The 111,727-nt window shown below is 38.8% G+C and overlaps 1 protein-coding gene and 1 pseudogene across 3 annotated transcripts; both read left to right on the forward strand.

Moving 5' to 3' along the window:
- Positions 1-1,358: 1,358 nt before the first annotated feature.
- On the forward strand, positions 1,359-48,705 carry COA1 (cytochrome c oxidase assembly factor 1). Of its 3 annotated transcripts, XM_074340517.1 has the most exons (8): positions 1,372-1,514; positions 14,359-14,411; positions 35,574-35,626; positions 37,487-37,666; positions 38,159-38,258; positions 40,974-41,122; positions 46,391-46,467; positions 48,344-48,705. In XM_074340517.1, the coding sequence occupies exons 5-8, from the start codon at positions 38,174-38,176 to the stop codon at positions 48,441-48,443; spliced, it is 411 nt and encodes a 136-aa protein (XP_074196618.1). In that variant the 5' UTR covers positions 1,372-1,514; positions 14,359-14,411; positions 35,574-35,626; positions 37,487-37,666; positions 38,159-38,173; the 3' UTR covers positions 48,444-48,705. The 3 variants fall into 3 exon arrangements, with proteins under 3 accessions (XP_074196617.1, XP_019574413.1, XP_074196618.1); XM_074340516.1 differs by lacking the exon at positions 14,359-14,411 and having other exon boundaries at positions 1,359-1,514; XM_019718854.2 differs by lacking the exons at positions 14,359-14,411; positions 35,574-35,626 and having other exon boundaries at positions 1,359-1,514.
- A 947-nt stretch (positions 48,706-49,652) lies between these two features.
- LOC141573180 (guanine nucleotide-binding protein G(I)/G(S)/G(O) subunit gamma-5 pseudogene) lies at positions 49,653-56,113 on the forward strand (annotated as a pseudogene).
- Positions 56,114-111,727: the final 55,614 nt, after the last annotated feature.

Genomic DNA, 111,727 nt, shown 5'->3' on the forward strand with positions numbered 1-111,727 from the left:
ATATAGAGAACATTTTGATGGTTGCCAGATGGGATGGGGTTTGAGGGTGGGTAAAAAAGGGGAAGGATTAAGAAGTACAAATTGGTTGTTACACAGTAGTCATAGGCATGTAACATATAGCATAAGGAATACAGTCAATAATATTGTAATAACTATGTATGGTGTAAGATGGCTACTAGATTAATCGAGGTAATAGATCAGAGGGGATTTAGGGGAAGGGTGAAAAGGGTGAAGGGATTAAGAAGTACAAATTGGTAGTTACAAAATAGTCATATGGATGTAAAGCAAAACATAGGGAATATAGTCAATAATATGATAATTACTATGTATAGTGCCAGGTGGGTGCTAGACTAGTCAGGGAGATCACTTCTTAAATATAAATGTCTTAACTAGTATGCTGTACAGCCAAAATTAATACAATGTCAACTGTACAGCATGTCAACTGTAATTGAAAATTTTAAAAAGGGGTGAAAAAGGTGAGGAGGAATAAGAGGTTCAAATTTCCAGGTGTAAAACAAACAGGCCATGGGTATGTAATGTACAGCATGGGGAACATACAGTAATCAATAATATTGTGATAGCATGGTACAGTGTCACATCGTTCTGGACTTATGGTGATCACTTCTTTAGGTATATAAATGTTGAATAACTGGTGTACATCTGAAACTAATATAATATTGTATGTTAGCTATATTTTAATAAAAATCTTTTTAAAAATGTAAATGATAATACTGATGAGGATGAGCATGGAATGATCAAGCTGAAAATAATAACAGCTAATATTTACTGGGCACTTATGAAGTGCCAGGCACTATTCTAAGTACTTTACATACTCAAATCTATTATACTGTTATTACCCATTTTACTACTAAACTCCAAGCGAACAGAGATCAATTTTTTTCTTACCCCTGCATTCCCTGGAGCACCATAGGCAGTTAATACGTAAATATTTGGTAAATAAAAGAAAATTTAGTGTTGCTAAATTTTCAGCGGAAAGGAACAAGATGGACTTCAGTGCCATAGTGGGTATCAGATGGCTCGTGATTTCACCTCCTCTGGGGTTGGCCAAGGGCGAGGTCCCTGGGAGGGGCAATATAAGCCAGTGGTTTAAATGTCCTAAGGAGGTCCTGCTGGACCAAACGCATATTGTGGGCTACCGGGTTCCAGAAAACAAAAAACAGAGATTTGAGGAGACGAATCCCTTCCGGCGCGCGTCCCAGCGTCTAGGAAGTTGAAGCTCGGTTGCCAAGGCGATCTCAGCCTGGGATCAGCCTCCCAGTCACAGCGAATGCACTTTGGACAAGCCAAGTCCGCGTCCCGACGCTCTAGCCTCCAGAGGAGGAGACACCGGAAGTCTCCACTGCTCCTCCGGGGCGTGCCCGCCCGCGGCCTTTTCCCGCCCACTCCCCACTTCCAGCAGGGATCCTCACGCGTGCTGTGGTCTGGTACGGCTGTGACTGACGGGTTAGATTTCCCCGGAAGGAAGAGTCTGGGTATCTCCTATGCTCAGAAAGGTTTGTTCAAGCGGTCCGGGTGGCTGCGTTTGCGTGAGAGTGTGCTGCTGCAAGGGAAGTCCCTCAAGGGTCACCTCCGGGAGATTCGCGCCGCCACCGGGTCGCACCCTCCCTCCACGGTGTAGTTGGAGCATAGGCGGCCGCGGTGGGCTCCGCGCTTTGGGATTCTACTAGATGCTTTTACAACCCGGAGTTTTGAGGCTGTGTGTAGCTAACCTTGGCCTTGTCCTGCAATCCTGGCTAAGCGTTCCCAAGAGCACATTTGTGAAGCAGTTCTTCTTGAGGGTCCTCTAGAAGAGGTGGAATTGGGCACTTTGTTGTTTGTCCTTAGTTACTTCACTGGGATAAGGACCCTGCCCAGATGATTGTAGAATTTTCTGGTGCAGTGGTCATAATTTTTGTCCAGAACGCACTTGAGCTCCTTATAGGGGCTGACTGTAGAAGTGATTTTCAGCGGAGCAGACGGTACCTGTGTGTGAGCGCGCTTGCTGTTATTTTAAAAATTTAAACATTTAAAAAATCTAAGAAGGTTCTTAAATTTTGATTCTTGCTACTCCTTATATCTTCTGCTAACTCCTCCCCATTCTCACCTGAGCTGTATCGCTCTACTTCAAGGTATTCTATTGGTCTACTTCATCTTCGGATAGAAGTAGTAACTCTACTTAAACTTTTTTTTTTAATTAAAGTTTACTGGGGTGACAATTGTTAGTAAAGTTACATAGATATCAGGTGTACAATTCTGTAACACATTATTTGTATCTCACATTGTGTGTTCACCACCCAGGGTCAGTTCTCTTTTCATCACCATATATTAGACCCCTTTACAGTCTTCTGGAGCCCCACTGCCCGCTTCCCCCTTACCCTCTGGTAACCAACCCCAAAACTATTGTCTATGTCTATGAGTTTTTGTTCTTTCAGTTGTCTGTCTTGTTCTTTTCTTGTTTTCGGTTTATATACCACATATCAGTGAAATCATATGGTCCTCGACTTTTTCTGTCTGACTTACTTCACTTAGTGTTATAATATCAAGATCCATCCATGTTGTCACAAATGGTCCTATTTCATCTTTTCCTAATAGTATTCCATTGTGTATATATACCACAAATTCTTTATCCATTCACGTATCAAAGGACATTTTTGTTGTTTCAATGTCTTGGCCACCTTACATAAAGCTGCAATGAACATTGGAGCACACTTGTCTTTATGGATAAATGTTTTCAGATTTTTGGGTAGATACCCAGGAGAGGGATTGCTGGGTCATATGGTAATTCTATTTGCAATTTTTTGAGGAACCTCAACACTGCCTTCCATAGAACCTGCACCAGTCTGCATTCCCACCAACAGTGTATGAGGGTTCCTTTTTCTCCACAGCCTCTCCAACACTTTTTACTATTTGTCTTGTTGATGATAGCCATTCTGACTGGGGTGAGGTGATATCTCATTGTGGTTTTGATTTGCATTTCTCTGATGATTAGTGATGCTGAGCATTTTTTGGTAAGTCTATTTGCTATTTGTATGCCGTCTTTGGAGAAATGTCTCTTCAGGTCGTCTGCCCATTTTTCAATTGGGTTTTTGTTGTTGTTGAGTTGTATGACTTCTTTTTATAATTTTGGATATTAGCTCCTTATTGGACTCACTGTTTGCAAAAACGTCTCCGATTCAGTTGGTTGCCTCTTTATTTTGTCTATGGTTTCTTTTGCTGTGCAGAAACTTTTAAGTTTGATATAGTCACATTCATTTATTTTAGCTTTACTTTCCTTGCCTTTGGAGTCAAATTCATAAAATGCTCTTTGAACCCAAGATCCATAAGTTTAGTGCCTATGTTTTCTTCTATGCAGTTTATTGTTTCAGTTCTTATGCTTAAGTCTTTGATCCATTTTGAATTAATTTTGGTGCATGGTGACAGATAGCAGTCCAGTCTCATTCTTTTGCACGTGGCTTTCCAATTCTGCCAGCACCATTTATTGAAGAGGCTGTCTTTCCTCCATTGTATGTTTTCAGCTTCTTTGTCAAAAATTATCTGTCCATATTTATGTGATTTTATTTCTGGGTTCTTATTTCTATTCCATTGGTCTATGTATCTGTTTTTCTGCCAATAATACCATGCTGTTTTGATTATTGTTGCCCTGTAGTACAAGCTAAAGTCAGGGAGTATGATACCTCCAGCATTGTTCTTTTTTCTTAGGATTGCTTTTGATATTCGGGGTCTTTTGTGGTTCCAAACAAATTTGATGATTTTTTTGTTCTATTTCTTTAAAAATGTGATTGGGATTTTGACCGGGATTGCATTAAGTCTGTGTATTGCTTTGGGTAATACGGCCATTTTAACTATGTTGATTCTTCCAATTCATGAGAGCGGATGTCTTTCCATTTCTTTGTGTCTTCTTCAAGTTCTTTTAAAAATGTCTTACAGTGTTCAGCATATATAGATCTTTCACATTCTTGGTTAAGTTTATTCCTATGTATTTTATTCTTTTTGTTGCAATTGCAAAAGGAATTGCTTTTTTTAAATTTCTTTTTCTGAGATTTCATTGTTAGTATATAGGAATGCAATGGACTTTTGTACGTTGATTTTGTAGCCAGCAACTTTATTGTATTTATTTGTTTCTAATAGTTTTTTGGTGGAGTCTTTAGGGTTTTCTATATATAGCATCACGTCATCTGCAAAGAGTGACAGTTTAACTTCTTTCTTCCCAATTCGGATGCCTTTTATTTCTTTGTCTTGCCTGATTGCTCAGGCGAGGACTTCCAACACTATGTTGAAAAGCAGAGGTGATAGGGGACAGCCCTATCGTGTTCCTGAACATAAAGCAAAGGGCTTCAGATTTTCACTGTTAATTATGATATTAGCTGAGGGTTTGTCATACATGGCCTTTATTATGTTAAGGTATTTTCCTTCTATACCTATTTTATTAAGTGTTTTAATCAGAAATGGATGTTGTATCTTCTCAAACGCTTTTTCTGCATCAATTGATATAGTCATATGATTTTTATCTTTTATTTTGTTTATGTGATTTATCACATTGATGGATTTGCATATGATGAACCATCCTTGTGCCCCCGGATGAACACCACCTGGTTGTGATGAATAATTTTTTAATGTAGTGTTGCATTCGATTTGTTAGAATTTTGTTTAGGATTGTTGCATGTGTATTCATCAGAGATACGGGTCTGTAGTTTTCTTTTTTGTGTTATCCTTACCAGGTTTTGGTATCAGGGTAATTTGGGCCTCATAAAATGAGTTAGAGAGTATTGTCTCTTCTTCAGTTTTTCTGGAAGAGTTTGAGCAGGACAGGTATCAGAACCTTTTGAAGGTTTGGTAGAATTTGCCAGTGAAGCCATCTGGTCCCTGACTTTTGCTTTTGGGAAGACTGAAAAGCAATGACGGATTCAATTTCCTTACTGGTGATCGGTCTATTTAGATTTTCCAATTCTTCATGATTCAGCCTAAGAAGGCTGTATGTTTCTAAGAACTTGTCCATTTCTTTTAGGTTATTGAATTTGGTGGCATATAGTCCTTCATAGTATTCTTGGATGATCCTTTCTATTTCTGTGGCATCCATGATAACCCCCCTCTTTGATTTCTGATTTTGTTTATTACTCTTTTCTCTTTTTATCTTAGGAGGTCTAGCCAAGGGTTTGTCAATTTTATAATCTTTTCAAAAAACCAGCTCTCTGTCACATTAATTTTTTCTATTGTCTTTTTGTTCTCTATTTCATTTAATTCTGCTCTGATTCTTATTATTTTCTTTCTTCTGCTGAACTTGGGTTTCATTTGTTCTTCTTTTTCTAGTTCTTTAAGGTGTAACTTGAGGTTATTTATCTGGTATTTTTTTTGTTTCTTGAGACAGACCTGTAATGATTTAAATTTCCCACTTAAAACTGCTTTCACTGCATCCCCCAAATTTTGGTAAGATGAATTTTCATTCTCATTTGTTTCTATGTATCTTTTGATCTCTCCTCTAATTTCTTTTTTGACCCAGTCGTTCTTTAAAAGTATGTTGTTTAATCTCCGTGTATTTGTGTTTTTTCCTGCTTTCTTTTTGCAGTTGAATCCAATTTCAAAGCCTTGTGATCAGAGAATATGCTTGGTATGATTTCAATCTTCTTAAATGTGCTGAGGTTAGTTTTATGCCCCAATATATGTTCTATCCTTGAGAATGTTGCACGTACACTAGAAAAAAAAAAAGTGTAGTCTGATGTTGTAGGATGAAGTGATGTATAAATGTCAATTATGTTCATTTCATCTAATGTGTCATTTAGAGCTACTATTTATTTATTTTCTGTTTGGATGATCTAGCCATAGCTCTCAATATGTATTTAGGTGGCCTACTATAATTGTGTTTTAGTCAATTTCTCCCTTTAGTTCTGTTAGTACTTGCTTTGTAAATTTTGGTGCTCCCTGAATGGGGGCATAAATATTGATGACTGTTATGTCTTCTTGTTGTATCGACCCCTTTACCATTATGAAAGATCCATCTTTGTCTCTTGTTACCTTTTTTATCTTGAAGTCTGTTTCATCTGGTATCAGTATGGCTATACCTAATTTTCTCGGGATTCCATTTGCTTGGAGTGTCAATTTCCACCCTTTCACTTTGAGTCTATCTATCTCCTTGTAGCTGAGATGTGTCTCTTAGAGGCAGCATAAGGTTGAGTTTAGTTTTTTGATCTAGTCTGCTACTCTGTGCCTTTTTACTGGTGAGTTCAGTCCATTTACATTTAGGGTGATTATTGATATGTGAGGATTTCCTATCATTCTATCTTTAGTTTTCTGGTGAGATTGTGTCTGCATTGTTTCTTTGCCTTTTTGTTGTTGTCTATTATTTCTGTGTGGTGGTATTCTATGATTTTTTCCTCTGTTTCTTCTTTTACTGTGTCCTATATTTCCGTTCTGGAGTTTTTTTGAGTGCTTGCCATTAAGTTTATGTAAAAGACAGTTTGATGTTTAGAATGTTCCATTTTCTTCAGCATGCTTACTTTCTCCATTCCTATATTCTGGTTCAGGCCTTTACTCTCCCCCTTTTATGTTTTGGTTGCCACAAATTATCCCTATGGATGGTGGTCGAATAGCCTCCTTTAGTATTTCTTGTTGTGCAGGTCATGTGTTAGAAAATTCCGTCAGCTTCTGTATTTCTGTAAAGGTCTTTATTCCTCCTTCATATCTAAAGGATATCTTTGTTGGATATATTATTCTTGACTCATAATTTCTCTCTTTCAATAGTTTCAGTATTTGGTTCCACTCCTTCCTGACTTGTAGCGTTTCTGCTGAGAAATCCGATGATAATCTAATGGGCTTTCCTTTGTAGGTTACCGTCTTCTTTTCCCTGGCTGCCTTGAGGATTCTTTGTTGTTGATTTTTGACATCTTCAATACAGTGTGCATTGGGGAAGGCCTGTTGGGGTTGAGGTAATTAGGTGTTCTATTTGCTTCTTGGATTCAAGGATCCAGTTCTTTCCACAAGTTTGGGAAGTTCTCATCGACTATTTGTTTGAATATACTCTGTTCCCTTCTTCCTTTCTACTCCTTCTGGTATGCCCGTTATTCTTATATTGTGCTTTCTGATGGAGTCAGAAAGTTCTTGTAGAGTTTTTCCATTTCTTTTAAGTCTCAAGTCTCTTTCTTCCATCCGTGTCATTTCCAGTTTTCTGTCTTTGATGTCACTGATTCTTTCCTCCATCTGGTCAACTCTACTACCTAAGCTGGCTATTTCATTCTTCATTTCTTCTATTGAGCTCTTAATCTCCAGAAATTCTATTTGGTTTCTTTTAAAATTTCAATATCTTTGGTAAAATGTTCAATTTTGTTCTTTTATTGTGCTTCTGAGTTCATTTAACTGCCTATCTGTGTTTTCTTGCATCTCGTTGAGTTTTTTCAGAACTGCAATCTTGAATTCGCTGTCATTTAAGTCACATGTTTCCATGTTTTTAAGATCATTTTCTGGAGACTTCATTTTCTTCCAGAGCTATCTTGCTGCCTTGGTTATTCATGGCCATTAATGATTTATTATTTCTCTTCCTAGACATCTACAAGAGTGGGTTCTGGAATAGGTTGATAGAAAGAGGTCTTTCTTTTGTTTTCCAGTAGGTGTTGGTGGAATGTTTTATTTTCTCTCAACTGTAGCCTTTTTTTCTCTTTCACACTGTAGTGTTATGTTTCTCTGCACTATTCTGGCTTCTCTCACAATGAGGGGATTCCATGTAAGGCTGGCTTTTCCTCTGTGAACTGTTCGCCTGGGTCATAGCGTGCCACCTCCATGTGGGGATGTGGAGAGCTTTTGAAGTTCCAAAGCTCTTCCTGCACCAGATTCAGAGCCTGTGTGCTCAGCAGCTCTGTTTACTCCTGCAGGGATCCGCCCAGATAGGTGAGGACAGGAGTGGCGTGGGTTGTGAAAGGTGGACCAGAGCAATGGCAGCGACCACCAGCACATCCAGTCCTGCTTCCACAGCTCCCTCCCCTTTGCTGGAACTAGTTGGGCTGCGAGTCCATGTCTGCAGACCACAGTTCTCAGAACTGCAAATATTCTGTCCTTTTGATCTGACACGCTACTGTTCCGCTTCTGGCCCTGGGAGGGTAGGGAGAGGGCAGCTTGGCTCAGTGCCTAAGGCTTCCGTTCTCTGTTGGGCAGTGAGGGCTTAAACCACCGCTTTCAGCCTTCTTCCCTCAGTCTTTGCTCCGAGGTCTCTGCTGTGAGTGTTGGTTTCAGCCGTGTTATACGTTGTCTCCTTAGCCCTGTGGGCCATAAGCGGAGCCCTAGCAGTCCGAGTTCTTCCCTCTCCCGCAGCCGCGGTAGTTCCAGGATGCAGCGAGCTCGGAGCACTGAGTTAGGTCTGTGTCCTGGGCCCATGCGGCCCCATATCCGCACTCCTCCCCTCTCTCCTTCCCCACTCACGCAGTGATTTCAGTAGTGAGCCTTTTAGTCTTGCCTGTCTGCTGTGCAGGGAGTCTTTTGTGGAGTTATAGTTGTTCAGTTTGTTGTAAATTCCAGGGGAGATTTCCATAGGCTCACCTTATGCTGCTATTTCTATGATGTCACTCTACTTAAACTTTGTACATTTAAAACCCATTCTGTGTAACTCCTCTGCTCAAAATCTTACTGGACTTCCCATTGATTCAGGATAATACAAATTCTTTAGCCTGGCTTAAGATTTTGAAGGTCTTGATTCTTGTGTGCTTTCATGGAAAAACATACACACACACTGTATATTCCCTCCATGCCAACCTGCAGTAATTTCGTCATTTTGGATATGACAATTTTATAATGGTTTAACTGTGTTTTGAAATTTAGTTTTCTATTCAATCAGAATTTGTTAAATACCTAATATTGCCAAGCACTGTTTTAGGAGCTGGGGGTATAATGGGACAAAATACAATGTATAGTCCTCCAAAAAAAATAAGCTTATTTGAGATACAGTTCACATACCATAGAATTAACAAACGTGTATGTTGATATTTAGTACAGTCACAAAGTCGTACAGCCATCACCACTGTTAACCTAAAAATAAATGGCCTTTCAAAGTGAGAGGCAACAAACATTTATTTGCAGTCAAAGAACAGGTATTCCCAAAGCATTGATTCAGGTAAAAGCCCAAATAATTCTCCAAATAGGAGATAAAAACAAGGGGTATTTATGAGAAAGGGAAAGGGAAGAATAACATCTCAATGAAAAAATGGCATTTCAATTGGTGCAGGTAAGTTAACATATTGATGCTAATTCTAAACAATGTTTTTAATTTTCAGTACAGTAGTTATAATACCTTTCTTGTTATCTTTGCAAATAGTTTTTTGGGGCTCAGTTGCTTCTGGCCCACTCCAATGATTATTTTGCTCTGTTTTAACATTCTAAGCTTTGAGACATAAAATGTGCAAGGCAGTTCCTCTGGGATGGCAGCTCTGGCCACATTATAACTTGGCTGACCATTTTATATTCCCCATCAGCAGTGTATGAAGGTTCTGAGTTCTCCACATCTTCACCAATACTTGTCACTATCTTTTTCCTTTCTTCTTTTTTTTTTTTTAATGCTAGCCATCCTAGTGGATGTGAAGTGTGTCTCACTGTGGTTTTGGTTTGCATTTTCCTGATGGCTAGTGATGCGGAATATCTTTTCATGTACTTATTGACCATTTGTGTATCTTCTTTGGAGAAATGTCTATTCATATCCTTTGTCCATTTTTTAGTAAGGTTATTTGTGTTTTCATCATTGAGTTGTAAGAGTTCTTTCAACTTCTAGATACTTATGTGTACTTCAACTTCTGTATATATTCTAGATACAAGTCTCTTATCAGATATATGACAGTCTTATAGATAGATTATGCCGTTGTTCCTTTAAATGAAAAGCACATGAGGTTAATATTTACTCTCCCTGGAGTCCATGTTATAGGTCTGTGGGGAGTAATTCAGAGAATAAGTTGAACAACAACTGCAATGTGTGGAAAAAGGCCCAGGAAAAAATGTTGTGAAGAATGTGTGAGCAGCATTTTGAGATATGAAAAATGAAGCAAGGGAAAACAGTTTATATAATTTGTCCATTCCTTATTGAGTTTCGTGTCTTTCTCTATTGAGTTGTAAGAGTTCTTTGTGTAGAGATGTTAACTCATTGACTGTTAAGATGTGGCAGATATTTTCAGCCTATTTGCCTAGTAAATTTGTTTTATACCTTTTACTATACTGATGTTTTACTTTTTCTTTTTGTAGTCAGGCGTGTTAGTTTTTTCATTCAAAGGGCTTCTGGGTGGTAGTTTGGGATACTGCTGTTAAATTATATGAGTTAGAGAAACTGACATAGTAGTTCCCTGGTTAGTGTGACATTTGAGTTCCTGGTACTATATTTAAGTTTATAGTGTTCATTATTTCAGACACTGGTGCCTCCTTAACTCCCTACCTTGAAAAATATGCTATAATTTGCTTCAGCTTTGTTGGTTCATTTAATTTTCTATTTCTAACAGAAATTACCCCCCCCCCTTTTTTTCATGTTTAATATACTGCATTAGATTTGTGAAAGCCATATTGGACAGTTGGTCATCAAATAGTGGTATTTGTTTCACGCTAGCAGAAGTTTACTTGAAGGTTTAATGTGTGCAGAGCTTGAATGTAACTGCTGGTTCTATTTTGATTGGAACAGGCTGGGAGTAGTAGTTTCATAAAACCCTATTAACATTGTCTTGGTATTTGTTTTTCTCATTTCATGGGTTTAAAGGTATTGGTAATTCAAGTACTTTTAAGGTCTCTGAACATTTTGAGAAACTGAGGGAATCTATATTACCATAGCTCTTCAGAAAAATTTGCATCTCTTTATTTTACATACAATGTTCCAGGTTTTATTATCTCTCTGTGGCGTGATTTGTTAGGAGCTTGCTTCACTGTTTGTTTCAATTGTGGTCAAATATGCATAACATGAAGTTTAGTATTTTAACCATTTTTAAGTGTACAATTCAGTGACATTAAGTACATTCACGTTGTTGTGCAACTATCCCCACCATTCTCTCTAGAACTTTTATCTTCCCAAACTAAAACTCTGTACCCATTAAATAATAACTCCCCACCCTCTTCAACCCCTGGCAACCACCACTCTACTTTTTGTCTCAATGAGTTTGATTATTCAAGGTGTCGTATATAAATGGAATCGTACAATATTTGTCATTTTGTGTCTGGTTTATTTTACTTAGCGTAATGTATTTAAGGTTTATTCATGTTGTGGCATATTGCAGGATAGCCTTCCTTTTTAAGGCTGAATAACATTTCATTGTATGTCACAGTTTTTCATTCATTAGTTGATAGACATTTGGGGTATTTCCATCTTTTGGCAATTGTGAATGGTGCTGCTGTGTACACTGGTACACAGAAAACTGTTTGAATACTTTTGGATATATACCCAGAAGTGAAATTGCTGGATCAGTGTCATTCTGTTTAATTTTTTGAGGAACTGTCCATATGTTTCAGTATTTTTTGTTATTCACATGAAATAAGAGATTATCAACAACTATGTAATTTAGGCATGTATTAGCACATTTACCTAAAAGTAAAAATTCTAAGAGCCATCTTCTATTTGAAGCGATGGAGATGTTTTTGTATTGGGACTTGGAGATCTTTGAGTTTTAAAATTATTAGAATTCAGACTAAATAAAGAGTTTACCTGAATAGCTTCCCAAATCCTAAACTTCTTTACAATCCAGCTCTTGGGGGTTTTGTTTATTTGTTTTTTCTTAATTCTGTCTATGTTGTCACTCTTTATGGGTAAAAATTACCCATCATGGCAAACTCCAAAACATCTGATTTTGCAAATTTGTGTAGTTCCGAAGATCTAGATTGTTCTTTTATCATACTCACTTACTCTGGTGTGCTATGAATACTGCTGCTTCTGACAGGCAAGTTTACCTCCCCCAGTGCGAAGATATCCATGTCATTAATTAATGAAGAATCGGAAATGACCAACATTAGTCTTTTTTTTTTTATTACTGTACTATTCTTTTTTTCAACTATTCCCCTGTTGTTCGAACTGTAAGTTGTTGTGGATACTGGGATCCCTCTCAATGACTGTGGTCTCCCTGTGATCAATAGGGAAATGTAGAAAAACAGACAACAGTATGGCACAGTCAAACCTTAGAAAATTAACATCTCCTATTGCACACCACACCCTCCCTACTCCCTTCCTCCTCAAATTGCAACATCTGTATAAACTCCTTATTTAATATTCCCTTATCATGGTTACAGTACATAGACCATAGTAAACAGTAAGCATATTATCAGTAGAGGTGGGAAGAACAAGTGTGTTAGTGAAACTTTTGCTCAGTTTGGGTCCATTCGTTACCTGGGCTCTCACTTGGTCATCTATGGCACTTATAGCATTTGGCATCTACAAACATACTGGAAAGGTCCCCAGATGGATTTGGATGCTGCAAACTCTTGGAACTTTAACGTAACTTAGATTTATATGCAACTTTCCCAGCATCCAGCAAATACCAAGATTACACAGATGCTAAGCACCCAGCTCGGCCTGTTTATGCTTCAGATTTTTGAGAGAGGCAAAACACAATAAAATAAAAATGCCTTTTGTAAGACTTCTTTTTAGATTACCAGGACCAAAGATAAATAGTAATTCCGAGTTTTTGGTAGTAGAGTATTACCTTTCGTCAGGCCTATGTTAAGGGCAACATGATTAGCTTCTAGTGTACATCAGTGGCCTTCAGAAACACTTCCAGGTCCATATTTAAATATTTCAACATGCTTATATCAGACTAGGACCTTTCTAATTTTGTCTGGGCCTTAGGCCTTTGGGCAAAAAGTGACAAAACTATTGAATTTGTGTGAATACTTTTGCATTCTAAGGTTTTATGATTTTTCCCTCTTTCTGTAAATATATGACACTTTTTATCCTTTTATTCTGTATCTTTTTAAAAGAATTATCATACAGTAAAATTGACTATTTTGCCTTTGGTTTACAGTTCTGTGAATTTTAACACATGCATAGATTTCTGTGACCACCACTGTAATCAGGATACACCTCATCTAAAATAAAAAACTTTCATGCTGTTTTTTCATGGTCACACCTTTCCTTCACCCAAGTAACCCAAACCAAAAAGTAAATATCATTTTGTGCTTTTTGTTATGGGAATCAGTGCAGTTGGATTCATGTTTGTTCTGTTTACTAATGGTTTTATCCAAGTGTGATGCACTAGAAAGGACAAAATCAACATAATCCCTTTCATTTCCTTTCAGAAACTCAAACTTTCTCAAAAACTTGATTAGGAATAAAAAAACTTTTTCAAGTGATGTTTTCCAACAGGTGGCAGTATTGTGCTATAACAGGACATATTAATAAAGATTGTGATGCTTCTTGTCAGCTGGAAAATAACTGCTTTAAGTTTTCACTTCAGAAAAATAGGACAGTCAATTAAGAATTAACCTTTAACTCTTGAATTTATTTTCTTGGATCCATTCCAAAATCTATCTTGTAGTGTTTCTAACAAAAGAAGCTGTGGATAAAATACCCTTAATACTTATGTATTTCTTTTCAAATGGTTTTAAATGTTTTTAGAGTTATGAGTTAACTCTTTACTTAAGGTTAACCTTTGTGGCAAGAATAACTCCAGTGTTAAGGATGAATCTGTGAGACTTCAGATAGTTTATATTCCAGACTTTTCTATCCCATTTAGGAACCCCATCTATAACATCTCTCATTATTTGTGGCATTCATTTCTTCAGCAGATGCAGATTTTGACTGTCAGCATCCTGAGTTTGAAGCTTTTCTGGAGCTGTTCAGTGGGAAATGAGGAAGTGGAGCTTTTGAGACATTCATACTTAGATAACTCATAAGTTTTCAAACCTAGCTCACCCAAAAAGGGGTTCCCTTTTTCCTTAGACTTCTAGCAACTTATATCTGGCAGTATATTCTTCCCTGGGGACTGGAACCACCATTTATTCAGATGCTTATGCAAGATGTCTGGGACCATCTTTAAGACCTCTCAACATTCTCTATATTCTACTTCTCAGGAAGAGTTTCTCAAATGTCATTTCATCTCTCCCTCTATCATCCTAGTCCAAACTACCATTATCTCTCACCTGGATACTGCTTCCCAATTGATTAACCAAAAAGTGTTAGTACTCTATTGTTCGTACAAAAGCTATTTTAAAAATAAAAATCTGACCACGTATTGACAAGATCTTGAAACTGGTACCATTACACTTAGAATAAACCTGAAATATTTAACTTAACCCATCACATTCCTCCCTTCCCCCAACCCTGTGACATGGCCTCTCTGCTTTCTGCTAAAGCCTTATATCATGCCACTTTTCCCTTCTTCACTGTGCTCGATCCTGTCTGGTGTCCTCTTTTTTCCTTGATTGCAGGAGCTGAGGAGACTAGATGCAGGAAGACCTGTTTTTAAGCCAACATATTTTAGGTAAGGAAAAGATGCTTAGTAATATATTAAAGTTTGTGGCTCATAAGAACATTTTCATAGCAATTAAGAACTAATCACTTTATCACTTTTCAATTCTTCAAAACTTCTATAGGTAAATGCACTTCTGAGTGCAGAGTCTGTGTAGAAAAAGTTATATTCCAACTGACAAAATGAAATTTAGGACCAGGTAGTCATTACCTATAATATTCCTTTATGTTTGGTAGCTTTTACTTAGTGTGCCTAAAATGACTTTTTTTTGTAATTTCATCCTTCTAGCAATTTAATTATGCATTAACTTTCTTTTTAATGTGTGTTGGCCTTACCTCAGAAGCCAGGTGGACTACACATCTATGCAGCATCTCTACAAAGTGATAATTGTGCAGCCTATTCTTGAGTTTCTTGTTTCCTATGGCAGTTCATTCCTTTGTAGAATAGTTATGTCAGCTAAGAAATTCTTATACCAAAATCTCTAGCCTGCAGTTTTCTCATACTGTTTCTAGTTTTCCTTGGAGGCATAGAGAACAAGCCTAACTTCTCTTCCCTCATTAGCCCTTTAACTATTGAAGTAGCTGTTGCAGCTCCAGTAATGTTCTTTTCGCTAAACATCTTCAGCTTCTTCCACTCTTCTTAGTTGTGTTGTTTACGCGGGCACTTTCTACTGATTATCCTTTAGTTCAGTGTTTGAAAGTTTGGTTTGGGAACCATGGGCATCTGAATTACTTAAGATACTTGCCATACCAATTCTTGTGGGATTAAAATGGTAGATTGACTCTTCTAATTTGCTCCCTATTGAGACCCCACTTAAGCTACAGTAAAAACCCAGAAAGACAAGAACATCAGAAAAGGAGTGTCGTGCGGGGTGTCCGGCGGGGTCTCTGCTCCCGCTCCCCACACTAGAACGCAGGATACGGTGAGGCCAAAAAGGAACACCCATGGAGCCATAGGTAGGGGAGTCATACCACTACGGTCTCACTGGAGGCTGGGTTCACTGGACGTGCGACCTGCTATCCGTTTTGTCTGCAACCCACCGACGACTCTCTTTCACTCTCCTCCACTCTCCTCGGCTCTCCTTCGTAGCCGCAGCAGTTATATTAGCGGCTAATTGGCTAACTGGCTACAGCTGACGGCCAATCAGCCCCAGCTGATGGCCATCTACTACCCAAGCCAGCACCCCTCCACGTGAGGCCGAGAGCCTGTAAACTACTTTCTGGGGCTCTGCCCCCACAAGGAGGCAATAGTGATACAATTTAGAAAATTGTCTAGCCCCAGAATGAGTGGAAATGAACTTCATTGCCCCATACTTATGGCCATCCTAAACTGGCAGGAAGGAAAAACTGAAACCAATCATATTTACCTTGTGTATCCTCAGAAAGGTAAAAAAAACTGGCAATGCTAGGTGTCATGCAGGGTGCCATGCGGGGGTCTCAGCTCCCACTCCCCACATAAGAACACAGGATATGGTGAGGCCAAAAAGGAACACCCACGGAGCTATAGATAGGGGAGTCATACCACTATATTCTCGCTGGTGGCCAGGCGAGACACAGGGAGCAAACATCTGCCAGTACCCCAACAAGGGGTCTTCCTGTACTGCAGTCTCTCTGGCGGCTGGGCGAGACACACAAAGTAGGATCCACACGATCCACAATCCGCCGTTCGCTTTTCTGCCTGCCAACGAGCCAACCAACTAACGCAGTCACGGCAGTTACATCAGCAGACAATTGGCCAACCAGCTACAGCCAATGGCCAATCACCACCCGAGCCAGCACTCCTCCCACCCAAGGCCGAGAGCCTGGAAACTGTTATCTGGGACTCTGTCTCCACAGTAGGTATCTCTGAAAATTGGGACACAGGGAGATAAAATGAGGAAGATTGGGTGAATATTGCTGAGAAGTAGTAACTCGCCTTGTCGATGCTGTTCACCTGGGGACAAATTCTGGAGATTTAAAGCAGATAATCTCTGGATAAAGTAGCATTTCCATATGGGAAGGCATTCTTTACATTTTTCAGGAAATTTGTATGTTTATCTGAATCCCACATCCTGAGGAAAGTCATTAAAAAGTCAAAAACAACAACAACAACAACAAAAAAACACCCAGAAAAAAAGAAGCTTTTCCTGAGAATTAAAACTCAACAATCAGTATCTTTGGATACTATTTGCTCTAAGAGCTCCACTGACAGCCAGTGGAGAGCAAGAGCAAGCCATGGGGACACAGTGAGTACAAAGTAAAGGTGTACATTTCTGGGAACTGAGATTGAAGCATCTCAGAGGAAATCATGATCTAAGTAGGCAATCTTATGTGCAGCTGTTACTATTTTAAAGATAGGTTTTTATGTTTTCCCTGCTGTTAACAGTGAATTATTATAAATAAAATAAGCATTAAGAAAATTTATATGCATAGTATATTTCATATAGCTCCTATGAGTAGTGTTCTAAGATGTAAGTTTGGGAGTAAAATAAATCTGTAAATTGGTAATTACAACATGCTATTCTTTTGTAGTACTGTTAACTTTGCTATGAGGTCTCAAGTTATGTATGTAAATACTACCCTATAATGTTTGCTGGTGTTTTCAAGTTCAGAATATTCATCATTATAGACTACAGTTTTTCATAAATAATTTACAGAGGAACTGCAAAGAGAAGAAGGTATAAATGTTTTTGTGGACTACTCCCACATGAAATGAGAATTTAATCTAAAATCTGAATTAGTAAAAGCAATATTGATTTCAAAGGCAAAACCAAAATCAGAGTAAGCAGACAAAATACATTATCATTAAGAAAAGTAAAGGAGTTTATGTGAGGCAACATGTAATCTAACTGTGGGGACAGAGTCCCAGAGAGCTGTTTCCAGGCTCTCGGCCTCACGTGGAAAGGTGCTGGCTCAGGTAGTAGATGGCTGTCAGCTGTGGTTAATTGGCCGTCAGCTATAACCAGTTAGCCAATTAGCCCCTGATATGGCTGCACTGGTTGGGGAGTTGAGTCGAGGTGGTTGGTTGGCAGGCAGAGAAGCGGACAGCAGGTTGCAGATCGTGTGAATCCAGCCTCCAGGGAGACTATAGTGGTATGACTCCCCTACCTATGGCTCCGTGGGTGATCCTTTTTGGCCTCACCATATCCTGCGTTCTTGTGTGGGGAGCGGGAGCAGAGACCCCGCAGGCTGCCGTGCACGACAAATGGCACAGCGAGCAGGGTCTCCTGCACGACAAATGGCACAGCGAGCAGGGTCTCCCGCACGACAATGCGCTTCATGAAATGGCCCAGGTGCCAGACCAGGTGTTGCGGTTGGAAGGGCTGGAGCTAGGGTCCGCCTGTTAGAAGAGGGGCCCCACAGTGGAGAGACTCTGAGGTAGAGGTGGAGGAAGCGAGTAGAGACAATGTAGCTCCCATCCCCCAAGCCCGGCCAATCTTGAAGCAAAGGGTAAAACGTGAGCAACCTTTGGGCCCCGGGGGCATTGCTGCCGGCAACCCAGCTGTGACTGAGTTCACAACCTATACCATTTACACTCCTACTGATTTGCAGGAGCTGGGGAGACAGTACCGACAGCGCCCTGGAGAGCCAGTCTCGGCTTGGCTATTAGGTTTATGGGATGAGGGAGCAGACAACATTCATTGCTCCCCAGGCGAGACGGAAAAGCTAGCCTTCGTGACAGTGCATCCATCCCTATGACAAAGGTTGCAGAACTGCCATAGGTTGGCCCAAAACCAGGGCAATCACACTCTAATGGAGTGGCTCACTGCTGCGGTATGCACCATATGGGGACAGGCTGGCGAGCTGCCAGACACTGAGTCAATGGCAGTCATATTTGGAACTTACTCAAATCATCCATGAAATGGGTATGAGACGTGCTATTTTCAACCCTAATATGCCGGGGCCGGATGACGAGCTTTTTACAGCCAGCATGAGAGATCTGGTTTTGGATACTGTACCTGTGAGTGCTTTTGGATCCTTGGTTGCCATTTTTACGCCCTATTTGGGGCGACAGATCCATGAAATTACAATTGCCATGGCTACCCTAGGGGATGTAGAAAACCGGAGGCAAAGGAAGTTAAGACAGGAGGTCCAACCAGTGGAGACCTGGAAGCCCAATCAAAAGTAAAGGGGCGAGGTCGCGGGCCTCAGAGAGTAACACGCGCACAGATGTGGCGTGATCTCATGGCAGCAGGGGTTGATCGGGAGAAAATAGACCGACAACGCAATGCACGCCTGCTGGAACTTTGGAAACAGTTGCATCCGGAACAGCAATTCTGGAGAAGCCTAAAGGAGAAGTCTGGGAAAGCGCGACCCGTGTCCCTCCAGGACTTCATGCTGCTGCTTGAGGCCGACTCCTTTCAGCTTGATTAGGGGTGGGGCCAAGGTACTCAGTCAGAGGGGACGAGCTGGGACTGGAGGCCCTACGTGGAACTATCCATACACTAGTCCCCTTCTAATGTACAGAGGGTTTTGGCTTTAGTTGACACTGGCACAGACTGCAGTCTCATTTATGGGAATCCAGAACTGTTTCCCGGACAAGCAATCTATATTGATGGCTACAGGGGAAAGGCTGTGACTGTAAAAGCTGTTTGCTTACCACTGGGTATAGGAAGGCTTCCTCCTCGTATCTACAAGGTTTATGTCTCCCCCGTTCCGGAGTATATTCTAGGGGTGGACGTGGTACATGGCCTCAGCTTACAGATGTCGTTAAGAGAGTTCCGTCTTCTGATCCGGGTGGTGAAAGCGGTGACACGCGGGCATGCTCACCAACCTCCTCAAGTGTTGCCACAGCCCTGACGTGTGGTTACAGTGCGACAGTACCTCCTGCCAGGAGGGCAGGAGGAGATTGGTCGTACAATATTGGAATTGGAGAAGGCACATATTGTGAGGCGAACGCACAGTCCCTTTAACTCCCCAGTATGGCCTGTCAAGAAGCCAGATGGGACTTGGCAAATGACAGTGGACTATAGGGAGTTAAATAAGGTGACGCCACCTTTGCACGCGGCAGTACCTTCAATACACGATTTGATGGATTGTCTGACTGTCCGCCTGGGAACATACCACTATGTAGTGGACTTGGCCAAGGCTTTTTTCTCCATTGACATTGCACCCGAGTGTCAAGAGCAGTTTGCTTTTACTTGGGATGGGCGGCAGTGGACTTTGCAAGTCCTTCCGCAAGGATATTTGCACAGTCCCACTATATGCCACGGGCTCGTGGCCCAGGATTTGGCACAGTGGGATGACCTGTCCTCTGTGGCCTTATTTCATTATGTCGATGATATTTTATTAACATCTGATTCTCTTTCAGATTTAGAGCAAGCAGCTCCTTCTCTTCTCCACCACCTGAAGTCATGTGGCTGCGTGGTGAATGAGGAAAAGGTCCAATACCCTTGCTTATCTGTCAAGTTTTTGGGTGTTGTGTGGTCGGGTAAAACAAAGGTCATACCTGAGGTGATTATTGATAAAATACAAGCCTTTCTCCGGCTGACCAAGGTCTCCCAACTGCAGACGTATTTGGGTCTGCTAGGATATTGGCGGGCGTTTGTACCCCATTTAGCACAAATAGCAAGGCTCTTGTATAACACGATAAAAAAAGGGGCCTCATGGGATTGGACAGAGGCTATAGAGCAAGACTTTGTTGCCACAAAATGGGCAGTGCAGCGGGCACAGGCTCTGCAAGTAGTGGACCCTGGCCGCCCGTGTGAACTTGATGTTCACGTAACCCAAGAGGGGTACGGTTGGGGCCTCTGGCAACGGCAGGAGCGTCTCCAGTTGCCAGTGGGATTTTGGTCCTAATTGTGGAAAGGAGCGGAGGTCTGCTACTCTCTAATAGAGAAGCAGCTGGCTGCTGTGTATGCAGCCCTAGTGGCCACAGAAGCCATCACAGGAACGGCACGAGTGTTGGTTCGAACAACCTATCCCGTCCAGGGGTGGGTCCGTATGTGGACCCAGGGACCCAAAATGGGGGTGGCATAGACCACCACCCTCGGCAAGTGGGGTGCTTACTTGGAGCAATGTAACACCCTTAGTTCAAACCCTTTGAGCACAGAGCTACAACAGGTCCTGGGGCCTGTGGAGCTTGTAGCCCAGGCTGAGCCAAGCGCTCTGCCTAGAGGGGAGGACTTGGAACCCTTGCCCTACAAAGAAGGACAGCACCCAGTACCTGAGGATGCCTGGTTTACCGATGGTTCTAGCCAAGGAGCTGCAGCCGTTTGGACGGCTATCGGTGTGCAGCCCAAAACAGACACCATTTGGTTTGATACTAGGACGGGCCAGAGTAGCCAGTGGGCTGAATTACGGGCTGTGTGGATGGTAATGAGCCACGAGCCTGGGCACCTAGTTATTTGCACTGATAGCTGGGTGGTGTTCCGGGGCCTAACGTTGTGGCTCCCTACGTGGAAACACCAAAAGTGGTTGGTAGGAGACTGTCCACTGTGGGGTCAAGTCATGTGGCAGGACCTCTGGGACCTAGGGCAGAGAAAGGAGGTGACCCTAATGCATGTCACAGGTCACCCCCCCCTTAGTGTCCCCAGGTAATGATGAAGCAGATGCCCTAGCACGGGTCCAATGGTTAGAACGGGCTCCTGCCACTGATGTGGCCCACTGGTTGCATAGGAAATTGCAGCACGCTGGAAGCTGAACCATGTGGCAGGTGAGCAGACGCTGGGGTCTGCCTTTGAAAGGGCAGGAGATAGTAGATGCCTGCTATGATTGTGCCATCTGTGCCCAGGACAGCCCCCAAAGGCGGAGGCTCCCCTGGGAGACACAGCAGATTACGCGAGGGAGGGTGCCCCTCACTCTCTGGTAAGTGGATTACATTGGACCTCTGCCTAAGGCCCGCAATGATATGTATGTGTGGACACAGCAGTGGACACTGCTATGGGGTTGATGTTTGCTTGGCTGTGTCCAGCTGCGGATCAGTAGCATACAGTGGTCGCTTTTACACGGCTGCACGCTCTCTATGGGCACCCCCAAGTCATTGAAAGTGATAGGGGTACCCATTTTACAGGGCAAGAAGTGCAACGCTGGGCTGCCGGGATGGCCATACAATGGTTGTTTCATACCCCGTATAACCCACAAGCAGCTGACATGATTGAACGCTACAACAGCCTTTTGAAGTTGTGTCAAAGCACCCTCCCACAATGTGTGACTGGGCCTCGCATCTATGGGACATCTTGTGACTCCTGAATGAGAGACCACGGAAGGGAGGACCCGCACCAGTAAATCTCTGCTACATCGAACAGCCGCTCCCATTCAGTTACAAGTTACCACAAGTGAGACTCTGTTAAAGCCAGGCTATAGCAGAAAGGGAAACATTTCGCTGCCAGCACCCACATGCTTGAAAGCAGGGGAACGGCAGCAGTGGACTTGGCCCTGGCAGGTCAAAAGCTCCCACTGTCGGTGGTTGTGCCTGATATCCCCAGGGGGGGCTGGTTTGACTCATGATTTGCAAGTGATGCCAGAGGTGGTGGGTAAATGGCCACCGCAAGTGACTGTAGTATACGGAGGTCCCGATACCAGGATGATTTTGCGGGGAACCTGTGTGCTCTCACTATGGCCTATTATGGGGTCTCCTGCTCTGTTACATGTTGAAACTATGCAAGGGATCCCAAGTACTGCCATAAAGGTCTGGTACCACAAATCGGGAAAGGTGCCAGTGGCAGCGACCCTCCTTTCCCAGGACAAAAAGCTAGCACGTATCCTCCCAGATGGAAGGGATTTGCCATTGTTGGTTCCTAAGACTACTGTTTCTTGCTGTTCGTAGGTGCCTCTAGGCTAATATGACACAGGGACCCTAGTGGAAGATGCTTGTCACGTAAATTGTGAGGCGTGACCCTGTAGGGGTGGAGTGTGGGGACAGATTCCCAGAGAGCAGTTTTCAGGCTCTTGGCCTCACATGGAAGGTGCTGGCTCGGGTTGTAGTTGGCCATCAGCTGTAACCAGTTAGCCAATTATCCCGATATAACTGCCGCGGCTGCAGCTGGTTGGGGAGTCGAGTTGAGTCGGTTGGTTGGCGGGCAAAGAAGCAGAGAGCAAGTTGCGGATCGTGTGGATCCAGCCTCCAGTGAGAATATAGTGGTATGACTCCCCTACCTATGGCTCTGTGGGTGTTCCTTTTTGGCCTCGCCATGTCCTGCGTTCTTATGTGGGGAGCAGGACTAGAGGCCCCGCAGGCCACCTCGTTCGACAAATGGCGCAGCGAGCAGGGTCTCCCACAGGACACTAACATTCAACTTGAAGATACTTTTTGTTACATTCTAAATTTAACCAGTGTCATCATAAATTAATTAAATTTTTCTACATCTGGAATATTTGTCATGAAAGACTATTGAACAGGGCAAGAAATACATGGCATATTTAAAATTTTTGTTTTAAGAAAGATAGCATCTAAATATTTATAGTTTTATCTTTTAATTTGACAAGCAGTAGTCTCTTCTGATCCTTTGTATTTGTGTGCTGTCAGATGTAATGTTTCTTTCATTTCTGATTTTGTTTAAGTCTTCTCTCTTTGTCTGGATAAAATATTGTGAATTTTGTTTATGTCTTATCAAAAAACAGCTCTTAGTTTTATTGACCTTTCTAATGTTTCCTGATCTCAATTTTATTTATTCTGTTCTGATTTTTTTTTTCTTTCTTTCTGCAAACTTTGGGCTTATTTTGCTTTTTTTTTAGTTCCTTGAGGTGTGTAAGGTTAGGTTGATTTTTGAGATCTTTCTTTTTTCTTAATGTCGTTTATCACTATAAACTTCCCTTTTATTTATTTATTTATTTATTATTTTTTATTTTTTTTAGCCATTTAAGATTTAATATTTTCCTTTAATCTCATGTTCACTGGAATAAACTTCCCTTTTAAAATTGCCTGTTACATCCATACATTTTGGTATGCTCTGTTTCTTTTTTCATTTGTTTCAAGATTTTTAAAAAATTTATTTTTTGATTTCTTCTTTGACCCATTGTTTGTTCACAAATGTGTTGTTTAACTTCCACACATTTGTGTCTTCAACAGTTTTTTTTTCTGTTACTGATTTCTAGTCCCATACCATTTTGGTCAGAAAAGATACTAGGTATGATTTCAGTCATCTTAAATTTGTTGAGACTTGTTTTGTGGCTAAATATATGATCTATCTATGCTTTGTGTGTGCTTGAGAAGAATATACATTCTGCTGCTTTTGGATTGAATGTTCTATATGCCTGTTAGGTCTATTAGGTTTAATGTATACTTCAAGTTGATTCCTTAATTGATTTTTTTCCTGAGTGATCTAGTCATTGTTGCAAGTAGAATATTGAAGTCCACTACTATGATTGTATTAATCTTTATCCCTTTATATCTGTTAATATTTGTTTCATATCTGTAGATGCTCCACTGTTGGGTGCATATACATGATTGATATATCCTCTTGATGAATTGACTCCATTATTTTATAAAAATTTTTATGTCTCTTATTTCAGTTTTTGAGTTCAAGTCTATCTTCTCTGAAATAAATACAGGCACTCCTGCTCTCTTTGGTTTTCATTTGCATGGAATATTTTTTCCATCCCTTCATTTTGAGCCTATGTGTATATCTGAAGCTGAAGTTTGTGTCTTTTATGCATCACATAGTTGTGTTTTGGTTTTTATCCATGCATCCACTCTATGCCTTTTCATTGGAAAATTTACATTTACTATTAACCCATTTTCATTTAAAGTAATTACTGGTAGGTAAGAACAGATTAATGTCATTGTATTGTTTTTCTGATGTGTTTTGTAGTTCCTGTGTTCCTTCTTTTTCCTGCTGTTTCCTTTGTTTTCTTGTGAATTTGCTGCTGTTTTCTTGGAATTGATGATTTCCCCAACTTTGATTCCCTTTCTCATTATCTTTTATATATCTACTGCAAGTTTTTGCTTCTTGGTTACCTTACATACAACATCTTACAGATATAACAGTCTATTTTACGCTGATGACAATTTAACTTTGCATACAAAAACTACCATTTTATTTTTCCCTCACCTTTTTTGTTTTTCATGTCACAATTTATAACTAATTTACAAATTATTGTAGCTATAGGTATTTTTCATACTTTTCTCCTTTAACTTTTATACTAGAGTTAAGTGGTTAGCACGCCAACATGTTTCAGTATTAGAATATTCTGAATTTGACCATGTACAATCATGTGCCACTTAATGACAGGGATATGTCCTGCGAAATGCATCATTAGGTGATTTTGTCATTGTGCGAACATCATAGAGTGCACTTATACAAACCTAGATGGTACAGCATGTGTACAAAACACACAAGATTAAATCAAGCACAAGAGTAAATGATGCAATTAAGAGACACTGTAAACGAGATGTATGAGGCTGCTGCTGGTGTAACATGGCATAACTGTTTTGCAGAACTTTTTTTAATAACAAGAAAGAGTGTACTCCAAAATGACAAAAGTATATTGCAGTAAGTACACAAACCAGTAACGTAGTCATTTATTACCGAGTATTATGTACTGTTCAAAATTGTATGTGCTATACATTCATATGACTGGCAAGACAGATTTGTTTACACCAGTATCACCACAAACATGTGAGTAATATGTTATACACAACTTTAAAATGGCTACAAAGTCACTAGGGTATAGGAATTTTTCAGTTCCATTGTAATTTTAAGGGACCACCATCATATATGCAGTCTGTAGTTGACCAAAAAGGTCATTATGAGACACATGAGTGTACTTACATTTACTACTAGTGTGTTGTATATATTTTCATGTTACTAATTAGTGTCCTTTTATTTCAGCTTGTAGAACCCCTTTCAGCATTTTTTGTAAGGCAGGTATGGTAGTTATGAACCCTCTGTTTTGTTTGTTTGTTTGTTTGTTTGTGAACATCTTTATCTCTCATTTCTGAAGGACAATTTTGCCAGATAATGTAGGCTTGACTGGAACCCCCACCCCCGCCAGCTTTGTGAATATATCATACTACTCTCTCTTGGCCTGGAAGATTTTTGCAGAGAAAACCGCTGTTAGCCTTATGGGAGTTCCCTTGTGAAGATTTTTTTTCTCTTACTGCTTTTAAACTTCTCTCTTTGTCTTTTATTTTAATGTGTTTTGGAGAAGATCATTTTGGATTGAATGTTTTTTGATACCTATGAAATTAATGAACTTAGATGTCCAAATCTCTCCCTAGATTTGGGAAGTTCTCAGCCATTATTTCTTTAAATAAGCTTTCTGTCCCCTTTTCCTCTCTTCTCTTCTGGAACTGCAATAATACGTAGATTATTTTTTTCTAAATCATTCACATAGTCTTTCTTCCCTCTTTTTCATTCTTTTTTCATCATTCTCTGACTGGATAATTTCAAAAGTTATGTCTTCTACTTCACAGATTCTTCTGCTGATCCATTCTCCTGTTGATATTCTATTGCATTTTTCATTGTATTCTTCAACTGTAGAATTTTGTTTGGTTCTTTTTTATGATCACTGTTTCTGTTAAACTTTTCTCTTTTTTTGTTTATTTACATTTGCTTCCATTTTCTCCTTTATTAAAAACGATTGGAAGCTGAGAAATACCAAATTGAGAGTAAAACTACGAAACAGAAAGACATGCAATATAGGAAACAGGAAATCAAAGGAAGGAGACTAAGGGAATTCCCAGAATGATGACTAGAAGATTCCAAGGTGCCAGCTGTGTATTATATGTAGGAGATAAACACTCCAGATTGGAGGGTTATGACTCAAGACATAAAAATGTTAAGGCAATAAGTACAAAGATGCTTGCTATCAATGTTGTGTCTTTTTAACCTGAAAACAGAATTCCCTGGTGAATTTGACCCAGATTTTAAATGTTCTCAGCTTGTCTTGACTATATACTATAGAAGTTCCTGCTGCCCCCTCGTGCGCTGCAGCCTGATGTACAGGTGAGGTGAATACATCACTTCTCTGATGTATTCAGCATTGACCTACTCCTAAGACCTGGTAGGTAGCCATAGAGAGCTTGGAAAGAAAAGATACACAGTAGCCTCCTCTCACCTACATTCCTGCTGTAAATTCAAGGATAGTAGCCTGTACTACCCTACTAGAAGACCTGTTGTTAACCTATGTGTTTTCTAGGATTCATGTTTTTGCCTATTAACTTTTTTTTTTTTAACTTTTATTTATTTAAGTGTGTTTTTCCAGGACCCATCAGCTCCAAGTCAAGTAGTTGTTTCAATCTAGCTGTGGAGGGCGCAGCTTACAGAGGCCCATGTAGGAATCGAATCAGCAACCTTGTTGTTAAGAGTTTCACGGTCTAACCAACTGAGCTAACCGACCACCCCTGCCTGCTAACTTTCAGAAAGGAATTCTGTTAACTTTCTGGAAAGCTGAAACTGGACATTGACTCCAGAATGTGTAGTTTATCATTCCCTATTATCCTTACCTACGTTCCTTTATAAGGGAACCCTGCCTTTGTTTATCTAGTTTTGTGATTTCTATTCAGTTATATATATTGTTATGTATTAAAGTAAAACTAATCAGAAAAGCAAGGAAATGATTAACACAGAAATCAGGATAGTGATTACCTCAGGAGAGGGAAGGAAATGAACTCCGGGGGCCTTTAAGGGCCTGGTAATGAACGGGCAGTGAATATATGGGAGTTTATTGCATTCATTTCTCTTCATGTGCCCACGTAGGTATTTTATATGTTCTTATATATGTATGTTTGATGCATATGAAAATAAAACTTAAAAAAGATATTTTGAGGTATAATTGTCATATAACATTGTATTAGTTTCAGATGTCAATATAATGTTTCAGTGTTTATATGTATTATGAAATGATCACCACAAGTTTAGTTAACACTCATCACCATAGTTGCAAAATTTTTTTCTTGTGATGAGAACTTTTAAGATTTACTCTTTCAGTAGTTTTCATATTTCCATAGTTGCATCCTCATCACGTATGTATTTTACAACTTGAAATTTATACCTTTTGACCACCTTCACCCTTTTCACCCACCTCATACCCCCCACCTCTGGCAACCACCAATGTGTTCTCTATATCTATGAGCTCAGTTGTTTCTTTCTCTTAAGATTTCACATATAAGTGAGATCATATGGTATTTGTCCTTCTCTGTCTGACTTATTTCACTTAGCATAATACCCTCTACTTGCATCCATATTATCACAAGTGGTAAGATTTCATTTTCTTATAGCTAAGTAATATTCCATTGTATGTACAAGGTCTGACAATTAAATTCGTGAGCTCATCCTAGAAAAAGTGCTACATACCTCATTGCTGAATATCACTATGGTCACCTTCAAAGTACTCCCCTTGGGAAGCTATGCACCCACGCCAGCGCCTAGTCCACCCTTCAAAGCAATTTTGTAACAGTTTTTCTGGAATGGCCATCAGAGCTGTCATTGTATTACCCTTGATGTCCTGAATGCCATCAAAATGTCTTTGAATATTTCCTTTATCTTTGGTAAACAAAGAAGTCACTGGGGACCAGATCAGGTGAGTAGGGAGGGTGTTCTAATACAGTTATTTGTTTACTGGCTAAAAACTCCCTCACAGACAGTGCGTGAGCTAGTGCATTGTTATGATGCAAGAGCCATGAATTGTTGGTGAAAAGTTCAGGTCGTCTAACTTTTTCACGCAACCTTTTCAGCACTTCCAAATAGTAAACTTGGTTAACTGTTTGTTCAGTTGGTACAAATTCATAATGAATAATCCCTCTGATATCAAAAAAAGGTTAGCAACATTATTGCAACAAGTTCATGAACTTAATTGTCAGACCTCAGATGTACTGTGTTTCCTCGAAAATAAGACCTAGCTGGACAATCAGCTCTAATGCGTCTTTTGGAGCAAAACTTAATATAAGATCTGGTATTATATTATGTTACGTTATATTTTATATTATATAATATATTATATTGCATTACATTACATTATATTATGTAAGTCTGCGTCTTATAGTAAAATAAGACCAGGTCTTGTATTAATTTTTGCTCCAAAAGATGCATTAGAGCTGATTATCCGGCTAGGTCTTATTTGCCGGGAAACATGGTAGCATATATAGCATGCAGTTCAGGGCCTGGTGCAGGAAGTGCTCTATAAATTTAAAGTATTTATTTTTTTATAAGATGTAATATATCTTTCACTAGTGTTTCAGGGAGGCTATGTAGATTGATTATACAATGTCTGAGTTCTTTCCAAATTTATAATGCCTTGCTTTTGTCTTCACAGTTTGGTTGGTGGTAGAATTCTTGGATCATACTCCTTACTTCTCAGGAATTTATTGTTACTCCATTGTCTCTGGGAGTTCATTGTCCTTTATATCTTTTGGGGGAACTGATTTTTTTTTCTTTTTTGTCCTGTAGTACAAAAATTTTGCCAGTAAGTGTTGGTGAATAGAACTGAAACATGCATGGTCTGCATTTTTATATGTTTTTCAACTCAACATGTTAAAATTTTTTGTAGCATAATTTTTGTTTTATGTCATCTTCCATTTAACAGCAATTAACAATTTGTTTGGTAGCTCTTAGTTCTAAAATCTGCATTTGTCACCTCACTTTGCATTTTCATATAGTTGGTTTTTCAATTTTTCAACATTATGGAAAACTTCTTGAATGTAACTTCTTCATTATGAACTCAGCTTTTCCTCCATGTTAATTCTGCTGTTTTTCTCCCGTGCTAATAATATCAGTTCTGCTCTTGCATTTTCAAGTTTCCTTGAAATCTCTCCTTATCTGAGTTTCTTCCATTTCCTTGCCAGCATAGTGCCTCTTTATTCTAATTCCACTTGATACTTGCAGTGTCTTTCTATAACCAATTAAGTGTCCAAATCAATACTTTTCTCCGTGTTATTTTATTTTCTGGAGTAAATTGTTGCTGTGGCCAGTCCTGACTCTACAGACTGTGAAGTTGTACTTACTAGGATTATAGTCTCCAAATGGATATAGAAAAAGAGCTTCTGGGCAGGGCCAGGAGAGTGGCTATCAGGACCCATCCAACTTGGGGCTGGCCGGCCTGCTTCCTGATTGCTACAAACCCAGAAACTTTAGATTAGGGATGGAGAGGTGAAGAACTCAACTCTCTTCTAACATACTTCCTAACAGCTGTGCTATTCCCTTTCAGAGGCAAGAATGCAGTTGACCCTTGGTGTGTTTCTCTGTCTTCATTCACACTGTAGTTAGAAATTTCTCCCAGACTCTAGCAAATTGTTGTTTAGGGCAGGCTCTCTTTTCTGTCTTTTTGTGTGTATGTCTTTATAAGTGTTTTAAATGTGGGATTTGTAAATTCATGTCAGGAGGTGGTAGCCTGGTAGTAACCCTCTTAAATTAGGTGTTGTCTTTTTTAACTTACATTTTATTAATCTGTAAAAAATATTAATCATTTTTATTGGCACTGGGAACCTCTCTCCAGGTAGCCATGGTTTACCTGAGATCACTAACATACTTTTGATAAAAAGAATGTTGTACAGCCTTTTATTAACGTTCTTAACTCAGCTGAACCAAAGGGAGAAAGTTACTCCAAGGTGCTTACCTCAGGATTAGCCTGTTAAGAATAAAATAGTACGCAAAACTTTTCCTCAAAAATCATTTAATAATTTTAGGACTCCAGAGGCAAAACTGGGTTGAAAAGGTGGCACTTACACGTTTATGCTAAATTTTTTTAAATGCTTCCTACTCTTTTAATTGAGGACAGTGTATGTGTGTTGAGGGGGATGCTTAAACAACAGAAATTTATTTCCTTACAGTTGTGGAAGCTGGAAATTCAAGATCAAGGTGTTAGCAGGTTTGGTTTCTTCTGAGGCCCTTCTCCTTGGCTTATAGATGGCCTCCGTCTTTCTGCTTCATATGGTTTTCTCTCCGTGCTTGTATCTCTGGTGTCTCTTTTTCTTATGACACCAAATTGAATTAGCTCCACCCTAATGGCTTCTTTAACATAATCACCTTTTTTTTTTTTTTTCATTTTATTGAGGTATAATTGGCAACTGAAATTGTAAGGTATTTAAAGTGCACATTGTGATGATTTGATTTGTGTGTACACTGAAATGATTCCCCAGTCTAGTTAATTACCAAATCCATCACTTCACATATTTAGTTGTTTTTGTTTGTTTGTTTTTTGGCTTTTGGGGTGTTTTTGGTATTTTTTGTTTGTTTTTGGTGGGAATGTTTAAGAATTGAAAAAAATGTTTTATCATATTTACTTGCATGCTTTTATCTTTTTGTTTTTGGTATTACCCTTTCTGTCTCCTTTACCTCAAAATGCATTTTATCTTTTAAAGTTTAGCCTTGTTTTATTTATTTTGCTATTCATACTTTCTTTTCTTCTAACTTTTTTGTTTTTGGTCTTTTTGGTTTTATTTGTTCCTTATCATTCTTTCATTCTAATTTTAATTCTTACTGCTTTAATTTTTTCATCTCTATTTTCTTAAGCATGATTTCCTCTCCTCCCCACCCTGTCATGGTTTAATTTTATAAAGGCTGGAAGCATTGAAAGGCTATGTAATCCTCAGGGTGGTAGTAGCAGTGGGCAGTGTCATTCAACACATAGGGAAGATTTATGTCTCCTTCTCCTCCCAGTAGTCTCTAAGTAGATTTTTATATCTCTTTGTTTTGTCTTGACCCTAAAATTGTAACTTGGGGATATATTGATTAAAACTATTTCCTAGAATAGTGGTGATTTTCCTGCAGATAGCATATGCGAACTTTTAAAGTAGCTTTTGGACAACATGTATACCACCTGTATGAGAAGCTGATTGTTCTGAAATCCATGGTCTGTAACATGGGCTTTGTCTCTCAGTGGAAAGACCGTTGCCTCTGGGGTCAGACAGATGCAGTGTAATAGCTCTGCTGTGGAATAACTCTGCTGTGGAATAGTTGACCAGGAGCAAGTTTCACTTTTCTTGAGGCATTTTTTTTCCTAGCTCAAAAGCAATAATAATATCTACCTTTCATAGTTATTATAAGAAATAGTGTTAGTGCATATAAAATATCCTGCATTGTGCCTGGTCCAAGGAGTCTTTCAGATGTGGGACAAGCCAGACCTGCTGTATGTCACCCAGAGAAAATAAAGCGAGTGCCTAGATGATGTCTGGAGTGGGTCTGCCTAACAAAGCTAACAGTTAGAAAAGAGCCACGGGTGTTGGTAGGCCTGCTGGGAAGGTCACATGGCCCCTGGGTTCAGGATCAGGTTTGTGACTTTGCTCCTACTTCAACTGCCTGCAATGCCTGCTTCTAGCATATTAAGATCAACTGTGGTTTTAACAATTTGGGGGTGGTAGTGTAGAGAAAAGAATCACTTTAATAAGTAGACTCGGTGTGTAAGGCACAGCCCAATTTCAGAAATACTACAGTGTGAGAAAAACGGCCTCTTAAAAATCAAGGGCTTTTATCTGTAGTTTGGTCCATCTTTCTCAGCTGGGTTTTGGGATGATTGTCTTGCTGTGAGGGTCTCCTGAGCTCACAGGTTATTAAACTAAGGGATTTCATCGCAGGGACTGGCAAATCTCTACTTGAGGCTCCCACCATCTGACCTGCCCCTGTAGGGTGGTCTGCCTGTAGCCCACTGTCAGAATCATGGGAAGACGTCTGTTTCATTTATTGCCACAGGCTCTTAATCTTTTAAGATATGGTGGGTAGGTGGTGCGTGTGGCATGGATAGAGGAAAGCCCTTTCTGTTTCCCAGGAACTCCTAAGGGATCAAATAACCAGTCTTTTCTATGCTTTGTTCCGGCAGACACTGGTTCCTAAGTTTGGCTACATATGAGGATCCCCTGAGGAGGCTAAAAAACACCAATGCCTAGATCCCATTCCTCAATTCTATTTTAATGGACCTGGGTGTGACCTGGGCTTTTTATTCTCTTTTTTCTTTCTTTCTTTTCTTTTTTTTTTTTTTTTTGTGTGTGTGTATATTGTTTAAAAAAAAAAAAAAAAAAAAAAACTTTTCAGGTGATTCTGTCATGTAGCTGAAGTTGAGATTGAACCACCACACTGTTCCCACCACGCCCTGGTTGGATCCTGCCTGTGGTTCAAGCCCTCTGGCTGCTTCTGTTCACCCCCCTAGTGATGCTTCCTGCAGACCCCCTTCATCTGGTCAGGGGCTCCAGACGCGACAAACAGCGGGGCCACCAACCCTGTGCCGAGTGGAGCAGATCTGCAGGCATCTGGTTTACAGATTGCACATTGGCTCCAGAAAGGGGTTCAGTACTTTGAATAAAAGTTTGTAAGCCATTGGCTTTTGGGGGCCTAAGTCACCCTTTGTGTGTCAGAGCAGAGCTGCTAGGACTGGTTTCTTGAGAGAACTTGATATACTTTTTCCACCTTCCTGCAGCTACACCAACCCCTTAATTTTCAAAATGGGTTGCAATCCTCTCCTCTTGGTTAACTGTAAAGCAAAAAAAAAAATTTCCTAACTGGCTGCATAGTAGACTAATTGAATTTAAGCTTCTTGCAGATTTTCACATCAAATTTAAAAAAAATTCAATTCTTATCAAAAGCTTAGTTCTACAATGTAGAGATAGCCGAAAATCTCTAGTTTTCTGCAGTGCCTTTTTGATTTTTTTTTTTCTGTGAGGTTGGGGGGCTACTGAGGACTTTTCAAAAGACAGCTGATGAGGCAGGTAAACTGAACCTGGTTAAAAAGTGGTAGGGGCTGAGTCTCCTGTCTTGTGACCCAGGTCCCAAACCTGTCACCACACTTTGACACACGGAGCAGCTCCCTGGAGACCAGGTGGATCATGATTGCTCCATCTCTCCTTTGAATCAGGGTAGCCCATCAGAGCTTCCCACTAAGTCTCCACTGTTTTAGCCACTTGTAAAATTCTGTGTATTGTTTTTTCTTGGAGTGTGCTTCTGGCTTTCATTATGGGATGTTATTTAAAAAAAGTAATTTGAAAGTTATGAACTTAAAAATACTGGGGATGTTGATTGCAACACCAGCCACTTCAGAGAGTCCCTTTCTAAGCTTGCATGAAAGAGATCTTTCTCAGGCTTCATGTGTTACTAGGAAATGTCATATTCCTCCTGTGCTGCTGATTTGCATTATCCCACGGACATTGTGCCCTGTGGCTGCTCAGTCTCCCCTTTCTGCTCAGCAAAGAGGAAGCTCAGTATTAGATCTGTGGCCACCTTGAAGAAATGTGTATTGCGTGAGAGTGTTTAATTTTGTGCTCTTTACCCCAGCTGTATTTCTCTTAAAGTTATTTTCCATTTGTCTTTATTTCCTCATCGATGTCTTTTTTTCTCTTCTAATGTATGTATCCTTTTTGGAATAAGTTGGTGTACAAATTAGCAAATAAACAAGAACTATCTTAAATATTTTAATAAACTGTCCTTTTGACCCATTCTTACTCGGTCTCAGCTCTTGCCTTTGCTAATATGTCACAAAAGTCTCCAGCGGGTCCTGCTGTGTTGTTCTCCTCCTGCTGCATCCCCTCACCCTCACCTGCAGAGAGAGCGCAGCGACACTCAGGGTAGATGGCGGTCCCTAGCAGCAGCGCTCGCCTCCATGCCAGCCCCACCTCCTTGGCTTGCCATTTGCACTGACCTGAAGCCCTTCTCCCACTCCTGCTCCTTTCTCTGCTCAGAGTTACCTTTCTTTGTTATGCTTTTGCCGTTGCCCTCCAGGCCAGGCTGACCACGTCCTTTCCTGGCACACACCCCTGGTCAGCTGAGCAGGATTGCTATGTACCTATGGGCGCCTTTGTGCAAATTACAAAAAGGCGTCCACCCGCCTCCAAGACGCTTTATCAAACTTCCCACTGTTGGAACACTGTCTTCCTAAACCTGTGAGTCTGGGCTGTTCACCTATGAGTGGCACCCTGTTAGGGGTGTGCCCTCCCAGCTGCACAGTTACCCTTGATGACCCTGAGTTGTGATTGCTGTGAACTATTGGAGTCCACTCATCACTATCTGTCTGACCAGAGCAGGCACTCACAGCCATTTAAGCAAAAGAAAGAACAAAGGTGCAAATGTATGCCATGTTCTTTTCTGGAAAAATAGCGGGGGAGGCATGCCTGACAAGGTCTTTTGCATTGAACATGATGAATATATTGTAATTCAGAGAGACATTTTTTTCCCCCACATTTCAGTATTTCTGAAATCAGTGGGTACTTTAAAGCCAGTGTACCATGGTGGTTGAGAGTACGGACCCTGGAGACAGCCTGTGTCTGAATCCCAGTTCTACCACTTAGACACTTATTTGTGTGACTTCAGGCATGTTACCTAACCAATCAATGCCTCAGTTTACTCATTTGTAAATTGGAGATGATAGGGTTACTGGGAAATGACATTGAACCTTGGCTCTTTGTCTTCTTGAAGGAATGAATTCAATCAACAGACTTTGTGCAGAATAAAACAGCGAGAAATGTATTAGTAAAAGAAAGTACACTCCAAGACATGGAACGGGATGACCCAAGAGAGGGAAGCAGCCTCTCTTTACATTCCATGAGAGCTTTCATTTCTATGGGTAGAACTGCTTCCCCCCTCCCTTCTCTTATCTCTTTCTCTCCTGAGGTGCCTAGTCCTCTGACATTTAGCAATGTGTTTCTTTGATTTAGGGGCATTGAGTAAACACATCCCTTTGGGGTATGGAAAGCCTGGAGTCCTTCTGGGCAGCTGCAAGAGATCTTGATCCAACTAGGGACTGCAGCAAGGGGCTTTCTAACTGGGGCTAAATTTCCCCTCCTGCTCATTTCTGTCTGCCTACCCTATCAACAGTAATTGTTCCTACTTCATGGGGTTGTTGTGAGAATTAAATGCACTATTATATGCACAGTATTTAGAATAATACCAGATACCTAATAGTAACAGATATAAATGTTTACTATTATTATCAATATTAAAGGGTATGTATACATTTATTTCTTTTTAACCCTGACAAGCTGTTTTTTAATTCATGATGTACAGCTTATATTGATAGCATCTTGTTTTGATGGGCACTTTGGTCACACACCTGCTACTGTGTGCCCTCCCCCACCACACCAGTTTTCTAGTTGCTGCAAAGAAAGATACACACAGGAAACCTGCAACTTTGTTTTTTTCTTCCTTACAGGGCAGAAGAGAAAGGGGGAAAACTAGGTCCCTTTGACATACAGACAAGGCTTGTTTTAGAGTTTAAACTTAACTTCTTCTTGTTCATGTTCTAAAGCTTGGATTGGTAATAAACCTTGGCTCTATAAAACTAGACAGAGAGAATTGGATTTGAAAAAGTGTTTTTACTGTGAAATCTTTAATTGCAGGACAACTTTCCTTTGATGATTTTCAAGAAAGCTGTGCTACAAAGTGGCAAAAGGTAATGAATGATCTGGGGCCAGGTTCCCTATTACAGGCTTCCAGGAACCCTCAAGTTAGATACTAGATGAGAGTCACTCCCTGAATAGCTGTGGTTTCTACAGGCCACTAGTGTTTGCTTGTGGTAGTAACTTCACAAAAAGAATGGAGTGGTGTGTTCTGCATTGTTCAGGATGTCGTTTTCCCTTGTGCCCCATGCTAGTTTGAGAAGCTACAGCCTTGTGGGAAGCTCTGCAGAACTCAGGCTCACTGCCTCACCCTGTTGAACTCTCCTTCAGATTAAGCAAGATCTGACTCATGCATTCTTTGGAGATGCTCTGACCGTTTTCATTATTATGTTATCGGGAAATGACGTTGAAACTTGGTTTTTCTCTTCTTGAAGGAATGAATTCAATCAAAAGACAGAATTTTGTGCAGCAATAAGACAGCAAGAAGTTTATTAGTAAAAGAAAGTACATCCCAAGAGATGGAGCAGGCTGACCCAAGAGAGGGAAATAGCCTCTCCTTACATTGCGTGAGGGCTTTCATTTCTGTGGGTAGAATTGCCTCCGCCTCTCTTATGTCTCTTTCTCCTCCTGAGGTGCCTAGTTTTCCTTTCTCTGGCATTTAGCAATGCATTTATTTGATTTAGGGGCATAACTAAACACACCCTTATTTTTTGAGTGTAGAGGCGTAAGTAAATACACGCTTTTTATTTTATTTTTATTTTTTGGTGTAGGGGCATAAGTAAACACATTGCTTTTGGGTATGTGGCAGCCTGGAATCCTGCTGGGCAGCTGCCAGGAATCTTAACCCAAGTAGGGGCTGCAGCAAGAGGCTTTCTAACCAGAGCTACATTTTTTTTCCTGCTCATTTCTATCTACCTACCCTATCAATCAGACTAAATGGCTTTTCCCAGATCATATTACTTTAATTGACATCACACTAAACTTTAATAAATTTCTTGCATACTGTACAGCATCAGCTGAAACTCTTAACAGGAGTTGCAGTACATTTATTTGGGGTTTCAGCCACCTTTTCTTAGTTGTACAAAACAGTATACTAGTAAATAATTCAAGGATGATTTAAAACTTCACCCTGCCTAATTTTTAAGTTAATCAAAACATTTTATGTACATAAACCTGGATTCAAGGTTATTTCTGTATAGAACTAGTCAACTTTAGCCCTGTCCATGGGTATATTTAATCATCATTTCCCAGAAAGAACATCCACTTGAGGAACTTTCTCCAACAGTCCTCTTTATGGATTCATTTACCTTCAGGTTTCAGAAATAATAGGTATATAGTTGTTACTGCTCGCCTATCCTAGAAGGCAGAGAAGCAGATGGTGTGCATGTGTTTACCTTGACTCACAGAAGCAGCCAGTGGAGGAACTAGCATCATACCTAGCTCTTCACTGTGCTGTCTCCGACCCCATTAGGTCACATCAAAGGCTGTTTTCTAAAGAAGCTCATAAAATCTAAGGTTAAGTATCCAAATGAGAACATAAACACTTATTGTCTTCTTTTATCTAAACCTGGAATTTCCATCTCAAAATCTCATTTCTTTTTGGAGAAATGTCAGCAAAGACAGACAGAGAGGAATTTTTCTCCCCTGGGTGAGGATGCTGATGCAGTGTGGGTGACCACAGCACAGTGGAGGAGCCTCCAGAACGAATCTGACTCACAAATATATTTTGTTAGGTTTGTTCTTTAATTGGTTGTCAAAATTTACAATTCAGGCAATTTCACATAAAAGGCTTTTGAAAACTTGGAAGAACCATCAGACTTGGGCCACTTGGCCACAGTCAGCTGGGGCAGAGCTGAAGTTGCCCCCTTACTGGGCCATGTGTTCCTCACCTTTCAGTGTCTACTGTCATTTAGGTGATGCTTCTAGCCCTGTGGGCGTTGGAACTGTGATCCCTGATGTAAGCCAGTATCCTAGTATTTTTGGCCAGCGGGTGTGAGCAGTGGTTAAGTGGCTTCCAGGAAGGAGGATCATCAAGGCCTACCTGCGGCTCCTAGCCCAGCCCCAACCTTCAGGGGACAGGAGTGAAGGAAGAGGTGGGTATGGTGCTCTGAATTTGTGGAGCTGGCTCCTCTCCACTTTTCATTTAGCCTGAAGGTCATGACCACAGTTTCTTAATCCAGGGTGTAGGACATTTTTCCAAATATGAAAGAAAGCAGCCAGTGACCACTCAGATCCATTTGAAGGCTCACGAGACAAGCTATTATCACAAAAGGCTAAGTGTCCTGTTTATTAGCCGGCATGACCTAGTGGCTGTGCTTCCTGGATGAGCAGGACTTGCTGCAAGGCTGGGTTCTGTCCATCACCCCTACAGCTTGGGTCCCAGATGTGGGCCACCCTCAGAAGGGCACTTCTGCTTTGGGTCCAAAACCACTCCTGGTGTTTTGAAAGTCAACAAGGGAGGAAAGGTGACCTTGCCTCCTTGCTGGCTTCCTCCCTAGCTCTCCTTTCCCTGTGGGGCCCAATCCAGGCAAGCTCCTTGGCACAAACCTGAATCTAACAATAAATTCCCATCTTTTGTTTTTAAGTCTCCAGGAAGCAGGATGCCAGTGCCTCTGGGGAAACTGGTCCTTTTTACCAGTATGACAACGAGTGGGGGCTGTGCCCTTGTGTATTACCTCATACAAAGTAAGTACCTAGCAACCAACCACCTGAGGCTGGCCTTGTCCTAGCTCTCCTACCCCTGTTCCTCCATCAAAGGAAATAATTCAGATGCTTTCTGCAGATTAGGGAAAGCAGGAAAAGGCTATTTTTAGAAGCCAGTATACCTTTCCATTCCCTATAGCCTCCTACTTATCTTATAATTCCAGTTTTTTAGGAGCCACAGTGCAAATAAAAGGACTCCAGTGTGTTTGCATAAGAAGCCTTGAAAAAATCAAGATGGGCTTTCACTCCAGTGCACACACAGGAGATCCAGTATTTCTGAGATGATATAAAAAACAGAAGGTTCACAGTTGGGGAAAACTGGCTATTTCTCAAGTGTCCTCAGCCTGTTTGCCCTGCAATCTTTAATGTTGATTTAATGAAGGAGGTGACCTTGAGCACAGGACTCTGGTGAGAGCAGGAAATAAAAGCAGGGTCTAGGATGGAAAAATCTTGACAGTTGTGGCTTCTAGCCCAACTACACTCAAATTTGAATTTGCAAAGACATGCCACAATTATTGTGAGCAGCGAAGACATTTAAGGTCATTTAATTGCTACTGGTTACAAAGTAGCAGCATTTTTTAGAATGACTTTCTTTGAAGCTCTTCATGCCCTCCCAGCTTGGCTGCTCACCCTGACTGCAGCATTTTCACTTCCTGTGGGGATGTTAGAATCACCAGCAGACAAACAGCACAGTGTCCTCTCCCGATTCTTCCCCACCTTCTTTCAGTTGGCCCAGAGGTCCTGAGTCTAGAGGTGGCCCAAGATAAGCATTCCCAGGGATAATTCAGACTGGAATAACTCAGGCTCCTCTCCCTTCTGCCAAAGGGAGAGAGGCAGGACAGACAGGAATCGGTGCATATTACAGAGTCTGATGGCCTTCCCCTTTAGGAGGCTGGAGTCAGCTGATAGCGACAGCTTAGTCAGGATCTGCAGCCAACTGGTTCAGTCTAGCTCCAGCTCTTGACTAGCTGTGTGACCTGTGGAGGAGTCCCTCACCTTCCTGGGCCTGCTATCTGTGTGATGAGGGATAAGTCATGAGGTTGTGAAAATTAAATAAATCTCACAACCTATGCGATATTGAGAACATGGTCTAGCCATGTAAATCACTCAGTAGAGGTTAAGTGCCTGGGCATAGCACATGCTTCTCCTTGTCCTATCATGGCTGGCACCTTGCTCAGCCCCACAGCACCCCCTGCATTCCCACCCCTGGGAAGCAGCACAGGAGGGGACTTCTCCTTGGCCTCTTCCAGCTCATGGTGCCTTTCCCTTCTGTTACTATGGTTGGGCCTACAGGAGGGAAGCGCTTTCTTGTTGCCGAATAAAATCTTCCTTGGGAAGCCTACCTTTGCTCTTTCCTAGGGCAGTGTGTACTTTACACCTTCAGGGAGGTGCTGCCTGGAGTTCCTGGCAGACATTGGGTCAAGAAGGATACCTGAGACTGAGCAGTTTATCTACATGAAATGTTAGCTAAATCTGTAACTTGAACAATTAGCATTTTCATGTCCTATTTCTTGGCCTGAGGTTTTTGTTGTTGATATTGTGGTCTTGTCTATTTTATGCTGGTTTATCAGGACCTTCATCTTAGTGGGAGAAATAAGGTTTAGAAGTCTAGTCATAGATTCTGGCCCCAGCTCTGCCTTGGACTAGCTGTGTCACTTTGAGCAAATCATGATATCCTAGGACTTTAGAACCAAAAGGAACATTAGAGAAGAGCTGATCAAACCCCTTAGATGAAGAAATGAAGTGGTCAATGAGGTAAGGAAATGAGAGATGAAGAAATTGAGGCACAGAAAGGTCAACTACTTTGCCCAAGGTCATCTGCCACATCCCCACTGATCCTGACTTTGTAGACTTTGGTTAGGCGTCTCTAACAATGGAGAGTTTAGATAGTCCCTAATTCTTTTTTTTTTTTTTTAAATGGATATACCACCTTTTATCTGTTTACCAGTTCATGGACCAGATTTCTTTTTTGTGTAAGGTGTCCGCATTTTCAATAATTCTAAGACAGAATCAATTCCCCCTCCCAGCAGCATTAAATTTGCTTCCTCGGTAAGGAAAGGCCCGTTACAGGTGACCACACCCCAGCTCACCTTCTCCTGGGCTAACCTGGCCACACTCGAGACCTGCTGCATGGCCAGCTCCAAGGGTGGCTGCAGTGGGTCCTCCTCGAAGGATAGGCCCTAGAACGGAAAAGTACAGTGAGGGGACACACACAGCGGAGCCGCTATAAAGCTCTGCAAATCTAAGAAAGTGTAATATGGCTTCTTTTAGTTAAATCTGTGCTTCTAAATGGCAGTGATGGTCAAGTATCAGTAAATTCACATGCCTGGGAACCAGCTCAGGCTGGATGACACTCGGGGGCAGGACTCAGTACGAGAGAAGAGAAGAATGGGAAATGGAGAAACGCAGGAAGGAAACCAAAGCTGTGTCCCTAAGGGCGGTGAGGGGTGCTCAGAATGTAAAGAAGCCCAGGCCCTGTGGGGAGCTGCTCGTGCTGGCCTGTGGGTCTGGCCGAGCACAGCAGGTCAAGGGCTGCGTCCTCCCCTTCTTCCCAGTCCCTAATTCTTCTAGCCATAAATTTCACATTTGTATGTGTTTCTGTGATGTACATGAATTGTGTTATTTAATTTTCTACAGACAGTCTACCTGACCAAGCTCAATAAAGAACAAAATATAACAACTGTCTTTTCTACTTAGAAACTTTTTCCAGGGCTTCCTATTACCAATTGGCATTGGAACAGCTGCATAGCCGCCCAGAGGCCCTGGAAGCTCTGGGCACCCCTCTCAACATTCACTATCTTCAACTCACTGACAAGTACAACTTTGTGGACATTGCCAAAGCCCAGGTAATGTGCTCCCCCAGCGAACTGTGGGCCGGTGCCTAATGCAGGGGGTCGAAGGGCTGCCATAATTGGTAGAACGCTTTGGAGGAAGCTGGAGTAAGGATTTTGGATGGGAAAAAACACTATATAAAACTGCCACTAGGGATCACTTAGGACCTTTTGAAAAAACATTATTATTATTATTTTTTTAAACTGTGCAAACGCTATATACTTTTTAAAATTTTTATTTATTTATTTATTTATTTTAATTTTAATTTTTACTTATTTATTTTTTTCCCCAAGTCAAGTTGTTGTCCTTTCGATCTTAGTTGTGGAGGATGCCGTTCAGCTTCAAGTTGTTGTCCTCTCAGTCTTAGTTGTGGAGGGCGCAGCTCAGCTCCAGGTCCAGTTGCCGTTTTGTAGTTACAGGGGGCACAGCCCACCATCCCTTGTGGAAGTTGAACCAGCAACCTTGTGGTTGAGAGGATGCGCTCCAACCAACTGAGCCATCCGGGAGCTCAGCGGCAGCTCAGCTCAAGGTGCTGTGTTCAATCTTAGCTGCAGGGGGCAGAGCCCACCATCCCTTGTGGGACTCGAGGAGTTGAACCGGCAACCTTGTGGTTGAGAGCCCACTGGCCCATGTGGGAATCGAACCTGCAGCCTTCGGAGTTAGGAGCACGGAGCTCTAACCCCCTGAGCCACCGGCCTGGCCCCCTGAAAAAACATTATTGATTAATTTATTTTCATATGTTTTTCTTCCTTTCTGGAGAATTGATGTGGCAGGGAATACAGTGTTTGTGCTCAAGTCTCCTTGAACTGATAGAGAAATGACCAGTGGTCGTTTGCGACTACTGACTTCAGTTTTGAACTTGAAATATACCTATAGCCAGTTAACTCTCATTCAAATGTAAACAACTCTTTAAATTTTAGTTTTGAAGCTTATTTATTTACATTGATTGCATGGAATGCCACTCTATTTTTTCAGCTGTATCTTATCTTCTTTTATAGTTCAGCTGATAAAACTCACCTGAATATAAAATGTATTTTTTCTTCTGCTTACCAAGTATGTGTTGAATACATCTGAATTAGAGTAATGACTCTAAGCTGTGTAGGGGATACAGAGATACAGAAGGCTTTCAGGGAGTTTATAGTGTGAAATTCCAGAATGAGACAGGGTGAAGCAAATACTAGAGTATAGGCGCAGGAGGGAGTGGTTAGTGGGCTGGGACATTGTGAAGAAAAGGAGTGCCAGACAGAGAAACAGGGCATGTAGGAAGGCAGTTCACTGCTCCCTACTAATGTGACCTCTGCAGGTTTAGACTTCCAAGGGAGGTTGTGGTCAGGTAGGGCGGGCTGGCGGCAACTAGAGGGCTGCAACCTCATCATGAGGTTTATGCACTTGATTCTGGCCAACAGAAGCCCTGGATTATTTTGAGGGTAAGAGTGAGATGACCTGACCTAGTTTGTTTATTGTTATTGTTGTTACTATTTTTCAGGAAATAGTTTTATTGTTTTTTCTTTTCTAATTGCAAAAGCAATTCGTGCTCAAGTATTCTGATAAAAATTTTTGATCTGGTTTTAAAGAAGGTAAATTCATTCAGATTGGGAATACCCAGGGACTGGAAGCTTTTAGGAGAGCAGTGTAGCCATACAGTGTACAGTGATAAGAGTGTGCACCAGAGCTATGGCCTAGAGAAAGGAGAGATGGAGACGAAAGCTACTGTGGCCAGGTGATAGGACTTGGAACAGCTTTATGGTAGGAGAGGGGCTTTCAGAGATGATGCTCTAATGTCCATCCTGGGTTAAGTGGAAAGACGGTGATGCCATTAAGTGAGAGAGGGAACCCAGAGGAGAAAAGGGAAGGGGGTGGACATGGTGGAGTGCCCACTCTGTGCCACATGGCCTATTTCCATATTTCCATCGTCACCAAATCCCTCACACCATGTGGTGTGGCTCCTCCATGCTTTCCCATCTCTGGTCACTTGGCTGGATTGCCACAAGCACAAGAACTCAGAAAGGCCATGGATTAGGTCTGGCTGTTCACAGTATCTCCCAGCACAGAGCACAGGGCCTGGTGTCGGTGCTCAGGAAGCCTCAGGCACTTTACTGAGGGCAGCTTGATGCAGCATCAGCTCCCTGATCCAGGACCCAGTGAGTGACTGACACCATGGTGGTTTTAGTGCAGAACCTCCTGGGTCGGCCCAGCTTTCACTTTGGCCCAGTCTTCTAGCACATCTCAGCTACTGCTGAGAGGGCTTCTTCCTGGGCTTCCCTGCAGCCCAGGGCCCTCTGCAGCACTGTGATGGTGTTGGCTGTGGTGCTGACCTCTGCTGCTGCCAAACACTGACTCCACAGTGACGGGTGCAAGGCTGCCCCAGAGCCACCTGCGGCCCCAACCTTCACTTCTCCAGTTTGGGAAGTATGTTTGCCATTCTGTCAGGATTTTCACCTCCCTGACAATCAATAGTTTATAAGGATACTGCATACAACACAAACCATCTTATCTCAGGGTCCCTATTTGTAGTTCCTTTATTTTTCCAAAGGTAAGAAGTTTTGTTGTTCATGAGGCAGTTGTCATAGTGAACAATTTTTTCCTACGTGTACATGTGAAATACTCACTACCTACCAACACTCTGGTATACCAAACGCTCTTGCTTTCCTCTTTGGTAAGGTCTGGGCAGTGAAAAAACTAGTCTGTAAACTGCTTCAAATACCCATGCAGACACAGTTGCCCAAAGTTCAGACACTGATACCTCTGTGTTTGCTCTTCTTCAAAATCCTACTTATTTCTTCTGCCCTTTTCTTGCTTTTTTCTTTTTTTGCATGCAGAGATGCTCAATGTGTGTTCTGTTGCCTAATTTTATAACCCCCTGAGAAGAGCTATAGCTTGATTCCAAAAGAAGAACCCAGAATTGCTTTAGTGTGACTAGGTGACTGCTTGTCCACTTGGGGTATGGAGCCACCATCCCAAAGCCTGTCTTTTTAAAAGTATGTTTAAATAAATGAAAGAGAGAGATAATTATGGAAAATACAAATGTGCGTGTGTACCAAAGCAGTTCTTTCTTTTGGTGGTAATTTGGAGTGGATGAGATACACCATCTCTTAGCCCAGGAAAGTATCTTTGCCCATCACCTTGGGAGGTGACTGATGACAGGCTTTCTTGGTACCATATTGTGTTTCCTTCACAAGTTTCACACTGTCTTTAGTTTTCACTGAGAAACCAAAAATACTGCATTCAATATTTTCCTAAATAGCATTAGCAAACACCTACCAGCTCCATCTGAGGTTCCGAGGCTGATTCCCCAGGCTCAGGGCATGGCAGCATCCAGGCAGCACCACCTCTGTGGTGTGAGCCCAGCCTGTAGGGACTGGAGACAATTAACTAACCAAGAGCTCCTTGTCTTTCTCAAGGGAGAGTTCACATACTTTCCTTAAGTCCTGTTCTTTATGCTCCAAGTCAAAGTGTATACCACTTTCCTGGTAATAGTTACCTCTTTTAAACAGTGGACTTTTTTTTTTGTGTGTGTCCCTTTTTTCTGTTTTATAAGGTGTGCTCAAAAAATTTGAATGATTAAATTTAAAAAATTATTAGAGTAAAAGACACATTGCCATTAATCCCCCTCAAAATACTCTCCCTTGCTTCGAACACACTTATACCATTGTTCTTGCCACTTTCATGGAAGTCCTCTTTCATGAGTGTCTTTAGTTGCGCTGTCGTGGCTGCCTCAATGTCCTGAATCATTTTGACTTTGGGGAAGAGCCAGAAGTCTCACGGTGCCAGATCCAGTGAATAAGGTAGATGAGGATAGACTGTACTGTTTTTATTTGACAGAAATTGCTGTACCAGAAGCGATATATGACATGGAGCATTGTCATGATGGAGGGTGATTTACGGCACACTTTAAAACACACCTTCTCTCAATGGTAGATCACACCCGACTGATTGCACCGAACAAGTTAAAACTTGTCACACACTGTTACTAAGGTTTGACGTGCCACTTCCCATATTGAAGATCCCTGACTTTCCGTTGGATGGCATTCTGCAGCAGCATTCACTGTATTTTTTTATCACAGCGAAAGACTCCGTGTCACACATCACTTCTGGTACGGCAATTCCTGTCAAATAAAAACATTACGGTGTGTCCTCATCCACCTTATTCACTGGATCTGGCACCGTGCAACTTCTGGCTCTTCCCTAAAGTCAAAATGACCATGAAAGGTAAATGTTTTGAATCGATTCAGGACATTGAGGCAGCCACAACAGCGCAATTAAAGATACCCATGAAAGAGGACTTCCAGAACTGCTTCAGAAAGTGGCAAGAACATGGTATAAGTGTGTTCGAAGCAAGGGAGAGTATTTTGAGGGGGATTAATGGCAATGTGTCTTTTACCATAATAAATTTTTTTTTAATTTAAACATTCATTGTATTGTTTGATCACACCTTATATTATGAAAAGTTTCAAACTTACAGAAAAAAATAAAAGAATGTGTGCTTGGAACCCATATAGCTGCTACCTGGATTCTACAATTAATATTTTGTTCTGTTTGCTTTACCCCATACCTGTTCATCTAGCCATATCTTTCTCCATGAACCCATTATTTTCAAACATCTGTATGCTTTACATTTAAACACATACGGATGTATATCATTAACTAGAGTTTAATATTTGTTTTAGTTCCCTTTTCTGAGGTAAAATTTACATTTTGTGAAAGGTAAGAGTCTAAGTGTCCTATTTCATAAATTTTAACAAAAACGTTTACCTCAAGCTCCTATCTAAATGTAGACTATTCCCATCACACAGCACTTGCCTCATGCTCTTCCCAAGTCAGCCCCACCAGAGGCAGTCACTTTTCTTGATATTTTTTTCCAGTGAAGTTTAGCCTGTTCTAAAACATAGAATCATGCATTATATACTCTAAGGCTCTTTCAGTCAACATGTTCTTGATATTCATCTATGTTGTTGTATGTATCAGTAGTTTGTTCTTTTTTAACTGTGAATTTTTAAATAATCATTGCAAAGATTCAGAGGATTGAGTTTGGCATATAAGGTCTCCTTACAAAATAAGAGGATGGCCCTTGACCTCACCAAATCATCCAAAAAGAGGCAGGACATTTGGAAGAAGCCGGATAGAAAACCAGGTGAATTCTCCAGGTATGCTTAAGTTAGGAAACAACCAGATTCTGTTGATAATCACTGGATTTTATAGGGTTAGTTCTAGAAAGCATTGTTTTGTCATTTCTTGAAAGGATAGCAACATATCCAATTATATTTCTCTTTTTACACCCCCAGTTGAAGATTCCTGTCTCTGGATCCAAGTCAGAGGGCCATCTCTATGTCAGCTCATCCAGAGATGCCCCCTTTAAGAGGTATTATGGCTCAGCCATGGAAGGGAATGGGTTCTTGCCATCTGCAGCTGCATGGATGGATAGACCTGGAGGGTATGGTGCTGAGTGGAGTATACCCTGAGTATCTGCTGAGTCAGACAGAGAAAGACAGATACAATGTGATTTCACTTATATGTGGAATCTAAAGCACAAAGTAAATAAAACAGAAGCAGTCTCACAGGTACAGAGAACATTCTGACGGTTGCCAGATGGAAGCAGTGTTGGGGGTGGGTGAAAAAATGAGAAGGGATTAAGAAGTACATATTGGTTGTTACAAAATAGTCAGGGGGATGTAGGGTAGAACACAAGGAATATAGTCAATATTGTAATAATAGATTGGTTGTTACAAAGTAGTCATGGGGTGGGTGAAAAAATGGGAAAGGATTAAGAACTACATATTGGTTGTTACAAAATAGTCATGAGGATGTAGGGTAGAACACAAGGAATATAGTCAATATTGTAATAACTATGGTGTCAGATGGGCACTAGATTTATCGAGGTGATAGCTGGGAGGGGAAGTTGGGGGACATGGTTAAAAAGGTGAAGGGATTAAGAAGTACAAGTTGGTAGTTACAAAATAGTCATGGAGATGTGAACTAAAGCATAGGGAATGTGGTCAATAATACAGTAATAACTATACATAATGCTAGGTGGGCACTAGACGAGTCAGGGGGATCACTTCTTAAATTATATAAATGTCTAACCACTATGCTGTACACTTGAAGTTAATGTAAAATAATATTAAATGTAAACTGTAATTGAAAATTTAAAAAAGGGGGAACGGCGAAGGAGAATAAGAGCTCCAAATTTCCAGGTATAAAACAAGGCATGAGGATGTAACATACAGCTAAGGGACTAGAGTCAATAATATTGTGATACCGTGGTACAGTGTCAGATGGTTGCTTACTTATGACGATCATTTCTTTAGGTATATAAATGTTGAATAAATGTAGTGTATGCCTGAAAATAATATAATATTGTATGCTAGCTATATTTTTAATAAAAACCTTTAAAAAAAAGACATGGGAAAGTGGGTGGGATGGGGGAACAGGAGGAGAACCTTCTGACAGAAACAATCCTGATTCCCATCATTATTTGTAGTTATATGATTGTAGTAATAAGAATTAATTTTTCAAAGCTAGAAAAGTTTCATGGCCTGGGTAGCAAGCCATTTCTTTGGCTCTTAGCTTAGTCCAGACATTTTATCCAGTGCAATCTATGGAATTGTCCACTCCTAACACTGCTGAATTTGAAGAACTTTGCAGTTATAATGTAGACCTACTATAATTGGATACAGCTTCTAACACTACTGCCTCAATTGTTACAAACAAAGGCATGAGTTCCCGTTCTAGAATCATTCAACACAATCTTCACTCATTTCTTCCATGGGAAGCTTCTCTCAAAGATGTTTGCTGTTTAGCCAGGATGTGTTTTAATTCCCCAGGACAAAAAGAACAGGCAGTGCTTAGGCATAGGCAACCCCTACCAGACTCCCCCAGGGCGTGTTGACTCCAGAACCTGGGATTAGTGGAGGAGCTGGCCAGGTTCCAGCCAAGAATTGAAGGTCCTTGTGAATTAGGAAGTGGGAAATAAGCTGCTCCTTTTCTTTTCTGATACCCCTTCAATTTGCCCATCAGTCATTTGTTGTTAAACTTGCCTTGACAATGATGCTGGTTAAGTAATGAGAGCCTATAATAAAATGTTAAAACGTCACGTTAATATAGTTCTAACATAAAATAGTGTTTAAAAAAATTTAAGACATTGTTCCAAACAACCGCTTTTTTTTTGGTTCATTTTTGACCGTGTCTTTTGCCTCAGTGTTCCTTTGATTAGAGGCTATACTTTTGGTTTCTGTCAGGTGGCACCTTGAAGAGGTCTTCTTAGAGCTCAAGGATGGTGAGCAGATTCCTGTGTTCAAGCACAGTGGGGAAAATGGAGATGAAGTAAAAAAGGAGTAAAGGTGATTAAAAAGACCCATCTTTCTCCAAGCACGGCCTTCCCCCATCACCATGTACCCTCCCTGGCTTTAAGCCAGTTTTCCAGCCACTGATTGTATATGCTGACATATGGTAATTTTGGTATAATTCTAATTTGACAGTGAATACTATTGAAGTTTTACTTAATTAAAAAACGTTTACTGTAAGTTTATAATTATTTGATAATTCTCTGTACAAAAGCACAGAATAAAAGAAATCATTATTAATAAAAATGTTGATTTTTGCTGGTGCTATCTCTTTTCTTTTCCTCTCCACACACGATCCTCATAGTTTTCAGCTCCATCAATGAGAAAAACGAGGTTTACTAAAGAGGTTTTTAATTGTCAACATTAGAATGATGAGGAAGAACAGCTGTTTGTTTGTTGTGGTCATTCTGTGAATTTATATTGTTAAGTAGCTAGCTTGTGGACAGTCTCATTTTGGATATTTTTTTTTTCTTTGTTGTTTTATTTTCTTATTTCTGTTTTAGTCACCAACTGTCTGCCCTTGAGTAAAGCAAAATAACTGCTTTATTCCAGACATTTTGAAAACTAAAAAAAATTGTATGTGTACATAAGCACATGTAAAAAGGAAAGTTAGTTTAAGCTAACAGATCCCTAATCCTTCGAGGTTAAGTTGTTGCTTTCCAGACAATTTAACCACATGTCAGAGAACCCTACCTTTAGGGTTTTTTTAGTATTATAAGAAGACTGTATTATAAAGCCAAAGACCTTCCTTGCCTCTGAGCACCAGAGTCTACAAAAACCAGAAACATGGTAACTTTGCTTTGCGAAGGTCAATTAACCCTCTTAGTATTACAGGCTTAATGCAGTTATAATTGCCCACAATAAAGGACGATACATGAGCTCTTTTCCCACATTCTTAATATCCATTAGAGAGAAACGTCTCAGAAAAAAGTAAGTTTAAACATGCTGGTAGAGTATAAGGCTTTTAATTTTTGGAAATTATTTTTATTCTGGATTTTTGTTTCTTTAAAAATGGTTTTTGAATAGATTATGCAGTGAAAAGTCTCTTTCCCTGAGAGCAGTTTTGCTAGTGTTCATTGATAAATATTACAACCTATAGAATCTTCAAATAAATGGTAGAACACTGTACACACTGTGTGTGTACTGTTTTATTCTCTAACAATTGCATACTATTCTCGTGTATATGTCAATTTCGTATTGCTTCATATCTGTTTTCTAACATCTTTCAGTTCCTTTCAGTGTTTGCTAGGTTTCTTGAAGGGTTTTGTTTGTTTGTTTATTGCTGTGGCCAAATCATAGAAAATCAGGGACTGTGTGGGCCATCTGTTCTGAAGTAAAAGCAAGTGACAGTTTTTGTTTGTATAGGATTTGAAATGAGAGGCTTTTTGAACCCAACTAACAGGAAATAGTGTTATGTTGTGAAAAGCTCCTTGATTTCTATTTGAAAGCCACCATCTTGGGTATTTTTTCCAGTTAAGTTTACTTCCATACATGTACTTAATGCCTTCATGGGCGATTGTGAATAGGCTAGGACCTATTCATTATAGTAGACATTGATTCCCTTTTCTTGAAGCATAGCAACGTCTATTTGCAGTCCACTACTTCCTATATACCCAGTAATCACTGACTCAGCCATTGATTCCTATTAACTACTTTGATGACACCTTGGATAATGCACATTGTCATCAGAGAAAAAAGAGGCTTTTTACCATGAGTGGAGTTTGAGCAAGTGCCCCCAGCGCACCCCCAAAAAGGGACAACTGAACGACTGGAGAAAGGACTTTACTAGAATTGTTAATTAAAGCTTTATAAAGACCGCAGAAGAGATCATAACCAACAAATTACAGCCAACAAATGGTAGCATTATTCCCATGCACCTTTACAAGATGTGGCATGGTCTCCACTCATAAGTTGCTTACCAGCCAGTATGTTGAGTGGATGGGGAGGGCCTGGAGAGTTACCGAGTACTGTAATACTGTGCCAAAAGAGTTTCAAGCAGTGGTGCTAAAATGGTGTAGAGGAAAATGGTACTGAATAGGAGGGATCCAAGAGGCAGTATGGAAGGAGTGGTGTCCCAGTGGGCCTTGAAGTCTAACATTCTGATAAGCAGACATAATGGAGTGCCTTGCAAATAGGAAGAATGCATGAAAACAGTCTCAGCAGGGGGAAAAGTGACCTATGGCCCAGAAATAAGATACCAAATTTGGCCAGTGTATAGGTAAGCTGAAGTCATAGTAAAACCCATTAAGGTTAGTTGTCCATAGTGTGAATGCCAGCATTAGCATTTTGCATGCAGCTTGTGGCCATTGTTATATATTTGGGAGTAAGTATATGATTCTACTGCTAATGAAGGTTTAAGAGATCATGCTAGAGAGTGATGGCAGAAGCATGATGGTGTGAGGAGTCCCTTTGATCTCTCCCTTTGAAGTTCCAACAAGTTAAGCAGCTATAATTCAACAGAGGATTCCCTGCGCAACATACAAACATGTCTGAGAGATCCATGCATCCAAACATCTGAAGGTGGGCAAATAGGGGCAAACGGGAGAAGGGAAGGGAGAAGTGCAGGAATGGTGCTGTGGATATAGTCCACAGCTCACTGCAGTCTTGGGAGAGATGAGGATTCAGGATGCAGGTGTACTCTTGGTGGCCCTAAGCATTCCTGCCTGAGTGATCAACATATAATATGGCTGAACCCAGTGATCAGAGCAGAGACGAATTACAGAAGTACAACAGTTGTATTCTAGCAGCCACCATTTCCAGACAGAAAACAGCAACAGCGCCTTGTGAGTCACCCCACCCTCCAAATCTCACTTCCCTGCACCCTACAAGATCTAGCAGGAAGCCTCAGAAAAACTACCAGTGAATGCCGGGTTACAAAGCAGAATACCTACAACCCCGAGAACTGGAGAGAGGGTTCCTGAGCAGCAGACACACTGCACCTAAGCCCAGTGACAAGGGTGGAGATACAGAGGCAACACAGCTGAGATCTGGGAGTCGCTGTTAATGGGAAAAGAACAAAGCCACAAACACAACAGCAGCCTCTCCCAGCCCACCCCTCCCAACCCTACCCTTTGTGGCTGAGTCCAGTAGGGCCACCTGGGACAGCTCAGCACAGCACTGCATCTGGATACAGGGGCAGCACTGGGGTGTTAGGGTCTTAGAACCCCATCACCCACCACACTTTCCCATGGGGTGGTGCTTGAGACTGAAGTACCATGGTCACAGAGGTGATACTTCTCCAGGGAATACAACTCACCTCTCACCACCCAGCAGAGATGGGAAAAACCAGCCAGAGCAGTGCAAGAGAAAATAAAATGCTACAGCACTACCTACTGAAAAACAAAAGAAAGATGTCTTCTTATCAAGCAGAATTCACTACTATAGAGGCCTAGGCAGAGAAATAATCCATCAAATATCATGAACAACCAAGGTAACAAGGTAGCGCAGAAAGAAAATGAAAAATCTCCAGAAAACAACCTTAAAGAAATAGAAATATGTGAAAAGAAATAGAAATATGTGACTTAAATAACAAATTCAATATTGCAGTTATGAAAAAACTCAGTGAAATGCAAGAAAACTCAAGCAGATTAATGAACTCAGAAACAACATCAATGAACAAAATGAATACTAAAGAAATTGAAATTTTAAACAAGACCCACTTAAGCCCCGCCGTTTGACCCTGCAGACCCAGAACCCACCGTCCCACAACCGAATAACCTGCCAGGCTCTCACGTGTGCCATGTCTGGTTCCTCCAGTGTCATCGCTATGAAGAAAGTGGTTCAACAGCTGTGGCTGGAAGCCGGGCTCACCCTGTGTAATGGTTTCCCAGGCAGCTGCAGATTTGAAACAATTCTGTCTGCAGAATGCTCAACATGACCCCCCTGCTGACTGTAGTATCTTCAAGTACAAATCCCTTCAGACCCCAGAAAGCCTGTTCCTTTTTGTAGTGAAACTAATCTTTGGAGGTTTTATAAATCACTTCGTGAACAGTGAATATTCAAAGCAGAGGTAAATCTGATGAGAAAAAACTGGAATAGCAATACTTATCTGACAAAATAGACTTTAAAATGATGGCTATATTAAAAGACAAGATGGACACTACATAATAATAAAGGGATCGATCCAACGAGAGGACATAACCCTAGTAAACATCTATGCAACCAACATAGGAGCATCTAAATATATAAAACAGATATTGACTGACAAAGACAGAGCTCAACAGTAACACTATCATAATAGGGGACTTCAACACACCACTGACAACAAGAGACAGGTCCTCCAGATGGAAAATAAATATGGCGGCCTTAAATGACACATTGGACCAGTTGGATTTATTTGATATTGTTAGAGCATTTCACACCAAAGCTGCAGAATACACAGTCTTCTCAAGTGCACATGGAAAATATTCCAAGATAGACCACATGCTATGCCACAAAACAAGTCTCAATAATTTAAGAAAGTTGAAATATCAAGTGTCTTCTCTGACCACAGTACTATGAAATTAGATATCAATTACAAGAAAAAAACTGGAAGACACATAAATACATAGAGGCTGAATAACACGTTACTAATTAATGAATGGGTCAATAATGAGATCAAGGAAGAAATCAAAAGATATCTCAAGACAAATGAAAATGAAAACACAATGACTCAAAATCTAAGGGCTGCAGTGAAAGCAGTCTTAAGAAGGAAGTTCATGGCAATGCAGCCCTAACTAAAGAAACAAGAAAAATCACAAATCAACAATTTATCCTTATACTTAAAGGATCTGGAAAAAGAACAGCAAAATAAACCCAAAGGGAGTACAAGGAAGGAGATAATAATAAAGATCAGAACAGAAATAAATGAAATAGAGACCAAAAAAACAATACAAAACATCAATGAAAATAAGAGCTGGTTTTTCGAGAAGGTAAACAAAATCGACAAACCTTTAGCCAGACTCATAAAAAAAAAAAAAGAGAGAGAGAGAGAGAGAGAGAACCCAGTTAATAAAATCAGAAATGAAAAAGGAGGAGTAACGACAGACACCACAGAAATACAAAAAAAAAAAAAGAGAAAAGAAAATAGTATGAGCAACTATATGCCAACAAATTAAACAATCTGGAAGAAATGGGTAATTTTCTAGAAGCATACAACATTCTAAGGCTAACTCAAGAAGAAACGGACAACCTGATTGCTACTAGGGAAATTGAATCAGTAATCAACAAGCTCCCAAAAAACAAAAGCCCTGGACCAGATGGCTTTACAGGTGAATTTTACAAAACATTTAAAAAAAAAAAAAGATCACCTATTCTCCTCAAACTATTCCAAAAAATTCAGAAGGAGGGAAGGCTTCCAAACACTTTTTACAAGGGCACTATTACCCTGATCCCAAAATCAGACAAAAACATTGCAAAACACACACACAAAAACAACAACAACAACAAAAAACTGCAGGCCAGTATCCCTAATGAACATAGATGCAAAAACCCTCAACAAAATGTTAGCAAACAGAATTCAGCAATACATTAAAAAGATCATACACTATGATCAAGTGGGAGTCATTCCTGGTATGCAAGGTTGGTTCAACATCTGCAAAACAATATGATACACCACATTAACAAAATGAAAAATAAAAATATGGTCATACCAATAGATGCAGAAAAAGCATTTGACAAAATCCAGTAGCAATTTATGATAAAAATTCTTAAGAAAGTGGGAATAGAGGGATCATATCTCAACATAATAAAGGCCATATATGATAAACACACAGCTAACATCATACTCAATGGGGAAAAGCTAAAACCTTTCCCCTTAACATCAGGAACAAGGCAAGGTTGCCCACTTTCTCCACTTCTATTCAACATAATTCTGGAAGTTCTAGCCACAGCAATCAAACAAGAAAAAATAAAGGGCATTCAAATTGGTAAGCAGGAAGTAAAATTAGCATTATTTGCACATGACATGGTACTATATAGAGAGAACCCAAAAGACTCCACCAAAAAACTGTTAGAACTGATAAATGAATTTAGTAAAGTAGCAGGATATAAAATTAATATTCAGAAATCAGTTGCATTTGTACACATCAATAATAAATTATCAGACGGGAAAATTAAGAAAACAGTCCCATTTACAATTGCCTCAAAGACTATAAAATACCTAGGAATAAATTTAACCAAAGAAGTAAAAGAGCTGTGCTCAGAAAATTATAAGACACTGAAGAGAGAAATTAAAGAAGATACAAATAGATGGAAACACATACCATGCTGATGGATAGGACGAATTAGTGTAGTTAAAATATCCATACTGCCTAAGGCAACGTACAGATCCCACACAATTCTTATCTAACTACCAAGGACATTTTTCACAGAAATAGAACATACAATCCTAAAATGATATGGAACCATGAAAGACCCCAGATATCCTAGGCAATCTTGAGAAATAAGAAGTGGGAAGTATCACGATACCTGACATCAAATTATACTACAAGGTTAATGTAATGAAAACAGCATGGTACTGGCATAAAAACATATAGATCAATGGAACAGAATAGAGAGCCCAGAAATAAATCCATGCCTGTATGGTCATTTAGTCTACAACAGTGGAAGCAAGAATTTACATTGGGGTAAAGACAGTCTATTCTACAAATGATGCTGGGAAACCTGGATAGACACATTTAAAAAAATGAAGCTGGACACTTCCTTACACCAAATACAAGAATAAATTCAAAATGGATTAAAGACTTAAATGTAAGATCCAGAACAATAAAACTCCTAGAAGAAAATATAGGAAGAAAGTTTGCAGACATTACCCTTAGTAATATTTTTACTGATATATCCCCTTGGGCAAGGGAAGTAAGAAAAACAATAAACATATGGTATTACGTCAAACTAAAAAGTTTTTTGACAAAAGAAACTATCAGTAAAACAAAAAGGCATCCTACTGAATGGAACAAGATGTTTGTCAATGATATGTCTGGTAAGAGATTAATATCCAAAATTTGTAAAAAACTCAACACCAACAATACAAACAACCGAATTAAAAACTGGACAGAGGACATGAAGAGACATTTTTCTAAAGAGGACATGGAGATGGCCAACAGACATAAAAAAAATGCTCAACCTCACGAATCGTTAGAGAAATGCAAATAAAAACCACAATGAGATACCACCTCACCCCAGTCAAAATGGCTATAATCTATAAATCAACAAACAACAAGTGCTGGCGAGCATGTGGAAAAAAGTGATCCCTTGTGCACTGCTGGTGGGATTGCAGATTGGTGCAGCCACTTATGGAAATCAGTATGGCGGTATCTCAAAAAACTGGAAATGGAATTACCTTATGACCCAGCAATTCCACTCCTAGGTATCTATCCAGAGAAATCCAAAACACTAATTCAAAAAAATGTATGCACCCCTATGTTTATTGCAGCACTATTCACAATAGCCAGGACATGGAAACAACCGAAATGCCCATCAGTAGATGATTGGATCAAGAAACTGGTACCTTTATACAATGGAGTTTTACTAGGCCATAAAGAAGAATGCAGTCTTACCATTTGCAACGATATGGATGGAACTAGAGAATATTATTCTAAGTGAAATATGTCAGATGGAGAAAGACAAATATCATATGATCTCACTTATGTGTGGAATCTAAAGAATAGAATAAATAAACTAATTAGAAACAGTCTCAGAGATATATAGGAAAAACTGAGGGTTGCTAGATGAGGGGGTGGGGGTGGGGATGAGGGGATTATAAAGCACAATTGGTAACCACAAGATTGCCACTGGGATACAAAAGACAGTTTGGGGAATATAATCAATGTTGTAAAGATTTTGTAGGGTATCCAATGGACATTTGTCTTATTAGGGAGACCACTTCAGGGTCAGTGTAGATGCCCAATCACTGTGCTGTACAACCTGAAGCTGAGTAATAATGAATGCCAAATATATACACGTGTGTGTATATATATATATTTTTTTCACAAGAACTAGAGTACAGCATGAGGAATAGAGACAGTGGAAAAGTAACGGCTGTATGTGATATTAGAGGGGTAGTAGATTGGGGGAGAGGGTTTATCACTTTGTGAGGGGTGTAAATGTCTATTTCATTGTTTTGTATACCTGAAGCTCAAAAAAAGTAAGATCCAAGTAGAAATTCTGGAGCTGAAGAACTCAATAAAAGAGATGAAGAATCAAATAGCAAGCTTAGGAAATCAAGCTGACCAGACAGAGGAAACAATTAGTAATATCAAAGATAGAAATCTGGAAATGATGGAGATGAAAGACGAGAGAGACTTGAAAGTTAAAAGAAAGAAATTTAAATAAATAAAAACAACTTTACAAGAACTATCAGACTCCATCAGAAAGAATCATATAAGAATAATGGGTATACCAGAAAAAGAAGACAGGGAGAAGGGAACAGAGAGCTTATTCAAACAAATAGTCGAGGAGAACTTCCGAAACCAATGGAAAGAACTGGATCCCGAATCCAAGAATCAAGCAGGACACCTAATTACCTCAATCCTAACCGGCCTTCAATAAGGCACATTATATTGAAGCTGTCAAAAAGTAATGACAAAGAAAACATTCTCAAAGCAGTGAAGGAAAAGAAGATGGTACCCTACAAAGGAAAGCCCATTAGATAATCCTCAGATTTTTCAGCAGAAACTACAAGCAAAGAGGGAATGGAATCAAACATTCAAACTATTGAAAAAAAAATTACCAAGAATAATATATCTATGAAAGTTATCCTTTTGATATGAAAGAGGAATCAAGACCTTTCCAGATACACAGAAGCTGAGAGAATTTTCCACGATAAGGCCTGCATTACAAGAAATACTGAAGGGGGTTTTTCTACCAGAAACAAAAAGACAAAGGATACAACACTATGAGTAAGATGACAGACAGAAGCAGGAAATGGCAATCCCTATGCAGAATAGGGCACTGTATACTTAAATATAGAGATAAAAGCAGGTGGAAACATAAAGAGAAGATAATTGGTATTGCAATTCAGAATTCAACTGACAGCATAAATAGGGATAATTTGTGACAACAAAAAATTAAAGGGGGGGAAGTAAAGGTCTGAATATGCAAAAGGAAATGGAGATAAGATGCATGCAGAAGAAAAAGGATTACTGTATATATGAAACTTTCTTTTACATAAAGATAACTACACACAAGAAAAAAGTCCAGTATTAGGTGGCTTCACTAGTGAATTCTACCAAACATTCAAAGATGATTTAATACCTATCCTCATACTCTTCCAAACAATTGAAGATGAAGCAATACTTCTATCTCATTTTATGAGGCCAACATTACCCTGACACCAAAACACAGTAAGGATTACACCAAAAAAGAAAACTACAGACAAACATATGAATACAGATGAAAAAAATCCTAAACAAAATACTAGCAAATCTAATACATTAAGAAGATTATACATCACAATCAACTGGGGCTCTCCAGGAGCACAAGGATCGTTCAACATATGCAAATCGATCAAATTATTTTTGTAATTTCAACCATATGAAAAGATGAAATACTGCGATTTGTGACATGAATGGATCTTGAAATTATTATGCTAAGTGAAATAAGTAAAAAAGTCAAGAACCATATGATTTCACTCATATGTGGGACATAAAACTGAAAGCAACAAATGAACAAGACAAGCAAACAAAAACTCATATACACAGACAACAGTTCAGTGGTTACCAAAGAATAAGGGTGGAGGGGGATAGAAGAGGGTAAAGGGGTCAATATATGGTGATGGAAGAACTGACTTGGGGTGAACACAGAGTGCAATATTTACATGATGTATTATAGAATTGTACACTTGAAACCTACATAATTTTACTAACCAACATCACCCCAATAAATTTAATTTAAAGAGGCCATGCTGAATGTGTGTTGTATGACTTTCAAATAACTACAAATTTTCCTGTCATTTGGTCCATTATTCTATAATTAGCTTCTTTCTAACTTTCTTCCCTCCTGCTATCCTCCATTCAAAAATTCAGGGATTTAATAATACCTGATAAGACAAGGCTTTATTACTGCCATTTTTGGTAAAGTTGCATAAAACAAAGCTAGAACTAAAATAAATTACGGGTAACTCATGTATAACATGGCTGTTACGTTCCTAAAAATGCCATGTTATGTGAATCCGTGTTATAGGAAATGAGCTAGCACAAAAAAGAGGGTTATATTCCAAAAGTTAAAAGAAAAACACTATTATATTTTTATAATTAAGAAAAATATATTAAAGCAATTTTCACCAAAAATATAACATATTAATATGTATTAAATAATATTTTCTTTGTCATCATTACTAAGCTTTTATTATGTTCCATGTTGTTCAGGGATTTCACTAATTTAGAATGAGATATTTTTTGCTCTTAAAAGCTCTTATTACACTCCGTGTTGTTCGGTCATTTCTCTAATTCTCAAACCACTTTTGAATGAAACCGTGTTCTAGGATGCCATGTTGTACAAGGGTTTCCCCCAATTCTCGAACCATGTTAGAGCAAAATCGTGTTATAGAAGTGCCGTGTTATACAGCGGTTACCTGTACATATACTCATACATGAAACAGCTGGAACTTGACACATAGTGGCCTCTGTCCTCTGGTATATTGGAAGTGTCAGGGAAATGCTCAATTGACAGCAGCTCTAGAGGGTTTTCTGAAGGCAAGCAGCCTTAGGCCACTTGATTTTGGTGTTTTCAGTTTGTCCGTTACAAAAAATGAATAAATATTTAGCAATTGCCTGTATTACAGGTGAGGTAATGTTTATACTGCTTGTTGGGATTCCAGGGCAAAAGATAATATATACACAAGAGGTCTGATTACTGGGGTTGTGGAGAGGTCAAGAGGGAAGCAGGTAGGTGATAGGAAAACCTCCAGTCTCCACCCACAAGAAGATTCTCACCTCCTTAGCAACCTGTTCGTAGTCCAGGCTTTTCTTTCCTCTGATTTCAGCAGAGTTGTTCAGTTGAAAGTACTGTCAGGATTGTGTACAGGAAAACTGGCATTTTATGATCCAGCATAAAAAAAGTGGAAGATGAAACTATTAAAACAATGCCTCTCAGGCACAGGTATGTATCACAGATCACATGTCATTTATTAAATGCCTTTTGTTATTAAAAGGCCTTTGAAGCAGAAATTACCCTCACCCCCCACTACAGAACACTTATCTTTTAAATTTAGCTATCACGTTTGTCAGTCGCCTTGCAGTAATATGTAATGTTTTACTTTCAGGTTATTTTTTATAAAGTGAGAAACTATAGACCAGTCTCCCTTATGAATGTTGTTGCAAATTCTAAGTAAAATATTAGCAAATTGAATTCAATAATATGTGTAGTATATTGCATTGTTTTTTACAAAATATTTTGATGCCTCTCCTTTGCAGTGCCCTTCTGTATGGGAAGAGTATACATCCCTGCCTTGTTGAACTTAGGTGTGACCATGTGATTTGTGTTGGCCAATGAATTGTGAGTGGAAATGACATCCAAGACTTCCGAGTAAACATTTTAATTGCCAGCGCTTGGTTCACCATGTCCTCTTCTACCTCTTACCAAAGACCCGTAATGTTCCAGATGGTGTGTAGCAGAGCTACCGCTGATCCATAGTGGAATATGTAGTATGAATGAGAAAAAACCCCTATTATCCCTTACGATTGGGGGCCATTTGTTACTCCTAGTCTATCTTATTAACAGTGACTAAGGCAGGTTTATTCCAGGAATGCAAGGGTGGTTCAATATTAGGAAATGCATTAATAGAACTAAGGAGGAAAATTATATGATCATTTTTATAGATACTGAAAGATGTTTGACAAAAATTAAGTATTCATATTCAAAACTATCAATTAAATGAGAATTAATGTATAATTCATAAGATATCTGTGAATATATACATATATTTCCAAAGCCAGCATCTTACTCAATTGGGAAACTACTAGAGGTTTTGCCATTCAAGTCAGAAGCAAGATAAGGATGCACTCTATCTACTACTATTTTAACATTGTATTGTATCCAGTGCAATTAGCAAAAAATAAAAGCAAGAGGCCTAAAAACTAGGAATAGAAAAGCAATTACTATTTATGTAAATGCTATGATTATATATTTTGCAAAACCCAAAAGAATCTGTGGGAAACTGCAGAGAATTTAGTAAATAGAGGATGTATGAGTAATGTATAGAAACAGTATTCATATATACAAATAATGACCCGTCAGAAGAAGTAAGGGAGAGCAGACCCTACTTGTAATAGCAAAACTGAAGCATAACAAAAACTACTTAGGAAAAAACTTAGCATGAAATCTGCAAAACTTATGTGAGAAGTGTTAAAATACACTACTGAAAGATATTAAAGTAGAACTGGACAAATGGAGAGAAATAATATTTCATGGTGTCAGTTCCAGAGTTAATGCGATACCAATAAAAATATCATTAGGGATTTTTAAAAGCTAGACAAGATAATTATAAATTCATTTGGAAGAATAAATAAGCAAAGGAAGAGCAGGGAAGGAGGGCTAGTCTTATCAGACACTAAAACATTTATTAAAAAATAATGAACTTCTGGCACATGAAAAGACAATGCAATGCCACAGGATAGAAAAATATACAAGTGCATATGGAAATCTGGTTAAGGTAAAGGCAACAACTAAATTGGGGCGGGGGGGGGGTAGAGAAGACTTGAAAAATGATGTTAGAACAGCCAGACAGTTATATGCAAAATGATTAAGTTGCTCACCATATAAATTCCAAATTGATCAAAGATCTAAATGTAAAATAAAACCATCTAAGCACTAGCAAAAAAATATGGGTGAATTTTTTTTATAACCTGGAAGTGGAGAAATTTTCCTAACATTAGAAATAATAAGGTAAATTGATAAATTTCACCACATAAAAACAGATTTCTGCATATATAAAAATACTAAAAGGAAAGCAAAAATCAAGTGATAAACTGGGGAAAATATTTGCAATTTAAATCATTCAAGTTAATATCCTTAATTCGTAAAGAGCAAAAATTGAGAAAAACCGGAACCCAATAGAAAAATGGACAAAAGATATAAATTAATTCACAGAAAAGAAATAAAAGTGAACATATTGAAAAATGCTCAACCTCACTCTTTAAAAGAGTGTAAATTAAAACTACAGGAAGATATCATTTTTCTTCTAGCAAATTGGCAATAATCCCTAAATTTGAGAACTTATTTTCTTCACAGGCTTTGGGGAAACAGGAACTCTTAAATTGCTGCTGGTGACACAAAATGATACAACTACTGTGGAGGGGAATTTGACAATATTTAGAAAATTGTCATGTACATTTATTATTTGACCCAGCAATCCCACGTCTAAGACTCTATCCCAAAGATACACTCCAAAAATACAAAATGCATTTATATAAGATTATTCAATCCAGTACTATTTGTAATAGCAAAAAACTGGCAACAATTAAGGTTACATTTACACACAATGAGATGCACCCATCTTAAAGTGTACAATTCTTTGATTTTTACAAATGCTTGCACCCATGTAATCCATGCTCCTATGCAGATAGCAATCAATCATTCCACCCATTGCCCCAGAAAATTACCTGGGGCTCCTTTTTAGTAAAGTCCCTGCTTCTGTTCTGCCCCTGAAGGGAACCCTGTATTGACTTTTTCACCATAAATTTATTTTTGGTGCTTGGAATTTGCTTTAAAGCACTCCACGTGCTGGTGAATTTAGATGACAAAATTGCAAATGTTGAAGCTGTTTGATGGATACATGGGGGTTTCTTCTACTGTTTTCTTGTGGGAATTTTTGACTGTCCATTTTTGATGTTAAGTAATTTTTCAGTGTTAATTCAGGGGTAGTCGCATTTATAGAGTAATGAGGTCACTAAAACTCTTTATGAATCCTTATCATAGACCTTGAATTTTCAAAGTGATAAATTAAACAAGTATCGGGACATCTGAGGTAAAACTTCTCCCTTCTCCCCAACATCCACATAGCTTCTGCCTCCCCAGGCTTTTTTCACAAAGGAAGCAATTTCATCTAAGTCAGGGAGGAAATTATGGCAGGAATTTGCTTTAATATGGTGCTGTACAAAACAATTTGAGAAATTAGATAAGCAAGTTTACTTTTAATAATAACAAATCAAAGAAGGAGGCTTTAAATGTTAAGCACTTAAAAATATACAAAAAAAATTGGAAACAGCCCAAATGTCCATCAACAGGTGATAGATAAACAAAATATGATATGTCCATACAATGGAATATTATTTGGCCATGAAGGAGTGAAGCACTGACACACGCTAAAATGTGGATAAACCTTGAAAGCACGATGCTCAGTGAGAGAAGCTAGACACAAAAGGACACATAGTGTGTGATTTCTTTTATGTGAAATGTCCAACACAGGCAAATCCACTGAGACAGAAAGTGGGTTAATGATTGCCAGGGACTAGGGGAGAAGAATGGGGAGTCACTGCTAGTGGGGGCGGGACTTCTTTTGGGGATGATGGAATGTTTTGGAAATATAGGTGCTGGTTGGATAATACTCTGAATGTACTAAAAAAACACTGAATTATACATTTAAAAAGGGTAAATTATATCTCAATAAAGATGTTATAAAAATTGTTTCAAAACCAAAAAATAAATATACAATAAGTAATAATTCCAAACTACGTGTCACAAAAGTCTGTACTTATTTACCTTATCAAGCTGGGTGGCAGATTTCTTTAGTTTATATATGACAGTTTTTTTCTTCCCGATTTCAGCTGGATGATTTAAATGAGGATAAGAAAGTTACAATATAATTAGGAAGGATATTTTTAAAAGAAAACTTCTAAGAGAATTATACCACTCTTTGAAAAAAAATATGATACTTAAAGGCCACTAGCATTTCAAAGGGAAACACATTTTCTGCTTCTATTAAACACATGGAATAAAGGAAGGCAGCTAAGACTGTTGCAAAATTAAAACCATTGAGTTAAAACTTAGTATTTCACCCCCGCAAAAGGAGCTTAGAAGCAAAGCCTAGTTAATCTGGGAGTCATTTGCTGAAGCTTTAATGTTAAAGATGATCCTACTGTGTATTAGGTTTCCTATCTAGAAAACAGAGAATTCACTGCTCGTGGGGAAAACTGAGCAAAAGCTGATGCTTTGAAAACACACCAGGGTTCCACATTCAGTGCATATGTTCCACGGTAGTTCATGGGCAATTCTCTGAGACCCATTTGGAGAGTCTGTTATTTACTGCTTCACCAAGGGTTGGGTTCAGTACCCTGGTGGTAAAAGTCTGGTGGACTGGTTGTTAGAATCTTGTGATCTTTTTTTTAACCAGAAAAAAGGCATTTTTAAAAAAGTTAAATCACTTAATTTCTCTTTTATTGCTATATTGGTTGGAATAAAAGTTCTCTCTTACCTATCTGTTATCTAAACCATTCAATATATAAAACTAAGAACTTAGATATCTTCCCTGAAAGATATTCATGTAGATGCCACTCTTTAATATAGAGAAACAGAAAGAAGGAAAATACAGTCGAACCTTAAACAACATGGATTTGAACTGTATGGGTCCACTTTTATGTGGATTCTTTCCTTCCTTTCCTTTCCTTTCCTTTCCTTTCCTTTCCTTTCCTTTCCTTTCCTTTCCTTTCCTTTCCTTTCCTTTCCTTTCCTTTCCTTTCCTTTCCTTCTCCTTCCCTTCCCTTCCCTTCCCTTCCCTTCCATTAGTTTCAGGTGTACAAAACAATGTAATGGTTAGACATTTACACCCATCACAAAATGATAACCTCTCTCCCCAAATCTACTACCCCTCTGACATCATATACAGCTGTTACAATTCGACTGACTCTATTCCCTATGCTGTACTCCACATCCCGTGACTAGATATAAATATAAATATATAGATATAAAATTATGGTTGACATTCAATAAATATTCAGCTTCAACTTCAGGTGTACAGAGCAGTGGTCAGGCATCTATACTGTCCATGAAGTGGTCTTCCCAATAAGACAAGTGTTCATCTTACACCCTACAAAATCATTACATTATTTATTATATTGCTCAAACTGACTTTGATATCTTTGTGGCAATATTGTGGCTACCAATTTATGCTTTCTAATCCCCTCACATTCACCCTCATCCCCGCTCCCCTCCCATCTAGCAACCATCAGTTTTTTTTCTATATCTCTGAGACTATTTCTCATTTCTCTGTATAGAGACTATTTCTCTATATCTCTGAGACTAATTTCTCATTTATCCTGTTCTTTAGATTCCACGAATAAGTGAGATCATATACTATTTGTCTTTCTCCGTCTGACTTGTTTTACTTAGAGTAATGTTCTTTAGGTTTATACATATCATTACACATGGTAAGATTTCATTCTTCTTTATGGCCAAGTTGTATAAATGTACCAAAATTTCTTAATCCAGTTGTCTACCAATGGCCGTTTTGGTTGTTTCCATGTCTTGGCTATTGTGAATAGTGCTGCAATAAACAGAGGTGCATATATTTTTTTCAATTAGCGTTTTTTGATTTCTCTGGATAGGTACCTAAGGGTGAAATTGGTGGATCATAAGGTAGTTCCATTTTCAGTTTTTTGAGATATCTTCATACTGAATTCCACAGTGGCTGCACCAATCTGCAATCCCACCAACAGTGCACGAGGGTTCCCTCTTCTCCACATCCTCACCAGGACTTGTCGTTTGTCGATTTATTCATGATAGCCATTCTGACCTGAGTGAAGTGGTATCTCACTGTGGTTTTTATTTGCATTTCTCTAATGATTAGTGAGGTTGACCATTTTTTCATATGTTTGTTGGCTAGCTGTATATCCTCTTTAGAAAAATGTCTCTTCATGTCCTCTGCCCATGTTTCAATTGGGTTGTTTGTTTTTTTCGTTGTTGTTGAGTTGAATGAATTTTTTATAAATTTTAGATATTGCCCCTTATCAAATATATCATTGACAAATATCTTCTCCCATTTAGTAGGATGCCTATTTTTTTTATTGATGGTTTCCTTTGTTGTGAAAAACTTTTTAGTTTTGATGTAATCCCATATGTTTATTTTTTCTTTTGCTTCCCTTGCCTGAAGGGATATATCAGTAAAAATATTACTAAGGGTAATGTCTGCAAATTTACTTCCTGTATTTTCTTCTAGGAGTTTTATAGTTTCAGATCTTACATATAAGTCTTTAATCCATTTTGAATTTATGGAGTCAAGAAGTGGTTCAGCTTCATTTGTTTGCATGTGTCTGTCCAGGTTTCCCAGCACCATTTATTGAATAGACTGTCTTTACCCCACCACAAATTCTTGCTTCCATTATCATAGATTAAATGACCAGATAGGCATAGATTTATTTCTGGGCTCTCTATTTTGTTCCATTGATCTATGTGTCTGTTTTTATGCCAGTACCATACTGTTTTGATTATTATAGCCTTGTAGTATGATTTAATGTCACATACTGTGATACATATCACTTTGTTCTTATTTCTCCAGATTTCTGTGGCTATTGGGGGGTCTTTCATGGTTCCATATAAATTTTAGGGTTATATGTTCTATTTCTGTGAAAAATTTCATTGGTAGTTTGATAGGTATTGTATTGTATATGTATTGTATATGTCTTAGGTAGTATGGGCATTTTAACTATATTAATTCTTCCTATCCATGAGCATGGTATGTGTTTATGTGTTTCCATTTATTTGTATATTCTTTAATTTCTCTCTTCAGTGTCTTACAATTTTCTGAGTACAGGTCTTTTACTTCTTTGGTTAAATTTATTCCTAAGTATTTTATTTGTTTTGAAGCAATTGTAAATGGGATTGTTTTCATAATTTCTTCTTCTGATAGTTTATTATTGGTGTATACAAATGCAACTGATTTCTGAATATTAATTTTGTATCCTGCTACTTTACTAAATTCATCTATCAGCTGTAATAGTTTCTTAGTGGAGTCTTTAGGGTTCTCTATATATAGTATCATGTCATCTGCGTATAATGACAATTTTACTTCCTCCTTACTGATTTGGATGCCTTTTATTTCTTTTCCTTGTTTGATTGCTGTGGCTAGAACTTCCAGAACTATGTCAAATAAAAGTGGAGAAAGTAGGCAACCTTATGTTGTTCCTGATCTTACGGGGAATGGTTTCAGCTTTTCCCCATTGAGTATGATGTTAGTTGTGTGTTTATCATATATGGCCTTTATTATGTTGAGATATGATCCCTCTATTCCCACTTTCTTAAGGGTTTTTATCATAAATGGCTGCTGGATTTTATCAAATGCTTTTTCTGCATATATTGATATGATCATGTGATTTTTATTTTTCATTTTGTTAGTGTGGTGTTTCACATTAATTGATTTGAGGATATTGAACCACCTTGCATACGAGAAGTGAATCCCACTTGATCATGTATAAGATATTTTTAATGTGTTGCTGAATTCTGTTTGCTAATATTTGTTGAGAATTTTTGCATCTATGTTCATTAGAGATGTCGACCTGTATTTTTCTTTTCTTTTCTTTTCTTTTCTTTTCTTTTCTTTTCTTTTCTTTTCTTTTCTTTTCTTTTCTTTTTTTGTAATGTCTTCGTCTGTTTTTAGGATGAGGGTGATAACGGTCTCATAGAAAGAATTTGGGAGCCTCACCCCTTCTGGAGTTTTTGGAACAGTTTGAGGATAATAGGTATTAATTCTTTTTGAAATGTTTGGTAAAATTTACCTGTAAATACATCTGATCCAGGGCTTTTGTTTGTTGGGAGCTTGTTGATTACTGATTCAATTTCTCTGGTAGTAATCAGTCTATTCAGATTTTCTGTTTCTTCTTGATTCAGCCTTGGAAGGTTGTATGCTTCTAGAAAATTATCCATTTCTTTCAGATTGTCTAATTTGTTGGCATATAGTTGCTCGCAATATTTTCTTAAAATTTTTTTTGTGTTTCTGTGGTGTCTGTTCTCACTACTCCTTTTTCATTTCAGATTTTATTAATTTGGGAACTCTCTTTTTCTTGAAGAGTCTGGCTAAAGGTTTGTCAATTTTGTTTATCTTTTCAAAAACAGAGTTCTTGGTTTCATTGATATTTTGTATCTTTTACTTGGGTCTCTATTTCATTTATTTCCACTCCGACCTTTGTTATTTTCTTCCTTGTACTCCCTTTGAGTTTATTTTGCTATTCTTTTTCCAGTTCCCCTTAGGTGTAAAGATAACCTGTTGATTTGAGATTTTTCTTGTTTCTTTAGGTGGGCCTGCATTGCTATAAATTTCCCTCTTAGGACTGCTTTCAGTGTGTCCCTTAGATATTGGATTGTTGTGTTTTCATTTTCATTTGTCTCAGGTATCTTTTTATTTCTTCCTTGGTTCATTGTTGACCCATTCATTATTCAGTAACATGTTATTCAGCTTCCATGTATTTGTGTGTTTTCCAGTTTTTTCTCTTGTAATTGATTTCAAATTTCATAGCACTGTGGTCAGAGAAGATGCCCGATATGATTTCAATTTTCTTTTTTTTTCTTTTTCTTTTTTTTAATTAAATTTATTGGGGTGACAATTGTTAGTAAAATTACATAGATTTCAGGTGTACAATTCTGCATCACATCATCTATAAATCCCATTGTGTGTTCATCACCCAGAGTCAGTTCTCCTTCCATCACCATATATTTGATCCCCGTTACCTTCATCTCCCACTCCCCACCCCCCACCCCCCTTACCCTCTGGTAACCACCAAACTATTGTCTGTGTCTATGAGTTTCTGTTTCTCATTTGTTTGTCTTGTTCTTTTGTTGTTTTTGGTTTATATACCACATATCAGTGAAATCACATGGTTCTCTGCTTTTTCTGTCTGACTTGTTTCACTCAGCATTACTCTCTCAAGATCCATCCATGTTGTCACAAATGTTCCTATATCATCTTTTCTTACTGCCGAATAGTATTCCATTGTGTATATATACCACAACTTCTTTATCCATTCATCTATCGAAGGACATTTTGGTTGTTTCCATGTGTTGGCCACCGTAAACAAAGCTGCAATGAACATTGCAGCACACGTGTCTTTATCTCTAAATGTTTTCAGATTTTTTGGGTAGATACCCAGGAGAGGGATTGCTGGGTCATATGGCAATTCTATTCATACTTTTTTGAGGAACCTCCACACTGCCTTCCATAATGGCTGCACCAGTCTGCATTCCCACCAACATTTATTTAAACTTGTTTTGTGGCCCAACATGTGGTCTATCTTGGAAAATGTTCCATATGTGCTTCAGAAGAATGTATATTCTGCAGCTTTGTTGTGAAATGCTCTAAAAATACTGATTAAATCCAACTGGGCTAGTGTGTTATTTAAGGCCACTGCTTCTTTGTCAATTTTCTGTCTGGAGGATCTGTCCGTTAATGTCAATGGTGTGTTAGAAGTCCCCTACTATGATAGTGTTACTGTTGATCTCTGTCTTTATGTCAGTCAATATCTGTTTTTTATATTTAGGTGCTTCTATATTGGGTGCATAGATGTTTACTAGGGTTATGTCCTCTTGTTGGATTGATTGCTCCCTTCATTATTATGTAGTGTCCTTTTTTGTCTTTCATTATAGTTTTTGTTTTAAAGTCTATTTTGTCCTATATAAGTATTGCTAGTCCAGATTTTTCCTTATTTCCATTTGAATGAAATATCTTATTCCACTCCTTTACTTTCAGTTTGTGTGTGTCTTTTGATCTGAGGTGGGTCTCTTGCAGACAGCATATGTAAGGGTCTTGTTTTCTTATCCACTCAGCTACCCTATGTCTTTTGATTGGAGCATCTATCCATTTACATTTAAAGTGGTTATTGATAGGTACATAGTTATTGCTATTTTTGTTATTTTATTTCTGGTCTTCATTTCTAGTTAGTTGCTTTTCATCTTTCTTCTGCTTAAAGAAGCCCTTTTAACATTTCCTGTAATACTGGCTTGGTGGTAATTAATTCCTTTAGTTTATTCTTTTCTGGGAAGTTCTTTACCTCTCCTTCAACTTTAAATGATAGCCTTGCTGGATAGAGTAATCTATGTTTTCAGCCTTTGTTTTTTCATCATTTTGAATATTTTCTGCCACTCCCTGCAAAGTTTCTGTAGAAAATCAGCTGATAGTCTTATGGGAGCTCCCTTGTAAGTAATTTGCTGTCTATTTCTTGCTGCTTTTAGGATTCTCTCTTTGTCTTTAAACTTTGCCCTTTCAACTATGATGTATCTTGGTGTGGGCCTATTTGGGTTCATCTTGTTTGGAGTTCTCTGTGCTTCCTGGACTTGTATGTCAATTTCCTTCACCAGGTTATGGAAGTTTTGGGTCATTATTTCTTCAAATATGTTCTCGATCCTTTGCTCTCTCTCTTCACCTTCTGGTATTCCTATGATGTGCATGTTGTTGCACTTGATGTTATCCCACAGGTCTCTTAAACTATTTTCATTGGTTTTTATTTTTTTTATTTTTGTTCTCTGATTCGGTGAAGTCTGCAATTTGTCTTCTAAATCACTGATTCAATCCTCTGCTTCATCTAATCTGCTGGTGATTCCTTCTAGTGTATTTTTCCCTGCAGTTATTGTATTTTTTATTTCTGACTGGTTATTTTTAATGGTTTCTATAGCCTTCTTTATGTTTCCTATCTCTTTGTTGAAATTCTCACTAAGTTCCTTCATCATTCTCATCAACATTGTTTTAAACTCTGTATCTTGTAGGTTGATTGCTTCCATTTCATTCAGTTCCATTTCTGGAGTTTCTTCTGTTCTTTTATTTTGGACATGTTTCTTTGTTTCCTCATTCTGGCTGTCTCTTTGTGTTTGTTTCTATGTATTAGATAGATCACTTATGTCTCTCAGTATTTTCTGGGTGACCTTATGTAGTATGTGACCTTTGTATTTGACTTACTCAGTTTCCCTAATCTCCAGTGCATGTGTTCCAGACATGTCTCTTGCATTGTGGTTGTTTTCCTGTTGTAGTTGAGCCTTGATTGCTTTTGGCTTGTCAGTGAGTGGGACTGGCTCCCAGGCTGAGCAGCTATGAGGATTTGTAATATCCATAGTGCATAAGATGCTGTGTGAAGGCTGACCCCTCAGTGGAGGCTTCACCCCTGAGGGCTTTTGTGTCTGTTGAGAATTCCCTTTGGGTGTGCCACTTGTAGGTCAAACCAGGTAATGTTCTGGTTTGGTCTGAGGCTGGACTCTGGGTATATTGATTCTTGTGCCTCTTGGGCAGGGCTCTCGTGCAGGGCAATTTTAGAACAAAACAAACCAACAAGGACAACAAAAAAAACATATATACTCACACACAAAAATAACCCACAACCAACACTCAACAGAAACAGAAATACCAAAAATATAAAAAACAAATAAAAAATGACAACAACAACAAAAACAATACAGACATATATGTTTCCTTCTTTTTTTCCCTTTTTCTTTCTCTTCTCTTTTCCTTGGTCTACTTGTCCTCCTTTTATCTGTCTGTGTGTATGTGTGTGTATATATATACACACATACACACATATATATATGTATATATATATATGTATATGTATATATATATATATACACACAGACACACACACATATATATGTATATATACATATACGTATACATATACATATACATATATATATATATATATATATATATATATATATATATATATATATATTTTTTTTTTTTAATAAAAAGCAGTGCCAGTCTTGGCTTAAGCCCACCAAGCTATCTCCAGGTTGTCCTCTGCTGTACAAAGACTTCTCTGCATTTTGTGGAGTCAGAGCCGGCCAACTGGTGTCCAGAGTGTCTCTGACAATGCAATTCTAGTTGGGCGGGGGTATGAGGTGTGGTTGGTAGTTTTTACAAAGTCAGTGCAGTTTCTGCTCTCACCTGCACAAATGCACATAGAGCACCACAACCAGCCACTGGGAGGTGGGCTGCTTCTCTGTTAGCAGGTCACCTAGTTCTTAGGGCACTTCTTCCATGGGGGGATGTGAAGGGTGTGAGACTTCTGAGCTGCTGAAAGCCCAGAGCTACCTCTGAAACCCACTGCTCTATGTGGGTTTTCTTCAATATGTATATTGAAACATTTTTTGGAGACTTGCAACAATTTGAAAAAGTTGGCAGATGAGCTAGGCAGCCTAGACGTATAGAAAAAATTAAGGAAAATGTATGTCATGAATACATAAAATATATGTAGATACTATTTTATCATTTACCACAAAATATATACAAGTCTATTATAAAAAGTTAAAATTTATCGAAATTATGCACACAAACACAGACCTCACATGGTGCCATTTGCAGTTGGGAGTAATGTTAACAAATATAAAGATGCAGTATTAAATCATAACTGCATAAAATTAACTACAGTACATACCATATTACTATAGTAATTTCATAGCCACCTCCTGTTGTATCCATTATATTGGGGGTGCCAAATAAATGTATACACATGACTTGCATTCATGTTTTGTTATCAGTATAGATTATTACAATTTTAGTACAGTTTTTTCCTTTTTTAAAATGTGTATACATTTTTTTTTGGCACCCTCTGTTTATGGTGATGGAAGGAGAACTGACTCTGGGTGGTGAATACACAATGTGATATGTAGATGATGTATTACAGAATTGTACACTTGAAACTTATGTAATTTTACTAACCATTGTCGCCACAATAAATTTTAATAATAAAAAAATGATACGGTGAATGTTTAAATAACAAAAATTATTACAGTAAAAGACACATTGCTATTAATCCACCTCAAAATACTCCTCCTCACTTTGAACATACTTATCCCATTGTTCTTGACACTTTCTGAAGCAGTTCTGGAAGTTCTTTATCGTGAGTGTCTTTACTTCATCCTCCATCATGACAATGCTCTGTATCACACATTGCTTCTGGTATGGCAATTTCTGTCAAATAAAAACATTACAGTGTGTCCTCATCCACCTTATTCACTGGATCAGGCACCGTGCGACTTCTGGCTTTTCCGCAAAGTCAAAATGACCAAGAAAGGAAAACATTTTGAATAGGTTCAGGACATCGAGGCAGCCATGACAGAGCAAGTAAAGACACTCACAAAAGAGGACATCCAGAACTGCTTCAGAAAGTGGCAAGAACAATGGGATAAGTGTGTTTGAAGCGAGGGGGGGCGTATTTTGAGGGGGATTAATGGCAATGTGTCTTTTCCTGTAATAATTTTTTTATTTTAACGTTCACCATATTTTTTTATTACACCTCGTATATGCTGCAGTTGCAGGGTGGCGGAAGTGATTACAGAATACTCCCTTAGTGGTTTGCCTGAATTCAATAGTTACAAAAGTTCATCTGTGATAAACAATACTTAAAAACTGCTTCATTTTACAAACTAAGTGCAAACTAAGCCACTTCCTAGGACCACATTTTCAGAAAATTCACTATGAACAAATGGAAAAATGAATGTGTGAACAAACAAGAACTGAATCCCCTAATGTGTTTTGGCTCCTCATTTTTCAGAGATTTATCCTGGAAGCATCTGATGTGTTTTATTTAAACTGGAATGAGAGGCAACATTTGATTTTGTATGCCTGGTATACATCAGTAAGTTCATTATTGCCAGAAGATATTTTTTTTAAGTATTAAACTGAGATGAGTTTAGGAAATTTTATTTTTTGTACATACGTTTATAACCAGTGAAATGTAAAATGTATTTATTCTATGATTTTGGAATTTATCACTCACACTAAGATTTATATATGCAAAATATATTTTATTGGTAAAAACATGGTAAATAAAAATTCAGGAGAACCAAAGAAAAAAACCAACCAAACAAACAAAAAAAAGCAAACCAAACCAAAAAACAAAGTAGAAGGGACAGTGGAATAGACATACTTTTTCCTATTTTTGCCATTAAGTACAGCTAAAAACCTTGAACTTATATAAAATAAACATAAGAAAACTAAGAAAGACAAAAAGAAGAAGGCAGATTGGCTCTGGACCTTGGGATGCAAGTAATAACACAACAGTGAATTCTCTGGGTTTTCTTTTGCCTCTTTTATCCCAGACAAGGTGCTGGTAAAACCAGCAGCCCAGAAACTCCAATGGGAACAGACAACCAAAGCCAAGAAAAGCCTGCTCTCTCAAGCCAAAGGACCAGGAAAGAGGCAACCTAGAAAGGCAAAGAACTTCACAGCAATTGCCCTACGCTAGTCAAATACCATAGAAAAAAACATGACCTCATGTTCCTGTCAGCATAGGCCAAGTGGGGAGTCTAGACTTTTGGCCTTGCTAGGTTGTGATGAGGTTTCTCCTGATCCCCTGCTGGGGTGGGGGCAGAGAAGGCCCAGTGGGGAGCTGGGACTTTCATTCCTGCTTGATGGTTCCTCCTATTCCCTGTGCTATCAGTGGAGGCCGCTTGGGGAGCCTACACTTCCAACCCCACTCAGCAGAATAAACCCTCCAACCTCTATCGTATCACTGGAATTCACAATAAAGAGGTACCCCTTTCCATACCTGAGTATCAAAAGGGGCTAAGTGGTGAGATTGAATCTTCCCTCCCCACCCTCCATGGCAGTGGTGAGGAGCCACAGCATGTAACCCCACTTTGTCCATCAGCATGGTATCAGAGAAAGCCTGCTGAAATAGATTTAAATAAGATACAGAGTTTCATAATATAAAATCAAATGTCCAGTATACAATAGAAAGTTATACTTTCATAGAAAGAACCAGAAAAATCTCAACTTGAAGGAGAAATGATGATCAACAGATACCAACACGGAGATGACACAGATGTTATCTGTGGAATTATCTGACAAGTTTTTAATGCAGCCATCATTAAAAATAGCTTTAATGAGCAATTGTGAACATGCTTGAAACAAATAAAAAATAGTCATATCAAAAAAAATAGAAGATAGAAGGAAAAATAAAATAGAAAATTTCAGAACTGAAAAACATTACAAATAAAATAAAAATCTCACTGGATGGGCTGAAGAGCAGAGTGGAGAGGACTCTGATGAAAGAAGCAGCAAGTTCAGAATAAAATAGAAATTACTCAGTCTGAACACAGAAAAAAAAACAAAACAAAAAATAGTACCTGTTGGTCTATAACAAAAAATCTAACACTCATGTCATCCGAGACCCAGGAGGAGAAGAAAGAGAAAGTAGGGCTGAAAAAGTACTTGGAAAAAATTATGGCTTAAGAGTGTCCAAATTTGGCAAAAAGACATAAATCTATATACCCAAGAACCCCAAACAGCATAAACCCAAACAAATCTATGCTAAGACAAATTTCTAAAAACTAAAGACAAAGAAAAAAGCTTGAAAGCAGAGAGACAGAAAGAAAACCTTACCTATAACTCACCTCTTTAGTTTTCTGAATTGTTTGATAGTGGAAACAAAATGTCTAACACTGATATACTTTACTCAAACTGGTAAAATGTTGACATCAAGTGATCTTTGTCGGGATGAAATAGTTATGTATCTTAATTGTGGTGGTAGTTACAGGAATCTACATGTAATAAAAAAAAACGTAGTAGAACTACACACATTGAACTCATGTCAATTTCCTGGTTTTGATATTGTACTATATAGTTACCTAAGACGTACCTTTATTATCTTTCCAACTCCCTGTAAGTCTATAATTATTTGAAAATAAAGTTTTTTAAAGTGCAGGATGAAGACATTAAATATGCAGGGATGAGGTGATAATCCTCCCTCCTGAATAATTTCCAGCTCTCTGAGGATTAAATATATCTCTTCCCAAATATCTTGATTTATTCTCTTCTAGGTATATTTCTTTCACAACTTATTAGAAAGCTGGTCATTTTAACGATAGAAGCAACTAAAGAGATAATTTTCATGAAAACCATCAAAGTGTATTTAAAATGACATTTTTATGCAAAAAGTTGTTATATAAATGCTGATAACATTCAGTAAAAAATCATTTAGTTTTAGTAATAAACTGTCACTCATTTTAATACAATTTATTAGAAGGAATGCAATCAAAGTCAAAAAAATTATTCTGCCATGTAAAATAAAATGTTCCTCAAAGTGTTTTGTCAATATTGGTTTTAAATAGGAAACATCTCCTATTTTAAATTTGTTTAGATTACAATAGCCTCGGTGTAGTCACACAACAGCCTAGCTGTCTATCCCCCTGTGCCTTTCCTTAAGGAAAGAAGAGTCTGTGGGACTGTGCTTCTCAGGGACTGAGTTTATTACATCTTATGTCTCTCTGTCTGGTCCCCAAAAGAGGGTCTGCAGCCAATGACGAGTAAGATTCCCCACGGGGGCAACAACTCAAGCCAGGTGGGACCCTACAGACACCCGATGAGCTGCCTTATGAGATCTGGGAAGGAGCCTTACCTCCCCTTCCCCCATGCTTGAGAAAATCTGTGGCTGACTCTTGCTGCTCCCTCTCATCTAATTGTGAGAGCGGTCTTTAGAGCGATAAGATCAAGCAATTTCTGCTCAGCTCATGGAATTGTTTCACCACAAGAGACTTTGCCCCCCAGGGAGGTACATACCACACCTTTGTCATCATGGGACTATATGCTTCGGCTGTTTTGGGACAAATAATTTTGGTTTGAGGTAATTTTCTGATATAGTGAAAGAGTTTCACAGACCGTGTCTAAGACAATGCCACTTCCTTGTGTGTAATCAATAAAAGCCGTCAGTCGGTCTGATTCGGAGCTCCAGTCTTTCGAGGCTGCAAGACCCTTGGCCCTCTGAGATTTAACCGCATTGAGTCTCTGCTTCTTTCTTAAAGCTTAACCCAAAGCCATCTCTTCTCGCCTCCCCACAGCCTGTGTTGTGCTGGACGCGACACCTGGGGGTTGGCACACTTTTTCTGTAAGGGGCCAGATAGTAACTATTTTAGACTATATAGGCCATGAGATCTCTCTTGCAATTACTCACCCCTGCAGTTTTAGCATCTGTAGACAAATGTAAATGCATGGGCTATGTTCCAATAAAAGTTCATTTACCAAACAGGCAACAAGGCCACAGTATGCTGACTTCTGCACTAACCTAATCTCAGGTTACTTTTTAAAAATCCAGTTATTTTTTAAAAATCTATCCCAAATCAAGTTACACCAAGTTTTAAAAAATCATTGTGTCTATGAGTTTTTGTTTCTTTATTTGTGTGTCTTGTTCCTTTGTTGCTTTCAGTTTTATATCCCACACATCAGACAATAGTTTAGTACTTGCCAGAGGGTAAGGGGGTGGGTGGGAGATGAGGGTAAGGGGGATCAAATATATGGTAATGGAAGGAGAACTGACTCTGGGTGGTGAACACACAATGGGAATTATAGATGATGTAATACAGAATTGTACACAAGATTAAGGTTTTTAATTGAGCTCTTTTAATTCTGCAACAAATTAAATTATGTGGTAAGTTATCTTAAAAATTTTGACTACTTTATCAGTCTAATTAGAATGTTGACAAGTGTAATCTTTGTTTTTAATTAAAATTTAATGGGGTGACAATGTTTAATAAAATTACATAGATTTCAAGTGTAAAATTCTGTAATACACATCTATATATCACATTGTGTATTCACCACCGAGAGTCAGTTCTCCTTCCATTACCATATGTTTGACCCCATCTACCCCTCTCTCCTTACCCTCTGGTACCCACTAAACTATTGTCTATATCTCTGAGTTTTTGTTTATTTGTTTGTCTTGTCCCTTTGTTGCTTTCAGTTTTATATCCCACATATCAGTGAATATAACCTCAAAGGCAAGGGAAATGAAAGCTAAAATAAACGAATGGGACTATATCAAACTAAAAAGGTTCTGCACAGCAAAAGAAACCATTGACAAAATAAAGAGGCAATCAACTGAATGGGAGATTTTTGCAAACAATGCCTTTGATAAGGGGCTAATATCAAAAATACAAAAGGAACTCATGCAACTCAACAACAAAAAACAAACAACCCAATTAAAAAATGGGCAGAGCACCTGAATAGACATTTCTCCAAAGAGGATATACAGATGGCCAATAGACATATGACAATTACCATGAATAACCAAGGCAACAAAATAGCTCAGAAAGAAAGTGAAAAATCTCCAGAAAAGGCACTTAAAGATACAGAAATATGTGACTTAAATGACAGAGAATTCAAGATTGCAGTTCTGAAAAAACTCAATGAGATGCAAGAAAACACAGATAGGCAGTTAAATGAACTCAGAAACTCAATCAAAGAACAGCATGAGCATTTTACGATAGAGATTGAAATTTTAAAAAACAACCAAATAGAATTTCCGGAGATTAAGAACTCAATAGAAGAAATTAAGAATGAAATAACCAGCTTAGGTAGTAGAGTTGACCAGATGGAGGAAAGAATCAGTGACATCGAAGATAGAAACCTGGAAATTACACAGATGGAAGAAGAAAGAGACTTGAGACTTCAAAGAAATGAAAGAACTCTACAAGAACTTTCTGACTCCATCAGAAAGAGCAATATAAGAATAATGGGCATACCAGAAGGAGAAGAAAGAGAGAAGGGAACAGAGAATATATTCAAACAAATTGTCGATGAGAACTTCACAAACTTGTGGACAGAACTGGACCCTCGAATCCAAGAAGAAAATAGAACACCTAGTTACCTCAATCCCAACAGGCCTTCTCCAAGGCACATTGTATTGAAGCTGTCTAAAATCAACGACAAAGAAAGAATCCTCAAGGCAGCCAGGGAAAAGAAGACGGTAACTTACAAAGGAAAGCCCATTAGATTATCATCAGATTTTTCAGCAGAAACTCTACAAGCCAGGAGGAGTGGAACCAAATATTCAAACTATTGAAAGAGAGAAATTATGAGACAAGAATAATATATCCAGCAAAGATATCCTTTAGATATGAAGGAGGAATAAAGACCTTTCCAGACATACAGAAGCTGAGGGAATTTTCTAATACACGACCTGCACTACAAGAAATACTAAAGGAGGCTATTCGACCACCATCAACAGGGACAATTTGTGGCAACCAAAACATAAAAAGGGGAGAGTAAAGGCCTGAACCGAATATGGGAATGGAGAAAGTAGGCATGCTGAAAAAATGGAATACTCTAAATATCAAACTTTCTTTTACATAAACTTAAGGGTAACCACTCAAAAAAAAATCCAGAACTGAAATATATACTGAAATAAAAGAAGAAACAGAGGGAAACATCATAGAATACCACCACACAGAAATAATAGACAACAAAAAGGCAAAGAAACAATGGAGACACAGCCTTACCAGAAAACTAAAGATAGAATGACAGGAAATCCTCACATATCAATAATCACCCTAAATGTAAATGGACTGAACTCACCAATAAAAAGGCACAGAGTAGCAGATTGGATCAAAAAACTAAACCCAACCATATGCTGTCTCCAAGAGACACATCTCAGCTACAAGGACAAGCATAGACTCAAAGTGAAAGGGTGGAAATTGACACTCCAAGCAAATGGTACCCAGAGAAAATCAGGTGTAGCCATAATGATATCAGATGAAACAGACTTCAAGGTGAAAAAGATAACAAGAGACAAAGATGGACATTTCATAATGGTGAAGGGGACTGTACAACAAGAAGACATAACAGTCATCAATATTTATGCCCCCAATCAGGGAGCACCAAAATACACCAAGCAACTACTAACAGAACTAAAGGGAGAAATTGACCAAAACACAATTATACTAGGGGACTTAAATACATCATTGACAGCTATGGATAGATCATCCAAACAGAAAATAAATAACGAAATAGCAGCCCTAAATGACACATTAGATGAAATGGACATAATTGACATTTATAGAGCACTTCATCCTAAAACATCAGACTATACATTCTTTTCTAGTGTACATGGAACATTCTCAAGGATAGACCATATACTGGTATATAAAATCAGTCTCAACAAATTTAAGAAGATTGAAATCATACCAAGCATATTCTCTGATCACAAGGCTTTGAAATTGGATATCCACTGCAAAAAGAAAGCGGGAAAAAACACAAATACATGGAGATTAAACAACATACTTTTAAAGAACGACTGGGTCAAAGAAGAAGTTAGAGGAGAGATCAAAAGATACATAGAAACAAATGACAATGAAAATACATCCTACCAAAATTTTTGGGATGCAGCGAAAGCAGTTTTAAGAAGGAAATTTATCTCATTACAGGCCTATCTCAAGAAACAAGAAAACTCCCAAATAAATAACCTCATGTTACACCTTAAAGAACTAGAAAAAGAAGAACAAGTAAAACCCAAGGTCAGCAGAAGAAAGGAAATAACAAAAATTAGAGCAGAACTAAATGAAATAGAGAACAAAAAGACAATAGAAAAAATTAATGTGACAAAGAGCTGGTTCTTTGAAAAGATTAACAAAATTGACAAACCCTTGGCTAGACTTACTAAGATAAAGAGAGAAGACACTAATTAACAAAATCAGAAATGAAAAAGGGGAAGTTATCACGGACACCACAGATATACAAAGGATCATCCAAGAATACTATGAAGGACTATATGCCACCAAATTCAATAACCTAGAAGAAATGGACAAGTTCTTAGAAACATATAGCCTTCCAAGGCTGAACCATGAAGAACTTGAAAATCTGAACACACCGATCACCAGTAACGAAATTGAATCAGTCATCCAAAACCTTCCCAAAAGCAAAAGTCCAGGACCAGATGGCTTCACTAGTGAATTCCACCAAACCTTCAAAGAGGATCTAATACCAGTCCTGCTCAAACTCTTCCAAAAAATTGAAGAAGAGACAGTACTCCCTAACTCATTTTATGAGGCCAACATTACCCTGATACCAAAACCTGGTAAGGACAGCACAATAAAAGAAAACTTCAGACCAATATCTTTGATGAATACCGATGCAAAAATCCTAAATAAAATTCTAGCAAATCGAATACAACAATGCATTAAAAAGATTATTCATCATGACCAAGTGGGGTTCATCCCCGAGGCACAAGGATGGTTCAACATCCACAAATCCATCAATGTGATACATCACATAAACAAAATAAAGGACAAAAATCATATGATTATATCAATTGATGCAGAGAAAGCATTTGACAAGATACAACATCCATTTATGATTAAAACACTTAATAAAATAGGTATAGAAGGAAAATACCTTAACATAATAAAGGCCATATATGACAAGCCCTCAGCTAATCTCATAATTAATGGAGAAAAACTGAAGTCCTTTGCTCTACGTTCAGGAACACGACAGGGATGTCCCCTATCACCTCTGCTTTTCAACATAGTGTTGGAAGTCCTTCCCAGAGCAATCAGGCAAGAGAAAGAAATAAAAGGCATCCAAATTGGGAATGAAGAAGTTAAATTATCACTCTTTGCAGATGACATGATGCTATATATAGAAAACCCTAAAGACTCCACCAAAAAGCTATTAGAAACAATCAACGAATACAGTCAAGTTGCTGGCTACAAAATCAACGCACAAAAGTCCATTGCCTTCCTATATACCAACCATGAAATCTCAGAAAAAGAAATACAAAAAACAATTCCTTTTGCAATTGCAGCAAAAAGAATAATGTACCTAGGAATAAACTTAACCAAGGATGTGAAGAACCTATATGCTGAAAACTATAAGACATTTTTGAAAGAAATTGAAGAAGACACCAAGAAATGGAAAGACATTCTGTGCTCATGGATTGGAAGAATCAACATAGTTAAAATGGCCATATTACCCAAAACAATATATATAGATTCAATGCAATTCCCATCAAAATCCCAATGGCATTTTTTAAAGAAATAGAACAAATAATCATCAGATTTGTTTGGAACCACAAAGACCCCGAGTAGCCAAAGCAATCTTAAGAAAAAAGAACAATACTGGAGGTATCACACTCCCTGACTTTAGCTTGTAACTACAGGGTTACAATAATCAAAACAGCATGGTATTGGCTGAAAAACAGACACGTAGACCAATGGAATAGAATTGAGGACCCAGAAATAAAACCACATAAATATGGACAGATAATTTTTCACAAAGAAGCTAAAAACATACAATGGAGCAAAGACAGCCTCTTCAATAAATGGTGCTGGGAGAATTGGACAGCCATGTGCTAAAGAATGAAACTGGACTACTATTTGTCACCATGTACCAAAGTTAATTCAAAGTGGATCAAAGACTTAAGCATAAGACCTGAGACAAAAAACTTTATAGAAGAAAACATAGGTACTAAACTTATTGACCTTCGATTCAAAGAGAATTTTATGAATTTGACTCCTAAGGCAATGGAAGTAAAAGCTAAAATAAACAAATGGGACTATGTGAAACTTAAAAGCTTTTGCACAGCAAAAGAAACCATTGACAAAATAAAGAGGCAACCAACTGAACGGGAGAAGATTTTTGCAAACAGTGATTCTGATAAGGGGCTAATTTCCAAAATATACAAGGAACTCATGAAATTCAACACCAAAAAAACAAATAACCCAATTGAAAAATGGGCAGAGGACCTGAAGAGACATTTCTCCAAAGAGGACATACAAATGGCAAATAGACATATGAAAAATGTTCAACATCACTAATCATCAGAGAAATGCAAATCAAAACCACAGTGAGATATCACCTCACCCCAGCTATCATCGACAAAACAAATAGTAACAAGTGTTGGAGAGGCTGTGGAGAAAAAGGAACCCTCATACACTATTGGTGGGAATGCAGACTGATGCAGCTGCTATGGAAGACAATGTGGAGCTTCCTCAAAAAGTTAGGAATATGTTTCCAAAACTGTCTCTGATTAGTTCATTCACTTATTCTTTTCTTTAGATTCCACATATAAGTGAGATAATATGGTATTTGTCTTTCTCTTTCTGACTTATTTCACTTAACATAATGTTCTCTAGGTCCATCCATGTTGTTGCAGAGGGTTGCTAGAGGGGTGGGGGGGTGGGGATAAGGGGAAGGTGAGAGGTTTTGAAAAATAGTCGGTAACCACAAGATGGTCATGGGGGTTTGAAAATTAATTTGGGGAACGTACAGAGGGATAGTGGATGGGGGGAGGGGGGTTCACACAGTGTGAGGGATATAAATGATAAACGTCTAAGTTTTGCTTTGTCTTGTGTACCTGAAACTAATTAAAATAAATAAATAATTAAATTTGGAAAAAAAAATAGTTAGGAATAGAATTGCCATATGACCCAGCAATGCCTCTCCTGGTGTCTACCCAAAATCTGAAAACATTTATCCATAAAGACACGTGTGCTCCAATGTTCATTGCAGCTTTATTTATGGTGGCCGAGACATGGAAACAACCGAAATGTCCTTCGATTAATGAATGGATAAAGAAGTTGTGAGTTGTGGTGTATATACACAATGGAATATTATTCGGAGGTAAGAAAAGATGAAATAGGACCATTTATGACAACATGGATGGATCTTGAGATTATAATGCTAAACGAAATAAGTCAGAAAGAAAAAGCAGAGAACCATGTGTTTTCACTGATATGTGGTATATGAACCAAAAACAGCAAAAGAACAAGACAAATGAATGAGAAATAAAAACGCATAGATGCAGACAATAGTTTAGTTGTTATCAGAGGGTAAGGGGGGGAGGGGTAGTAGATGAGGGTAAAGGGGATCAAATATATGGTGATGGAAGTTGAACTGACTCTGAGTGGCAAACACACAATGGGATTATAGATGATGTAATACAGAATTGTACACCTGAAATCTATGTAATTTTACTAACAATTGTCACCCCAATAAATTAAAAAAAAAAAATTATAAAAAAAAGCTTTATGTTATTATATATATATATATATATCTTTTATAATTGAAGTAATTAAAAAATTAAAGCTTTGTTTTTAAAAGAGTCCAGGCATGGACTACGGTTATTTTAAACACAACTTACCTCTACCTAGCTTCTCCCTACCTCTCTGTTTACTGATGGGGGCTTAAGTCACAACTTATTCCTTTTGCTTCAAGTTGAAGCTTGCTGTATGTCCAAACCTCTATTATTTTTTGAGTATCAGAGCACTGTTCTGGAAAATTATGTGCACGTTACAGATCTTAGATCAAGGATATGTATGCCTTTGAGATCAGCAGTTCAGCTAAACAGCATAATTTCCGTTGACATCTGCTGTTAGAAAGAAGATTGATTTCTGCCTCTCATTTGGGTGCCAAAATTAGCATTTAGGTCCAATGTAAGACTGGACTCTAGTATGTCAGTGAATATTTTTCAAAATTTAGCTAAGAAATGAGCAGCCCATTATGGTCCTTTCTTTTCTCTTTTTCCTTGCTATTTAGCCTTTCTAAACAAAGATGACATTAAAGAAAATAACAGCTATTCTGTGTAAATCTGGTGAGGAGATTGGATGTGAAACTAAACACAAATTCACAAACATTTGAGGGTTTGGATTTGAAAGCACAGGGATTTGAGAGAACATATGGGAAGCAGCCACACTATGTCATACAATAGGTGTTTGGTGAATGTTGTGGAATCCAATGAGATAATCAGCTACCACACCTTGAAATATCAATACATGTTCAATCAATTCCCAGATAAACACTTTATATATGACTTCTGAGGTGTTTATTGACTAAGAAAATTAAATGACTTAATACATGTAGAAGAGTTAATGAAAATCATAAGAAATATTTTCATGAATTGAATGAAATTCTCTGCAACTCTATGTTTTGCAGTGCAAATCCTAAATGGACAGCATATCAGCTAAAGGAGAAAATATGGATCTACTTCAGATTGATTAAAAATGTAATATAACCAGTATTTTATTGACTGTAATGTTTGGAGTTTTCACTTCTTGTTATGCCAAACACATAACAGATTTGAGGAAATCTTTGAGCAAGAAGCAACAGCATCACAAATTAAACCTAAATATCTAAGGAAGCACCAGCAGTATAGGAACCTAGAATCTCTTCTGCTGACTTCTCATTTAAATACTCGTGAATAAGATGCCTAAAAGAAATATAGTCATGTATCACTTAATGATGGAGAAACATTCTGAGAAATGTATACTTAGGCAATTTCATCATTGTGCAAACATCACAAAGTATACTTACACACACCCAGATGGTATAGCCTACTACACACCTAGGTTGTATGGTACAGCCTATTGCTCCTAGGCTACAAGGCTGTACAGCATGGCACTGTACTGAATACTGTAGGTGATTATAACACAATGGTAATTATTGTGTATCCAAACATATGTAAACATAGAAAAGGCATGGTAAAAATATGGTGTAGAAGATAAAAAATGGTACACCTATATAGAGCAAATGAAATACAATGGGACAAAGCTACCTTCTTCAACAAATGGTGCTGGAACAACTAGACATTCACGTACAAATATATGAATCTACACAGACATTTATAGAAATTAGTTTATAGAAATTAACTTAAAATGGATCATAGACCTAAATATGAAATATAAAGCGACACAATTCCTAGAAGATAACATAGGAGAAAACTTAGATGATCTTGGTACAGTAATGCTCCTTTAGATACCATACCAAACACATGATTAATGAAAGAAATCATGGATAAGATGGACTTCATTAAAATTAAAAATTTTCACTGTGCAAAAGACAATGTCAGGAGAATGAGAAGACAAGCCATGGCATGGGAGAAAATATTCACAAAAGACACAAACAGATAAAGGACTGTTATCCAGAATATACAAACAACTCTTAAAACTCAACAATAAGAAAACAAAAAATACAATTAAAAAATGGGCCAAAGACTTTAACAGACACTTCATCAAACAAGATATATAGAATGTAAATAATCACATGAAAAGATACTCCACGTCATACGTCATCAGGGAAATATAAATTAAAACAACAATGAAATACCACCACACATTCATTAGAAAGGCTAAAATCTAAAACACTGACACCAAATGCTGGTAAAAATGTTGAGCAACAGGTACTCTCATACATTGCTGGTGGGAATGCAAAATGGTTAGCCATTTTGGAAGACTGGTGATTTCTTATAAAACTAAACATATTTTTACCATATGAACTGGTAATTGTTCTTGGTATTTACCCAAGTGAGTTGAAAATTTAATATCCACACAAAACTTGCACATGGATGTTCATAACAGCTTTATTCACAATTGCTAAAATTTGGAAGCAACCAAGATGTCCTTCAGTAGGTGAATGTATGAACAAACCGTGTTACAGCCATACAATAGAGTATTATTCAGAACTTAAAAAATGTGCTATCAAGCCATGAAAAGACATGGAAAAAACTAAAATGCATATTACTATGTGAAAGAAGCCAATCTGTAAAGACTAAATATTGTATGATTCTAACTACATGACATCTGGAAAAGCCGAAACTATGGAGACACTGGAAAGACCAGTAGGTACAAGTTGTGTGGAGGAAAATATGACTAGACACTACTTAGAGAATTTTTAGGGCAGTGAAAATACTTTGTATAATAGTATAGTGATGGATATATGTCATTATATATTTGTCAAAACCCATGGAATGAACAACATGCAGAGTGAACCCTAAGGTAAACTATGTTATTTGGGTGATTATGATGTGTCAACATAAGTCCATCCTCGGTTAAAAAAAAAAGCACCTTTCTGGTGCATGTTAATAATAGAAAAGTCTATGTATCCATGGGGCAGGGGATACATGGAAATCTCTGTACATTTCTCTCAATTTTGTTGTAACCAGAACTGCTCCTAAAAAAATAAAGTCTTTAAAGGAAAAACATTTTTTTAAAATAAGTAAGAAGCTACCTAACTCATTTTATGAAAACAGTATAACTATAATATCAAAACTAGAAATTAGGCATAAAAAAGGAAACTATAGGTCAAACTCAGTTTTCTTAAAAATGACAAATTAATCTAATTCAATGCAATCCCAACCAAAGTCCATGTAGGATTTTTACAGCAATTCACAAGCTGATTTTCAAGTTCATATAGAAATGTAAAGGACATAGAAAATCATAAATCTTTTAAAAAATAACAAAGTTGGAATATTTAATGTACTTGACATCAAGACTTACTATGGCACTAAAGTGATCAAAACAATGTAAAGATAAATCGAGTTCCAGTCAAGATGGCAGAGTAGATAAATGTTGTGCTTACCTTGTCTCACAACCACATCAAAATTACAACTAAACTACAAAACAGCCATCATTGAGAATCGCCTGAAATATTGCTGAACCGAAGCCCTACAACTACAAACATACAAAAGAAGCCACCTTGAGACTGATAGGAGGGGCAGAGATGCAGAATAGCCTGGTTCCACACCTGAGTGTGACCATTAAAAATCGTGAGGGAGATCTCAGCTGTGGAGATACCCTTTGGAGGAGTGAGGGGTCCCAGCTCTCCCCAGCCCAGGATTCCAGTGGCAGGTAGAGAGATCCCCATAATTTCTGGTTGTGAAAACCAGCAGGACTGTGGCTGAAAGAGACAGAAGGCAGCTGGAGACTGCTCATGGACTTACTCACTGACTGAATCACTGGCTCTGACCTCCAGCACTGGGGTAGTAGCTGGAGAGGTGACAGGGTCATATCGGGGGAACTGAGTTGTCTGGCTGCAGGATGAGGGCTAAAAGGGCAGCTTTCTCCTGGACTGAGGAACTGGTGGAATCCATTGTTTCTTTGTTGAGCTCTCCTCCTTCCCTATGTGTAGACACAAGTGGCCTCCGTATTTGCATCTCCATTAAGCTGGCTGACATCATTCATTTGCCACACCCTGGTGACTCTGAGACCCCACCCCACCCAATTTTAGGGCATACCCAAGCCACTTCCAGCAGCTTTTTTACACAAACTGCCTGCCTTGGTTTGTATGAAAAGACAGGATAAAAGCTGAAAGGTTTCGGAAAGTTGAGAAAGGGTTGGAAAAGTTGCCAAAGGCTTATGTGAAAGAGATATTGAAAGAGGAATCTTTCGTATGGTCTAGCTAACTAAGATTGTGATGGATTATTATTATTATTATTATTATTATTATTATTGTTATTATGATTTTAAACTTTAATTTATTTAAGTGTGCTTTTCCAAGACCCATTGCCTCCAAGTCAGGTAGTTGTTTCAATCTAGTTGTGGAGGGCGCAGCCCACAGTGGCCCATGTGGGGATTGAACCAGCAACTTTGTTAAGAGCACAACAGTCTAACCAACTGAGCTAACTGGTCATCCCCAAGATGGATTATTTTAACTTAATTTTCTTTTAATACCAAGAGTACACTGATACAAAATTAGAGTTTGGTTTTCTCTGTTAAAAGGAGAGTTTTCCTTAACCATTGGTATGTTCTTAATAAGAAACTATAAAGGAAAAGCAAAGGTCTCATGTTTTACTAAAATTATTTCCTATGTTTTCTATCATCAGGTCTTTGATTGCTTAGGTATATAAAAATCTTAATATTAAAAGAGCTGAAATTCACTTCCAGCCATTTAACTTTCTGTAATAGCCTGCAATGATTAAATGGATAATTAAGTATTATTTCACAGTGACCTATAATCCTATTTGACCCACTCTTTTAAAACTTTTTATATATTTGACAAAGTTTCCAAAACTTCAAAATTTAAACAAAATCTTCATCTTAAACTGAGAATAAATTTGGGATTCTTCATAAAGGTCCCTGAAGCATTTCAAAGAAAATCTCTCCCTCTTCATTAAAGGGGGTTATTAAACTAATTAGGTCTATTAATATGCTAAAATTTTAAAGTTTGGAAATTGTATTTTATCCAATGGCCTCTATCTCAAGGATATAAATATATACTAGTAATGGTTTGTATGGGTGAGGTGTGACCAAACAGTACATTGAAAGTTTAAATTAAAAAAAAAAATTTCTCATTTGTTTGTCTTGTTCTTTTGTTGTTTTTGGTTTATATACCACATATCAGTGAAAGCACATGGTTCTCTGCTTTTTCTGTCTGACTTGTTTCGCTCAGCATTACATTCTCAAGATCCATCCATGTTGTCGCAAATGTTCCAATATCATCTTTTCTTACCGCCGAATAGTATTCCATTGTGTATATATACCACAACTTCTTTATCCATTCATCTATCGAAGGACATTTTGGTTGTTTCCATGTCTTGGCCACAATTGTCACCCCAATAAATGTAAAAACTAATTAAAAAAAAATTTAAAAAAATTACAATAAAAGACATATTGCCATTAATCCCCCTCAAAACACTCCCCCTTGTTTCAAACACACTTATTACATCATTTTTGCCACTTTCTGAAGCAGTTCTGGACGCCCTCTTCCATAAGTGTCTTTAGTTGCACTGTTGTGGCTGCCTCGATGTCCTGAATTGATTCAAAATGTTTACCTTTCATAGCTTTTGACTTTGGGGAAGAGCCAAAAGTTGCACAGTGCCAGATCCAGTGAATAGGTAGATGAGGACATACTGTAATGTTTTTTATTTGACAGAAATTCCATACCAGAAGCAATGTGTGACATGGAGACTTTTGATCACATTGTGATCACAAAATACAGTGACTGCTGTTGTTGAGTGCCATCCAATGGAAATGCAGGGATTTTCAATATGGGAAGCAGCACAGCGAAACTTAGTTACAGTGTGTGATGTGACAAGTTTCAACTTGTTAGTGTAGTCAGTTGGATATGAGCTATGGTTGAGATAAGGTGTGTTTTAAAGTTTGCCATAAATCATCCTCCATCATGACAATGCTCTGTGTCACACATCACATCTGGTACGGCAAATTTTGTCAAATAAAAACATTACGGTGAGTCCTCACCCACCTTATTCACTGGATCTGGCACCATGCAACTTCCGGCTCTTCCCCAAAGTCAGAATGAACATGAAAAGTAAACGCTTTGAATTGATTCAGGACATCGAGGCCAGGACAGCACAAATAAAGACATGAAAGAGGACTTCCAGAACTGCTTCAGAAAGGAGCAAGAATGATAGGATGACAGTGTTCCAAGTGAGGGGGGGTGTTTTGAGGGGGATTAATAGCAATGTGTCTTTTACTGTAATACATGTTTTTTTAATTTAAATGTTCACCATATTTTTGTATCACACCTTGTATTCTTCTGGGGCAAAAGTTTTTCATGTTGATGGACTACAGTTGCAACAGTTATTAAAATACTTCTAGAAAAGATTTTCTCTGCTTGGGAAATCCCCACAGAGCTTCATATCAATGAGGGAACTCACTCTACTGGATAAATTCTAGAACAGATACGTGAAATTTGGCTGATATGGCAACATTTCCGTTGTGCTTATCATCTCCAGCCCTTTGGCTTTGTTGAACAATCTAATGGAATAATTAAAACTCAGTTGGTGAAAATTGTTGAATCTTTTAACCTGCCTTGGCCTAAAGCCTTTCCCTTGATTTATTTAATCTAAGATCTATTTCTTTGGTAAACATCAATTTTCTCCTTTTGAAATCATCACTGGGAGGTCTATAAGGCTAGACCAAAGAATATATGAACCTGCCTAGCTAAAAGGAGAACTTCTGACTTATTATAAAAAACTTACGGGAGTCCTTGAAGTTAACTCAAAGCTTATTAGAGCAATATTTTCACAGCACTCCCAGAAGATGAAGAACATTCTCACAGCTTCAGACCTAGAGATTTTGTGTACTAGAAAAGACACCAACTTAAAGGTTCTCTTCAGCCCCACTAGAGAAGGCCTTACCAGATACAGTGGTACCTCGGTTTTCTAACGTAATCTATTCTGGAAGACCTTTTGAATTCTGAAACGTTCGAAAACTGAGGCACGGGTTTCCCCATAGAAAGTAATAGAAAATGGATTAATCCATTCCAGACCTTTAAAATGAACCCCTTAAACAGCAATTTAGCATGGATTTTACTAGCTAATGATACCATAGATCTGTAAAATTTACGGCATTCGTAAACTGAAATGTCCATAAACGGAGACGTTCGAAAACCAAGGTACTACTGTATTCTTAACAAATCCATGCATTCCTAAGTTACAAGGTGTTGACTCATGGATTCACATTTCTCATTAAAATAAGCCTTCCTCATCTACACGTGATTCTCCTGATTGAACATTCCAGTCTACAGAAGATCTCAAATAAAAGTTATTTAGAGCAGACATTCACTCAGACAAGGAACAGGTGACATCTGAATTAGATGGCTTTTCCCAAGATCTCCGACCAGGCCAGTAGATTCCTGCTATACATAATCCTTATGTTTATCTCATAGCCACCATGATAATATATTTCTAGGTATATTAATGATCTTAATACTCTTGCAAAAAGCCAGTTGCCTTCCCTGTATTTCAGATTATATATTTTGATCAACCCATATTATTAGCCTCTGACTATGCAGTACTTCCCAGTTTTTATTATTTTAACCTTTGTAATTAGGAATCCTTGGCAAAAAATATTCTGAGTGCTGGAATTGTCATTTGATGCCTGCCTTTATCTTTGGTAAAGCTGACTATCCCATAGTTGTTCCTGTTAGCAATTTCTCAACCATCCCTGGCTTTACTGTTGAATTTATATTTTACATGCTAGAAAGATTTTAAACCTCTATATTGATATCTGATCAGTTATTTAGGCAGAAATCACCCAGGTTTCTATTGAGGTGATTTAGAGCTACATTGATGCTCTAAAAATTGATGGCTAAAAGAAAGAATTAAAGAGGCCCAAATGGTTTGCTCTCCTTTAGACAGCCGTAGGGAACAAACACTGTTCTTCAGTATTAAAATCTGAGATTCACTCTAGTGTCTTCCTTTTGAATGACAGGGGAAGTAAAGCTTCACAGTGACCATATTCACCCTGATTCGGCCCTTGACCCATCACTGATTATTTTCTTGAGCATATATCTTTGGCTGACACTTTAGTAAGTTCTATAGAGGATACATGAAAAGAACAAAACCTGGTCCTATTCACTAAGAAATTTTAATGTAATAGAAAAGATCAAACTGTTAGTAGATAATTAGGGAACAGTCTGACTTCATTGGCAGCTGGTTTTAACTTCTCAATTATTGATCCAGAAATATATTTCAACTGGAGACATGGCTTTCTGGCAAACAAGCTTATTAGAGCATGCCAGCAGTATTCTGGAATGTAGAAATTCAATTCACTGAATCCTTTAGAGCAATACCTTAGCCTAGACACTGAAACAGATTCACGAGAATGGGGAAACGTTATAGAGAAATTAAAGTGTTCCTTTTTCATCTCTGAAGGTATAACGATTCACTGAAGAGGGAGGAATATTTAAAAACTCTCTTCTAATGGGGTAACATTTAGGTAAAGCCATGTTAACACTGAGAGGAATGTTTAGAAATTCAGGGATATTGAGTATTTAACCTCACAGATTTGAGCTGCTTACTTAATCGGTATAATTTGCTACACATTTGTACTATGTTCATAAGGAATCATTACAAATTCCACAAACATCTAATTACATGGTAAACAGATTATTATGCCTCTTTGTGAATCTGAGTGTGGTTCTGGTACTGCTATGGATGTAAATGGTATTTTTTTTCTAATTAAAACACAAGTTTATGTACATAGCAAATAAATCCAGTTGTATAATTTTATATACTATCAGTAGAAAGCACATAAAGACATAAAGGCATATAAGACTATGTTTTTAGTTATCGCTCCCGATTTCCATCAATCCCATTTGTTTTAACTCTTCTTAGGTGTAGCTGAATATTGATCATTCCAAGGTGAGGACAAATAGAATTTTGAAATTAATATGGGGTGGCAACCACTTCTTAGAATGGTGGGCTCATGGGCTGGCCTTGGCACTGCTTAATTAGAGATAATTATATAAAATCTAATTAGAACCATTAATAGAATAGCCCACTCAGCCACTAGAGCCATCAGAATTCAGCAAAGATCTTTAGATTTCCTAGCTCAGGTAGTCCTCAACAACAAGACTGCTTTAGAATATTTGCTTGCAGCCTAAGGAGGAGTTTATGCCATAGCTAATATCTCTTGCTGTATATGGATAAATACCTCTTTCCAGGAAGAATTATAGACAACCAAGCTTCTTAAACTCACAAGATCTCTTAAGGGACATTCCAGTTTTGCCACAAGTTCCATTACTTTGTTAGGGTTAAAATTATCTGATATCTTCAATAGGCTCCCAATTGGGCTTATTATTATTTTAAGGTTTGAATTAAAAATTGTTCTACTCATTATTGTTTTAATTTGTTTAACGTACTTCATTGTTAAGCTGTTGATTATCTGTACAAACAAGTGTCTTAAACACTCTGTGAAAACTCAGACAATGGTTGCCTGGAATGATCCATCAAGACACTACAACTTTTTAATTTTTGTAATTCACAACAGTTAAACCTTCTTTATTTTATAGACAATAGATGACTTGTCTATCTGCCCCAAATCAAGAAACTTTAAGCAGACTAGACTTTCAATGCTAAATGCCTTTTGCCAATTGCCTCTGGTTTTCTTGATGTTATAATGTGAGTGCTTTTATTTGTTCTTCAACGATTTTCAAATTGCTCTACACATTTTTCAGAAGACATTAAAAAAACCCTACAGAGTCCATGCTAATTCAGTGTCTCAAGATAAACTTACCTTTGAGAATTTCTGTGACTTGACAGATGCCTGGGAGACCTCTTGTAGGCCAATGACCCTACTTATGACTTCTGCCCAACCATAGGAGTCCCACAGAGGTACTAGATAGTCCTGGAGCAAGTAGTCAAACCACTCTGGCATTGTCATGGGACAAACTGACCTGACTTATCATCAATGCAATTTGTCCAGCTTTTGATCAAAAGGGTGTAATGTGAACACCAATAAGAAATTTATAGATCAAAATGGACTTCTCGTGGTTAACGGGGCCCAAATTCATAACCAGTCTAGCAGCTGTTGCTTACAGGCCTTTCATGCTCTCTGCATTTTAGGAAAAGCCACAGACTGCGCTTTTCAACCTCCTGCACTATGCCTCTGCCTGTTTACACTGTCTGAGTCAACCCCTGCAAGAAATTTCCTGGTCTAATCTTTCAATGAATGGACTGATACCTACTTGTCCAATGAGAACTGCACAAATTGTATCCTCATTTGCATCTATACCGACCAATCAAAACTTCACAATCTGGAACCTCATTTGCATGAAATAGGCCAAAAGGAAAATTGGGTGGGAACTTTCTCTATAAATGATGACTTCCCCTTTGTTTCAGTGGAGCACACTTTTGGTTTTCTGCCAGAGGCTGTTTCTCTTTGGTTTGCAAACTGTTCACATGAACAGTCTGTCCGTTTTCTGATATTCTTTTTGAGAATTTTTGTTGACAACATATATAAACATACATAATTGAATACATTGTTGCTGTCATTAATTTGAACAAACTGTTATCTGTTGCTAAGGCAGTAGACGTTAAAAGTTTTCAACACAAAAAATTTTGTAACTATGTATGTAACATCAGGTAACTGATGTTAACTCATGTTAACTCTGTTGATCATTTCACAATGTATACAAATATTGAATTAATATTTGTACACCTGGAATGAATAGAATGTTATATTTCAATTAATACCTCAGTAAAAATGTAAGAAAAATAAAACCTTTTTTTTTTAAATCTTCACTCTTTCTTCTTTGATGCTTTTCCTTTTTAATGTAGATCTGAATTCCGACCTATGTTATTAGAGTTTTCTCTAAAAAACTTCTTTTAACATTTTTTGCAAGGTAGTCTACTGGCAACAAATTCCCTTAATTTTTATTTTCTGAGAAATTTTTTTTGTCCTTCACTGTTGAAGGATAATTTTGCAGGGTACAACAGTCTAGATTTGTAATTTTTATCTCTGAAGAGTTTTTTTTTTTTAATCTCTGAGACATTTCACTCCATTCTCTTCTTGCTTGCATCATTTCTGAGAAGTTATATGTAATTCATATCTTTGTTCCTCTATAGGTAAGGTGTTTTTCCCTCTGGTTTCTTTCAGGATTTTTCTTTATATTGATTTTCTGTAATTTCAAAATGTTATGCCTAGGTGTCACTTATTTATTTATTTAGCATTTATCCTGATTTTGTTCTCTGTATTTCTTGCATCTGCGGTTTGGTGTCTGATCTTAAATTGGGGAACTTCTCTGTCATTATTATTCCAAATATGTCTTCTGTTGCATTTTCTTCTTTTTCTGTTATTCCCATTACATATCTATTATACCTTTTGTAGTTGTCCCACATCCTTGAATATAGTGGTTTTTGTTTTTTTGTTTTCAGTCTGTTTTATTTTCTTTTCAGTTTTAGGGATTACTATTGCGATATCTTCAGTTTTAAGAGATCTTTTCCTCAGGTATATCTAGTCTATTAATAAGCCCATAAAAGGCATTTTTCATTTCTGTTACAGTGTGCATTTTCTTTTGGAGAGTTTTCCATCACTCTGCTTAAATTGCCTATCTGTTCTTGTATGTTATCTTCTTTACCCATTAGAACCTTAAAATTTTAATCATAGTTGTTTTAAATTTCCTGTTTGGTAATTCCAACATCCCTGCCATGTCTGGTTCTGATGCTTGCTCTGTCTCTTTAAATTGTGTGGGTTTTTTGTTATTGTTGTTTTGTTGTAGATTGCCATTTTTTTCTTGACAGCCAAACAAGAGGTACTTGTGAAAAGAGTTGCAATAGGCCTTTAGTATGTGGTGGTAAGGTGTGGGGAGGGGAAGAATTCTAAAGTCCAGTAATTAGATATCAGTCATTTAATGAGCCTGTGCCTCTGGGTAGTGAATTGCACAAGTGTTTCTCAGTTTTTTTCTCCCTCCTTAGGTAGGAGTATGGCTAGAGTGGGCTGGAGTTGGGTAGTTCCTTTTTCCCAAGTGGAATTCTAGAGTGGACTGGAGTTGGGTATTTCCCTTCCCTAAGGTCAGCTAGGCTCTGATAATACCCTAACAAGTTAAAGCTGTTGTTAACTTGTTTTCCTGGAGGGCAGGCCTTGTTTAGATGAACAAAGTGTTCGGGAGTATTTCAAAAATGGTTCCTTTTCCTACCCCCTTGCTTAAGCTTGAAAGAATTTTTCTGATACAGTGGAAACTGGTTGAGTTCCTGGAGGTGAATTTTACAATTTGGGGGTGCCTCCCTATAACTTAGAGTTTTGAACTTTCAGATTTGTCCACCCTGAGTTTCCAGCAACTTGTCAATTACAATTCAGGATTTCCTACCCTGGCACTAGTTCTTATGGTGATTTCTGCTTGACAGTCTAATCTGGTGAGCCACAAATCTCTTTACTTGCTTGTATGTTTCTCTAATCTTGGGGACTATAGTTGCCCTGTGTCCTTCCTTCTTTTATGGATCCAAGAAGAGTTGTTGATTTTTCAATCTGTTCAGCTTTTTACTTGTTGTTAGGATGGAGTTATGAGTTACAAGCTCCTTATATTTGGAACTGGAAACTGAAAATCTCATTTGTTTTTAATACTCTGTATAAAATTAATTCTTTTTTTTTAAATTCAAGAAATAGTCAGTGAATATCTACTCTGAGCCAAGAACTGTTCTAGGGCTTGGTGCTATAAGGGTAAACAAACAAAATATATATTCCTGTTTTCCTGGAGCTTACATTTTTATGGAGGGGATATATAATATCAAGTAGAGAGAAGTAGTATAAAAAAACACGAAACAAGTGCTAAGAAACAAAATTCAATCAAGTAAGTTTAAAGATTTAATCAGCTTTATTAAATCATTCATGAATTAGACAGCATCCCATCTAGAAGGGTGCTAGGAAGGCATATACAGAATGGAAAAATTTTATAGGAAGAAGGATGGGGCAAAGGAGCTATTAACAAAACAAATTATATGGTGGGCTCAAACATCTTTTCTTTGGGATAGAGAATAGGAAGGGTTTTTATCATGCAGATTACCTCTTCTTTCTATGGGGGATGAAGAAGACCCACTTGACAGATTACCTTACTGATACTTGACCACAAAATTCCAAACTGGTTTATTAAGATTATGTTCCTTGGAGAGGTTGAAACTACAATTAGATCAGGTATTAAATCTAGGTTTTCTATCATGGGCTTTAAGCAGGAGTAAAGCCATTTTGGACCTGTGATTTTCTCTTTAACACAAGTAAAAGAGATAGGAAAAGACTGGAACTAGGACTTTAGATATATTTGGCAGAAAACACCTTTCTGAGGAGGTGACATAAAGAGAGACCTAAATGAGGAAGAGAAACTTGCAGACATGCAGGAGAAGAACACTTCACTCAAAGAAAATCATGACTCTGCTCTTAAAAAAAGGCTCTTAGGTGAAAATGTGTTTAATATGTGTGGCTGGGAGAGAGGTAAGAGATAAGAGAGGTAGCCAGGGGCAGATTGTCTAAGGATTTATAAACTGATGGGAAACCACTGGAGGGTTTGATCTGAAGAGTGATGTGATTTAGCACATTTTATAAGGATTATTCTGGCTGTAATGTGGAGAATAGACTATAGGGTGTCAAAATTGGATGCAAGAAGACCAGATAGGAGACTGCAATAATACAGATGAGATATTATTGTGGCTTGGACTAAGGAGGTGGCAATGGAACTGCTGAAAAGCAGTGGAAATTCTTTCAAGTTGGGTCCAAGAGAAATTGGTGGTAGGTTAGACAAAGAGCTGGAGAGAAGGATCTCTTCTTGCAGTTTCTCTGCATCTTGAGTGAGGTATGTGTGCAGCTCAGTGATGAAAGGAACCAACACTTTCAGCAGGTCATACATATTCTCAAGGCAGCTTCTAGTTTGTTCTCATGGGTTTCAGTTTGTCCTTGTGTTACCACAGACTCAAAGGGGTCTGCTTGCCTGCATGCATCCAAGCCAAAAGAAAACATGAGCAGGAGTTTGCAGCAAAGAAAGTAGAGGTTTATTTAAGGAATTTGGTGCCAAGTCCAGAGACACAGGTAACCTAATGCTCTCAAAAACCTGGCTTCCTCATGGCCTCTAGTGACTAGATTATATAAGAGAAAAACCATTAATCATGGTTGCTATGGGAGTTGGGGCTGGGGGTTCTACTAATTGGTTGGGGGTAAGGCAGGGAGCAGTTGATCATGGCTTCAGGTCCTGGTGTCAGTTATAGCATAGTTTGGTCCTGTTTTCAGAGGATGAGGTCCATTGGACAGTTCTCTCAGGAGTCTGGAGCTGAAACATTACTGAGGCCAAGGTGTTAGCTTTGTTTAATTAAAATATTATTCAGTGTTTGATGTTTAGTTATTGTATCCTCATCATGGTTGATAGACCTGGAGCTTTATTCTTAAATTAATTTGGTGTTGACCAGAACCGAATTTCTTAGGGCTTAATGATTAAAACAAGTGGACATTCAGTATATGAACAGGTAAGAGGGTCTGGGGAAAGAATTCAAGTGAGTTCTAGCTGGTTAAGCAAAGTAGCTTGGATTAAAGTAGAATGCATGCTAAAGAAATGAAGTTCATGTGCGATTACACTTATGAGATTCATTTGTCCTAATTCTCCTTGGTTCATATCTGGCTCTCTTCCTGATTCAGGTCAACACTCAGCAGCAAAAGCTTCCATAGATTTATTCACCAGCTCCCACAACTGTGTAAGGTCTATCCCTATAATAAATTCCTTATTCTGTATGACTAAAAATGGTTCCCCTTTCCTGATCAAAATCCTAACTAATACAAGTTTTGAGGAGGCAGAGAAAGAGTTAATAAAAGTGAGCCCAAAGGGGGACTGCCCAGGCCTGCATCCCTTCCACAGGGACTATCCCTAAGAGATAAATTAAGCTGTCCAAACACCCTTAGAAAGAGGAGATAAGATGCTAACAGGAGTGATCTAGTTTTAATGCCTGTGCAGACTGCTGAAGCCTGCTGGTAGTTTGAACTCCAGCCTCATTATAACACAATTAAAATAAAATGAACATTGTGGCTTGGTTCCCCTGTGCATTTTTCTGTATGCATTATGGGTAAGAGCATGTGCAGAAAGAAACAAGTTATATAACCAACATATGTCAATCAAATGACCTCAGTCTATAAGTCAAATGACCTGAGTTTGGATGTCACATATCCTGCTGTAAGAAAATGTACCTACCCTTTCCTACATAAGAAAGAGCTAACCTGAAGTTAGGTGCAGTTGTCTGCAGCAATCTGCTTGAGACTCTGCCCGTGGCAGCATCTCTGCAACTGTTTCTCTTAAATAAACTTTCTAACTTCTATTCCTTTTGAGTCTTGTGAATTGTTTCACGTTCTGTGAACGACGAGGGGTATCCAAAGACAAAACAAGTTTGATATGCCTGTTAGCATACCGAATAGTGATATTCATTGACCATTTGAACATGTAAGTCTAAGAAATATTTTAATCATATCCATGTATTATGGATACCTAGCATTTTGTTATTATCCTGTGATAAACAACTTTTTTAATAATTGGCTTCTAATTATGTTGCATTGTGCTCAAAGAATGTGAAACTATTATTGAGACTTTTTTTGCAGTCTTTTTTTTTTTTTGCAATTTTTTTTTTTTGTGCTTAGGAAGAATGCATATTCTCTCTTTGTTGGGTAAAGTATTTTATGGGGATTTACACAATAGATGGACTGGAGAGAGCCATAAAACCCTTAATAATTCTAAGTAACCAAGGGAATAAAATTTCAGGTGAATATATTTAAGGATTAAGAAGGCCATTACATATTTGTAAAAGAAACAAACCACCCAGGAGACCTAATGATTATTAACTTTATACATATAACACATAGAGTCAAAATATATGAAGCTTATTGAATTACAAATTCAAAATTCAATCATTTTGATTTATAAATTATTTATAAAATTGACAAAAACAAATTAATAAAATAATTAACAAACCAAATCATACGTATAATGTGTGTTGCTATACCAATGAAACAAATTATATTTCTATAACAAAAACAAATTTGAATGACATTTATATATGAAAAATATAGATTCACTTATTTTAATTTAGAAGCTATATCTTTCAAGTGTGTTAATTGTTACAGATTTGCATGCAAGCTAAATACTTCAGAATTCAAGTTGCTTGTTCCAGCTATAAAAATGGAAAAGGCATAGTATTATTTTTTCAAACCTGCCTTTCATGGTTTATAATCTTTTGTCCCTGATTTATGTATTTTCCTTCATTGTCTCTTTGCATATTTCAAAGTACTTATTTTACACCTCTTTTAGATTGTACTATTATTTCAAGTTCCTCCTGATAAAGATTGACTGGAACTTTAAATAAACATAATGAGTTTGGAGGGTATATAGGAAGAGCTAGGGCTTATGGGAGGAATTCTCACACTATGTCAGTGTGAGAACACTATAGGAAGAACTCTGTGCTTACAGTAAAGATCTTTGGCTCTAACTACCCCTTTCTTTAACTTTCTTTTTCTCTCCTATATATACTTCTCCATCTTGGCATACAGTGCAGTGTGCTTGCAATAGCTGCATGCAGTGGGTTGCAACCCTTTCTTTTTTTCCCAAATAAACCACTTTTGGTGATGAAACACCTAGTCAATATTGTTTTTTGTCTGACACTCTTGTTCATTCTCTTCATGGATGCTTTTTCCTGTCAGTGGACTTCCACTTGCATTTTATAATTATTTTTGTTGATGAGCTCTTGTAAATATGCTCAATTTTACTTGTATCATTCATTATTCAGTATCATTATTAACTTAAACTGTGGCCACCATACATAGTGGATGTACTCATACGGTTAAACTAAACTATATGGGCTTGGTTTCAAAAGTTATCCCAGAAAGGAAAGTATGCCTAATGGTCTTTTAATTAGTTATCTACTGCCACAATATGATGTACAGCAATAACAAAATACTGACATACAATCATAAGATTTTCTTTCATTTCTCTGGGTAAGTTGGAGGTTAGGTGGCTTTCATGATCTTGGCTAAGGTTTCTTAAATACCTGGAGATCAACAGGCTGTTTGTTGATCTATGTTAATTTCAAATCTGCTCCTACATGTCTGTCATCCTCTTCTTACACCAGACATGTACTGCTCATGACAATAGAGCAGCAAGAAAGACAGATGAAGCTTAATTGTGCAAGTGCTTTACATTCCTCTGCTTGCATTATGTTAGCCAAAGTACATGGGTGACAATGCTTGCCCCAACTAGGAGGTGAATGCAAAGTTACAGGGTAAAGGGTGTGGCTAAAGGGAGGGGTGACTAATTGAGGACACATTATGAAATCTACCACAATATTTAAAAAAAGAGATATGCTCATTGTCATTTTTCTACTCAAAGAACAAGCTGAAAGAAGAGAAGCTCTTCTTATGGACAAATATAAAAGTTTGGGCAAGGTAAAAGTCATATGCTAATTTTTATTATATTTAAAAAGCAACTATAAATGGGAAAAAACTATAAGATATAATCTTTGAAATAAAATGGAAAGAAATATAAGTTGTTGCATATACATACCATAGTACCTCGGCTTTTGAACATCTCCGTTGATGAACATGTCGGTTTATGAACACCGTAAACCCGGAAGTAAATGCTTCGGGTTTTCAAACATGGCTCAGAAGTCGAACATGTCACGCGGCTTCCCCTGAGTGCAAGATCCTGAGGCCTAGCTGTGTCATGCGGGGTCTCTGCTCCCGCTCCCCATACAAGAACGCAGGATATGGTGAGGCCAAAAAGGAACACCCACGGAGCCATAGGTAGGGGAGTCATACCACTATATTCTCTCTGGCGGCACTATACTCTCACTGGAGGCTGGATCCACACTGTCCGCAAACCGCCATCCACACTTGCCAGCCCAGCCGCCATCTTCTTGCTAGCCCCATTCTTCTCTCTCCTCTTCTCTGCTAGCACAGCCACAGCAGTTATATTAGTGGCCAATGGCTCATTGGTTACAGCTGACGGCCAACTAGCCACAGCTGATGGCCATCCAATCACATTGATGGCCATTTACTACCTGAGCCAGGCACCTGTCTATGTGAGGCCAAGAGCCTGGAAACTTCTTTCTGGGGCTCTGCCCCCACACTCCACCCCTACAGGCTCTCGCCTCACAATCTATGCGACAAGCGTCTTCCGCGAGGGGCCCTGTGCGAGGAGCCTGGGGGTGAATGCAATATCCTGGACATAGCCAGGCTCTCTGGGCACAGCCAGGGTTTCTCAGGGCACCACCAGTACTTCTGGGCACAGCCAGACTTCCTGGACTACTTAGAGTAACACTAGTTTCCCCGGGCACAGCCAGGGTTTCTCAGGGCACCACCAGTACTTCTGGGCACGGCCAGACTTCCTGGACTTCTTAGGGTACCACCTGTCTTCCCGGACACAGCCAGGGTTTCTCAGGGCACCACCAGTACTTCTGGGCACAGCCAGACTTCCTGGACTTCTTAGGGTACCACTAATTTCCCCAGGCACAGCTAGGGTTTCTCAGGGCACTACCACTCTCTCTGGGAACAGCCCGACTTCCTGGGCACAGCCAGGGTATCTTCAGGGCTCAGCCAGACTTCCTGGACTCAGCCAGGGCTCTCAGGGCACTGCCACTCTCCCTCTCTCTCTGGGCCTCTCAGGGTACCCTGCTGGAACAACAGCGACTCACAATCAAGGTGCTTACATATTCTCAATGGCGGCCAGTCAAGACACAAAAGCAAATATCCCCCAGTTCCACTAACAACAGTTCCCAAACAAACAGTCAAGCGGTCCATTAAATTAGGGATGGAAGGCAATTCCCCATAGTCCATAGTCATTCACCAGGGCTGTCCTGGGAGTGAGGGACAACCGTGACCTCAACCTCATCTCCCACAGAGGACTCAGCAAGCGTTACCTCCTGGGACTATAAGTCCTGCATCCTGGCTGCCTGAGCAGGAACTTCCCCGGCCCACAGGGCTGCAACGACCTTCGCTTTCTCCGGCCTGTGCTGGTTGGGGAACCGTCCACATCTTTCCACCTCTCCATGGGGCTCCATCTCTCCAGCAGCTGCATGGCTTTTCCTGTGCTGGTGGGAGAACCGTCCACATCCTCCCACCCCTCCACGGGGGTCCAGCTCTCCGGCAGCTGCTCCTCCTGGTCTTCTAGAGACTGAGCGTTCATACACACAGACTGCTCCACCGTCCTTTGGAGAGCTTTGGCTGGCACCATACCCTGCTCGCTGCGCCATTTGTCATGCGGGGGACCCTGCTCGCTGCGCCATTTGTCATGCGGGGTCTCTGCTCCCGCTCCCCACACAAGAACGCAGGATATGGTGAGGCCAAAAAGGAACACCCACGGAGCCATAGGTAGGGGAGTCATACCACTATATTCTCTCTGGCGGCACTATACTCTCACTGGAGGCTGGATCCACACTGTCCGCAAACCGCCATCCACGCTTGCCAGCCCAGCGCCATCTTCTTGCTAGCCCCATTCTTCTCTCTCCTCTTCTCTGCTAGCATAGCCACAGCAGTTATATTAGTGGCCAATGGCTCATTGGTTACAGCTGACGGCCAACTAGCTACAGCTGATGGCCATCCAATCACATTGATGGCCATTTACTACCTGAGCCAGGCACCTGTCTATGTGAGGCCGAGAGCCTGGAAACTTCTTTCTGGGGCTCTGCCCCCACAAGCTGTCAGCTGTTTTCCAACGTTTCAGAACTCAAAGCAGTCTTCTAGAATGGATTACGTTAGAAAACCGAGTTACCACTGTATATGATGGCTAATTTGAACAAGTTTTAACACTAACTCAGAGTTTCCAGACATTAAAAAACGTCTTACATCAAAACCCAGCCAGGGAGGACGTCATAGGAATGGCGGCAGCGGGGCGCACTTTTTGAGTTCTCCGTCCGATCTTATCAGAAACGGGAAGCTAATAACCCATCAAAGGACTCTCTGCTCATCACGCAGAACAGCGAAGAGACTCGCGCAGGGATTTCTTGCAGGTGGGGAAAAATTGGGCGAGCAGGGGAAGAAGGAAGGGAGCGGAGCGGAGACACGCCGCACCTGCGGCGGCGGTGGGGACGCGGGTTGGAATCGCGGTCCACACCTGTGGCTGTAGAAATTCGGCCCCCACCCTTGGGTTGTGGAAATCTGCTCCGCACATGTGCCTGTGAAAATCCAGCTCACACCCACGGCTACAGATACGCAGGATATCCCAGGACGGAGGAGAGCGCGGAAGCCAGGAGGTGGGCGTTTTGCCCTGCGTCCCACAGCGGACCTCTCCCGCCGCAGGGGCAGCATATCCAGCATTTGAGGCAATAACTCCAGCTACCTCCAATTAAGTCTTAGGCCGGACAAAGGACACAAACTCCATACCTGGGCCCCTCCCCCCCGCTCTTCCGACCCTACCCCCGCCTTTCTAGAGACTTGATCTAGCCCCTGCACTAAGGAGCAGCGGCAGATTACAGAGGAACCTTGGAGCACAGGCTCCGGGAAGACAGGCGGGCGGCTCTGGCCCAGGGAGGAGGCTAGGAGCTGGGCTGGGAGAGGGGGGAATCTTCCGTCTCCAGCCACCACCTTTTCTGGCCTGCAGGAAGAGTGTAAGACAGCGGGGCTGGGAAAGAGAAGACCCCTCTTTCCATCCCCAGCCCCCACCCTTTCTGGCCTGCCTAGGGCGGGGCAATTACATCGGTGGAGACACTCCCAGGAATCAGCAGTAAGTGGCAGATGCAGCTCTCAGCTTTCAGCAGCTGAGGAATCTCCCGCCCGCCACACACACACACACAGGGAAGAGGTGCCCTAAGACTCAGGAGAACTGGACACAGGGCTGGTGGTGCTACTCTCAGTGTGCATATGTGCAGGCAAGGGCAGAAACTGCACTGGCTTTGTAAAACCTACTGTGCAGACCCCTCAGCCCCACGCATCTAAAGCTGCAGCCCCAGCGTCACTCTGGGCACCAGGTGACCGGCTCTACCTGCACAATACGCAGGGGACTCTGTGCTACAGCAGAGAATAACCTGGAGATTACTTGGTGGGCTTAAGCCACAACTGGCGCTGTTTTTTTTGTTCTGTTTTGATTTGTCTTTATATTTTTGACATCTTTGCCTGTGTCGAGTGGGGGTTGTCGATTGTTTTTTTACATGTGAATGTATTTGACTTTTTCCTTGTTGTTGTTGTTGTGCTTGGTGATTTGCTTTGTTCTGTAATTGCCCTACCAGTGCCCAGCTTAAGAGGCACAAGATTCAACATACCCAGCGGCCAACTCCAGACCAAGCCAGAGTACTACCGGGTTTGACCTACAAGTGACACACCCAGAGGGGATTCTTTACAGGCACATAGAGGCCAAACCACATCTAAGTGGTCAACCCTCACGCAGCAGAATACCCTGCGTGGGCAGAGCCAAGTCTCACAACTAGTCAGCCTAGGAGTTAACCCCACCTACTCACAAGTGAAAAGCAATTAAGGATCTTCTTTAACAGGACAATATACACAACACAAGAGTCACTTTTAGAGCACACGCAGGGGAGAAGAACGAAGTAGTGCAGGTCAAATATAAAGGACATTTATTATATACTAATCCAGCAAGAACTAAGAATTCCAGGGCATCTACCTAATACATCGAAGCAAACACAGAGAGTCAGCCAGAATGAGAAAACAAAGAAACATATCCCAAATAAAAGAACAGAAGAAACCTCCAGAAATGGAACTAAATGAAGCAGAGGTAACCAAACTATCAGAGACAGAGTTCAGAATACTGATGATAAGAATGTTTAAGGAGCTTAGAGAGGACATCAAGAAGGATGTAGAAATCATAACGAACAACCAGTTAGAACTAAAGAACACAGTTACTGAAATAAAGAACTCACTTGAAGGAATTAACAGCAGGTTAGATGAAGCAGAGGATCGAATTAGCGACTTAGAAGACAAGTTAGCAGAGATCACCCAAAAAGAACAACAGAAAGAAAAAAGAATCAAACACAATGAAGATGGTTTAAGAGACCTATGGGATAACATCAAGTGCAACAACATGCACATCATAGGTATACCAGAAGGTGAAGAGAAGAAACAAGGGATTGAGAACATATTTGAAGTAATAATGTCTGAAAATTTCCCTAACCTGATGAAGGAAACCAACATACAAGCCCAGGAAGTGCAGAGAGTTCCAACCAGGATAAACCCAAACAGGTCCACTCCAAGACACATTATAGTTAAAATGGCAAAGATTAAAGACAAAGAGAGAATCCTAAAAGCAGCAAGAGAAAGACAGAGGGTTACATACAAGGGAACTCCCATAAGACTATCAAATGACTTTTCTGCAGAAACATTGAAGGCCAGGAGGGAGTGGCAGGAGATACTCAAAGTGATGGAAAACAAAGGCCTACAACCTAGGTTGCTTTATCCAGCAAGGCTATCATTTAAAATTGATGGGGAGATAAAGAGCTTCCCAGAAAAGAATAAGCTAAAGGAATTCATTACCACCAAGCCAGCATTGCAAGAAATACTAAAAGGACTTCTGTAAATAGAAGAAAGATGAAAACAATCTAACCACAAATTTAAAAATGGCAATAACTATGTACTTATCAATAATCACTTTAAATGTAAATGGTTTAAATGCTCCAATCAAGAGACATAGGGTGGCTGAGTGGATAAGAAAGCAAGACCCTTGTATATGCTGTATACAAGAGACTCACCTCAGATCAAAAGACACACACAGGCTGAAAGTGAAGGGTTGGAGTAAGATATTCCATGCAAATGGAAATGAGAAAAAAGCTGGAGTTGCAATACTTATCTCTGACAAAATAGACTTTAAAATGAAGAAAATATTAAAAGGCAAAGATGGGCACTATATAATAATAAAGGGATCAATTCGACAAGAGGACATAACCCTAGTAAACATCTATGCACCCAACATAGGAGCACCTAAATATATAAAACAGATATTGACTGACATAAAGACAGAGATCAACAGTAACACAATCATAGTAGGGGACTTCAACACACCTCTGACAACAAGGGACAGGTCGACAGGTCTTCCAGACAGAAAATCAATACGGAAACAACAGCCTTAAATGACACATTGGACCACTTGGATTTAATCGATATTTTCAGAGCATTCCACCCCAATGCTGCAAAATACACGTTCTTCTCAAGCGCACATGGAACATTCTCCAAGATAGACCATATGTTAGGGCACAAAACAAGTCTGGATAAATTTAAGAAAATAGAAATCATACCAATTGTCTTCTCTGACCACAGTGCTATGAAATTAGAAATGAACTACAGGAAAAAAAACTGGAAGACACACAAATTCATGGAGGCTGAATAATATGTTACTAAATAATGAATGGGTCAAGCAGGAGATCAAGGAAGAAATCAAAAGATATCTCGAGACAAATGAAAATGAAAATACAATGACCCAAAATCTATGGGGTGCCGCGAAAGCAGTCCTAAGAGGGAAGTTCATAGCACTGCAGGCCTACCTAAAGAAACAAGAAACATCACTAATCAACAGTTTATCTTCACACTTAAGGGATCTGGAAAAAGAACAACAAAATAAGCCCAAAGGGAGTACAAGGAAGGAGATAATAAAGATCAGAGCGGAAATAAATGAAATAGAAACCAGAAAAACAATACAAAAGATCAATGAATCCAAGAGTTGGTTCTTAGAGAAGATAAACAAAATTGACAAACCTTTAGCCAGACTCATTAAAAAAAAGAGAGAGGACCCAAATTAATAAAATCAGTAATGAAAGAGGAGAAGTGACAACAGACACCGCAGAGATACAAAAAATTTTAAGAAATTACTATGAGCAACTGTATGCCAACAAATTTGACAACCTGGAAGAAATGGACAATTTCCTAGATGCATACAACCTTCCAAGGCTAACTCAAGAAGAGACAGAAAACCTGAATAGACTGATTACCACCAAGGAAATTGAATCAGTAATCAACAATCTCCCAACAAACAAAAGCCCTGGACCAGATGGCTTTACAGGTGAATTTTACAGAACGTTCAAAAAAGAATTGTCACCTATTCTCCTCAAACTCTTCCAAAAAATCCAGAGGGAGGGAAGACTCCCAAACACTTCTTACGAAGCCACTATCACCCTGATCCCAAAATCAGACAAAGACACCACAAAAAAAGAAAACTACAGGCCGATATCGCTAATGAACATAGATGCAAAAATCCTCAACAAAATACTAGCGAACAGAATTCAGCAATACATTAAAAAGATCATACACCATGATCAAGTGGGATTCATTCCTGGTATGCAAGGGTGGTTCAACATCCGCAAATCAATTAATGTGATACACCACATTAACAAAATGAAAAATAAAAATCATATGATCATATCAATTGACGCAGAAAAAGCATTTGATAAAATTCAGCAGCCATTCATGATAAAAACCCTTAAGAAAGTGGGAATAGAGGGATCATATCTCAACATAATAAAGGCCATATATGATAGACCCACAGCTAACATCATACTCAATGGGGAAAAGCTAAAACCAGTCACCTTAAAATCAGGAACAAGGCAAGGTTGCCCACTTTCTCCACTTCTATTCAACATAGTGCTGGAAGTTCTAGCCACAGCAATCAGACAAGAAAAAGAAATAAAAGGCATCCAAATCGGTAAGGAGGAAGTAAAACTGTCATTATATGCAGATGATATGATACTATATTTAGAGAACCCTAAAGACTCCACCAAGAAACTATTAGAGCTGATAGATGAATTTAGTAAAGTAGCAGGATACAAAATTAATATTCAGAAATCAGTTGCATTTGTATATACCAATAATAAAACATCAGAAGGAGAAATTAAAAAAGCAATTCCATTTACAATTGCTCCAAAGACTATAAAATACCTGGGAATAAATTTAACCAAAGAAGTAAAAGATCTGTACTCAGAAAATTATAAGACACTGAAGAAAGAAATGAAAGAAGATACAAATAGATGGAAACACATACCATGTTCATGGATAGGAAGAATTAATATAGTTAAAATGTCCATACTGCCTAAGGCAATATACATATTCAACGCAATTCCTATCAAACTACCAATGACATTTTTCACAGAAATAGAACATATAATCCTAAAATTTATATGGGATAACAAAAGACCCCAGATATCCTCAACAATCTTGAGAAATAAGAACAAAGTGGGAGGTATAACAATACCTGACTTCAAATTATACTACAAGGCTACAGTAATCAAAACAGCATGGTACTAGCATAAAAACAGACCCATAGATCAATGGAACAGAATAGAGAGTCCAGAAATAAATCCATGCCTATATGGCCATTTAATCTGTGACAATGGAAGCAAGAATGTAAGGTGGGGTAAAGACAGTCTATTCAATAAATGGTGCTGGGAAACTTGGACAGACACATGCAAAAAGATGAAGCTGGATCACCTCCTTACACCACATACAAAAATAAATTCAAAATGGCTTAAAGATTTAAATGTAAGATCTGAAACCATAAAATTCCTAGAAGAAAATATAGGAAGAAACTTCACAGACATTACCCGGAGTAAGATTTTTACTGATATATCCCCTCGCGCGAGGGAAGTAAGAGAAAAAATAAACATGTGGGATTACATCAAACTAAAAAGCTTTTTCACAGCAAAGGAAACCATCAATAAAACAAAAAGGGATCCTACTGAATGGGAAAAGATATTTGCCAATGATATATCTGATAAGGGGTTAATATCACAAATTTATAAAAAACTCACTCAACTCAACTCCAAAAAAACAAACAACCCAATTAAAAAATGGGCAGAGGACATGAAGAGACATTTTTCTAAAAAGGACACACAGATGGCAAACAGACATATGAAGAAATGTTCAACCTCACTAACCATCAGAGAAATGCAAATAAAAACCACAATGAGATACCACCTCACCCCAGTCAGGATGGCTATCATCAATAAATCAACAAACAACAAGTGCTGGCGTGGATGTGGAGAAAAGGGAACGCTGGTGCACTGTTGGTGGGAATGCAGATTGGTGCAGCCACTATGGAAAACAGTTTGGAGGTATCTCAAAAATCTGAAAATGGAACTACCTTATGATCCAGCAATCCCACTCCTAGGTATCTATCCGGAGAAATCCAAAACTCCAATTCAAAAATCTTTATGCACTCCTATGTTTATTGCAGCACTATACACAATAGCCAAGACCTGGAAACAACCGAAATGCCCATTGGTAGATGACTGGATTAAGAAACTGTGGTACATTTATACAATGGAGTATTACGCAGCCATAAAGAAGAAAGAAATCTTACCATTTGCAACAACATGGATGGACCTAGAGAACATTATGTTAAGTGAAATAAGTCAGAAAGAGAAAGACAAATACCATATGATCTCACTTATATGCGGAATCTAAAGAAAAGAATAAGTGAATAAACTAATACAGTTTTGGAAACATGGAGGAAAAACAGAGGGTTGCTAGAGGGGCGGGGGTGTGGGGATAAGGGGAAGGTGAGAGGTTTTGAAAAATAGTCGGTAACCACAAGATGGTCATGGGGGTTTGAAAATTAATTTGGGGAACGTACAGAGGGATAGTGGATGGGGGGAGGGGGGTTCACACAGTGTGAGGGATATAAATGATAATCGTCTAAGTTTTGCTTTGTCTTGTGCACCTCAAACTAATTAAAAATAAATAAATTAATTAAAATGAAAAAAAAAAAAGTCTTGTAGTGACATCAAAGAAATGGTGGCATGGGAAGTGCTTTTTGAAATCTCCCTTGGAAGTTACAACAAATTGAACAGCTATAATTAAACAAAGGACTCCCTGTGTACCACACAAGTATGCCTGAGAGACTTGCACATCCAATCACCTGAAGGTGGGCAAATTGGGCAAGTGGGGGAGGAAGAAAGGGGGATGTGCAGAGACACTGGCTGCCGGGCTGCAGGATGCAGACTGAAGCTCACTACAGCCTTGGGAGAGGGAAGACTCCACAATGTAGGTGCACTCCCACTGGCCCACAGTCTTGCCTGAGGGATCAGCATATAAAACAGTTGAACCTAGCATTCAGAGCAGAGACCTCAGGTGAGAACCGTGGCTTAATCCCTCACTGCCAGGAAGAAAACAGAAAATAAAGACACCAAGCCTGGCCACCTCCCCCAACCCCCCACCCCCACCCCTATCCTCCAGAAGAAACGGAGCAGTGTCAGATTAAAGAACAAAATACCTATAGCTCTGAGAATTGTAATGACTGTCCTGCAGCGGCAGATGCACACTCCAGTGATAGGGAAAGAACTGTAGGGACAAGACAGCCCTGGGCTGGTTGGAGCCAAAACGCACCAGCCACATTTCACAGCCCACCCCACCCCGGCCTTTCTGAGGAGACCCCTGTAGGGCAACCGGAGCCACTGAGACACACAGGCTCTTCACTGGGCTGCAGGGGCAGCTTTGGGATTTCAGAAGCTCAGAACTCTATCGCCCTCCACATCCTCTCATGGAGGTGGTGCCCTGAGACCCAGGCAATCTGCTCACACAGGAGAAGCTCACCTTCCAGGAAACCCCACATTGTGTGAGAAGCCAGAACAATGCAAGAGAAAATATAATGCTGTAGTATGAGATAAAATGAATGGCTACAGTGGGAGAGAAAATAAAACATTCCAGCAACACCTACTGGAAAGCAGAAAAAACACCTCTTCATATCAACCTGTTGGAGAACCCACTCCTATAGATGCCCAGGAAGAGAAATAATAATTCATTAATTGCCATGAATAACCAAGATAACAAGGCAGCTCAGAAAGATAATGAAAAGTGTCCATAAAATGAACTTAAAGACATGGAAATATGTGACTTAAATGACAGATAATTCAAGATTGCAGTTCTGAAAAAGTTCAACAAGATGCAAGAAAACAGAGGTAGGCAGTTTAATGAACATAGAAACACAATCAATGAACAAAATGAACATTTTACCAAAGAGATTGAAATTTTAAAGAAGAACCAAATAGAAATTCTGGAGATGAAGACTGCAATAAAGAAAATGAAGAATGAAATAGCCAGCTTACATAGTAGAGTTGACCAGATAGAGGAAAGAATTAGTTACATCGAAGATAGAAATCTGCAAATGACACAGGTGGAAGAAGAGAGAGACTTGAGAGTTAAAAGAAATGAGATAACTCTACAAGAACTTTCTGACTCCATCAGAAAGAGCCATATAAGAATAATGGATATACTAAAAGGAGAAGAAAGGGAGAAGGGAAGAGAGACAAATAGTCGATGAGAACTTCCCAAACTAATAGAAAGAATTGGATTCTCGAATCCAAGAAGCACATAGAACACCTAATTACCTCAATTCCAACAGGCCTTCTTCAAGGCACATATTATGAAGCTGTCAAAAATTAATGACAAAGAAAGAATTCTTAAGGCAGCCAGGGAAAAGAAGATGGTAGCCTACAAAGGAAAACTCATTAGATTATCATCAGATTTTTTCAGCAGAAATTCTACAAGCCAGGAGGGAGTGGAATCAAATATTCAAACTATTGAAGGAAATTATGAGCCAAGAATAATATATCCAGCAATGATATCTTAGATATGAAGGAGGAATAAAGACCTTTCAGACATACTGAAGCTGAGGGAATTTTCTAACACATGGCCTGCATTACAAGATATATTAAAACAGGC

The sequence above is a fragment of the Rhinolophus sinicus genome, linkage group LG09 (assembly GCF_036562045.2).
Source record: "Rhinolophus sinicus isolate RSC01 linkage group LG09, ASM3656204v1, whole genome shotgun sequence".
NCBI classification, from domain to species: Eukaryota; Metazoa; Chordata; class Mammalia; order Chiroptera; family Rhinolophidae; genus Rhinolophus; species Rhinolophus sinicus.

Coding starts and splice junctions, on each gene's coding strand:
- COA1 (XM_074340516.1), top strand. CDS start 38,174: ATGCCAGTGCCTCTGGGGAAACTGGTCCTTTTTACCAGTATGACAACG. Junction 38,259..40,973: donor TGTGTATTACCTCATACAAA/GTAAGTACCTAG, acceptor TTTTCTACTTAG/AAACTTTTTCCAGGGCTTCC. Junction 46,468..48,343: donor AGAGATGCCCCCTTTAAGAG/GTATTATGGCTC, acceptor GGTTTCTGTCAG/GTGGCACCTTGAAGAGGTCT.